The 144,179-nt window shown below is 40.0% G+C and overlaps 1 protein-coding gene across 1 annotated transcript; it reads right to left on the bottom strand.

Annotated features, from left to right (window-relative positions):
- Nucleotides 1-32,646: 32,646 nt before the first annotated feature.
- Nucleotides 32,647-123,767, bottom strand: SEPTIN14 (septin 14). Its single transcript, XM_047089402.1, has 10 exons — nucleotides 123,714-123,767; nucleotides 112,667-112,787; nucleotides 111,644-111,839; nucleotides 94,418-94,604; nucleotides 91,842-92,003; nucleotides 59,091-59,187; nucleotides 57,635-57,803; nucleotides 48,668-48,800; nucleotides 39,175-39,343; nucleotides 32,647-32,720 (listed from the first exon to the last, which is right to left on the bottom strand). Exons 1-10 carry the CDS (start codon nucleotides 123,765-123,767, stop codon nucleotides 32,647-32,649), a joined length of 1,362 nt encoding a protein of 453 aa, XP_046945358.1.
- Between the last annotated feature and the right edge of the window lie 20,412 nt (nucleotides 123,768-144,179).

Below are 144,179 nucleotides of genomic sequence, written 5' to 3'. Positions count from 1 at the left end.
TTCGGCTCAGCAACCCCTGGTTTCCCCAGGTTGGCAGGCTTTGGAGACCCCCGCGGTCGACTCGCAGGGCAATGCCACGGACTCCATTCTGTGAACCTCAGTGTGGGACCACCCTCTTTCCTCCTACCTTCACGACGGAAGAAGCCTTGGAAATAGTCTGCCGTGCCTGCCTTGAAAGTCCCAGGGACTGAACTCTGCCAGAGAAACTCCAGTTGGGGAAAGCTAGCTTTCCACCAACACGTTGTTCCACCAAGGAGGAAGTGCTCCCTGGAGAGCACTGCGGGGCCGACAGCGCCCGTCCCCTCGACTCAGCTCCGGGAAGCACACTCTCGCGGAGGGCCTCTTTCAACTGACACCCCGTTTCCCTAAGCACGAAATGTCTGCTGAGAAGCCCCGCGGGGCCGACGAGACGACCCCATGCCCTCAACGCTGTGCAGCCAACAGGGGGCGGGATCCAGTTGTCGACCAACTTCCCCTTCCCCTAAATTTCCAAGGGTTGCAAGTGCTTGCGGGGCCTCACAGGGTTGCGCCCCAAGTGCATCTCCCAAAGCAAGGCTGTGACGTAACCGACCTCACCTGGCCTCAGTGGACTCCGGGAAGTCAGAAGTGTTGGAGTAGGTGTACCGGTCCTAGGCGTTAGACTGTCCTAAGCTCACCTGGAGAAACCACACTATGGTGACTCCACCTGTCCCACGCACGGACACCTCGTTTCACACAGTCGGTGGGGACTACGACGACAGTACCGGATGCAGAACTCGCTCGAACGACACTAAGGGCAATCCTTCACCAAGAACCCATCTTGTTTCCCTCGCGTCAGTAGCGTGTGCAGCGGCCCGCGGGGCTCGAAAAGGTCAGGCCAGTGCTGTCTCCGCGCCTCTCGGAAGCATCAAGGTGGGGACAGCGTCTCGCCACTGATATCTAATGGCGCTCACGTACACAAGTGTTGGAAATCGGACGCTGGCCCACGAGGGAAGCCCCTTGGGCTGATGTGCAGGAAAGTACACCGTGGGAGAGTGCTTGTGGGGCGGTGGCGGAGTGGGGCCATAAGAACCCTCTTGGAACGAACATCCCTTTTCCCACAGTTAGAAGCCTTGGAACCACCGCGACGGTGGTGCTGAACGCGAGGTGTCCACCATGGGAGCTGCGTGGAAACACGCTGCGGCGATACCCTTTCCACACGTAATGAGGTTTCACCAGATGACAAGTGTCTGGGAAACCACGTGCGGCCTGTGCGGAGAGTGCCAAACACTCCCGCGGTGAAACAACACTGGGGTGCATGCTTGCTGTGACGACCCTCTCGTTTCCCAAAGCTAGTCGTGTGTGCAGAGGTGCGCGGAGCCAGGCTGCAAGGAGCCACAGAGGGAACCCTGTGACACAGCACGGTGGGGAAGCCTTCTTTCGGCTCAGCAACCCCTGGTTTCCCCAGGTTGGCAGGCTTTGGAGACCCCCGCGGGCAACTCGCAGGGCCATGCCACGGACTCCATTCTGTGAAACCTCAGTGTGGGACCACCCTCTTTCCTCCTACCTTCACGACGGAAGAAGCCTTGGAAATAGTCTGCCATGCCTGCCTTGAAAGTCCCAGGGACTGAACTCTGCCAGAGAAACTCCAGTTGGGGAAAGCTAGCTTTCCACCAACACGTTGTTCCACTAAGGAGGACGTGCTCCCTGGAGAGCACTGCGGGGCCGACAGGGCCCGTCTCCTCGACTCAGCTCCGGGAAGCACACTCTCGCGGAGGGCCTCTTTCAACTGACACCCCATTTCCCTAAGCACGAAATGTCTGCTGAGAAGCCCGGCGGCGCCGACGAGACGACCCCGTGCCCTCTACGCTGTGCAGCCAACAGGGGGTGGGATCCAGTTTTCGACCAAATTCGTCCCCGAAAGGTCCAAGGGTTGGAAATGCTGCATCTCCCAAAGCAAGGGTGTGACGTAACAGACCTCACCTGGCCTCAGTGGACTCCGGGAAGTCAGAAGTGTGGGAGTAGGTGTACCGGCCCTAGGCGTTAGACTGTCCTAAGCTCACCTGGAGAAACCACACTATGGTGACTCCACCTGTCCCACGGACGGACACCTCGTTTCACACAGTCGGTGGGGAATGCGACGACAGTACCGGATGCAGAATTCGCTCGAACGACACTAAGGGCAACCCTTCACCAAGAACCCATCTTGTTTCCCTCGCGTCAGTAGTGTGTGCAGCGGCCCGCGGGGCTCGAAAAGGTCAGGCCAGTGCTGTCTCCGCGCCTCTCGGAAGCATCAAGGTGGGGACAGCGTCTCGCCACTGACATCTGATGGCGCTCACGTACACAAGTGTTGGAAAACGGACGCTGGCCGACGAGGGAAGCTCCCTGGGCTGATGTGCAGGAAAGAACACCGTGGGAGTGTGCTTGTGGGGCGGTGGCGGAGTGGGGCCATAAGAACCCTCTTGGAACGAACATCCCGTTTCCTACAGTTAGAAGCCTTGGACCCACCGCGACGGTGGTGCTGAACGTGAGGTGTCCACCATGGGAGCTGCGTGGAAACACGCTGCGGCGATACCCTTTCCACACGTAATGAGGTTTCCCCAGATGACAGTGTGTGGGAAACCACGCGCGGCCTGTGCGGAGAGTGCCACACACTCCTGTGGCGAAACAACACTGGGGTGCATGCTTGCTGTGACGACCCTCTCGTTTCCCAAAGCTAGACGTGTGTGCAGAGTTACGCGGAGCCAGGCTGCAAGGAGCCAGAGAGGGAACCCTGTGACACAGCACGGTGCGGAAGCCTCCTTTCGGCTCAGCAACCCCTGGTTTCCCCAGGTTGGCAGGCTTTGGAGACCCCCGCGGTCGACTCGCAGGGCAATGCCACGGACTCCATTCTGTGAACCTCAGTGTGGGACCACCCTCTTTCCTCCTACCTTCACGACGGAAGAAGCCTTGGAAATAGTCTGCCGTGCCTGCCTTGAAAGTCCCAGGGACTGAACTCTGCCAGAGAAACTCCAGTTGGGGAAAGCTAGCTTTCCACCAACACGTTGTTCCACCAAGGAGGAAGTGCTCCCTGGAGAGCACTGCGGGGACGACAGCGCCCGTCCCCTCGACTCAGCTCCGGGAAGCACACTCTCGCGGAGGGCCTCTTTCAACTGACACCCCGTTTCCCTAAGCACGAAATGTCTGCTGAGAAGCCCCGCGGGGCCGACGAGACGACCCCGTGCCCTCAACGCTGTGCAGCCAACAGGGGGCGGGATCCAGTTGTCGACCAACTTCTCCTTCCCCTAAATTTCCAAGGGTTGCAAGTGCTTGCGGGGCCTCACAGGGTTGCGCCCCAAGTGCATCTCCCAAAGCAAGGCTGTGACGTAACCGACCTCACCTGGCCTCAGTGGACTCCGGGAAGTCAGAAGTGTTGGAGTAGGTGTACCGGCCCTAGGCGTTAGACTGTCCTAAGCTCACCTGGAGAAACCACACTATGGTGACTCCACCTGTCCCACGCACGGACACCTCGTTTCACACATTCGGTGGGGACTACGACGACAGTACCGGATGCAGAACTCGCTCGAACGACACTAAGGGCAATCCTTCACCAAGAACCCATCTTGTTTCCCTCGCGTCAGTAGCGTGTGCAGCGGCCCGCGGGGCTCGAAAAGGTCAGGCCAGTGCTGTCTCCGCGCCTCTCGGAAGCATCAAGGTGGGGACAGCGTCTCGCCACTGATATCTGATGGCGCTCACGTACACAAGTGTTGGAAATCGGACGCTGGCCCACGAGGGAAGCTCCTTGGGCTGATGTGCAGGAAAGTACACCGTGGGAGAGTGCTTGTGGGGCGGTGGCGGAGTGGGGCCATAAGAACCCTCTTGGAACGAACATCCCGTTTCCCACAGTTAGAAGCCTTGGAACCACCGCGACGGTGGTGCTGAACGCGAGGTGTCCACCATGGGAGCTGCGTGGAAACACGCTGCGGCGATACCCTTTCCACACGTAATGAGGTTTCACCAGATGACAAGTGTCTGGGAAACCACGTGCGGCCTGTGCGGAGAGTGCCAAACACTCCCGCGGTGAAACAACACTGGGGTGCATGCTTGCTGTGACGACCCTCTCGTTTCCCAAAGCTAGTCGTGTGTGCAGAGGTGCGCGGAGCCAGGCTGCAAGGAGCCACAGAGGGAACCCTGTGACACAGCACGGTGGGGAAGCCTTCTTTCGGCTCAGCAACCCCTGGTTTCCCCAGGTTGGCAGGCTTTGGAGACCCCCGCGGGCAACTCGCAGGGCCATGCCACGGACTCCATTCTGTGAAACCTCAGTGTGGGACCACCCTCTTTCCTCCTACCTTCACGACGGAAGAAGCCTTGGAAATAGTCTGCCGTGCCTGCCTTGAAAGTCCCAGGGACTGAACTCTGCCAGAGAAACTCCAGTTGGGGAAAGCTAGCTTTCCACCAACACGTTGTTCCACCAAGGAGGAAGTGCTCCCTGGAGAGCACTGCGGGGCCGACAGCGCCCGTCCCCTCGACTCAGCTCCGGGAAGCACACTCTCGCGGAGGGCCTCTTTCAACTGACACCCCGTTTCCCTAAGCACGAAATGTCTGCTGAGAAGCCCCGCGGGGCCGACGAGACGACCCCGTGCCCTCAACGCTGTGCAGCCAACAGGGGGCGGGATCCAGTTGTCGACCAACTTCTCCTTCCCCTAAATTTCCAAGGGTTGCAAGTGCTTGCGGGGCCTCACAGGGCTGCGCCCCAAGTGCATCTCCCAAAGCAAGGCTGTGACGTAACCGACCTCACCTGGCCTCAGTGGACTCCGGGAAGTCAGAAGTGTTGGAGTAGGTGTACCGGTCCTAGGCGTTAGACTGTCCTAAGCTCACCTGGAGAAACCACACTATGGTGACTCCACCTGTCCCACGCACGGACACCTCGTTTCACACATTCGGTGGGGACTACGACGACAGTACCGGATGCAGAACTCGCTCGAACGACACTAAGGGCAATCCTTCACCAAGAACCCATCTTGTTTCCCTCGCGTCAGTAGCGTGTGCAGCGGCCCGCGGGGCTCGAAAAGGTCAGGCCAGTGCTGTCTCCGCGCCTCTCGGAAGCATCAAGGTGGGGACAGCGTCTCGCCACTGATATCTGATGGCGCTCACGTACACAAGTGTTGGAAATCGGACGCTGGCCCACGAGGGAAGCTCCTTGGGCTGATGTGCAGGAAAGTACACCGTGGGAGAGTGCTTGTGGGGCGGTGGCGGAGTGGGGCCATAAGAACCCTCTTGGAACGAACATCCCTTTTCCCACAGTTAGAAGCCTTGGAACCACCGCGACGGTGGTGCTGAACGCGAGGTGTCCACCATGGGAGCTGCGTGGAAACACGCTGCGGCGATACCCTTTCCACACGTAATGAGGTTTCACCAGATGACAAGTGTCTGGGAAACCACGTGCGGCCTGTGCGGAGAGTGCCAAACACTCCCGCGGTGAAACAACACTGGGGTGCATGCTTGCTGTGACGACCCTCTCGTTTCCCAAAGCTAGTCGTGTGTGCAGAGGTGCGCGGAGCCAGGCTGCAAGGAGCCACAGAGGGAACCCTGTGACACAGCACGGTGGGGAAGCCTTCTTTCGGCTCAGCAACCCCTGGTTTCCCCAGGTTGGCAGGCTTTGGAGACCCCCGCGGGCAACTCGCAGGGCCATGCCACGGACTCCATTCTGTGAAACCTCAGTGTGGGACCACCCTCTTTCCTCCTACCTTCACGACGGAAGAAGCCTTGGAAATAGTCTGCCGTGCCTGCCTTGAAAGTCCCAGGGACTGAACTCTGCCAGAGAAACTCCAGTTGGGGAAAGCTAGCTTTCCACCAACACGTTGTTCCACTAAGGAGGACGTGCTCCCTGGAGAGCACTGCGGGGCCGACAGGGCCCGTCTCCTCGACTCAGCTCCGGGAAGCACACTCTCGCGGAGGGCCTCTTTCAACTGACACCCCGTTTCCCTAAGCACGAAATGTCTGCTGAGAAGCCCGGCGGCGCCGACGAGACGACCCCGTGCCCTCTACGCTGTGCAGCCAACAGGGGGTGGGATCCAGTTTTCGACCAAATTCGTCCCCGAAAGGTCCAAGGGTTGGAAATGCTTGCGGGGCCTCACAGGGTTTCGCCCCAACTGCATCTCCCAAAGCAAGGGTGTGACGTAACAGACCTCACCTGGCCTCAGTGGACTCCGGGAAGTCAGAAGTGTGGGAGTAGGTGTACCGGCCCTAGGCGTTAGACTGTCCTAAGCTCACCTGGAGAAACCACACTATGGTGACTCCACCTGTCCCACGGACGGACACCTCGTTTCACACAGTCGGTGGGGAATGCGACGACAGTACCGGATGCAGAATTCGCTCGAACGACACTAAGGGCAACCCTTCACCAAGAACCCATCTTGTTTCCCTCGCGTCAGTAGTGTGTGCAGCGGCCCGCGGGGCTCGAAAAGGTCAGGCCAGTGCTGTCTCCGCGCCTCTCGGAAGCATCAAGGTGGGGACAGCGTCTCGCCACTGACATCTGATGGCGCTCACGTACACAAGTGTTGGAAAACGGACGCTGGCCCGCGAGGGAAGCTCCCTGGGCTGATGTGCAGGAAAGAACACCGTGGGAGTGTGCTTGTGGGGCGGTGGCGGAGTGGGGCCATAAGAACCCTCTTGGAACGAACATCCCGTTTCCTACAGTTAGAAGCCTTGGACCCACCGCGACGGTGGTGCTGAACGCGAGGTGTCCACCATGGGAGCTGCGTGGAAACACGCTGCGGCGATACCCTTTCCACACGTAATGAGGTTTCCCCAGATGACAGTGTGTGGGAAACCACGCGCGGCCTGTGCGGAGAGTGCCACACACTCCTGTGGCGAAACAACACTGGGGTGCATGCTTGCTGTGACGACCCTCTCGTTTCCCAAAGCTAGACGTGTGTGCAGAGTTACGCGGAGCCAGGCTGCAAGGAGCCACAGAGGGAACCCTGTGACACAGCACGGTGCGGAAGCCTCCTTTCGGCTCAGCAACCCCTGGTTTCCCCAGGTTGGCAGGCTTTGGAGACCCCCGCGGTCGACTCGCAGGGCAATGCCACGGACTCCATTCTGTGAACCTCAGTGTGGGACCACCCTCTTTCCTCCTACCTTCACGACGGAAGAAGCCTTGGAAATAGTCTGCCGTGCCTGCCTTGAAAGTCCCAGGGACTGAACTCTGCCAGAGAAACTCCAGTTGGGGAAAGCTAGCTTTCCACCAACACGTTGTTCCACCAAGGAGGAAGTGCTCCCTGGAGAGCACTGCGGGGCCGACAGCGCCCGTCCCCTCGACTCAGCTCCGGGAAGCACACTCTCGCGGAGGGCCTCTTTCAACTGACACCCCGTTTCCCTAAGCACGAAATGTCTGCTGAGAAGCCCCGCGGGGCCGAAGAGACGACCCCGTGCCCTCAACGCTGTGCAGCCAACAGGGGGCGGGATCCAGTTGTCGACCAACTTCTCCTTCCCCTAAATTTCCAAGGGTTGCAAGTGCTTGCGGGGCCTCACAGGGCTGCGCCCCAAGTGCATCTCCCAAAGCAAGGCTGTGACGTAACCGACCTCACCTGGCCTCAGTGGACTCCAGGAAGTCAGAAGTGTTGGAGTAGGTGTACCGGCCCTAGGCGTTAGACTGTCCTAAGCTCACCTGGAGAAACCACACTATGGTGACTCCACCTGTCCCACGCACGGACACCTCGTTTCACACATTCGGTGGGGACTACGACGACAGTACCGGATGCAGAACTCGCTCGAACGACACTAAGGGCAACCCTTCACCAAGAACCCATCTTGTTTCCCTCGCGTCAGTAGCGTGTGCAGCGGCCCGCGGGGCTCGAAAAGGTCAGGCCAGTGCTGTCTCCGCGCCTCTCGGAAGCATCAAGGTGGGGACAGCGTCTCGCCACTGATATCTGATGGCGCTCACGTACACAAGTGTTGGAAATCGGACGCTGGCCCACGAGGGAAGCTCCTTGGGCTGATGTGCAGGAAAGTACACCGTGGGAGAGTGCTTGTGGGGCGGTGGCGGAGTGGGGCCATAAGAACCCTCTTGGAACGAACATCCCTTTTCCCACAGTTAGAAGCCTTGGAACCACCGCGACGGTGGTGCTGAACGCGAGGTGTCCACCATGGGAGCTGCGTGGAAACACGCTGCGGCGATACCCTTTCCACACGTAATGAGGTTTCACCAGATGACAAGTGTCTGGGAAACCACGTGCGGCCTGTGCGGAGAGTGCCAAACACTCCCGCGGTGAAACAACACTGGGGTGCATGCTTGCTGTGACGACCCTCTCGTTTCCCAAAGCTAGTCGTGTGTGCAGAGGTGCGCGGAGCCAGGCTGCAAGGAGCCACAGAGGGAACCCTGTGACACAGCACGGTGGGGAAGCCTTCTTTCGGCTCAGCAACCCCTGGTTTCCCCAGGTTGGCAGGCTTTGGAGACCCCCGCGGGCAAGTCGCAGGGCCATGCCACGGACTCCATTCTGTGAAACCTCAGTGTGGGACCACCCTCTTTCCTCCTACCTTCACGACGGAAGAAGCCTTGGAAATAGTCTGCCGTGCCTGCCTTGAAAGTCCCAGGGACTGAACTCTGCCAGAGAAACTCCAGTTGGGGAAAGCTAGCTTTCCACCAACACGTTGTTCCACTAAGGAGGACGTGCTCCCTGGAGAGCACTGCGGGGCCGACAGGGCCCGTCTCCTCGACTCAGCTCCGGGAAGCACACTCTCGCGGAGGGCCTCTTTCAACTGACACCCCGTTTCCCTAAGCACGAAATGTCTGCTGAGAAGCCCGGCGGCGCCGACGAGACGACCCCGTGCCCTCTACGCTGTGCAGCCAACAGGGGGTGGGATCCAGTTTTCGACCAAATTCGTCCCCGAAAGGTCCAAGGGTTGGAAATGCTTGCGGGGCCTCACAGGGTTTCGCCCCAACTGCATCTCCCAAAGCAAGGGTGTGACGTAACAGACCTCACCTGGCCTCAGTGGACTCCGGGAAGTCAGAAGTGTGGGAGTAGGTGTACCGGCCCTAGGCGTTAGACTGTCCTAAGCTCACCTGGAGAAACCACACTATGGTGACTCCACCTGTCCCACGGACGGACACCTCGTTTCACACAGTCGGTGGGGAATGCGACGACAGTACCGGATGCAGAATTCGCTCGAACGACACTAAGGGCAACCCTTCACCAAGAACCCATCTTGTTTCCCTCGCGTCAGTAGTGTGTGCAGCGGCCCGCGGGGCTCGAAAAGGTCAGGCCAGTGCTGTCTCCGCGCCTCTCGGAAGCATCAAGGTGGGGACAGCGTCTCGCCACTGACATCTGATGGCGCTCACGTACACAAGTGTTGGCAAACGGACGCTGGCCCGCGAGGGAAGCTCCCTGGGCTGATGTGCAGGAAAGAACACCGTGGGAGTGTGCTTGTGGGGCGGTGGCGGAGTGGGGCCATAAGAACCCTCTTGGAACGAACATCCCGTTTCCTACAGTTAGAAGCCTTGGACCCACCGCGACGGTGGTGCTGAACGCGAGGTGTCCACCATGGGAGCTGCGTGGAAACACGCTGCGGCGATACCCTTTCCACACGTAATGAGGTTTCCCCAGATGACAGTGTGTGGGAAACCACGCGCGGCCTGTGCGGAGAGTGCCACACACTCCTGTGGCGAAACAACACTGGGGTGCATGCTTGCTGTGACGACCCTCTCGTTTCCCAAAGCTAGACGTGTGTGCAGAGTTACGCGGAGCCAGGCTGCAAGGAGCCAGAGAGGGAACCCTGTGACACAGCACGGTGCGGAAGCCTCCTATCGGCTCAGCAACCCCTGGTTTCCCCAGGTTGGCAGGCTTTGGAGACCCCCGCGGTCGACTCGCAGGGCAATGCCATGGACTCCATTCTGTGAACCTCAGTGTGGGACCACCCTCTTTCCTCCTACCTTCACGACGGAAGAAGCCTTGGAAATAGTCTGCCGTGCCTGCCTTGAAAGTCCCAGGGACTGAACTCTGCCAGAGAAACTCCAGTTGGGGAAAGCTAGCTTTCCACCAACACGTTGTTCCACCAAGGAGGAAGTGCTCCCTGGAGAGCACTGCGGGGCCGACAGCGCCCGTCCCCTCGACTCAGCTCCGGGAAGCACACTCTCGCGGAGGGCCTCTTTCAACTGACACCCCGTTTCCCTAAGCACGAAATGTCTGCTGAGAAGCCCCGCGGGGCCGACGAGACGACCCCGTGCCCTCAACGCTGTGCAGCCAACAGGGGGCGGGATCCAGTTGTCGACCAACTTCTCCTTCCCCTAAATTTCCAAGGGTTGCAAGTGCTTGCGGGGCCTCACAGGGTTGCGCCCCAAGTGCATCTCCCAAAGCAAGGCTGTGACGTAACCGACCTCACCTGGCCTCAGTGGACTCCGGGAAGTCAGAAGTGTTGGAGTAGGTGTACCGGTCCTAGGCGTTAGACTGTCCTAAGCTCACCTGGAGAAACCACACTATGGTGACTCCACCTGTCCCACGCACGGACACCTCGTTTCACACATTCGGTGGGGACTACGACGACAGTACCGGATGCAGAACTCGCTCGAACGACACTAAGGGCAATCCTTCACCAAGAACCCATCTTGTTTCCCTCGCGTCAGTAGCGTGTGCAGCGGCCCGCGGGGCTCGAAAAGGTCAGGCCAGTGCTGTCTCCGCGCCTCTCGGAAGCATCAAGGTGGGGACAGCGTCTCGCCACTGATATCTGATGGCGCTCACGTACACAAGTGTTGGAAATCGGACGCTGGCCCACGAGGGAAGCTCCTTGGGCTGATGTGCAGGAAAGTACACCGTGGGAGAGTGCTTGTGGGGCGGTGGCGGAGTGGGGCCATAAGAACCCTCTTGGAACGAACATCCCTTTTCCCACAGTTAGAAGCCTTGGAACCACCGCGACGGTGGTGCTGAACGCGAGGTGTCCACCATGGGAGCTGCGTGGAAACACGCTGCGGCGATACCCTTTCCACACGTAATGAGGTTTCACCAGATGACAAGTGTCTGGGAAACCACGTGCGGCCTGTGCGGAGAGTGCCACACACTCCTGCGGCGAAACAACACTGGGGTGCATGCTTGCTGTGACGACCCTCTCGTTTCCCAAAGCTAGACGTGTGTTCAGAGGTGCGCGGAGCCAGGCTGCAAGGAGCCACAGAGGGAACCCTGTGACACAGCACGGTGCGGAAGCCTCCTTTTGGCTCAGCAACCCCTGGTTTCCCCAGGTTGGCAGGCTTTGGAGACCCCCGCCGGGAACTCGCAGGGCAATGCCACGGACTCCATTCTGTGAAACCTCAGTGTGGGACCACCCTCTTTCCTCCTACCTTCACGACGGAAGAAGCCTTGGAAATAGTCTGCCGTGCCTGCCTTGAAAGTCCCAGGGACTGAACTCTGACAGAGAAACTCCAGTTGGGAAAACTAGCTTTCCACCAACACGTTGTTCCACTAAGGAGGAAGTGCTCCCTGGAGAGCACTGCGGGGCCGACAGGGCCCGTCCCCTCGACTCAGCTCCCGGAAGCACACTCTCGCGGAGGGCCTCTTTCAACTGACACCCCGTTTCCCTAAGCACGAAATGTCTGCTGAGAAGCCCAGCGGGGCCGACGAGATGACCCCGTGCCCTCAACGCTGTGCAGCCAACAGGGGGCGGGATCCAGTTGTCGACCAACTTCTCCTTCCCCTAAATTTCCAAGGGTTGCAAATGCTTGCGGGGCCTCACAGGGATTCGCCCCAAGTGCGTCTCCCAAAAGAATGCTGTGACGTAACCGACCTCACCTGGCCTCAGTGGACTCCGGGAAGTCAGAAGTGTGGGAGTAGGTGTACCGGCCCTAGGCGTTAGACTGTCCTAAGCTCACCTGGAGAAACCACACTATGGTGACTCCACCTGTCCCACGGACGGACACCTCGTTTCACACAGTCGGTGGGGAATACGACGACAGTACCGGATGCAGAACTCGCTCGAACGACACTAAGGGCAATCCTTCACCAAGAACCCATCTTGTTTCCCTCGCGTCAGTAGTGCCTGCAGCGGGCCGCCGGGCTCGAAAAGGTCAGGCCAGTGCTGTCTCCGCGCCTCTCGGAAGCATCAAGGTGGGGACAGCGTCTCGCCACTGACATCTGATGGCGCTCACGTACACAAGTGTTGGAAAACGGACGCTGGCCCACGAGGGAAGCTCCCTGGGCTAATGTGCAGGAAAGAACACCGTGGGAGTGTGCTTGTGGGGCGGTGGCGGAGTGGGGCCATAAGAACCCTCTTGGAACGAACATCCCGTTTCCCACAGTTAGAAGCCTTGGACCCACCGCGACGGTGGTGCTGAACGCGAGGTGTCCACCATGGGAGCTGCGTGGAAACACGCTGCGGCGATACCCTTTCCACACGTAATGAGGTTTCCCCAGATGACAATGTGTGGGAAACCACGCGCGGCCTGTGCGGAGAGTGCCACACACTCCTGTGGCGAAACAACACTGGGGTGCATGCTTGCTCTGACGACCCTCTCGTTTCCCAAATCTAGCCGTGTGTGCAGAGTTACGCGGAGCCAGGCTGCAAGGAGCCAGAGGGGAACCCTGTGACACAGCACGGTGCGGAAGCCTCCTTTCGGCTCAGCAACCCCTGGTTTCCCCAGGTTGGCAGGCTTTGGAGACCCCCGCAGGGAACTCGCAGGGCAATGCCACGGACTCCATTCTGTGAAACCTCAGTGTGGGACCACCCTCTTTCCTTCTACCTTCACGACGGAAGAAGCCTTGGAAATAGTCTGCCGTGCCTGCCTTGAAACTCCCAGGGACTGAACTCTGCCAGAGAAACTCCAGTTGGGAAACCTAGCTTTCCACCAACACGTTGTTCCACTAAGGAGGAAGTGCTCCCTGGAGAGCACTGCGGGGCCGACAGGGCCCGTCCCCTCGACTCAGCTCCGGGAAGCCCACTCTCGCGGAGGGCCTCTTTCAACTGACACCCCGTTTCCCTAAGCACGAAATGTCTGCTGAGAAGCCCGGCGGGGCCGACGAGACAACCCCGTGCCCTCAACGCTGTGCAGCCAACAGGGGGCGGGATCCAGTTGTCGACCAACTTCTCCTTCCCCTAAATTTCAAAGGGTTGCAAATGCTTGCGGGGCCTCACAGGGATTTGCCCCAAGTGCTTCTCCCAAAAGAAGGCTGTGACGTAACCGACCTCACCTGGCCTCAGTGGACTCCGGGAAGTCAGAAGTGTGGGAGTAGGTGTACCGGCCCTAGGCGTTAGACTGTCCTAAGCTCACCTGGAGAAACCACACTATGGTGACTCCACCTGTCCCACGGACGGACACCTCGTTTCACACAGTCGGTGGGGAATACGACGACAGTACCGGATGCAGAACTCGCTCGAACGACACTAAGGGCAATCCTTCACCAAGAACCCATCTTGTTTCCCTCGCGTCAGTAGTGTCTGCAGTGGCCCGCGGGGCTCGAAAACGTCAGGCCAGTGCTGTCTCCGCGCCTCTCGGAAGCATCAAGGTGGGGACAGCGTCTCGCCACTGACATCTGATGGCGCTCACGTACACAAGTGTTGGAAAACTGACGCTGGCCGACGAGGGAAGCTCCCTGGGCTGATGTGCAGGAAAGAAACCGTGGGAGTGTGCTTGTGGGGCGGTGGCGGAGTGGGGCCATAAGAACCCTCTTGGAACGAACATCCCGTTTCCTACATTAGAAGCCTTGGACCCACCGCGACGGTGGTGCTGAACGCGAGGTGTCCACCATGGGAGCTGCGTGGAAACACGCTGCGGCGATACCCTTTCCACACGTAATGAGGTTTCACAAGATGACAAGTGTCTGGGAAACCACGCGCGGCCTGTGCGGAGAGTGCCACACACTCCTGCGGCGAAACAACACTGGGGTGCATGCTTGCTGTGACGACCCTCTTGTTTCCCAAAGCTAGACGTGTGTGCAGAGGTGCGCGGAGCCAGGCTGCAAGGAGCCAGAGAGGGAACCCTGTGACACAGCACGGTGCGGAAGCCTCCTTTCGGGTCAGCAACCCCTGGTTTCCCCAGGTTGGCACGCTTTGGAGACCCCCGCGGTCGACTCGCAGGGCAATGCCACGGACTCCATTCTGTGAAACCTCAGTGTGGGACCACCCTCTTTCCTCCTACCTTCACGACGGAAGAAGCCTTGGAAATAGTCTGCCATGCCTGCCTTGAAAATCCCAGGGACTGGACTCTGCCAGAGAAACTCCCGTTGCGGAAAACTAGCTTTCCACCAACACGTTGTTCCACTAAGGAGGAAGTGCTCCCTGGAGAGCACTGCGGGGCCGACAGGGCCCGTCCCCTCGACTCAGCTCCCGGAAGCACACTCTCGCGGAGGGCCTCTTTCAACTGACACCCCGTTTCCCTAAGCACGAAATGTCTGCTGAGAAGCCCAGCGGGGCCGACGAGACGACCCTGTGCCCTCAACGCTGTGCAGCCAACAGGGGGCGGGATCCAGTTGTCGACAAACTTCTCCTTCCCCTAAATTTCCAAGGGTTGCAAATGCTTGCGGGGCCTCACAGGGATTCGCCCCAAGTGCGTCTCCCAAAAGAAGGCTGTGACGTAACCGACCTCACCTGGCCTCAGTGGACTCCGGGAAGTCAGAAGTGTGGGAGTAGGTGTACCGGCCCTAGGCGTTAGACTGTCCTAAGCTCACCTGGAGAAACCACACTATGGTGACTCCACCTGTCCCACGGACGGACACCTCGTTTCACACAGTCGGTGGGGAATACTACGACAGTACCGGATGCAGAACTCGCTCGAACGACACTAAGGGCAATCCTTCACCAAGAACCCATCTTGTTTCCCTCGCGTCAGTAGTGCCTGCAGCGGGCCGCCGGGCTCGATAACGTCAGGCCAGTGCTGTCTCCGCGCCTCTCGGAAGCATCAAGGTGGGGACAGCGTCTCGCCACTGACATCTGATGGCGCTCACGTACACAAGTGTTGGAAAACGGACGCTGGCCCACGAGGGAAGCTCCCTGGGCTGATGTGCAGGAAAGAACACCGTGGGAGTGTGCTTGTGGGGCGGTGGCGGAGTGGGGCCATAAGAACCCTCTTGGAACGAACATCCCGTTTCCCACAGTTAGAAGCCTTGGACCCACCGCGACAGTGGTGCTGAACGCGAGGTGTCCACCATGGGAGCTGCGTGGAAACACGCTGCGGCGATACCCTTTCCACACGTAATGAGGTTTCACCAGATGACAAGTGTCTGGGAAACCACGTGCGGCCTGTGCGGAGAGTGCCACACACTCCCGTGGCGAAACAACACTGGGGTGCATGCTTGCTGTGACGACCCTCTCCTTTCCCAAAGCTAGACGTGTGTGCAGAGGTGCTCGGAGCCAGGCTGCAAGGAGCCACAGAGGGAACCCTGTGACACAGCACGGTGGGGAAGCCTTCTTTCGGCTCAGCAACCCCTGGTTTCCCCAGGTTGGCAGGCTTTGGAGACCCCCGCGGGCAACTCCAGGGAATGCCCCGGACTCCACTCTGTGAAACCTCAGTGTGGGACCACCCTCTTTCCTCCTACCTTCACGACGGAAGAAGCCTTGGAAATAGTCTGCCGTGCCTGCCTTGAAAGTCCCAGGACTGAACTCTGCCAGAGAAACTCCAGTTGGGGAAAGCTAGCTTTCCACCAACACGTTGTTCCACTAAGGAGGAAGTGCTCCCTGGAGAGCACTGCTGAGCCGACAGTGCCGGTCCCCTCGACTCAACTCCGGGAAGCAAACTCGCGCGGAGGGCCTCTTTCTACTGACACCCCGTTTCCCTAAGGACAAAGTGTGTGCTGAGAAGCCTGGCGGGGCCGACGAGACGACCCCGTGCCCTCAACGCTGTGCAGCCAACAGGGGGCGGGATCCAGTTGTCGACCAACTTCTCCTTCCCCTAAAGTTCCAAGGGTTGGAAATGCTTGCGGGGCCTCACAGGGATGCGCCCCAAATGCATCTCTCAAAGCAAGGCTGTGACGTACCTGACGTCACCTGGCCTCAGTGGACTCCGGGAAGTCAGAAGTGTGGGAGTAGGTGTACCGGCCCTAGGCATTAGACTGTCCTAAGCTCACCTGGAGAAACCACACTATGGTGACTCCACCTGTCCCACGGACGGGCACCTCGTTTCACACATCGAGGGGGTGGGAAAACCTCGGTGGGTCAATTCGACGACAGTATCGGGTGAAGAACTCGCTTGGAAGACACTATGGGCAATCCTTCTCCGTGAACCCATCTTGCTTCCCTCGTGTCAGCAGTGTCTGCAATTCACGCGGGGCACGGAGCTGTGTATTTTTTGTTTGTTTTATATGTTGTGAATAATTGGCTTGTTTGTAGTAAATGTGTTGTGCATGTGTTCTCCCTTCTATAGTTTTGTTGTAAATATGTGATTTTTGAGTGTGTGGTAATTTGTGGAGTATGTGTGTTCTATATATTGTGTTTCTGGTATGTGTATGTTTTACCTTTGTGTTCAGTATGTGTTTTAGGTGTCATAGAGTGTGTTTTATATTTATCGTGTATATGTGATGGAAGGGTGTTTTTGGCATGCATGTGGTGTGTGTATGCATGCCCACATGTTTGTGGTATATATTCAATGTATTTGCAGTATGTCTGGTGCGTGAATAGTGTTTTTGTGTTTCTCTGTGACAAGTAAGATTTTTTAGCACATATAGTGTTTGTGCATGTGTCTTTCGCATGTGCATTGTGGTGTGGTGTATGTATCATGTGCATGGAACTTATATGTTGTGTTTCTTGTGCATAAATTTGTCTGTTTAGTATAAATGATATGACATGCTCCATATGTGTCTTTTATGTGCAGGAATTGAGTTGTGTGGGTGTTGTGTGTATGTGTTGTATGTATAGTTTATTTGCAGTGTGTGGTATATGTGCAATCTTTGTGTGGTGTTTGTTTTGTGATGTGTGTAATACATATATGTGGTGGAATGCAGTATATGCTTTGTGGCATGGAATGGAATTGGTATAGTCGTGGTTTGCAAAGTGTCTTGTGGTGTGCATAGTGTGTATTTGGTGTGTGTTTGTTCAGTATGTGTGCAGGGAAATTTGATTGTGTGTGTGGGATAGGTGTGTTATGTCTGTGATGTGTGGGAGTATGTGTGGTATGAGTTGTGGTATATGTGGGGTTTTATGCAGTGTGTGTGGAGTTTGTGTGTATGGTATCTGCGTGGTTTATCTCTGTTGATTGTGAGGTGTAGTGTCATGATTCTCTGCTTGTAGTATATGTGGGCATATTTTGTTTCATACTTGTGGTGTTCTTGTGTCGTACATGTGGTGTGTATGTGTGTCTGTGATATTGGTTTGATGTGTGTAGTAGGTGCGGCAGAAGTGAATCAACTGTAGTGTGTGTTGGTTATAAGTAATGTATGTATGGTAGGTGTGATATGTTTTGATGTGTAGAATATGTGTGCTGTATCTGTTGTCTTTGTTGTGTGTGGTTTGTGTGTGCAGTGTATGTGTGGTTTATGTTTATGTGAGGAGAATGTGTTGTATATGTGTGAGTTAAGTATGGTGAATATGTGCATGTGTATGTGTGTTGTCTGTGTGGTGAGATTTATGCTGTGTGTGGTGTCTATTTAGCATGTGGTTTTGTATCAATATGATATGTGTTTGTGGTGTAACTATGGTGCATGTGTGACATATCTGTATGTGCTAATATGTGCTGTCATTTCAGTTTGTGTTACCAATATGACATATAGGTTATATGAATTCTGTGTCTGGCCTATGTTTGCTTTTGGTCGCCTGTTTGGTCTGTGTGTCCTGTGGGATATATGTATGGCTGGTGTTTTTGGTATATGTGTGCATGTGTTTGGGCTTATGTCATGTGTCTGATGTGTGGTGTGCATGTCAAATGTGTCGTTAACATGTGTACATGTTGTGTATATATATAGTGTGTTTTTGATGTGTATGCCGACTTTCTATGTGTGTGGTATGTGTTTCTAAGTGTGGTATGTTTTTTGTGTATCTGTGGACTTTTACTGTGTCTGTAGATTTTTAATATTTATTTGAGAGACAGAGAGAGCACAAGCGGGAGAGAGGCAGAGAGAGGGATTCACAGAATCTGAAGCAGGCTCCAGGCTCTGAGCTGTCAGCACAGAAGCCAATGTGGGCCTCAAACCCATGTGAGACCTTAACCGTAGCCAAAGTCAGACGCTTAACTGAGCCACCCAGGCGCCCCACGTATCTGAGAATTTTTGACGCCTGGGCCTACATGTGATAGTGTGTGGTGTGTGTCTGGCATTTGCCTGTGAGATATGTCTTTTTTATGTGTGTATTGGGTGTGATATTTTTTAGCAGTGTGTTGTAGTGTGCATTGGTGAGTGTGGTGACATTATGGCAAATAGATTGAGTGAACTTAATGTATTTTTGTCACATGGATGGTGTATATGTGTATATATTTATCTATTGTGCATATGTGGTGTAAATCTGTGCTACACCTGTATTTGTGTGGTGTGTTTGTGGTGCTTGTTTAGTGTGTGTGGTGCCTATCTCTTGTGTGTTTTATGTTAGGTGATCTATTTTATATGTGGTGTGTGTGTGTGGTGAGTGTCGTGTGTGGTTGGTGTTTGTTGTATGTGTGTTGTGTATGGTATATGCAATCCTTGTTTGAAGGGACTGAGTGATGCGTGTGTGGCGGTCTCTGTGTTATGTGTGTTTTGTGTGCATTGAGTGTGTAGTTATGTGTTTTTGCGTGTTGAGGGAGTGACGTATGTGAGCAATATATGCATGTCTTAGGTGTGGTGTATGTGAGATGCGTGTGCAATATGTGTGGTGTTTGCATGACGTGTATTTTGTGTGTTTTTGTGTATTATGGTGTGGTGTATTTGAGCTGTTTGTGATATAATAGGTTTGTTTGTCACATGTGTGGTGTATGTGTGGTTGTTCTTTGTGATGTATGTGTGCAAGTTTGCATGTGTGGTGTGTCTGTGGTAGAAGTAATTACGTGTGTGGTGTGTGTTGGTAGATGTACGCTGTGTGTGTGGTATATTTGTGGTGTGTGTGTAATGTATGTGTTTGTGTATATGTAGTGTGTGTTTGGCCTGGATGTAAAAGGATTTTCTTTGTGGTGTATGTAGTGTGTGTGGCATGTGTGCAGCATTGATGTAGACTAGGTCTATTTGTGTCAGTAAGGATTTTTTGGTATGTGTTAATCATGTGTGATATTTGTGTGTGTGGTGTATCTGTGGTGTGAACGTGGTGTCTGTGTAGTTTGTGATTATGTGCCATGTGGATGGTATGTTGTTTGTGTGTGTGGTATATATGTCTGTGGCATGTGTTGAATATGTGTCATGTGTGTTGTATTTTTGTACAGGCATGTTATATGTGCAGTAATACTGTATGTGTAATGTGTGTGGTATATGCATGCTGTGTGTATACATTGCTGTGTCATGTTTGGTGTATGTGTGGTATGTGTGTGTTTGTGGTATATGTGGAATATGTGTATTATAACATTGGGAATATGTGTGGTGGTATTTATGTTGAGTGTCTTGTGTGCGGCGTCTGTGAAGTATGAGTGTTGTAGGTGTGGTTCATGTATGTGTAGGGTGTGTGGTGAAACTGATGTACCTGGTTTTTTTTGGTGTTTATATGGTGGTTCTGTGGAGTATATGTGGTGTGTGTGTATTTCTGTGAAAGAATAGTGTATCTGTTATGTGAGAGTGGTGTGTGTTTTGTGTGTATGGTGCATGTGTTTTCTGTGTGTGTTGTATATATGGAAAATAAGTGGAGTCTGGTATGTGTGTATGGAATATGTGTTGTGTGTGGTGTGTGCTGAGCATGCATGAGGTATATGTGCTGTGTATTTGTGGTGAAGGTTTGGTGTGGTGTGTGTGAAGTATGTGTTCCTGTGAGTGATATTTGGGTGGTGTATATGAGTGTGTGAAGTATGTGTCCCTGTGAGTGGTATTTGTGTGGTGCATTTGAGTATGTGTGTTGAATATGTGCAGTGTGTCTGCAGTATATGTGTATGGTTCATGCTTTGTGTGTATTTGTGTGTGTAACATTTGTGGTGTGTGCAGTGTGTGTATAGATCTTAGTATTGGTTATAGTGTGGTGTATGTGAATTGTCTGTGTATGGTATATATGAGTTGTAAATGCGGTTTACATGTGCAGTATATACAGAGTAAGTGTGGTCTGTGTAGTGTGTATAGGTGTTATTTGTATTTGTGGTACAGTGATTGACATATGTAGGGTACGTGTGTTTAAACACACATGTTTAAGGTGTGGTGATATAGTGTCTTTGTGATGTATATGCTGTGGAATTGTGTATGTAAGGTATGTTAGTGAAATATATGTCTTCTACATATGGTACATATGAGTGTATCATGTTGTGGTGTAAAATTGGGGTGGCTATGCTTTGTGTCATGTCTATTTAGCATGGGTGTTGTATACATGGAGTGTGTGGGAGGTACACCTATGGTGTACATGTGTATGTCTGTGTTGTATGTGTTTTTTGGTGTGTGTGTCATATGTATTCATCAGTGTCATACGTATTCTGTGTGTGTGTGTGTGTGTGTGTGTGCATAATTAATGTTTGGTGTGTGTGAAGAAGATAAAAACCTTCTGCACTGCCATCTGGATGTCTTCTTTAGAAAAGTGTCTATTCATGTTTTTTTGCCCATTTCTTCACTGTATTATTTGTTTTCTTGGGTGTGGAGTTTGGTGAGCTCGTTATAGATTTTGGATACTAACTTTTTGTCCAATAGGTCATTTGGAAATATCTTTTCCCATTCTGTTGGTTGCCTTTTAGTTTTGTTGATTGTTTTCTTTGCAATGCAGAAGACTTTTGTCTTCATGAAGTCCCAATAGTTCATTTTTGCTTTTAATCCCCCTGCCTTTAGAGATGTGTCAAGTAAGAAATTGCTGCTGCTGAGGTCAGAGAGGTTTTTTCCTGCGTTCTCCTCTAGGGTTTTGATGGTTTCCTGTCTCACATTCATGTCCTTTATCCATTTTGAGTTTATTTTTGTGAATGGTGTAAGAAAGTGATCTAGTTTCATTCTTCTCATGTCGCTTTCCAGTTCTCCCAGCACCATTTGTTAAAGAGACTGTCTTTTTTCCACTGGATATTCTTTCCTGCTTTGTCAAAAAATACTTGCGCATACATTTGTGGGTCCAATTCTGGAGTCTCTATTCGATTCCATTGGTCTATGTGTCTGTTTTTGTGCCCATACCATGCTGTCTTGATGATTACAGCTTTGTAGTAGAGGTTAAAGTCTGGGGTTGTGATGCCTCCTGCTTTGGTCTTCTTCAAAATTACTGTGGCTATTCGGGGTCTTTTGTGGTTCCATGCAAATTTTAAGATTGCCTGTTCTAGCTTCGAGAAGAATGCTGGTGCAATTTTGATTGGGATTGCACTGAATGTGTAGATTGCCTTGGGTATTATTGACATTTTAACAATAATTGTTCTTCCAATCCATGAGCACAGAATGTTTTTCCATTTCTTTATGTTTTCTTCAATTTCCTTCTTAAGCTTTCTATAGTTTTCAGCATACAGATCTTTTGCATCTTTGGTTAGGTTTATTCCTAGGTATTTTACGCTTCTTGGTGCAATTGTGAATGGTATCAGTTTCTTTGTCTTTCTGTTGCTTCATAATTGGTGTATAAGAATGCAACTGATTTCTGTACATTGATTTTATATCCTGCTACTTTGCTGAGCCCATGTATCAGTTCTAGAAGACTTTTGGTGGAGTCTGTCAGGTTTTCCATGTGGAGTATCATGTCATCTGCAAAAAGTGAAAGTTTTACTTCATCTTTGCCAATTTTGATGCCTTTGACTTCCTTTTGTTGTCTGATTGCTGATGCTAGGACTTCAAATACTATGTTAAACAACAGTGGTGAGAGTGGACATCCCTGTCGTGTTGCTGATTTCCGGGGGAAATCTCTCAGTTTTTTCATAAAAGCTGTGGGCTTCTGATATTTAGGTATGTTCTTTCATCCAACTTTCTTGAGGATTTTCATCAAGAAAGGATGTTGTATTTTGTCAAATGCTTTTTCTGCATCTATTGACAGGACCATATGGTTCTTACCTTTTATTTTATTAAAGCGATGTATGACATTGATTGATTTGTGAATATTGAATCAGCCCTGCAGCCCAAGAATGAATCCCACTTGATCATGGTGGATAATCTTTTTTACATGCTGTTGAATTCAATTTGCTAGTATCTTATTGAGAATTTTTGCATCCATATTCATCAGAGATAGTGGCCTGAAGTTCTTTTTTTGCTGGGTCTCTGTCTAGTTTGGGAATCAAAGTAATGCTGGCTTCATAGAATGAGTCTAGAAGTTTTCCTTCCCTTTCTATTTTTTGGAATAGCTTGAGAAGGATAGGCATTATCTCTGCTTTAAATATCTGGTGGAATTCCTCTGGGAAGCCATCTGGTCCTGGACTCTTATTTGTTGGGAGATTTTTGATAACTGATTCAATTTCTTCACTGGTTATGGGTCGGTTCAAGCTATTTCTTCATGTGAGTTTTGGAAGTGTGTGGGTGCTTAGGAATTTGTCCATTTCTTCCAGGTTGTCCAGTTTGTTGGCATGTAATTTTTCATGGTATTCTCTGATAATTGCTTGTATTTCTGAGGGATTGGTTGTAATAATTCCATTTTCATTCGTGATTTTATCTATTTGGGTCATCTCCCTTTTCTTTTTGAGAAGCCTGGCTAGAGGTTTATCAATTTTGTTTATTTTATCAAAAAACCAACTCTTGGTTTCAATGATCTGCTCTACAGTTTTTTTTAGATTCTATATCGTATATTTCTGCTTTGATCTTTATTATTTGTTTTCTTCTGCTGGGTTTGGGGTGTCTTTGCTGTTCTGCTTCTAGTTCCTTTAGGTGTGCTGTTAGATCTTGTATTTGGGAGCTTTCTTGTTTCTTGAGATAGGCCTGGATTGCAATGTATTTTCCTCTCAGGACTGCCTTTGCTACATCCCAAAGCATTTGGATTGTTGTACTTTCATTTTCATTTGTTTCCATGTATTTTTAAATTTCTTCTCTAATTGCCAGTTTGACCCATTCATTCTTTATTATGGTGTTCTTTAACCTCCATGCTTTTGGAGATTTTCCAGACTTTTTCCTGTGGTTGATTTCAAGCTTCATCGCAGTGTGGTCTGAAATTATGCATGGTATGATCTCAATTCTCGTATACTTATGAAGGGCTATTTTGTGAACTAGTATGTGATCTATCTTGGAGAATGTTCCATGTGCACTCGAGAAGAAAGTATATTGTGTTGCTTTGGGATGCAGAGTTCTAAATATATCTGTCAAGTCCATCTGATCCAATGTATCATTCAGGGCCCTTGTTTATTTTATTTTATTTGCATTTTTTTATTTTTTTAATATATGAAATTTATTGTCAAATTGGTTTCCATACAACACCCAGTGCTCATCCCAAAAGGTGCCCTCCTCAATACCCATCACCCACCCTCCCCTCCCTCCCACCCCCCTTCAACCCTCAGTTTGTTCTCAGTTTTTAACAGTCTCTTATGCTTTGGCTCTCTCCCACTCTAACCTCTTTTTTTTTTTCTCCTTCCCCTCCCCCATGGGTTTCTGTTAAATTTCTCAGGATCCACATAAGAGTGAAACCATATGGTATTTGTCTTTCTCTGTATGGCTTATTTCACTTAGCATCACACTCTCCAGTTCCATCCACGTTGCTACAAAAGGCCATATTTCATTTTTTCTCATTGCCATGTAGTATTCCATTGTGTATATAAACCACAATTTTTTAATCCATTCATCAGTTGATGGACATTTAGGCTCTTTCCATAATTTCAGGGCCCTTGTTTATTGATCCTGTGTCTAGATGATCGATCCAGTGTTGTAGAGTATTAAAGTTCCTGCAATTACCACATTCTTATCAATAAGGTTGCTTACGTTTGTGATTGTTTTATATATTTGGGGGCTCCCGTATTCGGCACATAGACATTTATAATTGTTAGCTCTTCCTGATGGATAGACCCTATAATTATTATATAAAGCCCTTCTTCATCTCTTGTTTCAGACTTTATTGGAAGTCTAGTTTGTCTGATATAAGTATGGCTACTCCAGCTGTCTTTAGACTTCCAGTAGCGTGATAGTTCTCCATCCCCTCACTTTCAATCTGATGGTGTCCTCATGTCTAAAATAAATCTCTTGTAGACAGCAACTTGATGGGTCTTGTTTTTTTTTTTATCCATTCTGATACCCTATGTCTTTTGGTTGGTGCATTTAGTCCATTTACATTCAGTGTTATTATTGAAAGATACGGGTTTAGAGTCACTGTGATGTCTGTAGGTTTCATGCTTGTAGTGATGTCTCTGGTCCTTTGTAGTCCTTGCAACATTTCACTCACAGAATCCCCCTTAGGATCTCTTGTAGGGCTGGTTTAGTGGTGATGAATTCCTTCAGTTTTTGTTAGTTTGGGAAGACCTTTATCTCTCCTTCTAGTCTAAATGACAGACTTGCTGGATAAAGGATTCTCGGCTGTATATTTTTCCTGTTCATCACATTGAAGATTTCCTACCATTCCTTTCTGGCGTGCCAAGTTTCAGTAGATAGATCCGTCACGCGTTTTATCCATCTCCCTTTATGTTAGAGCGTGTTTATCCCTAGCTGCTTTCAGAATTTTCTCTTTATTCTTATATTTTGTCAGTTTCACTGTGATATGTCACACAGAAGATCAATTCAAGTTACTTCTGAAGGGAGTTCTCTGTGCCTCTTGGATTTCAATGCCTGTTTCCTTCCCCAGATTGGGGAAGTTCTCAACTATGATTTGTTCTAGTACATCTTCAGCCCTTTTCTCTCTCTCTTCCTCTTCTGGAATCCCTATTATACGGATATTGTTGTGCTTGATTGCATCACTTAGTTCTCTAATTCTCCCCTCATACTCCTGGATTTTTTTTATCTCTCTGTTTCTCAGCTTCTTTTTTCATAATTTTATCTTCGAATTCACCTATTCTCTCTTCTGCCTCTTCAATCCGAGCTGCGGTCACCTCCATTTTATTTTGCACCTCATATATATCATTTTTTAGCTCCTCCTGTTTCTTGGTCCCTTGATCTCTGTAGTAATAGATTCTCTGCTGTCCTGTATACTTTTTTCAAGCCCAGCGATTAATTTTATGACTACTATTCTAAATTCATGGTCTGTTATATTGCTTAAATCATTTTTGATCAATTCATTAGTTGTCACTACTTCCTGGAGTTCCTTTTGAGGAGAATTCTTCCATTTCATCATTTTGGATAGTCCCTGAAGTGGCACCAAACTGCAGGGCACTTCCCCTGTGCTGTCTGGAGTAACTTGGTGGGCAGGGCCACAGTCAGACCCGATGTGTGTCCCCAGCCCACCTCTGGAGCCACAGTCAGACTGTTGTGTACCTTATCTTCCCCTCTCCCAGGGGCAGGACTCACTGTGGTGTAGTATGGTCCCTGCCTGGGTTACTTGCACACTGCCAACTTGTGGTGCTTCTTTGATGGGATCTGGCATATTAGCTGGGGTGGATCCGCCAGGTGCACAGGGGCGGGAGGGGCAGGCTTAGCTCACTTTGCCATTGGTGGTTCCCTGCGGGAGGGGCCCTGCAGCATCAGGAGGGAGGCAGACCCATCAGAAGGATGGAACCACAGAAGTACAGCATTGGGTGTTTGCACGGTGCAAGGAAGTTCCATGTCGGGAACTGGTTCCCTTTGGGATTTCGACTGGGGGATGGGAGAGGGAGATGGCGCTGGCCAGTGCTTTTCTTCCCCACCAAGCTGAGCTCTGTCTTCCGGGGCTCAACAACTCTCCCTCCCAGTGTCCTCTTGCCCTCCCACTCTCCGAGCAGAGCTGCTGACTCTTAACATTCCAGATGTTAAGACCCTGGCTGTCAGAACTCACTCCATCTAGCCCCTCCGGTTTTGCAAGTCAGACTCAGTGGCTCTGCCTTGCCGGGCAGGCTGTCCTTCCACCGCCCCAGCTCCCTCCCACCAATCCGTGTAGCATGCACCGCCTCTCTGCCCTTCCTACCCTCTTCCGTGGGCCTCTCGTCTATGCTTGGCTCTGGAGAGTCCATTCTGCTAGTCTTCTGGCAGTTTTGTGGGTTATTTAGGCAGATGTCGGTGGAATCTAAGTGATCAGGAGGACGCGGTGAGCCCAGCATCCTCCTACACTGCCATCTTCCTATTCTCAGTTTTTAAGAGTCTCCTATGGTATGGCTCCCTCCTTCTCTTTTTTTTCCTTCCCCTCCCCCATGATCTTCTGTTAAGTTTCTCAGGATCCACATAGGAGTGAAAACATATGGTATCTGTCTTTCTCTATATGACTTATTTCACTTAGCATGACACGCTCCAGTTTCATCCACATTGCTACAAAAGCCCATATTTCATTCTTTCTCATTGCCAAGTAGTATTCCATGGTGTATATAAACCACAATTTCTTTATCGATTCATCAGTTGATGGATATTTAGGCTCTTTCTGTAATTTGGCTATTGTTGAAAGACATGGCATCCATTCAGGTTTGCATCTCAGTTATAACGTTTTTAATTTTGGCCTATGTAGTTTTTAGTTCTGTTTCTGCAGTAAGGGATTCTTTAGTGTCTTCTATGCTTTTTTTCAAATCCAGTTAGTATCCATATAATTCTGGTTTTAAATTCAATTGTGACGTATTACTTATATATGTATTGATTAAATACCTGACACAACTTCTTCCTGTTCTTTCTTTATGGCTGAATTCTTCTGTCTTGTCAATTAGGAGGTAAAAAATAAAATGAAATAATAAAGAAGGCTATATCCCAGGTGTGTTTTGTTTTGCTTGTTTAGAAAAGTTTGGTTCAGGAGAGGAGTTAAGATGGCAGGAAGAAGGGTGATGCTGGGCTCTCCATCCTCATTTCTCACAGTTGTATTGCAGTCAGTCCACTTGGAACACCCAGGAAATTGATCTGCAGACTGGCAGAAGAATCTCCATTGTTGGAGGGAGACATTGTGGAAAGTTCAAGGTGCATGGAAGTGAATTGGAGAGAAAAAGAGCAATGCCACGGAGGGAAAGGAACCCTTTCTGTGGAAAGGCAAAAGGGAGAGTGATAAACAGGCATTGAAAGAATGTGGTATCAGGTTTGCACAAGAGAAAAACCTCTCTGGACCTCAGGCTGTGGAGCTAGAGGTACTGAGTATGGCAAGGATTTTTTGCAAGCAGCATGTGGAGTTCAAACCCTGAGGTTTTGGAAGTGCATGACTTTCTCCAGAGTGGAACTGTGGCATGCACTCCTGTGCAGAAGGAAGGAGTTGGCCCTAGAGTGCAAATGTGGTGTAGTGATCTCTGGGGCACAATGGGAAAGCACTCCCCTTCCTGAAATACTTAGGGCAGAGGGTATATTTCCTCTCCAAGGACAAAAGACCCTGTATGTGGCAGAAAAGAGCTTTTCTTTGGCAGGTGACAGAGGCAGTCATAGAGGGCTTATTGTTGCTTTTAGTGGTGGTACACATTAAATTCTTCACACTGCACAGGTGTAGAACTGTTTTTCTGATACAAAGTATATCAGACACAGCATGGAGAGGCTCTACTCAAGAGAAGGAGGGCAGTCCATTTAGTTCTGGGTCCTTAAGATCTTGAGTTTTAAATCCCAGCCACACGCTGAAGAAAAAAGCACAAGAGAGCTGTGGCACAGAGTCAGCTGACTGCCCTCCCTACTTTGTGAGGGCTTCCAGAACAATGGAGGGTATGAGACCCCTTTTCTGGGAATGAGAGATAAGGGTGGTACCATTGTCCCCCAACACCAACATGGTAGGCTTCAGAGGGCAACACAGTGGCCCCCAGTAGAGGCAGGACCCACATACTCCAAACCTGCCCCCCCCCCCGTGCCTGGTAACTGCTTATTTACTGGGACAAGATTGACTCTGAGCCTCTTCTCCAGAAGACCATCACAGGTAGTGCACCCTATTCACCAAGTGTACTGAAAATAGAGTGCTTCAAGGCATCACTTGATGTTTTGGTGGAAATAGAACCAGGCGTTCTTTCTTTTCTTTCTTTCTTCTTTCTTTTTCTTTCCTTCCTTTCTTCCTTCCTTTTCTTTCTTTCTTCCTTTCCTTTCTTCCTTTCTTCTTCTTCTTCTTCCTCTTCCTCTTTTTTTAATTTTTTAATCAGGTTCATAGTTTTTTGTTTGTTTTTCATTTCCTTTTCTCCCTTGTTGTTTTTTCTTTTTCTTGCTTCTTTCTGTTCTTTTCTTTGGAATCAGGCTTATACGTTTTTGATTGTCTGGTTTTTTATTCATTCATTTTCCTTTTCTCTTTATTTTTGGATCAGGCTTTTTTTTCCCTACTTTTTCCCCTTTTATTCAAACAAATCAAAGAACACCTAGTTAAAGTCCAAACACTCCCAACTACAAGCAAGGAGGAACTCTGCAGTGGACTGACCAGTGAGAAGGAGCAGCCAAAACACAATAGCGGATCACACACAGCATACAGCATTCAGGAAAACTTCCTAAAGTGTCAGGCCTGGACAATGTATGAAGTTTTTTAATATAGCACTGCTCTTTGGTGTAGGAAACCTAAGAAACTTTCAAAACATGCAAAACAGGCCCCTGTGGGGCTCAGTTAATTAAGCGTCTGACTCTTGAATTTTTCCCCAAGTTATGATCTTGCAGTCATGCAATCGAGCCTCACATTAGCCTCCCCACTTCTTCACATTCTCTCTCTCTTCCTCTGCCCCTTTCTTTTCTCACTCTTTCTCTCTCTCAATATAAATAAAATAAACATTCCAAACATACAGAAGACAGAAACCTAGCCAAAATCACAAGACAGAGAATTTCTCCCCAAAAGAATGGTCAAGAATAAATCACAGCCAGATTAAGAAAGGCAATTGTTGGGATGACCACTGGGGTGTTATATCTAAGTATATGTTATATGAATCAATAAATTCTACTGAAACCAATACTACACTATATGTTAATTAACCTGAATTGAAATTTTAAAAAAGGAAATTACAGCCAGGGACTTGCTCAAAACAGATATAGGCAAAATATGTGAACAAGAACTTAAAACAACAGTCATAAGACTATGAGATGAACTTCAATAAAAAGCATAGAAGACACCAGAGAAACCCTTGCTACCAAGATCAAAGACCTAAAAACTAGTCAGGCTGAGATAAAGAAGGCTATAACTGAGATGTAAAATTGACTAGAAACAGTCACAAGAAGGATTTAAAAATCAGAGAAGAGAATAAATGATAAGAAGATAAAATAATGGAAAACAAGGAAGCTGAAAAGAAGAGGGAAAGGAAACTATTGGATCACCAAAGGGGACTTAGGTAACTCAGTGATTCAATCCAGCAAAACAATATCCATATCACAGGAGTCCGAGAAGAAGAGTGAGAAAAGGGGATAGAAAGTTTATTGGAACAAATTATAGCTGAGAACTTCCCTAATCTGGGGAAGGAAACAGGCATTCAAGTCCAGGAGGATAGAGAACCCCCCCCCCACAAAATCAACAAAAACAGGTGAACACCATGATATATCACAGTGAAACTTTCAAAATACAAAGACAAGGAGAATTCTGGAAGCAGCTGGGGACAAAAGGCTCTTAATCTACAAGGGTAGACATATAAGGTTAGTAGCAGACCTGTCCACTGAAACTTGGCAGGCCAGAAGGGAGTGGCAGGAAATATTCAACATGTTCAGTAGGGGAAAAAATATGCAGCCAAGCGTTCTTTATCCAACAAGGCTTTCATTCAGAATAGAAGGAGAGATAAAGAGTTTTCCAGAAAAACAAAACCAAACAAGTTTATGACCACTAAAGCATCCTTGCAACAAATTTTAAGTGGGACTCTTTGGTTGGAGAAAAATAAAACCCAACATAACAAAGACTACAAAGAACCAGAGAACATTACCAGAAACACCAGCTCTACAATGGCACTATATTCGTATCTTTCATTAATTGTTCTGAATGTAAATGGACTAAAGGCTCCATTCAGAAGATAGAGTATCAGAATGGATTACAAAACAAGATCCATCTATATGTTGCCTACAAGAGACTCAGCTTAGACCCAAAGACACCTACAAATTGAAAGTGAGGGGATGGAGAACCATCTATCAGGCTAATGAATGTCAAAAGAAAGATGGAGTAGACAAACATATCATACAAGCTAGATTTTAAAACAAAGACTATAACAAGGAACAAAGAAGGGCATTATTTTATAATTAAGGAGTCTATCCACCAAGATCTAACAATTGTAAACAATTACGTCTCCAGCTTGGAACACCCAAATATATAAATCAATTAATAACAAACATGAGAAAACTCATTGATAATTAATGCAATAATAGTAGAGGGCTTTAACACCCCACTTACAATTAACAGATCATCTAAGCAGAAAATCAACAAGGAAACAATGGCTTTGAGTGACACACTGGACTGGATGGACTTAACAGATATATTCAGAACTTTTCATCCTAAAGTAACAGAATACACATTCTTCTGGAGTGCACATGGAACATTTTCCAGAATAGACTGCACACTTGGTCACAAATCAGCTGTCAATAGGTAGAAAAAAATTGAGATCATACCATGCATATTTTCAAATCACAATGGTATGAAGCTTGAAATCGCCACACACAAAAAATTGGAAAGCCTAAAAATACATGGAGGTTAAAAACCATCCTACTAAAGAATGAATGGCTCAATCAGGAAATTAAGGAATAAATAAAAAATACATGTAAGTCAATTAAAATGGAAACACTACAGTCTGGAACCTTTTGGGATGCAAGAAAGACAGTCCCAAGAGGAAAGTATATTATGATTCAAGCCTATCTCAAGAAGCAAGAAAGGTCCCCAATACACAATTTAACCTTATACTTAAAGGATCTAGAAAAGGAACAGTAAATAAAGCACAAAGTCAGCAGAAGAAAAGGAATATTAAAGATTAGAGCAGAAATAAGTGATCTAGAAACCATAAAATACATTAAAGCATATCAATAAGACCAAGAGCTGGTTCATTGAAAGAATAAACAAAATTGACAATACCCTAACTAGACTTCTCAAAAAGAAAAGAGAAAGGACACAAATAGATAAAATCACAAATGAAAGAGGCAAGATCACAACCAACACCACAGAAATACAGAAATTATAAGAGAATACCATGAAAAAGTATATGCTAACATAGTAGGCAATCTGAAAGAAATGTACAAATTCCTAGACCCTCACAAAATACCAAAATTGAAATAAGAAGAAACTGAAAATTTGAACAGACCCATAAAGAAATTGAATCACCATACAAAAATCTTCCAGCAAAATTCCTCGTCCAGATGGCTTCCCAGGGGACTTGTACCAGACGTTTAAGGAAGAGTTAATACCTATTCTCAAAATGTTCCAAAAGATACAAATGGAAAAACTTCCAAGCTCATTCTATGAGGCCAGAATTACCTTGATTCCAAAACCAAAGACCTCACTAAAAAAAGAATTAAAAGCCAATTCCCTGATGACCCTGGATGCAACAATTCCCAAATGATACTAGAAAATAGAATCCAACAGTACATTAAATGAATTATTCACCATAATCAAGTGGAACTTATTCCTGGGCTGTAGCGATGGCTCAATATTCACAAATCAATCAACGTGATACACCACATCAATAAAAGAAAGGATAAGAACCATATGAGTCTCTCAATAGATGCAAAACCAAATGCATTTGACAAATTACAGTATCCATTCTTGGTTAAAAAAAAAACCTCAACAAAGTAGGGATAGATGGAACATCTTAACATCACAAAGGCCATATACAAAAGACCCACAGCTAATATCATCCTCAATGGGGAGAAAAACTGAGAGCCTTTCCCCTACAATCAGGAACAAGACAAGGTTATCAACTTTCACCATTACTATTTAACATAGTACTGGAAGTCTTGGCCTCAGCATTCAGACAACAAAAAGAAATAAAAGGCATCCAAATTGGAAAGGAAAAAGTGAAACTTTCACTATTTGCAGAGGACAGGATAATCTATGTGAAAAACCTGAAAGCCTACTCTGCAAAATTGCGTGAGCTAATAGATAAATTGAGCAAAGTCGCAGGGTAAAAAAATCAACATGCAGAAACCTGTTGCATTTTTATACACAAATAATGAAGTGACAGAAAAAGAAATCAAGGAATAGACTCCATATACAATTGTACCATGAATAAGATAACTAGAAATAAACCTAACTAAAGAGGTAAAAGATCTGTACTGATAACTCTAGAATTATGAAAGAAATATAGATGGACACAAAGAAATGGAAAAACATTTCATGCTTATGGATTGGAAGAACAAACACTGTTGAAATATCTATATCGCCCAAAGTAATCTACACATTTAATGCAATACCTATCAAAATACCACCAGCATTCTTTGCAGAGCTAGAACAAACAATCCTAAAATCTGTATGGAAACAAAAAATACCCCAAATAGCCAAAGCAATCCTGCAAGAGAGAAACAAAACTACAGGCATCATGATTCCTGATATCAAGCTATATTACAAAGCTGTAGTCAAGAAAGTATGGTACTGGTACAAAAACAGACACATAAATCCATGGAACAGAATAGAAAACCCAGAAATGGACCCACAACTAAATGCTCAACTCATCTCTGACAAAGCAGGAAAAAAGATACAATGGGGAAAAAACAGTCTCTTTAACAAATGCTGTTGGGAAAAATGACAGTTACATGCAAAAGAATGAAACTGGACCACTTTCTTACAACATACACACACAAAAATATTCAAAACTGGATGAACTACCTAATGTGAGACAGGGAACCATCAAACTCCTAGAGCAGAAAACAGGCAGGAACCTCTTTCACCGCAGCCAGAACAACTTCTTACTAGACACGTCACTGAAGACAAGGGAAACAAAAGCAAACATGAACAATTAGGACTTAATCAAGATAAAAAGTTTCTGCACAGTGAAGGAAACAATCAACAAAACTAAAAGGCAGCCTATGGAATGGGAGAAGATATTTGCAAACGACATATCTGATAAAGGGTTAGTTTGCAAATCCATAAAGAAGTTATCATCAAATTTAAGACCCAAAAAACTAAAATTCCAGTTAAAAAATGGGTAGACCACATGAATAGACACTTTTCCAAAAAAAAATCCAGATGACTAACAGACACATGAAAAGATGCTCATCATCACTCATCATCAGGGAAATACAAATCAAAACCACAATGAGATACCACCTCACACTTGTCAGAATGGCTAACATTAACAACACAAGAAACAACATTGTTGGTGAGGATGCAGAGAAAGGGGAACCCTCTTGCACTGTTGGTGGGAATGAAACTAGTGTAGCCACTCTGGAGAACAGTATGGAGGTTCCTCAAAAAACTAAAAATAGAATTACCCTACGATCCAGAAATTGCACTATTAGGTATTTACCCAAAGCATACAAAAATACAGATTCTAGGGGTGCCTGGGTGGCTCAGTCAGTTAAGCATCCAACTTCAGCTCAGGTCATGATCTCACAGTTCATGAGTTCGAGCCCCTCTTTGGGCTCTGTGCTAACAGCTCAGAGCCTGGACCCTGCTTTGGATTCTGTGTCTCCCTCTCTCTCTGCCCTTCCCCTGCTTGCACGCATGCTCTCTCTCTCTTTCTCTCTCTGTCTCAAAATAAATAAACATTAAAAAATTTCAAATGCAGATTCTAAGGGGTGCATGCACCCCAATGTTTATAGCAGCATTATCAATAGGGAAAGAGTCCAAATGTCTATTCTGATGAAAGGATTAAGATGTGGCATATATATACACTGGAATACTAATCAGCCATCAAAAAAAAATGAAATCGTGCCTTTTGCAACAACATGGATGGAGTTAGAATGTGCTATACTAAGCTCAAGTCAGAGAAATAAATGCCATATGATTTCACTCATACGTGGAATTTAAGAAACAAAATGGATAAACATATAGGAAGCAGGGAGATTGGAAGAAGAGACAGGGAAACCGCAAGAGAAGGAAACAAATCACTCTATCCTTTAATAATAGAAAACAAACTGAGGGTTGATGGAGGGAGGTGGATGGAAGATGGGCTAGAGGGTGCTGTATGTAAGTGATGAATCCCTGAATTCTACTCCTGAAACCAATATTACACTGTATATTTACTAAAATTTCAATTAAAAATAAATATATGAATAAGAAGGAGAGAATCTTGATTCAAAAAATAAGCAAAAATTGGGGTGCCTGGGTGGCTCAGTCTGTTAAGTGTCCGAGTTCGGTTCAGGTCATGATCTTGCAGTTCATGGGTTTGAGCCCCATGTAGGACTCTGACAACACGGATCCTGGAGCTTGCTTCAGATTCTGTGTGTGTTTCTCTCTCTGCCCCTCTTCCACTCACACTCTGTCTCTCTCAAAAATAAACATTAAAAAAAATTTTAATAAGTAAAAATAATAAAATGTAAAATAAAATAAAGTAAAAAATAAATAACAAAATAAAATTTAAAATGAAAATAAATTGCTTCCTCTGTATCCAAAAAAAAAAAATCCCCAAGGAAAACTAGATCTTGTTTCCCCTAGAACTGAAGATTTGCAGCACTCTACAATCAGTAGAGTTGGTGCATAGGAGGGATTTGTCCTAGCTCTCTGGGGGAGGGGCCTGCTGCTCTGATTCTCAGGTGGACTTGCCCTAGAGGAGATACACTTGCAGGGTGCTTCCAGTGGTGTTTGGTGAAAGTAGCTGTGGCTTCCACTTTGTGGCACTGTTTTGCTCACTGAACTGGATCAGTGTTGTTGGGGGTGGGGGTAGTGAATGGCTTAGCCTAGCTCTCTTGTCTCTGGAGCAGGGAGCTCTTACCTGCCACTCAGGAAGCCCTCACAGATGAGCAATCATCTTTCCTGTGTCCCCAGCTTCCATCAGATCCCCACCCTCACCCTGTCTGTGTCTGAGCTGTCTGCCTGCCAGGCAGCAAGCACTCCTTTATTTTATCTCAGGCATGGCTGTGATTCTAAACTCCAAACATCAGAGACACTTGTGGCGAGGACCCATGCTGATCCTCTGGGGAGGGTCTTGCTGCACTGTGGCCAGTGCAGTCTTGTCCAAAACTATGGTCACACAACCATCCTCCAGTTCGGAATTTATGGTACATAGCAGCACAAAACTGGTGCCAAGGCTGCTGTCCTCAGCCAGCATCTTTATGTTATTGAACGGGGCAGCTCAATGGCATCCACAGGCTCTTTTGTGCACAGAAAGGCCAAATCACCTCTACCAAATGCACTCCAAGCAGGGGAACTTTTTCCTCCCCATGCAACCCTCAGACCATGCTGTCCACTCCTGGGTCTCTGCCCTCCTTCCCCACTCAGCACTGCTGAGCCCACTGGGTGCGACCCTCCTGATGCTGACTGCAGAAACTTCAGACTCTGCACTCTACTGTTTATAAAAAACTTGTAGTATTTAAACCCTCTCCTTTTCCCAGTCAGTGGTTTGGGGGAAGTTTTTTTGTGCAATCCCCTGCGTTTGTTTTCACTCTTTCTCTCTTGCTCCTCTCTCCATGATGACAGGAAGTTTCTTAGCTAATCCTATGTTGGTAATTATTTTGCAATATATAAATGTATCAAATCAACACATTGTACACCTTAAAACACAATGTTCTATGTTAACTATATCTCAAAAAAGATGAAAAAATGATAGACTTTGGTGTCTATATCCTAATATTAAAGAGGTCAACACTTTTACTGAACATTGTAATAAAAGTCATAGTCACCTCAGTAAGGCAAGGAAACAGAAGTAAACTGTTTTGAATCAGAGATGATATGGTCACATACCTAGTAAATCCAAATAAATCTACAAAAAAATCTACTTCAACTTATTAATAAATTTAACAAGTTTTATAAAAGTGACAAAATACAGAATCATTGCATTAAAATTATTGCACTGTATATTACTAGTAGTGATCAAATGGAAACTGACATTTTTAAAAAGGCAATTTGCATTAACATCAAAATGGTGTAGCAAATAAAAAAAAAGGAAAGCCAAATTATACTTATAAGTCTTTAGTAACTCTGACTTATGAAAACTGTGCTACATAAATTTGGATCTTCTGTTTTACATAAAAATGGATCTGAAAGAGAAAAGTAATTGTAATCATAAATTAAAGGATATATGTGAAACACACTATTTTACAAAACTGTTATACAAAGAGCAAATGTATGCCTTATTTTCCTAAATTATAACTTGTTCTATGCCATTAGAAAAGAAATTGTTTAAATACACAGTTTATGTAAGGTAAACCTTTATAATCTCTAAAAGAAACTATGGACTGTCACATTATTACCAGAAAGTCCATTCTAATGTGCAGTAGAATGATAATTTTTACAAAGTTAATATTTTTTATACATGTCTCAACTTTGCTGACTCCAGTTTTAATAACATTAGATTGTGTTGAAAGAGTAAGAAGATGAAAGTCCCTTAGCAGTATAATCCAGCATTTGAAAAGCACTAATAAGTTACATTGTCTATCTTCTGAAGATTAATGATATAGATTAAACTACCCATACCTATAATACAGCTAAAGTATTGTTAACGTATTCATTTATCAAATAAACAGGTGCCAGCCACTGTGTGGTCAGGCAAAGCAAAAGTGAGCAAAATGCAAAAGTGAGCAAAAAAAAAAGACCCTAGTCCTAGTAGAGTTTCTATTGAAAGCTTATATAGATTTCTTTCCTCCCCCAAATTATAAAATCTGTAAAATGATTTAATATTATATTTAAAAATCCTATGCATGTGGGATGCCTGGGTGGCTCAGTTGTTTGAGCATCCAGCTCTTGATTTTGGCTTGGGTCATGATACCAGGGTCATGGGATCAAGCCCTACATTGGGCTCAGCGCTGAACGTGGAGCCTGCTTAAAATTTTCTCTCTCCCTCTTTCCCTCTCCCCACTCGTGCACTCTCTTTTTCTCTGTTTCTAAAAAAATAATAAAATTAAAATAAAATTAAAATCCTGTGGATGTACCTCCCTTTCCCCATATTTTTAAATAAACTTTTCAATAAGTAAATATAACCAGACATTATTATATTCCGAAGCTAAATTATAATACCCTGATATCCTTTTAAAAAGAAAAAAGTTCTGTCTTTGAAATTATGCAGTAATAAAATTACAACAGAAACAAAGATTCTTTTGGAACATGAGAAAATATCATGCACTATGCCAGATGTTGTTGAAATAAGCATATAAATGCCCTCAAATGTAGCATTTTTATTTTTGAGAAAGAGAGAGAGAGCACGTGGGCAAGGGAAGGGCAGAGGAAGAGAGAGAACTTTAAGACCACATAGGGCTCAACCTCAAGACCCTGAGAACATGACCTGAGCCAAAATCAAGAGTCAATTAACCAACTTAGCAACCCAGGCACCCCTCAAAAGTAGCATTTTAACAGGAGTCATGGTGAAGGCTAGCTACACAAATATTAGAATATTCAGTCAGAAAGAAAATTTTGAATTAGCAAAAAAAATCCAACTTATTTTCTAAAAGCTTGGTAACTTTAGTTTTAATATATACATAAAATCTATAAATCATCATCCAAATATTACTTATGGTGCTCCATTGTTCTCTGGCTCTACCCAACTTCTAAAACTTTTATTCTAATAGTTTTACAAGGTCTGACCTCAAAGCATAGAAGTTCTAACAAAACTCAGTCTTTTATTGTAATAATTATTAAGAAATTATTATTAGGAATTTAGTAAAGGAAGTGAGCATAAGATTAGATTTTTATACATATGGCTTGCCAGAAGCCAAGCTATCCAACCAGCCTGATGGCAGGGCCCAGGCGGTGGACGGATCGGGACCGTCCCCATCCTAATCTAAATACCTCTTAATTCTAAAATGCCTCCTGGGGGCCAAGTGGGCCTAGGGGTTGGAGTAACCTGTGCCCATAGATACACTCCTTTGTTGCCGGAGTGGGGGTTTTAAATCCATTCGTCCCTCCTTGGCTGGGAAATGTATGAGGCTATCCTTCCTTTAGGTAGAAGAATCTTTATAGGGAGTGGCAAGGGCTAAATGTAGGGCTGCACAATTTCCTTGAGGAACCTTATTTCTTTCCCAAAGGTTCTTTTCCCAGGGGCCTGTCAAGGACAATTCCCCAACAGACAATTCCCCAGGTACTTTATTAAGGCCAAATTACATAAAAGCGGGAGTACAAATGGATTTGAAAGCCCCACTCTGGCAACAAAGTAGTGTATCTATGGGCACAAGTTACTCCAACCCCTAGGTCCACTTGGCCCCCAGGAGGCATTCCAGATGATGATTGAACCTAGTCGGTTAAAGTACAGAATGGTTCATTATTTCCTAGGTGCCTTGTCTCTCTGAGAATGTATAAGGCCTGGGTTCCTAAGGCCCTTTTGGCCCCCTCCTGGGACCTCGGACCAAGGCGAACACTTTTGTTCCTCAAACCACAAATGGTTCAGTGAAACAACTAAGAGGTCATGTTCCTGTAACTGTTACACTTGAGGTGTTGAGAGATAGATGACCTTTCATGAAAACAGCAAAGCAAATGCTTTATAGATTATAGATAAACGTAGATACATAATGAAAATAATGTAAGAAATTAATCAATAAGCAAAGGGCAGGAGGGAATGTTATGAGAAAATAACCATGTTATTCCTTAAAAGGTGATTACACATAGGAACATTTTTAGAATTAGGTAATGCTAGAAAACATAGATGATGCACACTACAAGGAAATTGCTAACAAATATAATGCCACATTTGCCACAATAAAGCAGCCAGTTCAACACACTGCTGTTGTCTGTGTCCATTTTTATTTTTGATTTATTTTTTTTTCATTTTTTTGCCAACGCTGTTCAGCCTTCAGGAACCCCTGGACCTGTTGGAGCTTGACTCCGGCAATGGCTCATGAACAAATCCCCTATATATATAGTTATAGTTGTTATAGTTGTTATAGTTGTTATAGTTTTATAGTTATAGTTATATAGTAGTTACAATTTTATAGTTATAGTTATAGTTATAGTTATAGTTATAGTTATGCACTGGACCCATAGCCAGAGCTATGGTATTAAAAAAAAACAAACAAAAACAGCTGATCAACACTACTTACACTATGCTATGCATTTCTTTGATTTTTTTTTCATTTTAGTAAATGTTTATTGAGTGGAAACTGTGTTAGTTTTTGTTAAAAACACTGGAGACACAAAATCTAATATGATGGTCAGGGTACCTGCTCTTGGGAAGTTCTCATTCTAATTGGGGAAGAGTTAAGTGCTATAAAGATAATCTCACAGTAAGATAGACTTGAGAGCGATAGGGCTCTATAATACACAGAATGGTAAGAGAGGGCTATTTCTTACGATCTTTCTCCTTCTTTATATTGGTGCACACCAGAGTCTGTAATGTTCCAGAAACAGCCTTCAATTTATAAAAATCCATTATTTCTTCTTCCAATTGTCTTCTCTTCTCCTCAAGTTTCATTGTCTCCTCTTGTTGGACTCGTTTAAGATGCTCAAACTTTTCTTGTAACTGTAAAACAAATGCGCAGCTGTGACTCAATGCACACTATGGTAGCACATTCCCAGGGACTTGGTGTTTTCTACTGGTTATTAAATATAACCTAATCATCAGAGTAGAGCATGATCTTAGTAATAGTCTCTAAATTTCATGTTTAAAGTAGAAAATCATATATGAAATTTCTTTCTTAATTTTAATTTTAAATGTGTCCCCATTGAGCCAAATGTAATAAGATGCAAAATTATGAAAAATACTCAATTTAAAAATTTTTACTAATGTATAATTTTTTACTCTATACTTTTCCACTAATCTCTCTGAGTAAAAATTGATAGATCCATGTCCTGTAAAGATACATACATTAAATTATGACATGGATTATAAGTTTTTTGTCTATACTTTAATTGATAAAGTCATTTCAAAAGAAAGTCTGATAATTTCCTTAAGTAAGATTAGTACAATTATAGGAAGAAAAAAACCTCATTCAGTTACTTGTTATTTACTACTGAGATCTTTAATCTGTGGGATTTAAGCCAAATTAATCATAAGAAAGAGATAATACCACCTTAGTTTCCATTAGAGACAGGCGTGGGTCTTTAGTAAGACATTATTCAACATAAGGATTGCTTGTATGCATCAGAGATGGTATGATTTTTTTGAATTTTTGCTAATCCAAAAAAATTATAAAGGACCAACTAATTTTCAGTTTAACTTTTTGAAAAACAGGCTAGGGGCTTAAATTGCCACAATATTAATTAGCTGCCTTATATGGCTGTGAAGAACACAAGCATGGTGTTGATATTACCCTAGATGCCCATTTGAATCGTTCAGTAAGTTTGTAAATCTCCTAATGCACAGGCTACCCACAGATCAATTGCATCACACTATCTGGAAATGAAACCTGAGCATCAGTCCTTTTAGAAAATCCCCAGGTAATTTTAGTGTGCAGCAAAGTTTGAGATCCATGGTCTTTCTTTTTTTCTTTCTTCCTCTTTCTTTCTTTCTGAGAGACAGAGAGAGAGAGTGAGTGGGGGAGGGACAGAGAGGGAGAAAGAGAATCTCAAGCAGGTTCCATGCTGTGAGCATGGAACCCAATGTGGAGCTTGATCTCATGAACTGTGAGATCGTGACCTGAGCCGAAATCAAGAGTCTGATGCTTAACCAACTGGGCTACCCAGGTGTCCCAAATCCATGGTGGTTTTTTTTTTAATGTTTATTTATTTTTGAGAGATAGAGTAGGGGAGGGTCAGGGAAAGATGGAGACACAGAATCTGAAGGAGGTTCCAGGCTCCAAGCTGTCAGCACAGCTGACATGGGGCTTGAACCCATGAGCCATGACATCATAACCCGAGCTGAAGTCAGATGCTTAATCGACTGAGCCACACAGGCGCCCATAAATAAAGATTACATTCCTTCTGCTGAAGGAAATGAATACTGACACACAGTTGAAAAGACTGGGGATGTGAGAGTGTGGTATCTATAAATGATGGCAAAAATCAGTGAGAAAACTCACTTAAAGATGGGAAGGTGAGACTTGGAAGGAAGATGGCAGTGGAGTAGGAGGAACCGAGGCTCACCTTCTCCCACAAACACAACTAATTAACTATCCAATCATCCTAAATGTGCCAAAAATAAACCTGAAGACTGACAGAACAAACTCCACAATTAAAGGGAGAGAAGAGGTCACATCAAAGAAGATAGTAAGTGTGGAGATGTGATTTAGAGGAGAAATGGATATCAGGTGCTGTGAAGGGAACCTGATATCAACAACCTGATACCAACAGGTAGCTGTTGGTCATGGAAAAGGGAGAGAGTGAGGGGAGCACATGGAGGAATGCACAAGGAGAATGTTTCCTCAAAGCCATTGGCTTGGAAAATAAAATGGGTTGAACTATGTGAGTTCTTACAACTTGTGAGGCTTAGATCCTGGAGTTTTCAAGATCAGGAAGTTTGGCTCAGATAGAGCCCTGAAAGCACTGTCCTGCTCCTGGAGAGAAGATAGGCAAAGAACACAAGCTTGATGCAATGAAGAGCAGACTGAAAGAAGCAGTGGAATAATATAGTGTCCTAGAAGGGAGAATAATGGAAAATAAAGAAGCTGAAGAAAAGAAAGAATTATGCAACACAAGAATAGAATCAGGGAACTCAATGAATCCATCAAATGTAATAACATTCATTTTATGAAAGATATGAATCTCTTTCATCAGCGTTGTATAGTTTCTCTTCTTACAGAAGAATAGAAACAATGGGGGTGGGGTTAGAAAATTTATGTGAGGATATAATAGCTGAAAATTTCCCTAATCTGGGGAAGGAAACAAATATCTAGATCCAAGAGGCACACAGAACTCCCATCAAAATCAACAAAAGCAACTCAACACCAAGACATATTGTAATAAAATTTGTAAAATATAGAGACAGAGAAAATATCTTACAAGCAGAAGTCTTTACAAGGGAAGACCCATAAGGCTAGCTCGGTATTTCTCAATATAAACTTGGCAAGCCAGAAGGAAGTGGCATGATATATTGAAAGTGATGAATGGGAAAAATCTGTGGCTAAGGATACTCTATCCAGAAAAGCTTTCATTTAGAATAAAGAGATAAGGAGTTTCCCAGCAAACAAAACCAAAGGAGTTCGTGACCACTAAACCAGCCCTGCAATAAATATTAAATGGAACTCTTTGAATGGAAAGGAGGGACCAAAAGTGACAAAGAAGAAAGGATCAGAAAAAATCTTCAGAAACAGTAACAAAACAAGTAATGAAATGACACTGACTACACATCTATCAATAACTACTTTTTTTTTTTTTTAAATTTTTTTTTCAACGTTTTTATTTATTTTTGGGACAGAGAGAGACAGAGCATGAACGGGGAGGGGCAGAGAGAGAGGGAGACACAGAATCGGAAACAGGCTCCAGGCTCTGAGCCATTAGCCCAGAGCCTGATGTGGGGCTCGAACTCACGGACCGCGAGATCGTGACCTGGCTGAAGTCGGACGCTTAACCGACTGCGCCACCCAGGCGCCCCTATCAATAACTACTTTGAATGTAAGTGAACTAAGTATTCCCATCAAAAGATATAGGGTGACAGATGGATAAAAAAAAAACCGAGACCCATCTATGTGCTGTCTTCAAAAGACCCATTTTCAACCTAAAGACACATACAGATTGAAAACAAGGGGATGGAGAAACATCTTTCATGCAAATGGATGTCAAAGAAAGCCAGAGTAGCAATACTTGTATCAGACAAAATAGACTTAAAACAAAGACTATAACAAGAGATGAAAGAAGGCACAATATCAAAATACAGAGGACATTCCAAATATAATATCTAACAGTTGTAAATATTTATACACCCAACATGATAGCCCCCAAATATATTAAAAATTGAAACAAACATAAAGGTACTCATTGATAATACAATAATATTAGGGGACTTTAACACCCCACTTTATACCATTCAGCTACTGGGAGACATCTCAGTTGTTCCAAGTTTTGGCAATAATGAATACATCTCTTTTAAACATCTGCGTATAGGTTTTTGTGTGGACATAAGTTTCATTTCCTCTAGGTAAATACCAAGGAGTACAATTGTTGAATTATATTGAAAAGGGCATGACTAGTTTTTTAAGAAAACACCAAACTCAAAGAGCCTAAATGTCCATCAACTGATGAATGGATAAAGAAATTGTGGTTTATATACACAATGGAATACTACGTGGCAATGAGAAAAAATGAAATATGGCCTTTTGTAGCAACGTGGATGGAACTGGAGAGTGTGATGCTAAGTGAAATAAGCCATACAGAGAAAGACAGATACCATATGGTTTCACTCTTATGTGGATCCTGAGAAACTTAACAGGAACCCATGGGGGAGGGGAAGGAGAAAAAAAAAAAAAAAAAGGACGTTAGAGTGGGAGAGAGCCAAAGCATAAGAGACTGTTAAAAACTGAGAACAAACTGAGGGTTGATGGGGGGTGGGAGGGAGGGGCGGGTGGGTGATGGGTATTGAGGAGGGCACCTTTTGGGATGAGCACTGGGTGTTGTATGGAAACCAATTTGTCAATAAACTTCATATAAAAAAAAAAAAGAAAACACCAAACTCTTTCAAAGTACATGAAAACGTATGAGAAAACAAGAGTCCAAAACATCTGGAATGCAGCAAAAGCAGTTCCAGAGGGCTGTTTATAGCAATATAGGCCTACCTCAAGAGAAAGAAAAATCTAAGCAACCTAACCTTACACTAAAGAAACTAGAAACACAACAGCAAACAAAACCGCAAACCAGCCGAAGGAAGGAAATAATCAAGATTATAACAAAAATAAATGATATAGAAACTAAAAACAAAACAAAACAGGTCACAGCAATGAAACTGGGAACTGGTTCTCTGAAAAAAAATAAAATTGATAACCCCCTAGCCAGAATTATCAAAAAGAAAAGAGAGAGGAAAGGACTCATATAAATAAAATCACAAATGAGACAGGAGAAATAACAACCAACACCACAGAAACACAAACAATTACAAAAGAATGTTATGAAAAATTATATGCCAACAAATAGGATAATTTGTAAGAAATGGATAAATTGCTTAACATATTAACCGCCAAAGCTGAAACAGCAAGAAATAGGAAACTTGAACACATCGATAACCAGCAAAAAAAATTGTATCAGTAATCAGAAAACTCCCAGCAAACAAAAGTCCAGGGCCAAATGGCTTCACAAAACTCTAGCAAACATTTTAAAAAGAGTTAATACCTATTCTTCTCAAATTAGTCCAAAAGAGTAGAAATGGAAAGAAAACTTCCAAACTCATTCTATGAGGCCAGTGATTACCCTGATTCCAAAACCAGACAAAGACTCCACTAAAAGAGATCTACAGGCCAGTATCTCTGATGGTTGCAAAATTTCTCAAAAAAATATTGCTAATTCCAATCCAACAATACATTAAAGAATAATTCATCAAGACCAAGTGGGATTTTACCTGGAGTAATGGTGGTTCAATATTTGCAAGTCAATCAATGTGACACATTACATTAATAAAAGAAAAGATAACCATATGATCCTCCCAATCGATGTAGAAAAAGAATTTGACAAAGTACACATTCGTTCTTGATGAAAACCCTCAACAAAATAGGCATAGAGGGTATAGACTTCAACATAATAATGGCCATATAAGAAAAATGTACAGCTAACATCCTTAAAGGGGAAAAACTGAGAGTTTTTCCCCTAAGGTCAGGAACAAGACAAGGATGTACTCTCTCCCCTTGTATTCAACATAGTACTGGAAGTCCTAGCTACAGCAATCAGATAACAAAAAGAAATAAAAAAGAATTCATATCAGCAAGAAAGAAGTCAAATTTTCACTAAATGCAGACTGCATGAAACCCTAGAAAATCCAAAAGACTCCACGAAAAAAACCTGCTAAAATGAATAAACAAATAAATGAATTTAGTAAAGTTGCAGGATACAAAATCAACATACACAAATCTATTGCACTTATACACAAATAATAAAACAGCAGAAATAAGTTAAAGAAAACAATCCCATTTATAATTGCACCCAAAATAATAAGATACCTCGGAATAAACCTAAACAAAGAAGTAAAACAATTGTATTCTGAAAACTAATGCTGATGAAAGAAATTGAAGATAACATCAAGAAATGGATTGGAAGAACAAATGTTGTTAAAATGTTTATACTACCCAAAGCAATCTACACATGTAATGCAATCCCTATTAAAATACCAACAGCTTTTTTCATAGATAGAACTAACAATCCTAAAATTTGTATGGAACCACAAAAGACACCAAACAGCCAAAGCAATCTTAAAAAAGAAAAGCAAAGCTGGAGATACCACAATTCCAGACTTCAAGTTATATTACATATCTGCAGTGATCAAAATGCTTTGTTACTGGCACAAAATAGATACATATATCAAGAGAAAAGAATAGAAAACCTAGAAATAAACCCACAACCATATGGTGAATTAATCTTCAACAAAGAAAGAATATCCAGTGGAAAAAGATAGTCTTTTCAACAAATGGTGTTGGGAAAACAGGACAGCAACATGCAAATGAACGAAACGGAACCACTTTCTTACACCATACACATAAAACAGTTCAAAATGGATTAAGGACATAAATGTGAGACCAAAAACCATAAAATCTGAGAAAAGAACATAAGCAGTAACCTCTTTGACATCAGCCATAACAACTTTTTTCTAGATATGTCTCCTGAAGTATTGGAAACAAAAGCAAGAATAAACTCTTGGGACTTCATCAAGATAAAAAGCTCCTTCACAGTGAAGGAAACAATCAACAAAATTCAAAGGCAACTTAAGGAATGACAGAAGATATTTGCAAATGATAAATCTGCTAAAGGGTTAGTATCCAGGGGCGCCTGGGTGGCGCAGTCGGTTAAGCGTCCGACTTCAGCCAGGTCACGATCTTGCTGTCCGTGAGTTCGAGCCCCGCGTCGGGCTCTGGGCTGATGGCTCAGAGCCTGGAGCCTGTTTCCGACTCTGTGTCTCCCTCTCTCTCTGCCCCTCCCCCGTTCATGCTCTGTCTCTCTCTGTCCCAAAAATAAATAAACGTTGAAAAAAAAATAAAGGGTTAGTATCCAAATTATATAAAGGAATTATAAAAGTCAACATCCCCCCAAAAAACAAACAATCCAATTAAAAAATGGGCAGAAGACATGAACAGACAATTCTCCAAAGAAGGCATGCAGATGGCCAACAGACAGGTGACAAGATGTTCATCATCACTTACCATCAGGGAAGTGCAAGTAGAAACTACAATGAGACATCACCTCACACCTGTCAGAATGGCTAAAATCAACAACACAAGAAACAACAGGTGTTAGTGAGGATGTGGAGAAATAGAAATCTTCATGCACTGTGCAAAGGTGCAGCCATTCTGGAGAAAAGTATGGAGGTCCCTCAAAAAGTTAAAAATAGGGGCGCCTGGGTGAAGCAGTCGGTTAAGCGTCCGACTTCAGCCAGGTCACGATCTCGCGGTCCGGGAGTTCGAGCCCCGCGTCAGGCTCTGGGCTGATGGCTCAGAGCCTGGAGCCTGTTTCCGATTCTGTGTCTCCCTCTCTCTCTGCCCCTCCCCCGTTCATGCTCTGTCTCTCTCTGTCCCAAAAATAAATAAACGTTGAAAAAAAAAATTAAAAAAAAAAAAAGTTAAAAATAGAACTACCCTGTGATCCAGCAATTGCACTACTGATTTTTACCTGAAGAATACAAGAACACTAATTCAAAAGGATACATACAGCAGCATTATTTAGTATAGCTAATATATGGATGCAGTCCATGTGCCCATTCATTGATTAATAAATAAAGATGGGGTATATATATTGCAATGGAATATTATTCTGCCATGAAAAAGAATGAAATCTTGCCATTTGCAATGACATGGATGTAGCTAGAGACTACAACTAAGCAAAGTAAGTCAGTCAGAGAAAGCCAAATACCATATGATTTCACTCACATGTGGAATTTGTTAAACAAAAGAAGTGAGCGGAGAGAAAGTTCAAGAAACAGACTCTTAATTATAGAGACCAAACTGATAGAGACAGGAGGGTGTGGGGGGATTGGTTAAAGAGGTGATTGGGGATTGGTAGTGCACTTGTGATGAGCCCAGGATAGCATATGGAAGTGTTGAATCACTATATTGTACACTTGAAACTAATATAACACTGTATGCTGGGGCGCCTGGGTGGCTCAGTCAGTTGAGCGTCCGACTTCAGCTCAGGTCATGATCTCATAGTTTGTGAGTTAGAGGCCCACATCAGGCTCTGTGCTGACAGCTCAGAGCCTGGAGCCTACTTCAGAGTCTGTGTCTCCCTCTCTCTCCGTCCCTCTCCCGTCATGTTCTGTCTCTTTCTCTCAAAAATAAGTAAACGTTAAAAAAAATTTAAAAAATAACATTGTATGCTAACTGAAATTAAAATAACACATTTAAGAAGATGAGAAGAAAGACGATGAAATCTCTAGTAATGTGGGAAATGTACAAACATCAATTTTAAGTATTTGAAAATTATAAAGTTGTAAGTTTGAATTCTAATTTATCTGCTACATGTGCTTAAAAAGTTTGCTTTACCTCTGTGAGTCTCCACTTTCCTTGTCAGTTAATCATAACTTCTGTCTACTTATCATGTTTTCAGTAACTAAGCTGTTCCTTTTCTGAGCAAGTCTGGTGGGCCCATTTCCTTTCATTTTACTCTTTGTGGTTGCTTTTACTATCCCGGTCATTTTATTTCTACCAGAAATTTAATTTTTTTTCTACAAAAATTAATCTCTGTTCTCTGTTAAGAATTTCATCACTCTGCACAACCAATTTTAAGTTATGTTTGGTTTTTCTTGAGGGAAATATAACTGAAGAATGGGAGAATAACTGATGACCAGAGGACAAAAATGAAACAGATGTACACAGTTAAGTGCCATAACTAAGGGGAATAAAGTAGGGAAGAAATAGAGAATGTAAATGGCTGATTTGGTTTCTGATAACCTCCTACTTTGGGTTTAAGTTATCATGAGATCCAGTTATGCTTTCTGTTCTTGGATTCCATAAGATACCCTTGGATAATTCCAAAACTTTACCTTTATACTGAAGCTAAAAGAATTTTTATTACCTATAATTCAACTGCCCATGATTGAGACATCTGTTATAGAACACCTAATCACTACATTGTTTCTATTGAGAAAGAAGTTCATGTTCAATGTACCTATTTCTGCTCAAAACTAAAATATTAAGTTAAAACCACAATCATTTGAAAGGTATTTATGATTACAAATATATTTTATGTTAAAAAGGTATTGGTGCAAATAATCAAAACTATATAAGTTGTCTTTTTTTTTTCAATTTCTTGGAAACATAAAGGAATGAAATGAAAAAAATCCAAATAATTCACCAACTAAATGTTTTCTAATTACGATGTGTGTTATTCAACATTTACCTGCTTATTTATAAAAGTGAAAATTTTTTATAATGCAGTAGTAGCATTAGAAAGTAATAACTCTTCACACATATCAGTAGCTTGAATTTTTTATAAATTAAAATTTATTCATGAAAATTCATATTATAAAATAAAATAAAGGTAAATAGGTTTTACAAAATTATTTTCATTTTTTCTAAAAATACAAATTGTCTATATGTTCTAAAAAATAAAATTGTTGACTATAATTTTTAAAGCTTGTATTCAAAACCTATACTGTAAACAGCTACTTCAAAAGTAGCAAGTCTCCTCCAAAATCATCAACTAAACCTTTGATATTAAAACTCCAAATTAATAATACACATTAAAATGAACACAAATTGGATTATATCAGTGTACTTGCCTCTTTTTCAGATTCTTTAAATGTTGTTTCTTTATCCTTTACTCGCTGCATAAACTTTTGTTTCAATTCTTCTTCTTCCCTCTGACATTGATCATAGAACTTTTGTCTTTTATCTTCATAGATCTCTTGAAAACTATAAAAAATATTTTATTATTGTCATATTAAAATGGTATATAAATAAACCTGTAAAAATATATACTGTACAGTACATAAACTATATACTGTAAAATATAATGTAAAAAATTTATATCATGAGATGTAAAAAAGTGGAGTGCGGTATTGAATATATGGACAGCCTACCTAAAGAGTACTAGAATTTTGAAACACTTATATCAGTGATTTCTTATTATCAACACTTTTCATTATATCACAACTCTTCACATCTTTTGATAATAAAATTTCAGGAGACCTCTACTTTATAAAATTCTTATTTAAAATGAAGCATCATCATCATCCTCATCATCATTATCATCATCATAGCTATAATTATCAAAACAGTATGGTACTGGCACAAAAATAGACAAATAAATGGATCATAATTAAGATCCCCAAAACAAACCTAAGTTTATATGGTCAATTAATCTATGACAAAGGAGGAAAGAATACACAATGGGTAAAAGTCTCTTCAATAATTGGCACTGAAAAACTAAACAGCTAGGTGCAAAAGAATGAAAATGGACTACGTTCATATACCATACACAGAAACTCGAAATTAATTAATTACCTAAAGCAAAACCTGAAACCATAAAACTCCTAGAAGAAAACATAAGCAATAATCTCTTGGACATTGGTCAACATTTTTCTGCCAACATTTTTCTAGCTATGTCTCCTCAGGGAAAGGGAACAAAGGCAAATATAAACTATTTTGACTACACCAAAATAAAAGACTTTTGTACAGTGGAGGAAACCATCAACCAAATTAAAAGGCAACCTACTGAATGGGATAAAACATTTGCAAATAATATATCTGATATGAGGTTAGTAACAAAAATATATAAAGAACTTCCACAACTCAACACCAAAAAGAAAAAAATAAACTGATAAAAAATGGGCAGAGGATGTGAATAGACATTTTTCCAATGAAAATATACAGATGGCCAACAGACACATGAAAAAATGCTCAACATTACTATCATCAAGGAAATGCAAATCAAACCACAATGAGACATAATCTTACACCTGTCAGATGTTGGTATGATGTGGCAAAAAGGGAATCCTCATGCACTGTTGGTTGGAATGTAAATTTGTACAAGTGCTGTGGAAAAAAAATATGGAGGTTCCTTAAAAAGTTAAAAATAGAAATACCATAGGTTCCAGTAATTCCACTACTGGTTATTTACCCCCAAAAATGAAAACATTAATTCAAATATATATATTATATAAATATATATAATATATTATATATAATATAAATATATATTATATTTATTATATATTATGTAATATATATTATTTATATAATATATAATATATAATATATTTATATATGAAATCAAATATATATTTGGATATATATTTGATTATTTGGATCTAAATAATATATATTTGGATCCATATATATTCAAATATATATATTTGAATCCTTAAGTGTGTTTCAGCATTATTTACCATAGCCAAGACATGGAGGCAACCTGTTTCCATCAATAGATGAATGGATAAATAAGATGTGGGGTATGTCTGTGTGTATGCATGTGTGTGTGTGTAAATAATATTACTCAGCCTTAAAAAAGAATAAGATCTTGCTATTTGTGACAACAGGGATGGACCTAGAGGGTACTAAGCTAAGTGAAATGTCATAGAAAGAAAAATACCGTATGATTTCACTTATATGTGGAATGTAAAAAACAAAGCAGATGAACAAATAAGCAAACAACAAAAGGAGGAACCGACAAATAAATACAAACAAACTGGTGCCTACCAAAGGCTAGGGGAATGGGAGATGGGAAAAATGGGTGAAAGGGAGTGAGGGGGTAGAGGCTCCTGGTTATGAAATAAGTAAGTCAAGTGGGTGAAAGGTACACCATAGGAAATAAAGTCAATGGTATCATAATGGTGTTGTATGGTGACAGATGGTAACTACACTTGTAGTGAGTGTAGCAGAATGTAAAAGTTGTCAAGTCATTATGTGTACACCTTAAACTAATGTAACGTGTATCACTATAGTTAATTTTTAAAAATTATTTTATGAGTGAAAAAAATCTGGTTTTCACATCTTACTTTTTTTTTAAATTTTTTAACGTTTATTTATTTTTGAGACAGAGAGAGACAGAGCATGAACAGGGGAGGGGCAGAGAGAGAGGGAGACACAGAATCTGAAACAGGCTCCAGGCTCCGAGCTGTCAGCACAGAGCCTGATGCGGGGCTCGAACTCACGGACCTGAGATCATGACCTGAGCCGAAGTCAGACGCTTAACCGACCAAGCCACCCAGGCGCCCCATGGTTTTCACATCTTTCTTAGAAAGTCTACCTCTTCTCCCAAAATAAAAATTAAATATTAAGTCAGACATCTTTCAAAATATAATTCAGTTAAAATAACCAGTTCAATTTTGTTTGTCTTCAAAATACCTGAAAAAATCAGCATACCTGGATCATACCACACTCTCATCATTTGCAGCACAAGAACTATTCTACTTAAATATCACTAAATACACCTACTCTCAAACTATTTTCACTTGAATTCTACAACATTCCACTGTGGCTTTTCCTCTCTCTTTCATCCAACATTCAATGTCCTTTGTCATCCTTCTTAATATTCTTTGCCAGCTTTTATCAATAAAGGCTTTGCCAATATTTGGAAACCTCCTTCATGTACATCTATTTCATATAAAATACAAAAATAAAAACAATATAATGTTTTTCTTTTGGATACACATTTCAGCATACATTTGGATACATTGGATACTCTTTTTTGAGCATATAAATGAGCCCTTTATGTTGCTCCTAACAACTCTCTCCAAGTCTGAAGATGATTAAAAAACAAAATTTGAGATGATCCATTTGGATACAACATGGCAGAGAAGTAGGGTGATCTGAAGTTCCCTCATCTCTCAAACACAGCAGTGTTGAGGCCAAAGGACTTTGAACTCCAAAAGTCTGGGCGACCAAGTAACACAGATGCCTCCAAGGACCCACTGGGACAAACTGGCAGGCCATTGGTGTGTGATTACAAACTGGGAGAGATAAAACAGGCAGCAGAGGAATGGAGGGGAAGGATCACCTTCTGTGGAGAGAAAAAGGGAAGAGAAAGAGAGGGTGGGAAAGCATAGGACTGTATCTGGGCAAGAGAAAAACCACAGACCAGGACTGAGAAAGATCCAATCTCTTAACTGTGGGGCTTTCTCCGGATTGGACGAGCTGCCCTGTTTGCACACCTGGGGAAGAGGAGAGCCAGTCCCAAGCTCAGTAACTAGTTCAGAGGTGCAGTCTACAGAGGGAGAAAGCAATTCCCTCCCTGGAGTGGTGTGGGAAGAAGGTATATAGCCATTCAGAGGAAAAAGACTGCCTGCACCTGCCAGCCAGAGACCATATATCTGGCAGTGCAAAGAGGCACTTCCCAAAACTTAGGGTGTATAGAGTGGGAACCTTTAGACATTGGGGTTTAAGTCCCAGCCAAGATGCAGGGAGGCACAGAAGTCAGTGGAGCAGGACAAACCACCTTGTTTGAGCCCATGGCACAGTGAAGACGGCCTGAACAGAGTGTTTTGGGACCCACTGTCCATGGAGGAGAGACTAGGGTGCCATTTTTCTCCCCATCACCAATAATGTGGGGCTTCAGGGAATGAACAGTGAGCCCAGAGTGGAAGCAGGACCCGCCTACACCAAACCATGCCCCTCTGTGCCTGGTAACTGTGTATCTATGAGAGCAGGATTGACACTGATGAACCAGACAGCCCCTCCTCCAGACCAGCACTGTTGCATTGCCTGATTTAATTTTCAGACAATTCTTATTATATAGACACAGTCTTCCTTCCTTTTCTCCTTCTTATCTCTCCCCTTCTCAATTCTGGTTATTCTGATTGTTGGTTTGTTTAAGCAGACATATTTAATCTATTGGCTTTATACATGTTATACACCTCCTTCTTTATTTTCCTTTCTCTCTCTCTGGATTAATCCATATACAGTTTCTCTGGTCGATTTTCCTTTCTTTCTCCCCAACCCTGTTATTTCTCTCTTAGTATGGGATAAGGCCTCTTCCATAAGCACTACCTCCACCATATTGTTTACTTGTAGCTGGTGTTTCTGTGGGTTTTTCTGGGGTTTTTTTTGTTTGTGTGTTTGTGTTTTGTTTGTCTGTTTTCCTTTCCAGGGTCACTTCCATCAACAAATCAAAGTAAACCTGGTGAAGTGTTGAAGCATCATTATGAGAAGTAGAGACATGAAGTAAACCAAAGTCACAACAACTGAGAGCAAGTAACACACTCCAAAACACACCTATGGAAGGGACAGACCCTGGACAGTGTATGACACCTCTTTAATATAGTACTTCTCGCAGGTGCAGGGCATGTAACAAACTTTTAAAACACATAAAGGAGAGAAAACCAGTCAAAATGACAATTCTCCTCAAAAGAAATTCCAGGAAGAAATGACAGCTAAAGTATTGATAAACGTTATAACTGAACAAGAATTTAGAATAATCATCATAAGATTAATCGCTGGGCTTGAAAAAAAACATACAACAGAGAAGCTATTGTTGCAGAGATCAAGGAACTAAAAAATAGCCATGATGAATCTAAAAATGCCCTAAATGAGGTGCAAAATAAACTAGAGGTGATAACAGTGAAGATTGAAGAGGCAGAGGGGAGAATAAGTGAAATAGAAGATAAAATTATGGGAAACTATGAGGCTGAGAAAAAGGGAGTTTTAAAAATTCTGGACCACAAGGGAGGAATTAGACAAAGTGATTCAAAGAAAAGGAATAATATCCCTATTATAGGAGTTCCAGAAGAAGAAAGAGAGAAGGGGGTGGAAAGTGTACTTGAACAATCATAGCTGAGAACTTCCCCAATCTGGGGAAGAAGATAGACATTGAAATCCAGGAGGCACAGGGAACTCCCTTCAGAGATGAATTGATCTTGTGCACGACATATCATAGTGAAACTGGCAAAATACAAGGATAAGGAGAAAATTCTGAAAGAAGCCAGGGACAAAAGAGTCTTGACATACAAACAGAGACATATAAGGGTAGTAGGAGACCTATATACTGAAACTTGGCAGGCCAGAAAGGAGTGGCAGGAAATTTTCAATGTGCTGAATAGGAAAAATATCCAGTCAAGAATCCTTTATCCAGCAAGCCTGCCATTCAGAACAGAAGCAGAGATAAAGGTTTTCCCAGACAAAGACTGAAAGGAATTCATCACCACTAACCAGCCCTACAAGAGATCCTAAGGGGACACTGTAAGTGGAATGTTGCAAAGACCACAAAGGACCAGAAACATCACTACAAGCATGAAACCTACAGATAACACAATGACTCTGAATCCATATCTTTCGTTAATAACACTTAATGCAAATGGACTACATGCCACAATCAAAAGACATAGGGTATCAAAATGCATTAAAAAAAAAAAGACCCATCTGTTTGCTGTCTACAAGAGACCCATTTGAGACCTGAGACCTTTCAGATTGAAAGTGAGGGGGTGAAGAACCATGTATCATGCTCCTGGAAGTCAAAAGACAGCTGGAGTAGCCATACTTATGTCAAACTACACTTTCAATTAAAGGCTGTAACAAGAGATAAATATAAATGTCTATGTACTGAATTCAGAAGCACCCAAATATATAAAACAACTAATCACAAACATAAGCAACCTTATTGATAAGAATGTGGTAATTGTAGGGGACTTTAATACCCCACTTACAACAATGGACAGATCATCTAGGCAGAGTATCAGTAAAGAAACAATGGCCCTGAATGATACATTGGACCAGATGGACTTGACAGATATATTCAGAACTTTTCATGCAAATGCAGAATACACATTCTTCTCGAGTGCACATGGAACATTCTCCAAGATAGATCACATACTGGGTCACAAAACAGCCTTCAATAAATATAAAAGTGAGATCATACCATGCACACTTTCAGATCACAATGCTATGAAACATGAAATAAACCACAGGAAAAAGACTGGAAAACCTCCAAAAGCATGGAGGTTAAAGAACATCTTGCTAAAGAATGAATGGGCCAACCAGGCAATTAGAGAAGAAATTTAAAAATACATGGAAACAAATGAAAATGAAAATACAACAATCCAAATGCTTTGGGATGCAAAAAAGGCAGTCCTGAGGGGAAAATAAATTGACATCCAGGCCTATCTCAAGAAACAAGAAAAATCCCCAATACAAAATCTAACAGCACACCTAAAAGAACTAGAAGCAGAAGAGAAAAGACACCCCAAACCCAGAAGAATAAGAAGAGAAATAATAAAGATCAGAGCAGAAATATACATTATAGAATCAAAAAAAAAAATAGTAGAACAGATCAATGAAACGAAGAACTGGCATTTTGAAAAAGTAAACAACATTGATAAACCCCTAGCCAGACTTCTCAAAAGAAAAGAGAGGGGACCCAAATAGATAAAATCATAACTGAAAATGGATTTATTACAACCAATCCCTCAGAAATATAAGCAATAATTAAGGAATACTATGAAAAATTATATGCCAACAAAATGGACAACCTGGAAGAAATGGACAAATTCCTAGATACACACACACTACCAAACTGAAACAGGAAGAAATAGAAAATTTGAACAGACCTATAACTAGTGAAGAAATTGAATCCGTTATCAAAAATGTCCCCCCAAAATATGAGTGCTGGACCAGATGGCTTCCCTGGGGAATTCTAGCAGACAGTTAAAGCAGAGTTAATGCCTATCCTTCTCAAGCTGTTCCAAAAAAAATAGAAACAGAAGGAAAAATTCCAGACTCATTCTATGAAGCCAGCATTACTTTGATTCCTAAACCAGACACAGACTGAGCAAAAAAAGAGAACTACAGGCCAATATCCCTGATGAACATGGATGCAAAAATTCTCAACAAGATACCATCATATCAAATTCAACAGCATATTAAAAGAATTATTCACCATGATCAAGTGGGATTCATTCCCGGGCTGCAGGGTGGTTCAATATTCACAACACAATCAATGTGATACATCACATTATTAAAAGAAAAGATAAGAGTCATATGATCCTGTCAATCGATGCAGAAAAAGCATTTGACAAAATACAGCATCGTTTCTTAATAAAAACCCTCGAGAAAGTCAGGATAGAAGGAACATACTTAAACATCATAAAAGCCATTTGTCAGAAGCCCATAGCTAATGTCATCCTCAGTGAGGAAAAACTGAGAGCTTTCCCCCTGAGATCAGGAACACGACAGGGATGTCCACTCTCACCGCTGTTGTGTAATATAGTGTTGGAAGTCCTAGCACCGGCAATCAGACAACAAAAGGAAATAAAACTCATCAAAACTGGCAAAGAAAAGTCAAACTTTCACTTTTCGCAGACGACATGATACTATACATGGGAAACCTGACAGACTCCATCAAAAGTCTGCTAGAGTGGATAGATCAATTCACCACAGTTCCAGGGTACAAAATCAGTGTACAGAAATCGGCTGCATTTTTATACATCAATAATGTAGCAACAGAAAGAGAAATAAAGAATATGATCCCCTTCACCTTTGCACCAAGAATCATAAAATACCTAGGAATAAACCTAACCAAAGACATAAAAGATCTGTATGCTAAAAACTATAGAAAGCTTATGAAGGAAATGTCAGAAGATAAAAAGAAATGGAAAAACATTCCATGCTCATGGATTGGAAGAGTAAATATTGTTACACTGTCAATACTACCCAAAGCAATCTACACATTCAATGCAATCCCAATCAAAATTGCACCAGCATTCTTCCCAAAGCTAGAACAAACCAAGCTAAAATTTCTCTGGAACCACAAAAGACCCCAAATAGCCAAAGTAATTTTGAAGAAGAAGACCAAAGCGGGAGGCATCACAATCCCAGACTTTAGCCTCTACCACAAAGCTGTAATCATCAAGACAGTATGGTATTGGCACAAAAACAGACTCCTAGACCAATAGAATCGAATAGAGACCCCAGAATTGGACCCACAAATGTATGGCCAACTAATCTTTGACAAAGATTAGTGCAGCCACTCTGGAAAACAGTGTAGAGGTTCCTCAGAAAATTAAAATAGATCTACCCTATGACCCATCAATAGCACTGCTAGAAACTTACCCAAGGGATACAGGAGTGCTGATGCATAGGGGCACTAGTACCGCAATGTTTATAGCAGCACTTTTAACAATAGCCAAATTATGGAAAGAGCCTAGATGTCCATCAACTGACGAATGGATAAAGAAGATGTGATTTATATATACAATGGAATACTACTTGGCAATGAGAAAGAATGAAATCTGGCCATTTGCAGCAACATGGATGGAACTGGAGGGTATTATGCTAAGTGAAATAAGTCAGGCAGAGAGAGACAGATACCAGATGATTTCACTCATATGTGAATCTTGAGAAACTTAACAGAAGACTGTGGGGAAAGGAAGGGGAAAAATAGTTATAAACAGAGAGGAAGGGAGGCAAACCATAAGAGACTCTTAAATACAGAAAAGAAACTGAGGGTGTTCAAGAGGGGAAAATGGGTGATGGGCATTGAGGAGGGCACCTGTTGGGATGAGCACTGGGTGTTGGATGTAAGCAATAGGCCACAGGAATCGACCCTAAAAACCAAGAGCACACTTTACACACTGTATGTAAGCCAATTTGACAATAAATTATATTTTAAAATAAAAATAAAAAAATAAGACATTAAAAAAATTCAGTATGACCCAGAATGTGAAAAGTAGTTATTCTCATTCCCAAATGATTGCATATCATCATTGTAGGGGGTTTCTAAATCACCCATTAGCTTTTCTGACATGATCTCTACTCACCTAAGTGGCTTGTTGTCTGGGCCCACATCAGTAAAGCCCATTTTCTCCAGTTTGCAGCACCTATAACGTTCATAGTGCTGTGTGTGAGTTTGTTCTTTCAGGTCTTCCATATTTATACAAAGAAGCATATCCCGGAGCTTGACAAAGTCACAGTGATTTTCATTTTCCACTAGGTAGAAAAATAAGAAAGTAACAACACTCATTATCAATCCTTTGCATCCAATCAGTATTCTAGAGTGGATATGTGCATGAAAAACATTTAAAATAACAACTAAGAGATCGTTCTGTTAAATAGCTATAATTCTTTGTAACTATAATTATATGGGACATATCTATTATAGGCAGAGTTTATTTTTGGACCAGGAAAGTTGCTTTAAGTTTATTAGTCAAAGAATAAATAAGAAACAGTGAAATAATATGTTATATTAGTGTACACAGTTTTTCATTAATAATTGTTAGTATTTTACAAACTGTCCCCCAAGGTATTTCACTGAGTGCTAACACAGAATATAATATTTCACTAATGAAACACTTTAATTAATGTAAATCCTGCTGACATGAAAACATTAAAAGTTATGCATGTTTGAGTTCTCTATTTCTATTTATACCCCATATTTATTAGACCAAATTAGTCAATATTCAAAATCAACCAATTAGTTTATATGGCTCTTTCCTGTGTTTGTCATATCCAGACTACTGGGCACAATATATACCTTATTGTGCATGATATTGTAACCAAATTTAATATACATTAAAATATATTGTTTTTAAGTGTGTTTCATAAGTTTAATTTTTAATATATCAATTAAAACATTTTTGAAACTAGTATAAGTGGAGATAATCCAATCCCCAATAATCTGTATTACAATCATATAAACCAGAGAATAAATGACTGCCTATTAGAATATTTCAATTCATCATGATGTTAGATAGCTAATATAAGTATATAGGTATGAATTTTCCAAAAGTAAATTACATTTCTTTTTTTTTAAATAGCTTACCATCCTTTTTCTTTGGTGGCCACTTAAAAATGCTTTACAAATTAAGTAGTCATTAATTCATGTAACAGGTTTTAAAGACTGGCATTTATACTTTAATAGTGTTCAAAGTTCTTTCGTTCAAAGCACTTTCCAACATTCTGAATGTAGTAGTTTATGCAGAGAGAGATACTATGTATATGTCAGGTTGGGGTAAATGAGGAGGTTCTACCAAACCTCTAAGAAATTTTATCTAAAGCATCACCTGGTAAACTGTGAAAGTGAATTATAGTCAAAGTGAGAATTCAGTTAAATGTAAAAGAATCTGTGCTCCTAATTAGTAACTCTCAATTTACTATTTAGCAGCAATTACCACTACTTACTCAAGTTAAAATATTTTAGGACTATGAGAATACACACACACACACACACACACACAGTCTTTCCAGAGCAAGCCTGCTCACTTTTATCACATTTACCTTGTAAAACTCCCCAAGGGTACTGACGGCCTCTGACCATTCTTTTTCCAACTTTCACTTCATCCATACTCCCTACTACAGCAAAAGGTAATTGTCCCTAGAAAGTAAGAACAACTTTCATTATGTTCCCTTATACCAATAAGGCCTACTCTGTTACCTATTTCCGTTGTGGAAATCAAAAGAAAGAATATTATGTTTATTCAAACAAGTTTATCTACCCTGCCTCAGATTTTGTGACTTGCAGTAAATTTGTGCAAATTAATTTCTGCAAGCCTTATTGTCAGGTCATGCACATAAATGAAAACTACCGAGTAGAGGCTAAAGCAAGGCATTCTGCTGTGGGGAATACAAATAAAAAATATTTTTACTAGACACATTTTTTTCACATTGTCTTTACCCCAAAACAAAAAATGTTGAGAAAATAATATGTAAACCACTTTTTAAAATGTTTATTTATTTTTAAGAGAGAGAACAGGGTAGGGGCAGAGAGAGGGAGATAGAGGATCTGAAGTCAACTCTTTGCTGACAGCAGAAAGCCCAAGGTGGGGCTCCAACTCATTAATTGCAAGATCATGACCTGAACCTAAGTTGGACACTTAACCGAGTCACCTAGGTGCCCTATGTGTAAACCACTTTTAACTCCAATATACAAGTTAAATGGAAAATATTGAGAAAAAACTGTAATAATTAATGGATATACAATTAGGGTATATTAATAAATACTACCATACATGTATCAATAAATTCTAAACATAATTAAAGTGTCTTTCTGGGAGGTGAGAATCAGAGAGATTCTGAAAATTAATGTGCAACCAAACGGAGATTTGGGAAGATAATAAGCAAAGTAGGAAGAATAATCACAGGTAAAAATGAGGTTTTCAACAGGCTGTAAAGACAGCAGAAATATTCAAGATAAATTCATGATCTGTCAGAAGTTATATAGATTGTTTGAATAGAAAGGTTGATATACAAGAAATGTCTAAGATAAAAATTAGTAAGCATCAATATAAATACTTAATACCTAACAATATTTAATTTATTAATTGATTTTGATGAAAAAGTATTCCCTATGAATTCTTAGAGGTACAATTAGATAGGAAAGGCCAAAATATTTAGGACAAAATCTGAAGAAAATTTAACACAGAAGAATAAATATAAATTTTACAGTACTCAGCTTTTCAATTCAGAAGTCTGTTTAGTTTGTGAAATCTTACAATAAATGGTGTATGAAAAATACCAAAAGAGAAATGGAAGAAACATAATTTTTATTTATCAATTATTTGTTATAGATAGACCCTGTGTATCAGGCACTTCACAAAGACTATGGCATTTATACCTCACTAAAAGCCTCAATTAGTCATATCAATAATCCCATAGTGTAGATACATTAAAAACCTCAGGGAATATAGAAATTCTATAGAATTCTACAGGATTTTATTGATTTTTTAAAATAGTTTTCCTCTTTTTTAAAGTTTTTATTTAAATCCCATTAGTTAACATACAGTGTAATATTAGTTTCAGGTGTACAATATAATGATTCAACACTTCCATACAGCACTTAGTGGTCATTCCCCCTACCCATTCCCCTCTGGTAACCATTGGTTTGTCATCAATAGTTAAGAGTCTGTTTCGTGGCTCCTATCTTTTCCTTTGCTCATTTCTCTTGTTTCTTAAATTCTGCATATGAGTGAAATTTTATGGCATTTGTCTTTCTCTGACCTATTTCCCTTAGCACTATACTCTCCAGCTTCATCCATGTCATTACAAATAGCAACATTTCGTTCTTTCTATGGTTGAATAATATTTAATTTTATATATGTACCATATCTTCTTTATCCATTCTGTTGATGAATACTTGGGCTGCTTCCACAATTTGGCTATTGTAAATCATGCTAAAATAAAAATAGAGGTGTATGTATCCATTTGAATTAGTGTTTCTGCACTTGGGGCGTTCATACCAGTAGTGTGATTGCTAGATTTTACGGTACTTCTATTTTCAACTTTCTAAGTGAACTCCATACTGTTTTTCTGTTTTGCTTCTTAAAATCCCATATTATTTTTGCTTCAATTTACATGGTAAATGTTTTTCATACTTCCACTTTTATTTACTTTTAAATTTTTATTTTAATTTTTAATTCTTTTTTAATTAAATATAATTTATTGTCAAATTGATGTCCATACCACACTCAGTGCTCATCCCAACAGGTGCCCTCCTCAATGCCCATCACCCATTTTCCCCTCTTGAACACCCTCAGTTTCTTTTCTGTATTTAAGAGTCTCTTATGGTTTGCCTCCCTTCCTCTCTGTTTATAACTATTTTTCCCCTTCCTTTCCCCACAGTCTTCTGTTAAGTTTCTCAAGATTCACATATGAGTGAAATCATCTGGTATCTGTCTCTCTCTGCCTGACTTATTTCACTTAGCATAATACCCTCCAGTTCCATCCATGTTGCTGCAAATGGCCAGATTTCATTCTTTCTCATTGCCAAGTAGTATTCCATTGTATATATAAATCACATCTTCTTTATCCATTCGTCAGTTGATGGACATCTAGGCTCTTTCCATAATTTGGCTATTGTTAAAAGTGCTGCTATAAACATTGCGGTACTAGTGCCCCTATGCATCAGCACTCCTGTATCCCTTGGGTAAGTTTCTAGCAGTGCTATTGATGGGTCATAGGGTAGATCTATTTTAATTTTCTGAGGAACCTCTACACTGTTTTCCAGAGTGGCTGCACTAATCTTTGTCAAAGATTAGTTGGCCATACATTTGTGGGTCCAATTCTGGGGTCTCTATTCGATTCTATTGGTCTAGGAGTCTGTTTTTGTGCCAATACCATACTGTCTTGATGATTACAGCTTTGTGGTAGAGGCTAAAGTCTGGGATTGTGATGCCTCCCGCTTTGGTCTTCTTCTTCAAAATTACTTTGGCTATTTGGGGTCTTTTGTGGTTCCAGAGAAATTTTAGCTTGGTTTGTTCTAGCTTTGGGAAGAATGCTGGTGCAATTTTGATTGGGATTGCATTGAATGTGTAGATTGCTTTGGGTAGTATTGACAGTGTAACAATATTTACTCTTCCAATCCATGAGCATGGAATGTTTTTCCATTTCTTTTTATCTTCTGACATTTCCTTCATAAGCTTTCTATAGTTTTTAGCATACAGATCTTTTATGTCTTTGGTTAGGTTTATTCCTAGGTATTTTATGATTCTTGGTGCAAAGGTGAAGGGGATCATATTCTTTATTTCTCTTTCTGTTGCTACATTATTGATGTATAAAAATGCAGCCGATTTCTGTACACTGATTTTGTACCCTGGAACTGTGGTGAATTGATCTATCCACTCTAGCAGACTTTTGATGGAGTCTGTCAGGTTTCCCATGTATAGTATCATGTCGTCTGCGAAAAGTGAAAGTTTGACTTTTCTTTGCCAGTTTTGATGAGTTTTATTTCCTTTTGTTGTCTGATTGCCGGTGCTAGGACTTCCAACACTATATTACACAACAGCGGTGAGAGTGGACATCCCTGTCGTGTTCCTGATCTCAGGGGGAAAGCTCTCAGTTTTTCCTCACTGAGGATGACATTAGCTATGGGCTTCTGACAAATGGCTTTTATGATGTTTATGTTCCTTCTATCCTGACTTTCTCGAGGGTTTTTATTAAGAAACGATGCTGTATTTTGTCAAATGCTTTTTCTGCATCGATTGACAGGATCATATGACTCTTATCTTTTCTTTTAATAATGTGATGTATCACATTGATTGTGTTGTGAATATTGAACCACCCTGCAGCCCGGGAATGAATCCCACTTGATCATGGTGAATAATTCTTTTAATATGCTGTTGAATTTGATATGATGGTATCTTGTTGAGAATTTTTGCATCCATGTTCATCAGGGATATTGGCCTGTAGTTCTCTTTTTTTGCTCAGTCTGTGTCTGGTTTAGGAATCAAAGTAATGCTGGCTTCATAGAATGAGTCTGGAATTTTTCCTTCTGTTTCTATTTTTTTTGGAACAGCTTGAGAAGGATAGGCATTAACTCTGCTTTAACTGTCTGCTAGAATTCCCCAGGGAAGCCATCTGGTCCAGCACTCATATTTTGGGGGGACATTTTTGATAACGGATTCAATTTCTTCACTAGTTATAGGTCTGTTCAAATTTTCTATTTCTTCCTGTTTCAGTTTGGTAGTGTGTGTGTATCTAGGAATTTGTCCATTTCTTCCAGGTTGTCCATTTTGTTGGCATATAATTTTTCATAGTATTCCTTAATTATTGCTTATATTTCTGAGGGATTGGTTGTAATAAATCCATTTTCAGTTATGATTTTATCTATTTGGGTCCCCTCTCTTTTCTTTTGAGAAGTCTGGCTAGGGGTTTATCAATGTTGTTTACTTTTTCAAAATGCCAGTTCTTCGTTTCATTGATCTGTTCTACTATTTTTTTTTTTGATTCTATAATGTATATTTCTGCTCTGATCTTTATTATTTCTCTTCTTATTCTTCTGGGTTTGGGGTGTCTTTTCTCTTCTGCTTCTAGTTCTTTTAGGTGTGCTGTTAGATTTTGTATTGGGGATTTTTCTTGTTTCTTGAGATAGGCCTGGATGTCAATTTATTTTCCCCTCAGGACTGCCTTTTTTGCATCCCAAAGCATTTGGATTGTTGTATTTTCATTTTCATTTGTTTCCATGTATTTTTAAATTTCTTCTCTAATTGCCTGGTTGGCCCATTCATTCTTTAGCAAGATGTTCTTTAACCTCCATGCTTTTGGAGGTTTTCCAGTCTTTTTCCTGTGGTTTATTTCATGTTTCATAGCATTGTGATCTGAAAGTGTGCATGGTATGATCTCACTTTTATATTTATTGAAGGCTGTTTTGTGACCCAGTATGTGATCTATCTTGGAGAATGTTCCATGTGCACTCGAGAAGAATGTGTATTCTGCATTTGCATGAAAAGTTCTGAATATATCTGTCAAGTCCATCTGGTCCAATGTATCATTCAGGGCCATTGTTTCTTTACTGATACTCTGCCTAGATGATCTGTCCATTGTTGTAAGTGGGGTATTAAAGTCCCCTACAATTACCACATTCTTATCAATAAGGTTGCTTATGTTTGTGATTAGTTGTTTTATATATTTGGGTGCTTCTGAATTCAGTACATAGACATTTATATTTATCTCTTGTTACAGCCTTTAATTGAAAGTGTAGTTTGACATAAGTATGGCTACTCCAGCTGTCTTTTGACTTCCAGGAGCATGATACATGGTTCTTCACCCCCTCACTTTCAATCTGAAAGGTCTCAGGTCTCAAATGGGTCTCTTGTAGACAGCAAACAGATGGGTCTTTTTTTTTTTAATGCATTTTGATACCCTATGTCTTTTGATTGTGGCATGTAGTCCATTTGCATTAAGTGTTATTAACGAAAGATATGGATTCAGAGTCATTGTGTTATCTGTAGGTTTCATGCTTGTAGTGATGTTTCTGGTCCTTTGTGGTCTTTGCAACATTCCACTTACAGTGTCCCCTTAGGATCTCTTGTAGGGCTGGTTAGTGGTGATGAATTCCTTTCAGTCTTTGTCTGGGAAAACCTTTATCTCTGCTTCTGTTCTGAATGGCAGGCTTGCTGGATAAAGGATTCTTGACTGGATATTTTTCCTATTCAGCACATTGAAAATTTCCTGCCACTCCTTTCTGGCCTGCCAAGTTTCAGTATATAGGTCTCCTACTACCCTTATATGTCTCTGTTTGTATGTCAAGACTCTTTTGTCCCTGGCTTCTTTCAGAATTTTCTCCTTATCCTTGTATTTTGCCAGTTTCACTATGATATGTCGTGCACAAGATCAATTCAAGTTATCTCTGAAGGGAGTTCCCTGTGCCTCCTGGATTTCAATGCCTGTTTCCTTCCCCAGATCAGAGAAGTTCTCAGCTATGATCTGTTCAAGTACACCTTCAGCACCTTTCTCTCATTTTCTTCTGAAATTCCTACCATACAGGTATTGTTCCATTTCATTGCATCATTTAGTTCTCTCTCACCTTGTACTCCTGGATTTTTTTATCTCTCTTTTTCTCAGCTTCCTCTTTTTCCATAATTTTATCTTCTAATTCACCCATTCTCCCCTCTGCCTTTTCAATCCACGCTGTGGCCACCTCCATTTTATTTTGTACCTCATTTATAGCATTTTTTAATTCATCATGATTATTTTTTAGTCCCTTGATCTCTGTAGCAATAGATTCTCTGCTGTCCTCTATGCTTTTTTCAAGCTCAGCAATTAATTTTATAACTATTATTCTAAATTCTTAGTTATATTGCTTAAGTCGGTTTTGATCAATTCGTTAGCTGCTGCTACTTCCTGGAATTTCTTTCCAGTAGATTTCTTCCATTTCATCATGTTGGCTAGTTTTCTGTCCCTTATGTGTTTTAAAAGCTTGTTGTATTCTCTGCACCTGCAAGCACTGATACATTAAAGGGGGGGGGGCATACACTCCAGGGCCTGGCACATCTGGAAGTGTTTTTTTTTAGATTGTTACATGCTCTCTGTTGTGACTTTGGTTATTTTTATTACCCTACTTGTAGTGATATTTTGGACCCTCCACCAGATGTGCTTTGATTTGTTCCTTGGTGTAACCCTGTAAAGGAAAACAAACAGGAGACAAAACACACAAACACCCAAACCAATAAAGAAAAACAAAAAAACTTACAAAAAAACCCCAAAAACACCTACTACAAGTAAAGAACAGGGTGGAGGCAGTGCTTATGGAAGAGCACATACAAAGAGAGAAATTACAGGAGCAGTGACCAAGAAAAAATAAACATTGACTAGGCAGAGAGAAAGGCTTAATCCAGAGAGAGAGAAAGGAAAATAAGGAAGGAGGCGGGCAAAAAGAAATGAAGATAAAGTTACCCAGACAGAGACTATATGGCTTGATTATTCCAGAAAGAGAGAAAGGAATATAAAGAAGGAGGTGTAAAACATGTATCAAGAGAATGGATTCAATATGTCTGTTTAGACAGACTGCTAACCAGAGTAACCAGCCTAGAGGAGGGAAGAGATAAGGAGGAGAAATGGGGTTTGGGGGAGAGTATATATTCATATATCCAGAATTGATGTAGAATTAATCTAGACAGTGCTGCATCACTGGTCTGGGAGAACTGTGCACAGGGTCTGTCAGTTTACACAGTTACCCAGTGCGAAGGGGCATGGTTTGGTGTAGTCTGGACCCACCTCCCCTATGGGCCCTGGGACTGATTCCTGAGGCCACGTTAGTGGTGGTGGTGGGGGAGGGGAATGGTGATACTCCAGTCTCAACAGACCTAGACCCTGTGGACTCCATTTGAGTCATCCTTACTGTGCCATGGGCACAGATGTAGTGGTCCTTCTCTCTCCTCCAACTCCCCTGACCCTGCGCTTGGCTAGGATTCAAAGTCCCACTCCATGCACTCTCGCACTGGGGAAGCCCCTCTCAGTGCAGCCTAATATGTGGTCCCGGCTGGCTTTTTCTGTATCACTGCACTTCAGGGAAGACCGCCTTCTCCTACTGTGAACTGCACTGCTGACCTCACCACCAAGCCCCAGGGGTGGCGGATGCAGGCAGATGCAGGCAGGCTTTGTCTTTTTCCACAGCACTCTAGGGAGGGGCCACTTTCTCCTACAGTGATCTACACCCTCGGCCCAGCCACTGAACCCGGAGGTGGTGGGTGCAAGCAGGCTTTGTACTATTGTACAGCCCTCCAGGGAGGGGACCGCTTTCTCTACTTTTGGATTGTGCCCCTGACCTACCACCTAACCCAAGCCTGGCTCCCTTCCTCCCCAGGTGTGTGAACAGGGATCCAGCACCAGTCTGAAGAAAGCTCCCCAGTTAGAGATAGGATCCCTCTCAGTCCCAGTCCGAGGTCTTTCTCCTGTCCAGATATGGTCCTACACTTCCCTAGCCACTCTTTCTCTTCCCTTTGTCTCTGCAGAAGGGAATCCCTCCCTTCCATGCCCATGTGGCCTTTCTTATTTCCCCCAGTTTGCAATCACCTGCCTATCATTTCTCCAGTTTTCCCATTTTCTTCCTGGTAGATTCAGTCTCTTTCCCTCCCAGACTCTGGGATTCAAAGTCCTTTGGCTTCAGCACCTCTTTGTTTGAGAGATGAGGGAAGTATGGATCCCCGTACTTCTCCGCCATGTTGGCCTCTCCACCTTTAATTCTTTTCCATACCTCCTCTGTTAAACTGTGTGTGTCTTTAGGTCTGAAGTGAGTCTTTTGTAATCAATATATAGATGGGTCTTGCCTTTTTAACCATTCAGTCATTCTATGTCTTTGAATCCATTTATTTTAATCCATTCATCATTAAAGTAATATTGACAAATGTGTTTATTGCCAGTTGTTACTTGTTTTGCAGTCATTTTTATGGTTCTTCTCTGTTCTTTCCCTCTTCTCTTGCCCTCTTCCCTTGTGGTTTTTTGGTTGTTCTTGACTTTATTTCTTATTTTTTTTGTTTTGGGTCCAATATAGGTTTGTGATTTTTGTTTACTTATTTTTAATATGAAATTTATTGTCAAGTTGGTTTCCATACAACACCCAGTGCTCATCCCAAAAGGTGACCTCTTCAATACCCATCAACCACCCACCCCTCCCTCCCCCCATAAACCCTCAGTTTGTTCTCAGTTTTTAAGAGTCTCTTATGTTTTGGCTCCCTCCCTCTCTCACCTTTTTTTTCCTTCCCCTCCCCCATGGTTTCCTGTTAAGTTTCTCAGGATCCACATAACAGTGAAAACATATGGAATCTGTCCTTCTCTGTATGAATTATTTCACTTAGCATCACACTCTCCAGTTCCATCCACGTTGCTACAAAAGGCCATATTTCATTCTTTCTCATTGCCACGTAGTATTCCATTGTGTATATAAACCACAATTTCTTTATCCATTCATCAGTTGATAAACATTTAGGCTCTTTCCATAATTTAGCTACTGTTGAGAGTGCTGCTACAAACATTGGGGTACAAGTGCCCCTATGCATCAGCACTCCTGTATCCCTTTGGTAAATTCCTAGCAGTGTTACTGCTGGGTCATAGGGTAAGTCTATTTTTAATTTTTTGAGGAACCTCTACACTGTTTTCCAGAGCGGTTGCACGAGTTTGCATTCCCACCAAGAGTGCAAGACAGTTACCTTTTCTCCACATCCTCGCCAGCATCTAGTCCCCTGATTTGTTCATTTTAGCCACCCTGACTAGCGTGAGGGATATCTGAGTGTGGTTTTGATTTGTATTTCCCTGATGAGGAGCAACATTGAACATCTTTTCATGTGCCTGTTGGCCATCTGGATGTCTTCTTTAGAGAAGTGTCTATTCATGTGTTCTACCCATTTCTTCACGGGATTATTTGTTTTTCAGGTGTGGAGTTTGGTGAACTGTTTATAGATTTTGGATACTAGCCCTATGTCCAATATGTCATTTACAAATATCTTTTCCCATTCCGTTGGTTGCCTTTCAGTTTTGTTGATTGTTTCCTTTGCTGTGCAGAAGCTTTTTATCTTCATGAGGTCCCCATAGTTCATTTTTGCTTTTAATTCCCTTGCCTTTGGGGATGTGTCAAGTAAGAAATTGCTGCAGCTGAGGTCAGAGAGGTTTTCCCCTGCTTTCTCCTCTAGGGTTTTGATGGTTTCCTGTCTCACATTCAGGTCCTTTATCCATTTTGAGTTTATTTTTGTGAATGGTGTAAGAAAGTGGTCTAGTTTCATTCTTTTGCATGTCACTTTCCAGTTCTCCCAGCACCATTTGTTAGACTTTTTTTCTATTGGATATTCTTTCCCGCTTTGTCAAAGAATACTTGCCTATACATTTGTGGGTCCAATTCTGGAGTCTCTATTCTATTCCATTGGTCTATGTGTCTGTTTTTGTGCCCATACCATGCTGTCTTGATGATTACAGCTTTGTAGTAGAGGCTAAAGTCTGGGATTGTGATGCCTCCCGCTTTGGTCTTCTTCTTCAAAATTACTTTGGCTATTCGGGGTCTTTTGTGGTTCCATATGAATTTTAGGATTGCTTGTTCTAGCTTTAAGAAGAATGCTTGTTCAATTTTGATTGGGATTGCATTGAATGTGTAGATTGCTTTGGGTAGTATTGACATTTTGACAATATTTATTTTTCCAATCCATGATCATGGAATGTTTTTCCATTTCTTTATATCTTCTTCAATTTCCTTCATAAGCTTTCTATAGTTTTCCGCATACAGATATTTTACATTTTTGGTTAGGTTTATTCCTAGGTATTTTATGCTTCTTGGTGCAATTGTGAATGGGATCAGTTTCTTTGTCTTCCTGTTGCTTCATTGTTAGTGTCTAAGAATGCAACTGATTTCTGTACATTGATTTTGTATCCTGCGACTTTGCTGAATTCATGTATCAGTTCTAGCAGACTTTTGGTGGAGTCTATCAGGCTTTCCATGTATAATATCATGTCATCTGCAAAAAGTGAAAGCTTAACTTCATCTTTGCCAATTTTGATGCCTCTGATTTCCTTTTGTTGTCTGATTGCTGATGCTAGCGCTTCCAACACTATGTTAAACAACAGCAGTGAGAGTGGACATCCCTGTCATGTTCCTGATCTCAGGGAGAAAGCTCTCAGTTTTTCCCCATTGAGGATGATATTAGCTGTGGGCTTTTCATAAATGGCTTTTATGATGTTTAAGTATGTTCCTTCTATTGTGACTTTCTCGAGGGTTTTTATTAAAAAAGGATGTTGAATTTTGTCAAATGCTTTTTCTGCATTGATTGACAGGATCATATGGTTTTTATCTTTTCTTTTATTAATGTGATGTATCACATTGATTGATTTGTGAATGTTGAACCATCCCTGCATCCCAGGAATGAATCCCACTTGATCATGGTGAATAATTCTTTTTATATGCTGTTGAATTTGACTTGCTAGTATCTTATTGAAAACTTTTGCATCCATATTCATCAGGGATATTGGCCTGTATTTCTCTTTTTTACTGGGTCTCTGTCTGGTTTAGGAATCAAAGTAATATTGGCTTCATAGAATGAGTCTGGAAGTTTTCCTTCCCTTTCTATTTTTTGGAATAGCTTGAGAAAGATAGGTATTATCTGTGCCTTAAATGTCTGGTAGAATTCCCCTGGGAAGCCATCTGGTCCTGGACTCTTATTTGTTGGGAGATTTTTGATAACTTATTCAATTTCTTTGCTGGTTATGAGGTCTGATCAAGCTATTTCTTCATGTTTGAGTTTTGGAAGTGGGTGGGTGCTTAGGAATTTGTGCATTTCTTCCAGGTTGTCCAGTTTGTTGGCATGTAATTTTTCATAGTATTCCCTGATAATTGCTTGTATTTCTGGGGGATTGGTTGTAATAATTCCATTTTCACTCATGATTTTATCTATTTGGGTCATCTCCCTTTTCTTTTTGAGAAGCCTGGTTAGAGGTTTATCAATTCTGTTTATTTTTTCAAAAAACCAATTCTTGGTTTCATTGATCTGCTCTACAGTTTTTTTAGATTCTATATTGTTTATTTCTGCTCTGATCTTTATTATTTCTCTTCTTCTGCTGGGTTTGGGGTGTCTTTGCTGTTCTGTTTCTAGTTCCTTTAGCTGTGCTGTTAGATTTTGTATTTGGGATTTTTCTTGTTTCTTGAGATAGGCCTGGATTGCAATGCATTTTCCTCTCAGGACTGCCTTCGCTGCATCCCAAAGTGTTTGGATTGTTGTATTTTCATTTACATTTGTTTCCATATATTTTTAAATTTCTTTTCTAATTTTCTAGTTAGCCCATTCATTCCTTATTAGGGTGTTCTTTTTTTTTAAATTTTTTTCAACGTTTTTTATTTATTTTTGGGACAGAGAGAGACAGAGCATGAACAGGGGAGGGGCAGAGAGAGAGGGAGACACAGAATCGGAAACAGGCTCCAGGCTCCGAGCCATCAGCCCAGAGCCTGATGCGGGGCTCGAACTCACGGACCACGAAATCGTGACCTGACTGAAGTCGGACGCTTAACCGACTGCACCACCCAGGCGCCCCTAGGGTGTTCTTTAACCTCCATGCTTTTGGAAGGTTTCCAGATTTTTCTTGTGGTTGATTTCAAGCTTCATCACATTGTGGTCTGAAATTATGCATGGTATGATCTCAATTCTCGTATACTTATGAAGGGCTGTTTTGTGACCCAGTATGTCATCTATCTTGGAGATGGTTCCATGTGCACTCGAGAAGAAAGTATATTCTGTTGCTCTGGGATGCAGAGTTCTAAATATACCTGTCAAGTCGATCTGATCCAGTGTATCATTCAGGGCCTTTGTTTCTTTATTGATCCTATGTCTAGATGATCTATCCAATGTTGTAAGTGGAGTATTAAAGTCCCCTGCAATTACCACATTCTTATCAATAAGGTTGCTTATGTTTGTGATTAATTGTTGTATATATTTGGGGCTCCCTTATTTGGCGCATAGACATTTATAATTGTTAGCACTTCCTGATGGATAGACCCTGTAATTATTACATAATGCCCTTCTTCATCTCTTGTTACAGCCTTTAATTTAAAGTCTAGTTTGTGTGATATAAGTATGGCTACTCCAGCTTTCTTTTGACTTCCAGAAACATGATAAATACTTCTCCAACCCCTCACTTTCAATCTGAAGGTGTTCTCAGGTCTAAAATGAGTCTCTTGTAGACAGAAAATAGATGGGTCTTGTTTTTTTTTTTATCCATTATGACACCCTATGTCTTTTGGTTGGTGCATTTAGTCCATTTAAATTCAGTGTTATTATAGAAAGATATGGGTTTAGAGTCATTGTGATGTCTGTAGGTTTCATGCTTGTAGCAATGTCTCTGGTACTTTGTTTCACAGGATCCCCCTTAGGATCTCTTGTAAGGCTGGTTTAGTGGTGATGAATTCATTCAGTTTTTGTTTGGGAAGACCTTTATCTCTCCTATTCTAAATGACAGACTTGCTGGATAAAGGATACTTGGCTGCATTTTTTTTTTTTCTGTTCATCACATTGAAGATTTCCTGCCATTCCTTTCTGGCCTGCCAAGTTTCAGTAGAGAGATCCGTCACGAGTCTTAGTGGTCTCCCTTTATATGTTAGAGCATGTTTATCCCTAGCTGCTTTCAGAATTCTCTCTTTATCCTTGTATTTTGCCAGTTTCACTATGATATATCTCACAGATCGATTCAAGTTACATCTGAAGGGAGTTCTCTGTGCCTCTTGGATTTCAATGCCTGTTTCCTTCCCTAGTTCAGGGAAATTCTCAGCTATAATTTTTTCAAGTACACCTTCAGCACCTTTCCCTCTCTCTTCCTCCTCTGAAATCCCAATTATGTGTATATTATTTCGTTTAATTATGTCACTTAGTTCTCTAAGTCTCCCCTCATCCTCCTGGATTTTTTTATCTCTCTTTTTCTCAGCTTCTTCTTTTTCCATAATTTTATCTTCTAAATCACCTATTCTCTCCTCTGCCTCTTCAATCCGAGCTGCGGTCACCTCCATTTTATTTTGCAGTCATTTATAGCATTTTTTAGCTCCTCCTGTTTCTTAGTCCCTTGATCTCTGTAGTAATAGATTCTCTGCTGTCCTCTATACTTTTTTCAAGCCCAGCGATTAATTTTATGACTATTATTTTAAATTAATTTTCTGGTATATTGCTTAAATCATTTTTGATCAGTTCATTAGCTGTCGCTACTTCCTGGAGTTCCTTTAGAGGAGAATTCTTCCTTCTCATTTTGGATAGTCCCTGGAGTGGCGGGGAACTGCAGGGCTCTTCCCCTGTGCTGTCTGGAGTAACTTGTGTTGGTGGGCGGGGCCGCTGTCAGACCTGAGGTCTGCCCCGAGCCCACTGCTGGGGCCACAGTCAGACTGGTGTGTACTTCATAGTCCCCTCTCCCAGGGGCAGGACTCACTGTGGTGGTGTGGCCTCTGTCTGGGCTACTTGCACACTGCCAGGATTGTGGTGCTGCTTTGATGGGATCTGGCGTATTAGCGGGGGTGGATCCACAAGGTGCACAGGGGCAGGAGGAGCAGGCTCAGCTCGCTTTGCCTTTGGTGGTATGCTTTGGGAGGGACCCTGTGGCACCAGGAGGGAGGCAGACCCGTCGGATGGATGGATCCACAGAAGCACAGCATTGGGTGTTTGCACGGTGCAAGCAAGTTCGTGACGGGAACTTGTTCTCTTTGGGATTTTGGCTGGGGGGTGGGCGAAGGAGATGGTGCTGGTGAGTACCTTTGTTCTCCACCAAGCTGAGCTGTCCTCTGGGGCTCAACAACTCTCCCTCCCATTGTCCTTTAGTCCTCCCACTCTCCGAGCAGAGCTGCTGACTTATAACATTCCAGATGTTAAGTCCCGCTGGCTGTCAGAACACACTCCATCTGGCCCCTCCACTTTTGCAAGCCAGTCTCGGGGGCTCTGCCTTGCCAGGTGTGCTGACTGCCCCCCCACCGCCCTGGCTCCCTCCCGCCATTCCGTGTAGCATGCACCACCTCTCTGCCCTTCCTACCCTCTTCTGTGGGCCTCTTGTCTACGCTTGGCTCTGGAGAGTCTGTTCTGCTAGTCTTCTGGTGGTTTTCTGGGTAAATTAGGCAGATGTGGGTGGAATCTAAGCAATCAGTAGGATGCAGTGAGCCCAGCATCCTTCTACACCGCCATCTTCCCTGTGATTTTTGTTTAACATTAGGTTTATACATATAACATCTTAAGTATATAGAAGTTTGTTTTTTGTTTGTTTGTTTTGGGGAATAAGATTAGAAATTCCCTTGGCTTACACCAATGGGTTAACAAGGCATAAAGAATTACAAAGCCATAGGGTGCTCTCACCCAAACTTGCGTGAACAAGATAAGACCCCAGAATGTAGTAGGGTGAGGCAAAGGCCCCAGAATAAAATAGGGAGTGGCTAGAGCCCCCAGAATAAAGAGGGATGGGCAAAGTCCCCAGAATAGAGAGGGGGCAAAGTTCCCCAATACAAAGGTATATGAGGTAAGCAAGATTAGGCATTCAGGGCAAAAGTGCCCCCCAATTTAGTACCATAGAAGAAAGCTGCTTTCACAGGAGGGAAGGACCAAGTTAGGTAAACAGGTAAATAGGGCTATAGACCACTGCACTGTGGGTAAAGCTGCCCAGAGCAGAGTTCATTAACAAAAGAAAAGTTGCCTTGTTAATCCTGAGGTTATTTGTTCTGTCTTATCCCCTAGGCTAGCTAAGATAAACAGACATGGCAGCACCTCCTGTCTGCCCTTAACAACTATTTGCCCATCTGCCTGGTGCCAGGATTTTGTTTTATATTGACCCAAACCCCAAACACTGTATATCTTCAAAACCCCATTTTCCCTCATGCCCATGAGTTAATGTTCACCAATTCATTGTCTCTTTGTGCACACCCATCACATTTGTAAGCCTTCTGATCTTAATAAATACGGGTCAAGGACGCTTATTTGGTGCTCTTGTCTTTTCCTGGACATTAGCCGTCTCTCACTTTTAATCCATCCCACTCTTTTGCTAGACAACAGAGAACTTTAGACTTAGAGTGTAATACAATTTTCAAATTTTTTAAATGTTTTTTTGAGAGATAGAGACAAAGAATGAGCAGGGGAGGGGCAGAGACAGAGGGAGACACAGAATCCGAAGTACGCTCCAGGCTCTGAGCTGTCAGCCCAGAGCCTGACATGGGGTTTGAACCCACAAATTGTGAGATAATGACCTGAGCCAAAGTTGGACACTCAACCTACTGAGCCACCCAGTTGCCCCAGTATATAGTAGTTTATTTTATGTTGATGACCAAGTTAAGTTTGAACCCAAACTAAAAGCACTAAATTTCTATTCCGCCTCCCCACATGTTATATATTTTTGATGTCATACATTACAGCCTTTTATATTGTGGATTCCTTGACTCATTTTTGTACATAGGGTCCTACAGCTTTTAAGTAGAGAAGGCAGAATTGAAGTTTCAGTCTAACTACAATGTTTAATTTTCAAAATATAGCTTGATACATTAGATATTTATTATCATGAAGAATTTACACAAATGAAACTTAGTCATTCAATATTGCCATAATACCAAAATGATAGAAATACAGTATAGCATTTCTGATTCAGTCCCCACCTACCTGTTTCTGAAACTAAGCCTCTGGGAGTTGCATTTGCAAAATAAGCCTCCCTTCTACTATTCAAGCTGTATTTGTGTACTAAAATCTCTATTTTGGTTAGACGAGTTTTGGACAGAATTGAGGCCCTCATCACCCTCACCTTGGGTATAAGGAGATAGCTCAATGACTAACGAGGCAAGCAAAAGTACCTCAGGCTGCTGCCCCTCCCCACTGAGAACTCCCCACTGACAGTATGCTCACACTAAGGAAATAAGTTGCTAATGTCCCCACATCCAATTTCACATCCCTTTTTCAGAAATTTTTCTTGGAGGGAGACATAAAGAAAAGGACATCTAATCTCTTCCTAAATAAGCTGATTTAATTTACAGCAACCATAGAGAAAGAAAAGCCTAAGGGCACTCAAGAAAAGTAGAGCCGAATTCTGGTTTCCTTTGTGGCATGTAAAGAGCTTGTAGGTTATCATTTCTGTCCAAACACCAAGCAAAAGCTGAACAAAGTAAATACAAAGAGAAAGCAATAGCAGAAAAATTAGAAAACCCATGATTATGTACAAATTAAGTAACACATTCAAACAATCAATGGATGGGTATAAAAAGAAATTACAAAAGAAATTAGAACTGCCTTCAGACAACCAAAAGAAAACACAAATTTATGGGATACAGCCAAAGTACTGTTAACAGAAGACTTTAGAGCTATAAACATATTTAAAACAAAGAAACACCTCAAATCTACAATCTCATTTTACAGCTCAATGAACTAGAAAGAAGACAAACAAAACCCAAACATAGTACAATGAAGGCAACAATAAACATTAGAGCAGGGTATATGATATAAAGAATAGAATCACAATAGAAAAAAATCACGGTTCTTTTTTGAAAATATTAACAAAAATGATCAGTCTTTAGCTAAATTAATAAAGAAAAAAGAATACTCAAATAGAATCTGAAATAAAAGGAGAGACATTACAATTGATGTTACAGAAATAGCAATATTAAACACAAACCCAAGAAAAATGGCAAAGTGATACATAAAAAGGTGCCCCAAATTACTAATCATCAGAGAAATGCATATCAAAACCTCAATGAGATATTTTATGCTCGTCAAAATCATTAGAATAAAAAAAAAGAAATTAGAAGTGTTGATGAGGATATGGAGAAAAGGAAATCTGATGAACCGTTTGTGGGAAGGTAAATTGGTGCAGCCACTATGGAAAACAGTATAGAGGTTCCCCCCAAAATTAAAAATAAAAATACCATAGGATCTACTAACTCCACTATTGGTATTTATCCCAAATAAATGAAAACACTAATTTGAAAAGGTATGTGCACCTTTATGGCTTTTTGCAGCATTATTTACCATAGCCAAGGCATGGAAACAATCTAAGTTTTTATCCATAAATGCATGGATAAAAAAGATGTGATGTGTGATATATATATATATATATCCCTGATGAACGTTGATGCAAAAAAAAATTTGAACAAAATACTAGGAAATGGAATTCAACAACATATTAAAGGATCTGTCCACAGAAACCTCCAGGCCAAAAGGGAGTGGTAGAATATATTCAACGTGCTGAATGGAAAAAATATGCAGCCAAGAATTATTTATCCAGCAAAACTGTCATTCAAAATAAGAAAGATAAAGAGTTTCCCAGATAAACAAAAACTAAAGGACTTTATGACCACTAAGTAAGCCCTATACGAAATTTTAAGGGTGACTCTTTGAGTTGAGAAAAATACAAAACAAAGCAAAAGAGACCAAAAGCAACATACTAGAAAAGACCAGAGAATATTACCCCAAAACACCAATTCTACATGCAACACAATGGCACTAGATTCATATCTTTTGATAATCACTCTAAATGAAAAGGATTAAATGCTCCAATTAAAAGAAATAGGTATCAGAATGAATAAAAAAATAAGCCCCACCTATATGCTGCCTACAAGAGACTCATTTTAGACCTAAAGACTCCTGCAACTTGGAAGTAAGGGAATGGAGAACCATCTATCATGCTAATGGATGTAACCACTAAACCAGACCTGCAAGAAATTTTAAGGGGGAATCTTAGAGTAGAGAAAAAATAAGACCGATGTAACAAAGACTATAAAGGACCAGAGAACATAATCAGAAATACCAACTCTATGGGTAACACAATGGCACTAAATTCATATCTTCCAACAATCACTCTGAATGTAAATGGACTAAAGGCTCCAATCAAAAGACAGAGGGTATCAAAATGGATTAAAAAACAAGATCCATCTATATGCTGCCTACAAGAGCACACTTGTAGACCTACAAGAGCATACTCATTTTAGACCTAAAGACACCAGCAGATTGAAAGTGAGGAGATAAAGAAACATCTATCATGCAAATGAATGTTGAAAGAAAACCACAGTAGCATATTTGTATCAGACAAAGTAGACTTTAAAACAAAGACAGTAACAAGAGACAAACAAGAAGATATCAGAGATGGAAATATTTATGCACCCAACAAGAAAACACATAAATGTATAAAACAGTTAATAAGAAATAAAAAGAAACTAATTGATAATTATACAATTATTCCAGTTGCCTTTAACACTTAACATTAATGAATAAACCATCTAAACAGAAAACCGACAAGGAAACAATCACACACTGAAACAGACATATTTAACAGATATATTCAGAACATTCCATCTTAAAACAGAATACACAGTCTTTTCAAGTGTACACATATTCTCCAGAAGAGATCACATATTAAGCCAAAGCAAAAACCTCAACATATCAAAAAGAGCCAAGTCCTATTGTACATCTTTTTTGACCACAACTCTGTGAAACTAGAAGTCAACCACAAGAAAAATCTAGAAAAACCACAAATACATGGAGGTTAAATAATATGCCACTATAAAATAAATGAGTCAAACAGGAAATCAAAGAGAAAATTAAAGAATATATGAAGAAAAATGAAAATAAGAACACAATGACCCAAAATCTTTGGGATGTGACTAAAGCAGTTCTAAGAGAGAAGTTAATACTAATATAAGGCCCTCCTCAAGAAGCAAGAAAAATCTGAAATAAACAACTTAACTTTGCACCTACAAGGGCCAGTAAAAGAAAAAAAAACCAGCATAAGAAAAGAAATAATAAAGATTAGATCAGAAATAAATGATATAAAAACTTTTAAAAAAAGAAAAAGGAAAAAGAACATATCAATGAAACTAGGAGATGGTTCTTTGAAAAAGTCAACAAAATTGATAAGCCTGTAGCCAGACTCATGAGAGAGACAGAGAGAGAGAGAGAAAGAGAGACAAAGAGAACCCAAATAAAATTACAAATGAGAGAGGAGAAATAACAACCAACACCACAGAAATAAAATTGTAAAAGAATGTTATGAAAGTGAATTGGCAAAAAAAATGGACAAACTAGAAGAAATGGATAAATTCCTAGAAAATAGAACCTACAAAAAATTGAAGTAGAAAAAAATAGAATTTTTTTGTATTAGTGTATTCTTTGTTTTGTTTTGTTTTTAGTTTACTTTTATTTTTTAATTTATTTTTTTAATTTACATTCAAGTTAGCATATACTGCAACAATGATTTCAGTAGATTCCTTAATGCCCCTTACCATTTAGCTATAGAAACCTTATGAAAGAAATTGAAGAAGACACAAAAAAAATGGAAAAAGATTCCATGCTCCTGGATAGGAAGAACAAATATTGTTAAAATGTCAATACTACCCAAAGCAATCTACATATTCAATGTAATCCCTATCAAAACAACACCAGCATTATTCACAGAGCTAGAACAAACAATCCTAAAATTTGTATGGAACCAGAAAAGACAAATAGCCAAAGCAATCTTGAAAAAGAAAACCAAAGCAGGAGGCATCACAATCCTGGACTTCAAGCTGTATTACAAAGCTGTAATCATCAAGACAGTATGGTACTGGTACAAGAACAGACACGCAGATCAATGGAACAGAATAGAGAACCCAGAAATGGACCGACAAACGTATGGCCAACCAATCTTTGACAAAGCAGGAAAGAATATCCAATAGAATAAAGACAGTCTCTTCAGCAAGTGGTGTTAGGAAAACTGGACAGCGACATGCAGAAGAATGAACCTGGACCACTTTCTTACACCATATGTAAAAATAAACTCAAAATGGATGAAAGACCTAAACATAAGATGGGAAGCCATCAAAATCCTCGAGGAGAAAGAGGCAAAAACCTCTTTGTCCTTGGCTGCAGCAACTTCTTACTCAACAAGACTCTGGAGGCAAGGGAAAAAATGAGCTATTGGGACCTCATCAAATTAAAAACCTTCTGCAAGGTGAAGGAAACAATCAGCAAAACTAAAAGTCAACTAGTGGGATGGGAGAAGATATTTGCAAATGACATATCAGATAAAAGGTTAGTATCCAAAAATCTATAAAGAACTTATCAAACCCAACACCCAAGAAATAGAAAATTTGAAGTGACTGATTACTAACAAGGAAGTTGAATTAATCAAAAAACTCTCAACAAACAAAAGTCTGGGACTAGACAGCTTCATAGGCAAATTCCACCAAAGATTTAAATAAGAGTTAATACTTAATCCTCTCAAAATATTCCCCAAAAAAGAGGAAGGAAAACTTCCAAATTCATTCTATAAAGCCAGCATTACTCATAACACCAAAACTTGTTAAAGACACCACTAAAAAAGGACTACAGGCCAATATCACTGATGAACATACAAAAATCTGCAATAAAATGCAAGCAGAACAAATTGAAAAATACATTTAAAAAATCATATACCATGACCAAGTGGAATTTATTCCTGGCATGCAAGGGAGGTTTAATACACAAATCAATCAAGGTAATACATCACATCAATATGAGAAAGTATAAAAATGATATGATCATTTCAATAGATGCAGAAAAAGAATTTGTCAAAGAGCAACATGATAAAATCTTTCAACAGGGTAGGTACAGAGGAAACATACCTCAACATAATAAAGGTAACATATGAAAAACCCACAATGAATATCATACTCAATAGGGAAATAACCAAGAGAGTTTTTCCTAAGGTCAGGAACAAGATAATGATGTCCATCCTCACCACTCCTATTCAAAATAGTACTGGAAGTCCTAGCTACAGCAATAAGGCAACAAAAAGAAATAAAAGGCATAAATATCAGTAAATCATAAATATCATAAATATCAGTAGGAAAGCAGTAAAACTTTGACTATTTGCAGATGACATGATACTCTATATAGAAACCTACAAGACTCCACCAAAAAACTACAAGAACTGATAAATGAATTCAGTAAAGTTGTAGGATATAAAATCAATATACAGAAGTCTGTTGAATTTCTATATACTAATAATGAAGCAGCAAAAAGAGAAATTAAGAAAACAATCCCATTTATAATTTCACCAAAATAATAAAATACCCAGGAAAAAACCAAAGAGGGAAAAAAACCCTATACTTTGGAAATTATAAAATATTGATGAAAGTAGTTGAAGATGACACAAAGAAATGGAAAGCCAGTCAATGGTCATGGATTAGAAGAACAAATATTCTTAAAATGTCTATACTACCCAAAGCAATCTATACATTTAATGCAATCCCTGTCAAAATACCAACAACACTTTTCATGGAACAGAACTAGAACAAACAATCCTAAAATTAGTATGGAACCCCAAGATCCCAAACAACCAAAGCAATATTAAAAAAGAAAAACAAAACTGGAGGTCTCACAATTCTAGACCATTTTATTTACAACAAACCGTAGTAATCAAAATAATATGGTATTGGCACAAAAATAGACACATATATCAATGGAGCAGAATAGGAAACCCAGAAAGAAACCCACAATTATATGGTCACATAATCTTTGACAAAGGAGGAAGGAATATACAATGGAAAATGATAGTCTCAGGGAGCCAAGATGGCGGAACAGCATGAAAGTTTTTTGTGTGTCTCGCGTCCATGAATACAGCCAGACCAACACTAAACCATCCTGCACACCTAGAAAACTGATCTGAGGATTAACACAAAAATATGCACAACCTGAACCACAGAATTCAGCAGGTACATGACGCCAACAGGTGAATTTGGGAAAAGAGAAGCAGCAGAGGGCAGGGAGACACTTTTGCGTGCAGAGAGAGGACAAAAACAGGGGTGGGGGAGGGGAGAATACGGGAAGAGCCCTCCTCCCCAAAAGCAGCTGGAGAGAAAGTTGAAATTAGGAAACAGCCACAGGGACTAAACTAAAAAGGGAGAAAGGAGAAAGAAGAAAAAAGAAAGGAGAAAGGAGAGGGTTTAAATTTCATCAAGACTGTAAACAAGGGGAATGCAAAGTCTGCAACTCTGCAGCTTGATACCTCGTGGTGCTATGGTGAGAAGGGTGAATCCCCAGGAGAAGAGTGGGGTCTGGGAGGTTCTTGGGCCACACGGAGAAAAGCAGTTACATTGCTGGGAGGACATTTGTTAGAGACTATTGAGGCCACCTGGTCCCAGAAGACCCCAGAGAACGGCCACATTCACTGGTGCTGGAACAAGGTCATTAAGGGTGAAGCCTGGCACCAAATGTGTGTTGTTATTTTCCACAATCCCTGAAATGCTGCTGCTACACTGTCTCGTGAATTTGTCCTGGGGTGGCCTGGCACGTGGCCACAGTCTCTGGGCACCAGCAGAGGCAGGGTCCAGCAAGCGTTCCTGGGTGCAGCTGGCATTCGGCCATTGCTCCCTGAGAACCTCCGCAGAGGGGCAGAACAGGTCAAAGCCAAAGTCCCTCAGATGTAAGGGGCTGGGGGAAACAGCTGCTTCTGAGACAAAACTCAGGAGAGAGGTACTACCTGGGGCTTGGATATGGATAGTGTAAAAGCGGGCAGTGGACAAAAGCTGAAGACAAAGGACAGTTGTGCGATTGCTGATTGGAGAGTGTGGAGTTCCGATACTAGAGACTGGGTAGCTGTGGGACACGTTTCACTACTCCTGCGCATGCGCATACACACCTACGAGCCCCACAACAATCCACCTCAGTAGGCTAGCAGCACCATCTAGTGGAGAATGGAGCCATTACACTAAGCCCAACCCAACTGGGCCAACCTCACTCTTCAAGAACACAAGTCTCACTGCCTGCTTAATTTGTGGACTATAAAGCGCTTTATAGTCTGACTTCTAGGGGAAAACAAAGTAATTTTAGTAGTATGTCCGCTGTTAGCAGGTCCATCTATTCAATTTTCTTTTTTCCCGCTTTTCATTTCTTCTCTTTTTCTTGAATACAGAAAGAGAAAATTTTTATTTTTATTTTCAATTTTTATTAAAAATATTTTTCTTTAATATTTTTACTATGTGTTTTACTTTTGTGTAATTTTTTTCAAATTCTATTTTTCTTCCATCATTTTATATTAGTCTACTTCAGGGTATTCACTTTTTCTAATTTTCAAAATTTTTCCTTTTTTTCTTTTTCTTTTTTTTTCTTTTTCATTTCGTTTCTTTTTCATGAATACAGAAAGAGAAAAAATTCATTTTTATTTTCAATTTTTATTAAAAATATTTTTCTTTAATTTTTTCTATATTCTTTACTTTTGTGTACATTTTTTCAAATTCTGTTTTACTCCATTTCATTTTAGTCTACTCCAGTGTATTCATTTTTTCAAATTTTCAAATGATTTCTTTTTTTTTCTTTTCTCCCCCTTTTTTCTCTAATCTATCAAGCCACGTTCAACATCCAGACCAAAATACACCTAGGATCTAGCATCATTTATTCAATTTTTGTGTGTGTGTGTTTCTAATTTTTTAATTTTAATTTTTTTAATTTTAATATTTTCACCTCATTAATTCCTTTTCTCCCTTCAAAGTGACAAAACAAAGGAATTCACCCCAAAAGAAAGAGCAGGAAGAAACGACAGCCAGGGACTTAACCAACACAGATACAAGCAAGATGTATCAAGCAGAATTTAGAATCATGATAATAAGAATACTAGCTGGAGTTGAAAATAGATTAGAATCCCTTTCTGTGGAGATAAAAGAAGTAAAAACTAGTCAGGATGAAATAAAAAGTGCTTCAACTGAGCTGCAATCATGGATGGATGCCCCAGCAGCAAGATGGATGAGGCAGAACAGAGAATCAGTGATATAGAGGACAAACTTATAGAGAATAATGAAGCAGAAAAAAAGAGGGAGATTAGGGCAAAAGAGCACGATTTAAGAATTAGAGAAATCAGTGACTCATTAAAAGGGAACAACAGAATCATAGGGGTCCCAGAAGAGGAAGAGAGAGAAATAGAGGTAGAAGGGTCATGTGAACAAATCATAGTGGAAAACTTTCCTAACCTGGGGAAAGACACAGACATCAAAATCCAGGAAGCACAGAGGACTCCAAATAGATTCAACAAAAACTGACCATCAACAAGGCATGTCATAGTCAAATTCACAAAATACTCGGGCAAGGAATCATAAAACCAGCAAGGGTAAAAAAGTCCTTAACCTACAAGGGAAGACAGATCAGGTTTGCAGCAGACCTATCCACAGAAACTTGGCAGGCCAGAAAAGAGTGGCAGGATATATTCAGTGTGCTGAATCAGAAAAATGTGCAGCCAAAAATTCTTTATCTAGCAAGGCTGCCATTAAAAATAGAAGGAGAGATAAAAAATTTCCCAGGCAAAAAAAATTAAAGGAGTTTGTGACCACTAAACCAGCCCTGCAAGAAATTTAAGGGGGGACTCTCTGAGGGGAGAAAAGATAAATAAATAAATAAATAAATAAATACCAAAAGCAACAAAGATTAGAAAGGACCAGAGAACACCACCAGAAACTCCAACTCTACAAGCAACATAATGGAAATAAATTCATATCTTTCAGTACTCACTCTAAACATCAATGGACTCAATGCTCCAGTCAAAAGACTGGAGTAACAGAATAGGGTAACAGAATGGATAAGAAAACAAGATCCATCAATATACTGTTTACAAGAGACCCACTTTAGACCTACAGACACCTTCAGATTGAAAATAAGGGGATGGAGAACCATCTATCATGCTAATGGTCAACAAAAGAAAGCCCGAGTAGCCATGCTTATATCAGACAATCTAGACTTTAAAATAAAGACTGTATCAAGAGATGCAGAAGGGCATTATATCATAAATAAGGGGTCTATCCACCAAGAAGGCCTATCAATTGTAAACATTTATTTGTCAAATGTGGGAGCAACCAAATATATAAATCAATTAATCACAAACATAAAGAAACTCATTGATAATAATACCATAATAGTAGGGGCTTCAACAACCCACTATCAGCAATGGACAGAGCATCTAATCATAAAATCAACAAGGAAACAATGGCTTTGAATGCCACACTGGACCAAATGGACTTAACAGATGTATTCAGAACATTTCATCCCAAAGCAGCAGAATATACATTCTTCTCCAGTGCACATGGAACATTCTCCAGAATAGACCACATACTGGGACACAAATCAGCCCTCAGCAAGTACAAAAAGATTGAGATCATACTGTGCATATTTCCAGACCACAATGCTATAAAACTCGAAATCAACCACAAGAAAAAATTCGAAAAGGTAACAAATACTTGGAGACTGAAGAACATCTTACTAAAGAATGAATGGGCTAACCAAGAAGTTAAAGAGGAAATTAAAAAGTATATGGAAGCCAATGAAAATGATAACACCACAACCCAAAACCTCTGGGAAGCAGAAAAGTCAGTATTAAAAGGAAAGTATATAGCACTCCAGGCCTTCCTAAACAAGGAAGAAAGATCTCAGATACACAACCTAACCTTATTACTCAAAAAACTGGAAAAAGAACAGCAAATAAAAGCCTAAACCAGCAGAAGACAGGAAACTATAAAGATTAGAGCAGAAATTAATGCTATCAAAACAAAAACAGTAGAACAGATCAATGAAACCAGAAGCTGGTTCTTTGAAAGAATTAACAAAATTGATCAACCACTAGCCAGTTTGATCAAAAACAAAAAGGAAAGGACCAAAATAAATAAAATCAAGAATGAAAAAGGAGAGATCACAACCAAAACAACAGAAATAAAAACAATAATAAGAGAATATTATGAGCAATTATATGCCAATAAAATGGGCAATATAGAAGAAATGGACAAATTCATAGAAACATATACACTACCTAAACTGACAGAGGAAGTAGAAAATTTGAACAGACCCATAACCAGTAAGAAAATCAAATTAGTAATAAAAAATCTTCCAAAAATCAAGAGTCCAGGGCCAGATGGCTTTCCAGGGGAATTCTACCAAACATTTAAGGAAGAGTTAGCACCTATTTTCTTGAAGCTGTTCCAAAAAATAGAAATGGAAGGAAAACTTCCAAACTCATTCTATGAAGCAAGCATTACCTTGATTCCAATACCAGACAGAGACCCCACTAAAAAGGAGAACTATAGACCAATTTCCCTGATGAACATGGATGCAAAAATCCTCAACAAGAGGAGCCAACTGGATCCAAAAATACATTTAAAAAATTATTCACCACGACTAAGTAGGATTTATACCTGGGATGCAGGGATGGTTCAATGTCCTCAAAACAATTAACGTGATTCATCACATCAATAAAGAAAGGACAAGAACCATAGGATCCTCTCAATAGATGCATAGAAAGAATTTGACAAAATACAGCATCCTTTCTTGATAAAAACCCTCAAGAAAGTAGGACTAGAAGGATCATACCTCAAGACCATTAAAGCCATATATGAGGGACCCAACGCTAATATCATCCTCAATGGGGAAAAACTGAGAGTTTTTCCCCTAAGGTCAGGAACAAGACAGGGATGTCAACTCTCACCACTGTTATTCAACATAGTATTTGAGGTCTTACCTCTGCAATCAGACAACACAAAGAAATAAAAGGCATCCAAATTGGCCAGGAGGAGGTCAAACTTTCACTCTTCGCAGATGACATGATATTCTAAATGGAAAACCCAAAAGATTCCACCAAAAATTGCTAGAACTGATTCATGAATTCAGCAAAGTTGCAGGATATAAAATCAATGCACAGAAATCAGTTGCATTCCTATACACCACAATGAAGCGACAGAAAGAGAAATCAAGAATCGATCCCATTTACAGTTGCACAAAAAAACCATAAAATACCTTGGAATAAATCTAACCAAAGAGGTGAAAAATCTATACACTGGAAATTATAGAAAGCTTATGAAAGAAAATGAAGAAGACACAAAAAAATGGAAAAAGATTCCATGCTCCTGGATAGGAAGAACAAATATTGTTAAAATGCCAATACTACATATTCAATGCAATCTACATATTGAGTGAAATCCCTATCAAAGTAACACCAGCATTCTTCACAGAGCTAGAACAAATAATCTTAAAATTTGTATGGAACCAGAAAAGGCCCTGAATAGCCAAAGCAATCTTGAAAAAGAAAACCAAAGCAGGAGGCATCACAATCTCGGACTTCAAGCCATACTACAAAGCTGTAATCATCAAGACAGTATGGTACTGGCACGAGAACAGACACTCAGACCAATGGAATGGAATAGAGAACCCAGAAATGGACCCACAAACATATGGCCAACTAATCTTTAACAAAGCAGGAAGGAATATCCAATGGAATAAAGACAGTCTCTTCAGCAAGTGGTGCTGAGAAAATTGGACAGCGGCATACAGAATAATGAACCTGGACCACCTTCTCACACTACACACAAAAATAAACTCAAAATAGATGAAAGACCTCAATGTAAGACTGGAAGCCATCAAAATCCTCGAGGAGAAAGCAGGCAAAAACCTCTTTGACCTTGGCCATAGCAACTTCTTAGTCAATACATCTCCAGAGGCAAGGGAAACAAAAGCAAAAATGAACTACTGGGACCTCATGAAAATAAAAAGCTTCTGCACAGCAAAGGAAACAATCCGCAAAACTAAAAGGCAACCGACAGAATGGGAGAAGATATTTGCAAACAATGTATCAGCTAAAGGGTTAGTATCCCAAATCTATAAAGAACTTCTCAAATTCAACACCCAAAAAACAAATGATCCAGTGAAGAAATGGGCAAAAGACATGAATAGTCAATTCTCCAAAGAAGACATCCAGATGGCCAACCAACACATAAGAAAATGCTCCACATCACTCATCATCAGGGAAATACAAATCAAAACCACAATGAGATACCACCTCATCTCACAAAGAGATACCACCTGTCAGAATGGCTGACATTAACAACTCAGGCAACAACAGATGTTGGCAAGGATGCAGAGAAAGAGGATCTCTTTTGCATTGTTGGTGGGAATGCAAGCTGGTGCAGCCACTCTGGAAAACAGTATGGAGGTTCCTCAAAAAACTGAAAAAAGAACTACCCTACGACCCAGCAATTGCACTACTAGGTATTTATCTAAGGGATACAGGTGTGCTGTTTCAAAGGAACAGATATATATATATCTGTGATGTGATATATATATGTGATGTGATATGTGTGTATATATATATACACACACACACACACACACACATACACACAATAGAGTATTACTTGGCAATCAAAAAGAATGAAATCTTGCCATTTGAAACTACATGGATGGAACTGGAGGGTATTATACCAAGCAAAATTAGTCAGAGAAAGACAAATATCTATGACTTCACTCATATGAGGACTTTAAGACACAGAACAGATGAACATAAGGGAAGGGAAACAAAAACAGTATAAAAACAGGGAGGGGGACAAAACATAAGAGACTCTTAAATATGGAAAACAAACAGAGGGTTACTGGAGGGGGTATGGGCTAAATGGGTACGGGGCACTAAGGAATCTACTCCTGAAATCATTGTTGCACTATATGCTAACTAATTTGGATGTAAATTTAAAATAAAAATTTAATTATAAATAAATAGCACACACACACAAAAAGGAACGATAGTCTCTTCAGCAACTGGTGTTTGGAAAAGTGAACAGCTATATGCAAAAGAATGATACTGGTCCACTTTCTTACACCATGCATAAAAATAAATTCAAACTGGACTAAAGATTTAAAAAAATGTTTTAAACATTTTTTTTGAGAGACAGAAACTGACGGAGCACAAGCAGCGGAGGAGCAGAGAAAGAGGGAGACACAGAATCCAAAGCTGGCTCCAGGCTCTGAGTTGTCAACACAGAGCCCAACACAGGACTCGAACTCACGGACCATGAGATTATGACCTGAGCTGAAGTCAGCCATTTAACCAACTGAGCCACCCAGGTGCCCCAAAATGGACTAAAGATTTAAACGTGAGACCTGAAACCATAAAATAAGAAGGCAGCATAGACAATAATTTCTCTGACATGGGCCATAGCAACATTTGTCTAGATATGTCCTCTGAAGCAAGGGAAATAAAAGCAAAAATAATCTAGTAGGACTACCTCATAATAAAGACTTTCTGCAGGGACACCTGGATGGCTTAGTCGATTAAGCTATTGACTTTGGCTCAGGTCATGATCTTGCAGTCTGTGAGTTTGAGCCCTGCGTGGGGCTCTACCCTGACAAAACCCTGGAGCCTGCTTCAGATTATGTGTCTCTCTCTATCTGCCCTTCCCCTGCTCGTTTCCTCTCTCTCTCTCTCTCTCTCAACGTTTATTTATTTTTGGGACAGAGAGAGACAGAGCATGAACGGGGGAGGGGCAGAGAGAGAGAGGGAGACACAGAGTCGGAAACAGGCTCCAGGCTCTGAGCCATCAGCCCAGAGCCCGACGCGGGGCTCGAACTCCCGGACCGCGAGATCGTGACCTGGCTGAAGTCGGACGCTTAACCGACTGCGCCACCCAGGCGCCCCTCTCTCTCTCTCTCAAAAATAAACATTAAAAACAAGTTTTTAATAAAATAAAAATTAAAAAATAAAAAGCTTCTGTACAGGAAAGAAAACAATAAAACTAAAAGCCAAGCTACAGAATTGGAGAAGATATTTGCAAATGACATATCTGCTAAAGGTTTAGTACCCAAATTATATAAAGGACTTATAAAACTCAACACCCAAGAAAACAAATAATCTAATTAAAAATGGACAGAATATATGAACAGACATTTCTCCAAAGAAAACACTCAGATAGTCAACAGACACATGAAAAGATGCTCAACATCATTCATCAGGGAAATGCAAATCGAAACTACAATGGTATATTATCTCACACCTGTCAAAAACAAGTGTTGGCAAGTATGTGGAAAAAAAGGAATACTTGTGCACTGTTTGGTGAGAATGCAGTGATTCAGCCATGGTGGAAAATGGTATGGAGGTTCCTCAAAAAGTTAATCACACTTATCAGTAATCACACTACAAGGCATTTACTGAAGGAATACTAAAATACTAATTCAAAGAGATATATGCACCCCAATGTTTATAGCAGCATTGTTTATAATAGTCAAGATTTGAAAGAAGCCCAAGTGTCCATCGATTGATGAATAAAGAGCAAGTGATAGATATGTAGACAATAGATGGATGATAGGTAAATGATAGAGATATACATATATACATATATACATATATACAATGGAATATTTTCAGGCATAAAAAAGAATGAAATCTTGCCATTTGCAATAACATGGATGGAGCTAGAGAGTATGAGAAGTGAAATAAATCAGAGAAAGACAAATACCATATGATTTCATTAATGTGAAATTTAAGAAACAAAACAAATGAGCAAAGGGAAAAAAGAGGGAGGAAGAAACCAAGAAGGAGACTCTTAATTATAGAGAACAAACTGATGGTTACCAGAGGAGAGTTGGGTAGTGGATGGGTTAAATAGGCAATGGGGATGAAGGAGTACACTTGTCCTGATGAGCTCTGGGTGATGAATGGAGTTGTTGAATCACTATATTGTACACCTGAAGCTAATAGAACACTATATGTTAAAAATGCTGAAATTAAAATAAAAACAATAAAAATAATAATAAAATACAATAAAAATACTAAAAAAATTGTGTGAGGTAGCCAAAGCAATGACTAGATGGAAATTTATAGCCATAAATCCCTATAAAGAAAGAAGATAGACGTTAAATCCACAAATTAACCATTCATTTTAAGACAGTTACAAAAGAAGAAAGAGCTAAACCTAAAGCAGACAGAAGGAAGAAAATAATACTGGTTACATTGGGAATTAATGACATAAGGAATAATAAGATATAGGAAAAATCAAAGAAATTTAAAGTGGGTTCTTTGGGGAAAAAAACAACAAAATTGACCAAACTTTAGCTCTATCAACCAAGGTAAAAAAGGAGATTCAAATTTTTAGAATCAGAAATGAAAGAGACACATTACTACCAACATTTCAGAAATAAAAATAATTATAAATGAATATTATGAACAACTGAACACCAACAAATTAGACAACTAAATAGAATGGAAATGTACATATTTCTCCACTGAAAGTATACAAATACCAAAAGCACAATAAAAGATGCTTAACATACATAATCATTAGGAAAATTCAAATAAAAACTACAATGAGATGCCACTTCATATCCATTAAGATTAGCTATTTAAAAAAATAGAAAATAACAAGCATTGGTTAGGATGTAGAGAAACTGGAATCCTTGCACACTATAGTTGATAATGAAAAATAGTGCAGACACTATGAAAACAGTATGACAGTTCTTCAAAAAAAACTAAACATATAATTACCATAAAATCTAACAATTCCACTTCTGGGAATACATTCAAAGTAATTCAAAGAGTTATTTGTACATCCATTAAAGGACAAATATTATATAATTGTGTTTTCAGGAAGTACCTTGAGTAGTCAAATTTATAGATAGAAAGTACAATGGTGGTTTCCAGGGGCTAAAGGGAAGGGTAATGTGGAGTTACTGTTTCTTAGATACAGGGCTTCAGTTTTACAAGATGAAAAGGGTTCTGTAAATAGATAATGGTGATGGGAGCACAAAAATGTGAATGTATAATACAACTCCACTGTACAGTGTAGAATATTTAAGATGGTAATTTTCATGCTATGTGTATTTTACCATAATTTTTAAACTCTTAGAAGAAGGTAAATATTTATTACCTTGGATTTTGCAAAATATTCTTAGATATGACACCAAAGATACAAGTAACAATAACAAAAATACATAAATTGGACTTCATCAAAATTAAACCTTTTGTGTTTCAAATGATAGCAAAAAGAAAGTGAGGAAATGACCAACAGCTTGGAAGAAAGTACTTGCAAGCCATATTTCTCATAAGGAACTTGTATCCAGAATATATTAAAAAAAAACTTACAATTCAATGATAAAAAAGACAAAACCTCAATTAAAAAATGGATTTTTTTCCATTTTCCAATCCTTGTAAAAAGGATATAAGCAAACATTTCTCGTGGGAAGACATACTAATAGCCAATATGTACACGAAGAGACCAAATATTATTAAATTTATTCATATGCTAATTCCATAACAAAAAAATCTACATAGAGAGTTGATTAGTAGTTGCTTAGCATCGGTGGCAAGGTCTGACAGGTGGGAGAAGAGAAGAAGGGAAGGGAAGGGAAGGGAAGGGAAGGGAAGACGGGAGGGGAAGGGAAGACAAGGCAAGGTTTCCCACAATAAATTTTGGGGGAAAATGCCTTATTTAAAGTTTCTTTGTCAGATACGAGTGACAATTTATTACTAATATTGTTACTTATAAATTATATTTTTATTCTCACACAAAATAGAAATGATATTCAATAGTTAGAAGCTTACATTCATTGAGGAATTCACCTGAGCAGTAGTTTCATCATCTGTTGGGAACTGATATATCTGGATGCCATTACTAACCAATTCACTCACTATTTTACACTTGAATTTCTGTAAGTCGTTTTTAGAAATTGTATCTGCTTTGGCAATCAATGGTATAATATTCACCTGTAAATAAAGAAGCAAATAAAATATCACCATTGAGGATGTGTTGTTAATCCTGGAATTTTTACAGTCAAAACCTCACTCTGACAATAAATTTTTACAACTAGATAATCAGTGGCTACCATACCTTCATCACAAAATTGCTTCCCAAAATCATCAGTACTTTTGAAGATGAATCTTTTCTCAGAATTCAGGTTTAAAAGTTTCAAACTATTTTTCTCAAACTTTCTTATACTTTCAACACATTTGGAGTTAGTAAAATGTAAGTGGTATAATGAAATAGTCTATTTAACTCATTATCGATTTGATTTCTTATTAAACTGAGTGCTAAAAGACAGAAGAGACCTTTCATCAAAACTATATATGAGATTTATTTTGTCCATCTACCTGTCATTCATTTGCATCACCTTCTTCATAAATTCATCTTAATCAATGTCCCATTTTCACAGATCCTTGATCTACCTACATGTCTTTGCAGATATATTTGCTTCTGTTTTCCAAAGACCACGTAAAAATAATAGACTTTTTTTGTTACCATACTCTAAAGGCTGAATGTATGTAAACATTTGTGTAATATCTTGCTCACAAAACTCTTCATTCATATTTTGTAAAAAGGTACTATTTCCATATTGCATATTTGAGGTTGAAATTTTATTCATAAACTTTTCTTCATAGTTCTACAACATGATCCCTCCTGTCTCCATGCATTTATATCTTAATAATTAAACTTTGCAGAAAGTAAAAATATGCAAAATTCTAAAACATGTTTTATTACTGTTAAACTAAGATATTTTATTAAATCATAGCTACATAATGTCAAGGCTTGTGATATAGTGTGAATGCATAAGAATCAGTTCTATGTATTTTGCTTTTGTTTTAGATTCTTTAAAATACATTTTTAAAAATCCTTGTACAAATCTAGGGCTTCAATATAACATTGATGTTCAAATTTCTATCTAGCTTTTGAAACTTAAATAATAGTTTCCACGTTAAAAAACAGACAACTACTAAGATAGATTCAAGTCTAACATAAATATCTTGGATTATACTGCTGAGAAAGCTATCCTCTAATGATAGTAAATCCTTAACACATAACAAGTGGAAATTTTCCATGTTAATTTGTTAGGTGTTCAGATTTGAGGAATGAAGGTCACTTATTGCAGAAGGGAACTGAGCAACCTAGAAGACAACAGACACATAGGCATGGTTACCCACCCCTTTATGTAATGTCCTTGGGGAAAAAAAATAGCAATTTTCTATATCTGGAAATTCTTTGATGATAACAGCTACCCATAAGATTAAAAATAAAACTTTGTGCCTCAGGCTATTGAATACACTAATAATAAAGAAATTAGGTCAGCTCTTGATTTTAAGTAAAAATCTAACTTCTTTCAACAACTTGGTGACATATATGATTAGGTACAAAATTTCTTTCCAGTTTGAACAATATATAGCAAAAGTCAGGCCTTCTTTGATAAAAAGAAACCAAATTTTAAAAGTTCTTCTCTCTTCAACTTCATAAAGTACAGAAAAGAATCTCATGAAATAGAAGTTTCTTTCATATGTATATTTACCTTCTATTGGAAAAAATATACACGAACATACTGCATTCTGAATCCCTCTGATAGGATCACTAGCCAGGATCATAAAAACTTCATGTTTCACACAATCAATGGTGTCAAGTAAATGTTAATGGGATTGTTTTATAGTACAATAGAATAAATTCAAATTTACAAATACAGGCAAATTACCACAATCTGTATGATCTTTAATCACAAGAAAAAACCTGTAAGTTTTTTAAAAATATTTTTTAACCTGTATCTTATTTTCCTAACACATACTTAATTAAATTTATCTGTAAAGCAAACTAAGGTTGAAATTTATCAAATGCTATTATGGGCTGAATGTATCATTCCTCCCTTAATGCATATGATGAGGTCCTAACACCCAATATCTCAGAACAAGACTGTATTTGGAGAATCTTGAAAGAGGTGATTAAGTTAAAATAAAGCCATTAGAATAGAGGCTAATACAATGTAACTGGTATCCTTAAAAGAAGAGGAAACATAGACATACAACAAAAAGACATCAGATACGTGCAGAGTACAGAACATGTGAAGATACATTGGGAAGGTGATGGTCTACCACTCAATAAAAAAGGTTTCAGAAGAAAACAATGTTGGCAGCATCTTCATCATGGACTTCTACTTTCCATTACTGTGAGAAAATTAACTTCTGTTGTTTAAACTAAGTTTGTGGCATGTTGTAATGCTATCCCTTTTAACATATTAAACATATTTTAAATATATTAAACATATTAAAAAATAATAAATTCTTGTATGCAAATACCTTCAAATTATATATTATCATAAAATAATTATCAAATCCTGACAGGTTAATGGATTTACCTAACACACCTTATTGTCAATGTTCTTCATAGTTAATAGATCAATGGACTTCAAAGAATGTCCTGTAGGTGAAATGAAGTAAAGGCACACATGTATACGGGAATCATGGTAGTCAATGAAGGAACGTTTAATTTTCAATTCTTCTTGAAGATAGGCCTCAAATTGAGCATCTACATATTCAACTATAGGTTGGTAGCTGGGGAAAAAAAGGTTATTTCAACATATTAGTATAAAAGATTAATAACATCTATAGTCTGTCTTTTCACCACTTAATAAATAGCTAATATGGGGGAGCTTGGGAAGATGACATAGTAAGAGGACCCTGAGCTCACTACATCCCATGTTTACAAATATATATCATCTACATCCAAGTCAATAAACGAGAGAGTGATCCAAAGATTGGCAGAACAAACTCCACAACTAAATACAGAGAAGAGGCTGCATCTGAAAGGTTAGGCAGGCCAGAATGATGGAGGGAGACTTCCCACAGGAGGAAGGGAGCTGCATATGCAGAAGGGTAGAGAAATAGGCCCTTGCACCAGGGAGTTCACACAGGGAAGACAAATCCCCGTAAAGTTCAGTTTTAAAAACCAGAGGGGTTGAATTCTTGAGTTTGTGTAACCAGTGGAACTTGGAACCTGGACCTTTAACTGCTGGCTGGCTCAGCACTGGGCGAGCCCAGAGGGCTAGTGATAGCTGTGTCGTTGCCTTTAAAGAGACAGCAGCCTGTGCATAGAAGCAACATAAAAAATGGCAATTTATACACCAGGGACAAAGAGGAGACACAGCTGTTTATACTTATTCAGAGCATGTTAGGGGACTTCACCAAAGACAAAGGAGATGGCAGGTGCCACTTGCCTTCCACAGCCACCAACATAAACATAGGGCCATCTGCAGGAGGCCAGGCTGCACAGACACTAGCTAAATAACTTGCTAGCAATGTGCCATGCCCACAAATTCTCCTGAGGACACTCACACTCCAAGCCTGTTAGCCTCAGCCCTGGGCCCAGGGAAAATTTTGTCAAGCTGCATACAAGCCCCACCCAGCTACTGGGTGCACATCCACCATGGCACACCTGACCAAGCCATGCCCAAATATCACCATATGCTGTGCCCAGTCTCACACAACTTCCCACCCTAATGCCTAGCCCCCCAACGCCCCGGCACTTTGAGGGATCCAGCATAGGACTAGTGGCACCAGGCAAATTTGCTAAAACTGCTGCCCCACCCCCACGTTCCCCAGCAGGCAGAACCCTTAAGAGCTGCCCTGTCTCGGTCCCACTAATGCCACAGAGAATAAATACAGTCCACAATAGGCAGAGAGTCAGTGCAGGTGACTGAACTGAAAGGAAGAGTGGTTCAGACACAAAAGCAGGATGTAAGCAACACACAAAGGATAATTCTCCTGAAGTACCAGGTTCTGGTGCATAGGAGACACTGCACAGCAAATCACTCTGGGACCTCTTCTTCATAAAGTCACTACTTTCAAGAGCAGAAGACATAACTGACATTCTTAACACACACAAACAGACACAGAGAGGCAGACAAAATCAGGAGACAAATAAATTTACCCAACTGAAAGAATAGGACAAGGCAACAGCAAAATCAAAGTGGGACAGATAAAAAGAACATGCCTGATAGAGAATTTAAAGTAATGATCATGAAGATTCACTGGAATTGAGAAAAGAGTGCAATACATGAGTAAAACTCTTAACAAAGATATAAGGAACAAAGAGAAGAAATAAAGGACACAATAAACTAAATAAGAAACATGCTTAATGGAATGAACAGCAGGATGAAAGAAGCAGAGGAACAAATTAGTGACCTAGAAGATAGAGTAATGGAAAGTAACCAAGCTGAACAAAAGAGAGAAAAAGAATTGTGCAAAAGGAGAATAGACTTAGGAAACTCAGTGACTCCACCAAACATAATAACATCCACAGTATAGGAATCCCAAAAGCAGAAGAGACAAAGGGAGGCAGAAAATTTATTTGAAGAAATAATAGCTGAAAACTCCCCTAATGTGGGGAAAAAAATACACCTCTCCAGGTCAAAGAGGCATGGAGAACTGTCATCAAAATCAACAAAACCAGACCAGAAGCAAAACCTATTGTAATTAAATTGGCAAAATACAATGATAAAGAACAAATTTAAAGAAGCAAGACAAAAGAAAACAGTAACTAACAAGAAAAAGTCCATAAGACTAGCAGGAAATTTTTCAGCAGAAACTTTACAAGCCAGAAGGGAGTGGCATGATACATTCAAAGTGCTGAATGGGTAAAATCCGCAGCCAAGAATGGATCATAAAAGGTGGAAAAGACAAGAAAGTGTCGGAAAAAAATCTCCAGACACCATGACAAGTAATAAAATGGCACTAAATACTTATCTATCAATAATTACTTGGAAAGTAAATGGATTAAATGCTCCAATCAAGAGACATAGAGTGTGAGAGTATATTAAAAAAAAAGACTCATCTATATGCTGCCTACAAGAGATTCATTTCATAGCTAAAGTCACGTGCAGACTAAAAATGAGGGGAGAAAGAAATATTTATCATGCAGATGGATGTCAAAAGAAAGTCAGAGTAGTAATACATTGGACACACTAGACTTTAAAAGATACTGTAACAAGACACAAGAAAGGGCACTATATAATCATAAAAGGTATAATCCAACAAGGAGATATAACAATTATAAATATTTATGCACCTGACATGGTAACACTCAAATATATATGTGTAATAAGCATAAAGGAACTAATCAATAATAATACCAAAATCATAGCGGACTTTAACACTCCACTTACCAATGGACAGATCATGTAAACAGAAAATCAATAAGGAAACAATGGCTTTGAATGACACACTGGACCAGATGGACTTCACAGATATATTCAGAACATGCCATTTTATAATATCAGAATACACATTCTTTTCAAGTGAACATGGAACATTCTCCAGAATAGGTCACATATTAGGTCAGAAATCGGGCCTCAACAAATACAAAAACATTGAAATCATACATTGCATCTTTTCTGACCACAACACCATAAAATGTGAAGTCAACCCAACAAAAAAAAAATCTGGAAAGAGCCCAAATACATGGAGGATAAACAACATGCTACTAAATAATGAATGGATGAAACAGGAAATCAAAGAGTAAATAAAGAAATACATGGAAACAAATGAAAATGAAAACACCATGGTCCAAAATTTTGGGATGCAGCAAAAGCAGTATACTTTTCCTAAGAGGAAAGTATATGGCAATATAAGGCTACCTTAAGAAGCAAGAAAAATCTCAAATAAACAACCAAACCTTACACCTAAAGGAGCTAGCCAAAGGACAACAAATGAATCCTAAAGCCAGAAGTAGGGAAATACTAAAGATTAGAACAAAAATAAATGATATACAAACTAAAAAATTTTTAAACAGATCAATGAAACCAGGAGCTGGTTCATTGAAAAATTTAATAAAATAGATAACCCCCTAGCCAGACCTATCATAAAGAAAAGAGAAAGGACCCAAATAAAATCACAAATGAAAAGGAAGAAATAACAACCAACACCACATAAATACAATAATCAGAGAATACTATGAAACATTATATGCCAACAAATTGGATAACCTGGAAGAAATGTATAAATTACTAGAAACATATAATCTACCACCACTGAAACAGGAAAGAATAGAAAATTTGAACAGACATATAACCAGCAAAGAAATTGCAACAGTGATCAGAAAACTCCCAACAAACTAAACTTCAGGGCCAAATGGCTTCCCAGGAGAATTCTACCAAACATTTAAAGAGTTAGTACCTATTCTTCTCGAACTATTCCAAAAATATAATAGAAAGGAAAACCTCCAAACTCATTCTCTGAGGCCAGCATTAGCCTGATACCAAAGTCAAATAAAGACTCCACTAAAGAAGAAAACTACAAGGGAGGGGCCAAGACAGCAGAACAGCATGGAAGGTTTTTTTTGTGTCTCTCATCTCTTAAATGCAGCCAGATCAACACTAAACCCTCTTGCACACTTAGAAAACTGATTTGAGGATTAACACAATATGCACAACCTGAACCATAGAACTCAGCAGGTATGTGGTGCAGAGAGGTGAACTGGGGGAGAGAAAAGCCGCGGAGAGCAGGGAGCTGTTTTTGCTTGTGGAGAGATGAAAATGGGGGCAGGAGGAGAGTATGGGCAAAGCACACCTGGAAAGTAGCTGGAGAGAAAAAGGGAGAGTGGAAACAGCCACAAGGGACTGAACAAAAAAGGGAGAAAGGAGAAAATAGAGGGTTTAAATTCCATTAAGACTCTATAAACGGGGGGAGCCCAGAGTCTGAAACTCTGCAGGTCGATACCTGGTGGTGCTCTGGGGGAAAGACAAATCCCTAGGAGCAGAAAGAGAGGTCCAAGGGGTCCTTGGGCCACACAGGGAGAGGCAGTTCCCCTGCTGGGAGGACATTTGCAGCAGTGCGGCCTCCACAAAGACAAAGGTCCCAGTGGACCCAAAGAATGGCCACATTTGCTGGTGTTGGAGCAAGGACATTAAGGGTGAAGTCTGGTGCCAGATGTGTGTTGTGATTTGCCATAATCCTTGAAACACTGTTGCTATATGATCACATGAACTTATTCTGGGGCGGGCTGGCACCTGGCCACAGTTGCTGGGCAGAGGCAGTGGCACAGTCTCATGAACATTCCTGGGGACAGACCAGCACCTGGCCATTGCTCAGCAAGACCCTCCCCCAGAGGGTGGGAGTGAGTCAAAGCTGCAGTCCCTCAGAAGTGAGGGGTTGTGAAACAGACCCATTGAGATAAAACTCAGGATGGAGGTGCCACCTGGCAGCCTGATGGCTTTGTCACAGACAGTGTAGAAGCAGGTGGTGGATGGAAGCCAGAGACAAAGGAGACGTGCTTGATTGCAGGTTGGGGAGAGCACAGAGTTCTGATAAGAGACACTGGGTAGCTGGGTGACTCCATTTTCACCCTCCGGCATATTCACATACACACCCACAAGTGCCACAACAATCCACCCCAGTAAGCTAAGCAACGCCATCTAGTGGAGAACAGAGCCATTACATTAAGCCCTGCACAACTGGGCCAACTGCCCTCTTGAGGAACAGAAGTCTCTCCACCTGCTTAGTTTACAGACTATAAAGTGCTTCATAGTTTGACCTCTAGGGGAAACCGGATGTAATTTCAATTGTACTTGATTCTGTTCATTGGTCCATCTATTCAATTTCTTTTTCTTTTTCTTTTCTTTCTTATTCTTGTATATAGAAAGAGACACTATTTTTATTTTCCATATTTTTAAAAAGATTTTTAATTTTTTCCTACTATGTTTTTTACCTTTTTGTAAATTTTTTAAATTCTATTTACTTCCATCATTTCATTTTATTTATTTTATTGTATCCATTTTTCAAAATTTCAACCTATTTCCTTTTTTTGTCCTCTTTTTTCTTTTCTTTTTTCCCCCTTTTTTCTCTGATCTATTAAGTATTTTTCAACAAGACCAAAACATACCTAGGATCTATCATCCTTTATTTGATTTCTTTGTGTTGTTTTTAATCTCTTAATTTTAATTTTAATTTTTTTAATTTATTAATTCCTTTTTTCCTTCAAAATGATGAAAGGAAGAAATTTACCCCAAAAGAAAGAACAGGAATAAATAACAGCCAGGGACTTCATCAACACACATACAAGCAAGATGTCTGAAACAAAGTTTAGAATCACGATAATAAGAATACTATCTGGGGTTGAAAACAGACTAGAATCCCTTTCTGTGGAAAAAAAAGAAGTAAAATCTACTCAGGATGAAAATAAAATTATACTGCTATAACTGAGCTGTAATCTCGAATGGACACCACAGTGGCAAGGATGGATGAAACAAAGGAGCGAATCAGCAATACAGAGGACAAACTTATGGAGAATACTGAAACAGAAAAAAAGAGGGAGACTAATGCAAATGAGAACGAAATAAGAATTAGAGAACTCAGTGACTCATTAAAAAAGAATAACATCAGGGGCGCCTGGGTGGCGCAGTCGGTTAAGTGTCCGACTTCAGCCAGGTCACGATCTTGCGGTCCGTGAGTTCGAGCCCCGCGTTGGGCTCTGGGCTGATGGCTCAGAGCCTGGAGCCTGTTTCCGATTCTGTGTCTCCCTCTCTCTCTGCCCCTCCCCCGTTCATGCTCTGTCTCTCTCTGTCCCAAAAATAAATAAACGTTGAAAAAAAATTTTTTTTAAATAAAATAAAATTAAAAAAAAAAAAAGAATAACATCAGACTCATAAGGGCTCCAGAAGATGAAGAGAGAGAAATAGGGGTAGAAGGTTTACATGAGCAAATCATAGCAGAAAACTTTTTAACTTGGGGAAAGACATACACATGAAAATCCAGGAAGCACAGAGAACTCCCATTAGATTCAACAAAAACTGACCATCAACAAGGCATGTCATAGTCAAATTCACAAAATACTCAGGCAAGGAGAGAATCATGAAAGCAGCAAGGGAAAAAAAGTCCTTAACCTACAAGGGAAGACAGATCAGGTTTGCAGCAGACCTATCCACAGAAACTTGGCAGGCCAGAAAGGAGTGGCAGGATATATTCAATGTGCTGAATCAGAAAAACATGCAGCCAAGAATTCTTTATCCAGCAAGGCTGTCATTCAAAATAGAAGGAGAGATAAAAATTTTCCCAGACAAACAAAAATTAAAGGAGTTTGTGACCATTAAACCAGCCTGGCCAGAAATTTTAAGGGGGACTCTCTGAGGGGAGAAAAAAATGAAAAAAAAAATTACCAAAAGCAGCAAATACTAGAAAGGACCAGAGAATACCACCAGGAACATCAATTCTACAGGCAACATAATGGTATAAATTCATATCTTTCAGTACTCACTCTAAACGTCAATGGACTCAATGCTCCAATAAAAAGACATAGGGTAACAGAATGGATAAGAAAACAATATCCATCTATATGCTGTTTACAAGATACCCACGTTAGACCTAAAAACAGCTTCAGATTGAAAATAAGGGGATGGAGAACCATCTATCATGCTAATGGTCAACAAAAGAAATCTGGAGTGGCCATACTTGTATCAGGCAATCTAGATTTTAAAATAAAGACTGTAACATGAGGGGCGCCTGGGTGGCTCAGTCGGTTAAGCGTCCGCCTTCAGCTCAGGTCACGATCTTGTGGTCCATGAGTTCAAGCCCCACGTCAGGCTCTGAGCTGATGGCTCAGAGCCTGGAGCCTGTTTCAGATTCTGTGTCTCCCTCTCTCTCTTCCCCTTCCCCGTTCATGCTCTGTCTCTCTCTGTCTCAAAAATAAATAAACGTTTTAAAAAAAAGACTGTAACATGAGATGAAGAAAGGCATTATATCATAATTAATGGGTCTATCCACCAAGAAGACCTATCAATTGTAAACATTTATGCTCCAAATGTGAAAGCATCCAAATATATAAATCAATTATTCACAAACATAAAGAAACTCATTGATAATAATACCATAATTGTAGGGGACTTCACACCACACTTATAGCAATGGACAGATCATCTAAACAGAAAATCAACAAGAAAACAATGAATGACATTGTTTGGCTTTGAATGACACACTGAACCAGATGGACTTAACAGATATATACAGAACATTTCATCCTACAGCAGTGAAATACAAATTATTCTCCAGTGCACATGGAACATTCTCCAGAATAGGTCACATACTGGGAGACAAAGCAGCCCTCAACAAGTACAAAGAGATCAAGATCATACCGTGCATATTTTCAGACCACAATGCTATGAAACTTGAAATCACCCACAGGAAAAAATTTGGAAAGATAACAAATACTTGGAGACTAAAGAACATCCTACTAAAGAATGAATGGGCTAACCAAGAAGTCAAAGAGGGAATTAAAAAGTACATGGAAGCCAATGAAAATGATAACACCACAGCCTCAAACCTCTGGGATGTAGCAAAGGCTGTCATAAGAGGGAAGTATATAGCAATCCAGGCCTTCCTAAAGAAGAAAGAAAGGCCTCAGATACATAACCTAAACTTACACCAGAAGAGCTGGAAAAAGAACAGCAAATAAAACCTAAAATCAGCAGAAGACAAGAAAAAAAAGATTAGAACATAAATCAATGCTATCAAAACCAAACAAAGAAACAAACTAAAAAAAACAACAACAATAGAACAGATAAATAAAACCAGGAGCTGGTTCTTTGAAAGAATTAACACAACTGATAACCCCCTAGCCAGTTCGACCCCAAAAAAATGAGAAGGAAAAGACCCAAATAAATAAAATCAAGAATAAAGAGATCACAACCAACTCTGCAGAAATACAAACAATAATAAGATAATATTATCAGCAATTATACACCAATAAAGTGGGCAATCTGGAAGAAATGGACAAATTCCTACCAAAACTAAAACAGGAATAGAAAATTTGAACAGACCCATAACCAGCAAAGAAATCAAAATAATGTTCAAAAATCTCCCAACAAAGAAGAGTCCAGGACAGAATAGCTTTCCAGGGGAATTCTACAAAACATTTAAAGAATTAACACCTATTCTTTTGAAGCTGTTCCAAAAAATAGAAATGAAAGGAAATCTTCCAAACTCATTCTATGAAGCCAGAATTACATTCATTCCAAAACCAGACAGAGCCCCCATTAAAAGGACTACAGACCAATTTCCCTGATGAACATGGATGCAAAAATCCTCAACAAGATACTAGCCAACCGGATCCAACAATACATTAAAAGAATTATTCACCACGACCAAGTGGGGTTTATACATGGGATGCAGGGCTGGTTCAATATCCACAAAACAATAAATATGATACATCACATCAATTTAAAAAAAAGGACAGGAAGCACATGATCCTTTCAATATATCCAGATAAAGCATTTGACAAAATACAGCATTCTTTCTTGATAAAAACCCTCAAGAAAATAGGGATAGAAGTATCATACCTCAAGATCATAAAAGCCATATATGAAAGATCCACGGCTAATATCATCCTAATGGGGAAAAACTGACAGCTTTCCCCTAAGGTCAGGAACAAGACAGGGATGTCCACTCTTACCACTGTTATTCAACATAATATTGGAAGTCTTAGTCTCAGCAATCAGACAACACAAAGGAATTAAAGGCATCCAGATCAGCCAGGAGGAAGCCAAATTTTCACTCTTAACAGATGACATACTACTCTATATGGAAAACCCAAAAGATTCCACCAAAAACTGCTTGAACTGATCCATGAATTCAGCAAAATTGCAGGATATAAAATCAATGCACAGAAGTCGGTTGCATTCCTATACACCAACAATGAAGCAACAGAAAGAGAAATCAAGGAATCTATCCCATTAACAATTGCACCAAAACCATAAAATACCTAGGAATAAACCTAACCAAAGAGATGAAAAATATATGTACTGAAAACTATAGAAAGCTTGTGAAAGAAATTGAAGAAGACACAAAAAAATGGAAAAAGATTCCATGCTCCTGGATAGGGAGAATAAACGTTGTTAAAATGTTGATACTACCCAAAGCAATCTACATAGTCAATGCAATATCTATCAAAATAACACCAGCATTCTTCACAGAGTTAGAGCAAACAATCCTAAAATTTGTATGGAACCAGAAAAGACCCTGGATAGCCAAAGCAATCTTGAAAAATAAAACCAAAGCTGGAGGCATCACACTCCAGGACTTGAAGATGTATTACAAAGCTGTAATCGTCAAGACAGTATGGTACTGATACAAGAACAGACACTCAGATCAATGGAACAGAATAGAGAACCCAGAAATGGACCCACAAACGTATGGCCAACTAATCTTTGACAAAGCAGGATAGAATGTCCATTGGGATAAAGACAGTCTCTTCAGCAAGTGGTGCTGGGTAAACTGGACAGCAACATACAGAAAAATAAATCTGGACCACTTTCTTACATCCTACATAAAAATAAATTCAAAATGGATGAAAGATAAACGTAAGACAGAAAGCCATCAAAATCCTTGAGGGAAAAGCAGGCAAAAACCTCTTTAACCTTGGTCACAGCAACTTCTTACTCAGCATGTCTCCAGAGGCTAGGGAAAGAAAAGGAAAACTGAACTACTGGGACCTCATCAAAATAAAAAGCTTTTGCACAGCAAAGGAAACCATCAGCAAACCTAAAACGCAACCAACAGAACGGGAGAAGATATTATCAAATGACATATCAGGTAAAGGGTTAGTATCCAAAATCTATAAAGAACTTACAAACTCAGCACTCAAAAAATTCAAATAATCCAGAGAAGAAATGGATAAAAGACATAAATAGACACTTCTCCAAAGAAGACATCCAGATGGCCAGCTAACACATGAAAAGATGCTCAACATCACTCATTATCAGAGAAATACAAATCAAAACCACAATGAGATACCACCTCATACCTGTCAGAATGGCTAACATTAACAACTCAGGCAAAAACAGATGTTGGCGAGAATGCAGAGAAAGAGGATCTCTTTTGCATTGCTGGTGCAGCCACTCAGGAAAACAGTATGGAGATTCCTCAAATAGTTAAAAATAGAACTACCCTATGACCGAGCAATTGCACTACTAGGTATTTATCCAAGGGATACAGATGTGATGTTTTGAAGGGGCACATGCACCCCAATGTTTATAGCAGCACCATCGACAATAGCCAAAGTATGGAAAGAGCCCAAATGTCCATGGACGGATGAATGGATAAAGAAGATAGATAGATAGATAGATACACACACATATATATATATACATACACACACACACAGACAGACAATGGAGTATTACTTGGCAATCAAAAAGAATGAAACCTTGCCATTTGCAACTACATGGATGGAATTAGAGGATATTATGCTAAGTGAAATTAGTCAGAGAAAGACAAATATCATATGACTTCCCTCATATAAGGAATTTGAGACACAAAACAGATGAACATAAGGGAAGGGAAGCAAAAATAATATAAAAACAGGGAGGGGCCAAAATAGGGGGTTTCTGGAGGGGTTGTGTGAGGGGGGGATGGGCTAAATGGGTAAGGAGCATTAAGGAATCTACTTCTGAAATTATTATTTTACTATATGCTAACTTGGATGTAAATTTAAAAATTAATTAATTAATTTAAACAATAAAATAAATGTTAAAAAGTGAATAATCTACTACATTTACTATATATTCACCTTTCTAGTGAGATTTATTCTTTCACATGTTTTCTTGTTGTTAGTTAACACCCTTTCTTTTCAACTTAAAAAAAAATCCCATTAATACTTCCTGTAAGGCTGGTTTAGTGCTGATAAACTCCAGCTCTTCTTGCCTGGAAAACTGTTTCTCTCTCCTTCAATTCTGAATATATTCTTGGTTAGGAGTTTTTTTCAGTATTTTGAATATGTCATTCCACTTTCCTCTGACCTGCAAATTTTGTGCTGAAAAATCTATTAGTCTTATGGGGATTCTCTTTTACCCCAAAAGTTATTTTTCTCTAGCATAATGTATAAGCTTGTCAAATCACTATGTTGTGCACCTGACACTAATGTAACATTGTGTTTCAACTATGCTTCAATAAAAAAGTTGTTTTCCTTTTTTTTTTTTTTAAAAAAGAGAGAACTACAGGGAAATATCCCTGATGAATAAGGCTACAAAAATTCTCAACAAAATACTAGCAGAAAGAATTCAACAATACATTAAAAAATCATTCACCATGATCAAGTGGGATTTATACCTGGGTTGCAAGGGTGATCCAATATTCACAAATCAATGAATGTGATACATCACATAAATAGGACAAAGGATAAGAACCGTATGATCATTTCAATAGAAAAGAAAAACCATCTGACAAAGTACAACATCCATTCATGATAAAAACCCTCAACAAAGCAGGTTTGGAGGAAGCTTACCTCAACATAGTAAAGGCCTTATATGGAAAACCCACAGTGAATATCAAAGGCGATATTTAAAAATGGAGAGGTTATCCTCTAAGGACAGGAAAAATACAAAGATGTCCATCCCCAAACTTTTTTCAACATAGTACTAGAAGTCTTTACCATAGCAATTAGACAACAAAAAGAAATAAAAGGCATACAAATTAGTCAGGAAGAAGTAAAACTTTCAGTATTTGAAGATAATATGACGGTATATAGAAAACTCATAAGACTCCATTAAAAAACTGCACAAACTGATAAATGAATTTAGTAAAGTTGCAGAATACGAAGTCAATACATAAATCTGTTGCATTTCTAGATAGCCCTAATGAAGCTATCATTACAGAACAGAAAGAGAAACTAAGGACTCAAGCCCATGTACAATTGCACCAAACACAATAAGATAGCTAGTAAGAGACCTAAACAAAGAGGTGAAAGACCTGTATTCTGAAAACTATTTAAACACTGATGAAAGAAATTGAAGATGACACCAAGAAATGGAAAGATATACCATGCTCATGGATCAAAAGAACAAATATTGCTAAATGTCTATACTACCCAAAGCAAGTTACACATTTAACTAAATCCCTAAAAAAAATACCAACAACATTTTTCACAGAACTAAAACAAACAATTCTAAATTTTATATGGAACCATAAAAGACCCCAAATTCCCAAAGCAATCTTGAAAAAGAAAAACAGGGGCACTTGGGTGGCTCAGTCAGTGAAGCATCTGACTCTTGAGTTCAGATCAGGTCATGATCTCATGGTCATGGGATTGAGCCCTGCCTCAGGCTGTGAGCTGACAGCACAGAGCCTACTTGGGAGTCTCTCTCTCCCTCTCTCTCTGCCCCTCACCCACTTCTGTATACGTGCTCTCTCTCTCACTCACTCTCTCTCTCAAAATAAATAAATAAACATAAAAAGAGAAAGAAAAGCTGGAGACATCACAACTCCACATTTCAAGTTATATTACAAAGCTGTAGTAATCAAAACAATATGGTACTGGTACAAATATTGATATGTAGATCAATAGAACAGAATAGAAAACCCAGTAATAAACCCACATCTATATAGTCAATTAATCTTTGACAAAGCAGGGAAGAATATCTCATGGGAAAAGGACAGTCCTTTCAACAAATGGTATTGGGAAAACGGCTCAGCTACATGAAAGAGAAAGAAACTGGACCATTTCTTACACCATACATAAAAACAAATTTAAAATGGATTAAAGACCTAAATTCGAGTCCTAAAACAATAAAAATCATAGAAGTGAACACAGGAAGTAACCTCTTTGACATCAGCTGTAGCAACCTTTTTTTCAGTAAGTCCCCTGAGGCAAGGGAAACAAAATAAAAAATAAACCATTGCAACTACATGAGAATAAAAAGCTCCTGCCCACCAAAGGAAACAGGCAACAAAACTAAAAGGCAACCTGCGGAATGGGAGAAGATAGTTGCAAATTACATATGTGATAAAGGGTTAGTATCCAAACTGTATAAAGAACTTATAAAATGCAACATCCAAAAAACAAATAATCTAATTTTAAAATGGGTAGAAGGGGTGGGGCACCTGGGTGGCTCAGTAGGTTAACCGTCTGACTTCAGCTCAGGTCATGATCTCACAGTTCGTAGGTTCGAGCCTTGCATCAGGCTCTGTTCTGACAGGTCAGAGCCTGGAGCCTACTTTGGATTCTGTGTCTCCCTCTCTCTCTCTGGCCCTCACCTGCTCACACTCTGTCTCTCTCTCTCTTTCAAAACTAAATAAACATTTTTTAAAAATTAAAAATGGAAGAAGACATAGACATTTCTTCAAAGAAGACATCCAGATGGTCAACAGACACATGAAAAGATGTTCATCATCACTTACCATCAGGGAAATGCAAATCAAACCTACAATGCGGTATCACTTCACACCTGTCAGAAAGGCTAAAATTAACAACACAAGAAACAACAGGTGTTGGCAAAGATGTACAGTAAAAGAACACTCATGCACTGTTGGTGCAAATGAAAACTGAGGCAGCCACTCTGGAAAACAATATGAAGTTTTGTTTGTCAAAAAGTTAAAAATAGAACTAGCCTAAGATCCAGCATTTGCACTACTGGGTATTTAAGCAAAGAATACAAAAACACTAATTCAAGGAGCTGTATGTACCCCTATAATTATAGCAGCATTGTTTACAATAGCCAAGATATGGAAGTAGCCCAAGTGTCCATAGATTGATGGATAAAGAAGAGGCATATATATTATATATATATTATTCATATATGCATTCATATATTTTTATGCTGAATAAAAAATATATATGTAATTCCATATAATGTATGGAATATATTATATATTTATTATATACTATATATGGAATATTATGTATTATATATGGAATATTATTCAGCATAAAAATAATGAAATCTTGCCATTTTCGATAAGATAGAGGGAGCTAGGGAGTATAATGCTAAGCGAAACAAGACAGAGAAAGACAAATACCATATGATTTCACTCATATGTGGAATTTAAGAAACAAAACAAAGAGGAAAAAACTGGGTATTGTTTGGAAGTGTGGAATCATAATATTGTACACCTCAAACTAATATAATACTGTACGTTAACTAACTAGAATTAAAATAAAAATTTAAAAACCCAACATCTACAAATTAAATTTCCTGTCTTTTGTGGACACAGCTCATAGTGCCCCAAAACAATTACAAAGTAACATCAGAGATCTCTGATCATAACAATATATAATCATGAAAAATTTTAAATATTGCAAAGTTACCAAATGTGACACAGAGACACAAAGTCATCAAATGCTCTTGGAAAAGCCAGGCTGATAGACTTGTTTTACACAGAGCTGCAATAAACTTTCAATTTGTAAAAAAAATACATAAAAAGAAAAATATCTGACAAGCACAATAAAGTAAGTCTAGTAAAATCAGGTATTCTTGTACAAATAAGGAGGTTAAATAAGTAATCAAAAATTTACCAACACAGAAAACTCAGGCTTCAGTATTGAATTCTAATAAACACTTAAAGAAGAATTGACACCAATACTTAAAATCTTCCAAAAGGATTAAAGAAAAGGGAAAATTTCCAACTCTTTTGAAGGCCAGAATTATCCTGATATAAAAAAAAATTACAGATAAATATCCCTAATAAACACAGATGCAAAATCTTCAACAAAATACTTAACAACGTGAATTCAACAGCAAAAGGATCATACACAATGAGTAGGTGGGATTTATCCTCAGAATGCAAGGATTATTCAATGTAAGTAAGTTGATTTATAAACACCACATTGATTGAAAAAGAAAAATTACATAACTATTTCAATAGTTGCAGAACAGATACTTGATGTAATTTAACACCTTTTCATCATTTAAAAAAATAGCAAAACTCTTGAAACTATGTATAAAAGAATTTATGTCAACACAATAAAAGCTATGTATGAAAAGCCCATGGCTAACCTCTAAATTGTTGACTTTATGGGCATTGAATTGTTTGTTGTATTCTTATCTTTTTAATATTTGTAAAATCCGTAATAATGTCTTCTTTCTTATTCCTGATGTTGGTGGTATTTGGCTTCTCATCTATTTTTCTTGCTCAGTCTAGTTAAAGGTTTTCAATTTATTGATTTTCTGACATTTTTTCTGTTTTCATCAATTTCTGCTGTAGTATGAGTTTTCCTTTCTTTTTCTTGCTTTAGGGTAAATTTGTTCTTATTTGGCTAGTTTCTTAACATTGAAATTTATAATACTTGAGATTGTCGTTTTTTCTAACATAAGTATCTTATGCTATTAATTTCCCTAGGTGGCTTAGTCGGTTGAGCATCCAACTTTGGCTCAGGTCATGATCTCATGGTTCGTGGGTTTGAGCCCCACATCGGGCTCTGTGCTGACAGCTCAGAGCCTGGAGCCTGCTTCAGTTTCTGTGTCTTCCTCTCTCTCTGCCCTTCCCCCACTCACTCACTCTCTCTCTCTCTCAAAAATAAACAGTAAAAATTTTTTTTAATTTCCCTCTAAGTAAAACTCCTGTGGCATTCCTATAGCTTTTTTTTAATTGCAGTAAGATCGCTTAATGGATATCTACTCTCATAACAAGTTTTTGAATGTAATATAAAGTACTGTTACATATACTGTTAAATCTTCTGTTGCACAGCAGATCTCATCTTGCATGATTAAAACGTTATCCATTGAACAAGAACTCTTAATTCCTCCTTCTCCCCAACCATTGGCAAACATTTTACACTCTTCTTCTATGAGTTTGGTGAGGGGTTGTGATCATGAAAAGGAAATGTCTTGGGGCACCTGGATGGCTCAGTCGGTTGAGTGTCCGACTTCAGCTCAGGTCATGATCTCACGGTCTGTGAGTTTGAGCCCTGCATTGGGCTCTGTGCTGACAGCTCAGAGCCTGGAGCCTGCTTCAGATTCTGTGTGTCCCTCTCTCTCTGCTCCTCCCCCGCTCATGCTGTCTCTCTCTCTATCTCTCTCTGTCAAAAATAAATAAACATTAAAAAAAATTTTATAAGAAAGGGAAATGTCTAAGGCCCATGGGAATCAGACCACAATTTGAATAGAAAAGTGATTACATAGGATGTTTGTTTCAGAATTATCTATTAACCTGTTCATAAATGTTTTATGCATTTTTATATTATACATAATATAGTTTAAGGATACTTGTTCTGTATTATTTCAAATGTATATTAATTATTATAAAAATTCAACATAAGGTCTGAGAGTACACTTACTAAACTTACAATAGTGGCTATTTTTGGAAAAAGAAAAGGCTCTAAGTACTTACATTTGGCTAAGTGGGTTTTCATTTCATCTGGATCGTTTAAATTTTTACAGAAATAAATTTACTTATAACTTGGGTAAGTGATTTTAAAAATGAGAATAGCCAACAAGTAAATAAATGGGGAAAATCTATTTGAAAAATTTATAGGAATCAACCTTATATATAGGATATCTATATCGATATTGATATAGATATATAAGGATATACCCTTATATAAAGATTCAATGGTGAGAATCAGATGGATATGTCTGCATCCTAATCTATAAAACCAGTAAATTTAATCTTATTGGGAAAAAAAAGAGTGTTTGTATAAACAAGATCATCCTGGATTTTCTGGATACATCTTAGTTCAAACAACAAATGTCCTTAAAAGAGACATAAGGAGAGCAGAGAAGGCTATATAAAGGTGGAGGCAGATGGGAGTGATATAGCCAGAGGAAATGTCAGTAAAGAAGGTAAATTCCTTGAAAGAATAAAATCTTTTGTAATTAAAGTAAGAAAACACTAACCTGGCTTCTTTGTTTATTTGATCACCGTATCCCACTGTTTTCACAACAGTTAATTTCAATTGAACATTACTTTCCTGAAGTTCATATGTCTGAATTTTAAGTCCAACATTTGAGTAAAAATGTGAGGATTTTTTGTCTTTCAAATTAGTATTGAATAATGTTTCGATGAGTGTTGATTTTCCAATTCCAGTTTCCCCTGTAATAAACATAGATACATTATCTAGGGACATAAAATGGCTAAGAAGAAGTAACGCTTAATCCAAATACATCAATGACTATAATGTCCTTTAAAGTATACATGTTTAGGGGCTCCTGAATGGCTCAGTTGGTTGAGTGTCCAACTTCAGTTCAGGTCATGATCTCACAGTTCATGGGTTCAAACCCCACACTGGGATCTATGCTGACAGCTCAGAACCTGTAGCTTGCTTCAGATTCTGTCTCCTTCTCTCTCTGCCCCTTCCCCTGCTTATGTGTGTGCACTCTCTCTCTCTTTCAAAAATAAATAAATAAATAAAATGCATTTTAAAAATCTTGTGAATAAAAATGAGGTATACATGTTTCTCTTGACTCTCTCAGTCATTAATATGATATAGAAAAAATATACACGAAAACATATCAGATTTTGAAGAGCACTGAAACATCCAAAGAAAATAAAAGTCTAGGGACACCTGGGTGGCTCAGTCACTTAAGCATCCAACTTTTGGTTTCAGCTCAGGTCATGATCTCATGATTCATGGATTCTAGCCCCACATTGGCCTCTGTACTGACAGTGTGGAGCCTGCTTGAGATTCTCTCTCTCCATCTCTCTCTGTCCCCCCCCACTCTGTCTCTCTCTCTCTCAAAAACAAATAAAAATTTATTTGTATAAAAAGTCTAACTAATGTGACTAACATGATGGGAACAAATACAGATAGAAGGACATGGTCTTGAATTAGCAGCACCAGTGTTACACTACTTTAGATAAGTTGAAGTAAGCATTTGAGAAAATTAAGTACTAATTCAGATGAGGAATCAGGCACTTACCCACACAGAGAATATTAAAAGAAAATCCTTGTTGAATAGATTGGTTTACCAACTGATGAGGCAAACATTCAAAACCAAAATGACCAAGCATTGTTAAGCAACGGACACTATCTCCTCTTTGCTTAAAAACACAAAAATAAAACAATTAATTAAAATTAGTAATATCATTTGAAAAAATAATTTTAATAATAGGTTTAAGAAATTAGAATTATCATTTGATTATCATAACTCAGACAAGATTTGAATTAAGTAAATTTGTGAGCAAGTAAGTCTTGTCCAGACACATAGTTTTTGCTTTCAATTTTAAAAATAGTAAATCTGGAGGAGGGAGAGGAAGATGGCAGCAAAGTAGGAGGACCCTAGCCTCATCTTGTCTCTTGAACACAAATAGATAACTATAAAATCATCCTAAATACTCCAGAAATCAATCTGAAGACAGACAGATCAAACTCCACAACGAAGGGAGAGAAGAGGTCACATCAAAGAAAGTATGAAGTGCAGAGAAGTGGTATAGGGGAGAAAAAGATTATGGGTGCTTCAGAAAGGAGGGAGCCAACATCAGAGAGAAGGGTGAGAAAGAGAGGAGCACAAAGGGGAACACCCAAGGAGAATATTTTACATAAGTCATTGGTTTGGAAAACTAGAGGGGCTGAATTTCATGAGTTCTTGCAACCAATGGTGCTTAAAGCCTGGAGTTTTAAAGGTGAGCTGGCTTGTCTGGGAGAGAGCCCCAAGGGCATTTTTCTGCTCTTGGATAGAAGGCAGGCAAACAACCCAGGGGCAGATCCCATGGAAACAGAACTCCAAAGAATGCCTGGGCACATAGTGGGGAAAGTATTTGCTCTTCTCTGAGCATCATTCACAGATGCCTCTGTGGGAACATAAGAGCTACCTGGCACCATTTCAGTCCCCTGCCCCTCAGCATAAACAAAGAGCCACCTGTGGAAGCAGTGCAGTGCCCACACTAACTTGCTTGCACAAAGCCCACTCCCTGCACTCTGATGGGACTGCCCTTCTCATTCAAGCTCGCCTCAAGCACAATGGGGTGGACCCCTCCCTTAGAAGGCAAGTACAAACCCCTGTCCACATCACGTCTCCTGACCAGAGAATTTTATGGGCACTTAGTTCTGGTGGAGGTAGTGTCAGGTCTCATTTCATAAGCAGACCAGAACACACCTAATTAAAACTCACAACATTTAGGCCAGGGACCAAACAATGCCCACAACAGGCAAGGAGAACCTCTGCAGATGACTGGCCTGAGGGATAGAGCAGCCAAAACACAATAGCAGAGTGCATGCAGCACACATCCAGACACTTACTGAAATGACAGGCTGGGGATGTTACATGATCTCTTCTTCATAAGGCCATTATTTCAGAATAGAGACATAGCTGGCTTTTCTAACAGAGAGAAGGCAGAGACATAAACAAAATGCAAAGATGGAGTGATTGATCACAAATGAAAGAACAAGATAAGGCCATGGCCAGTGAAACAGATATAAGTAACATGTCTGATGGAAAATGTAAAGCAACCATCATAAGAATACTATCAGGGCTTGAGAAAAGAATGGAAGACATCAGACACCCTTACCACAGATATAAAAGACTTAAAACGAATCAGTCAGAGATAAAGAATACAATGAACGACGTTAGAAACAGGCCTGATGCAATGAACAGTAGGGTGGAAGAAGCAGAGGAATGAATTAGTGACACAGAAGACAAAATAATGGAGAAGATGGCAGCAAAGTAGGAGGACCCTAGGCTTGTCTCATCCCTTGAACACAATTAGATAGCTATCAAATCGTTCTAAATAATCCAGAAATCAACCTGAAGACTGGCAGAACAAGCTCCATAACTAAAGGGAGAGAAAGAAGCCACATCAAAGAATGTAGGAAGTGTGGAGACATGGTTTAATGGAGAAATGCTGCAGAGAAGTGCTGCAGAGGGGAAGCAGCTGTGTTCACAGGAAAAAGCAAGAGAGAGTGAGCACACAAGGGAAAGAACACACAAGGAGAACATTTCCCCTAAAGCCATTGGCTGGAAAAACAAGAGGGGTTGATTTTTTGTGAGTTCTTGCAACCAGCAGTGTTTAAAGATGAGTTTTAAAGGTCCACAGGCTTTGCTGGGATTGAGCCCTGAAGACACTGATTTATTCCTAGAGATAAGGCAGGCAAACAACTGGGGGGTGGGGGGAGGAGACAGTGAGGGGAATGGGGAGGCAGAAGGCATGGGATCAGTAATCTGAAGAATGCCTGGGGCACACAGTGGGGGAGATTATTTGCTGCTCATGGAGTGCATCTCTGAGAGTCAGCATTCACAGAGTTGACTCTCTGGGGACAAAGGAGCCAGCTGGTGCTATTTCCCTCTGCAGCCCCTCAGCATATACACAGAGCCACCTGCTGGAAATAGCACAGCACTGACACTGGCTGCCTAACTTGCTTATACCAAGTCTCACCCTCTGTGCTCTGGTGCAACTGCCCTTCTCAGTCAAACTTGTCTCAGTCCCAGTGAAGTTGGCTCCTCCCCAAGAAGACTACTACAAGCCTTTGCCCACACCGTGTCCCTAAAGCCTGGAGGTTTTTTTTTTTTTTTAATTTTTTTTAACGTTTATTTATTTTTGAGACGGAGAGAGACAGAGCATGAATGGGGGAGGGTCAGAGAGAGGGAGACACAGAATCTGAAACAGGCTCCAGGCTCTGAGCTGTCAGCACAGAGCCCGATGTGGGGCTCGAACTCATGGACCGTGAAATCATGACCTGAGCCAGTTGGCCGCTTAACTGACTGAGCCACCCAGGCACCCCTAGCCTGGGGTTTTAAAAGTCAGCAGGCTTGGCTGGGAGAGATCCCAGAGGGCACTGTGCTGCTCCCGGATAAAAGGTAAGCAATAATCCAGAAGCAGAGAGTCTGGACACAGACATCTCAAAAATGCCTGGGTCAAACATGGAGAGATTATTTGCTCTTCTTGGAGTGCTTCTCTGAGAGGCAGCATTCAAGGAGTCACCTCTACAGGAACAAAGGAGACAGCTTATGTCAGTTCCCTCCTTCAACCCTCATATAAACATAGACACACCTGCAGTAAGCAGGCAGTACCAAGACTGGCTGCCTAACCTGCCTGCACCAAATCCCACACCCCTACACTCTGGCACAACTGCCCTTCTCAGTCAAGCTTACCTCGGTACCAGCACAGCAGGCCCCTTCCCCAGAAGAAAGACCAGCATAAACACCTGGCCACACCATGTCTCCTGACCAGGAAGATCTGCAGGGCTTCAGTAGTATCAGGTCTCATTCAACAAACAGATAAGGCCATACCTAGTTAAAACTCCACATTCTGGCCAGGGACCCAACATTGCCCACTGCAGGCAAGGAGAGCCTGCAGACGCATGGTATGAAGAATAGAGCAAATAGCAGTGCATGCAGCACACACCAGAGACACTTCCTAAAGTGACAGGCCCTGGACATTTATGACCTCTTCTTCATAAGCTATTACTCTAGGGAGCAGGAAAGATACAGGCTTGTAACACACAGAAGAAGGCAGAGACTTAGACAAAATGCCATGACAGAGGAATTCATCCCAAATGAAACAACAAGATAAGGTCACAACCAGAGATCTAAGAAAGGCAGATATAAGTAACATGTCTGATGGAGAATTTAAAGCAAAAATAATAAGTATATTCTCTGGGTTTAAAAAAAGAATAGAAGAAGAGCACCTTGGTGGCTCACTCAACTAATTGTCTGACTCTTGATTTTGGCTCAGGTCATGATCTCATGGTTCATGAGTCCAAGCTCTGCATCAGGCTCTGTGCTGACAGTATGGAGCCTGCTTAGGATTCTCTCTCTCTCTCTCTCTCTCTCTCTGTCTATTTCAAAGAAAACTCAAAAAAAAATAAAATGAATATTTTAAAAGAAAAGAAGAGAGGAGTGCCTGGGTGGGTCAGTCGGTTGAGCATCCGACTTCAGCTCGGGACATGATCTCGCGGTCTGTGGGTTCAAGCCCCACGTCGGGCTCTGTGCTGACAGCGCAGCTTGGAGCCTGCTTCAGATTCTGTCTCCCTCTCTCTCTGCCCCTTCCCCGCTCATGCTCTGTCTCTCTCTCTGTCAAAAATAAATAAACATTAAAAAAATTTTTTTTAAAGAAAAGAAGAGATCAGTGAGACCATTACCACAGATATAAAAGAGTTCAAAAAGAATCAATCAGAGATGAATAGTGCAATAAATGAGATTGGAAACAGGCTTGATGCAATGAATAGCAGAGTGGAAGAAGCAGAGGAATGAATTAGTGATAGAAGACAAAGTAAGAGAATTTAAAGAAGCTAAACAAAATAAGAAAGAATTATGCAACATGAGATAGACTTAAGGAACTCAATGACTGCATCAAATGTAATAACATTTGTATTACAAGAGTCCCACAAGAAGAAGACAGAGAAGAGGGGGCAAAACATTTATTTGAAGAAATAGTAGCTGAAAACTTCCCTAATTTGAGGAAGGAAACAGACATCCAGATCCAGGAGGCACAGAGAACTCCCATCAAAATCAACAAAATGGGGCCTCTGGGTGGCTCAGTCGGTTAAGCATCCAACTTCAGCTCAGGTCATGATCTCACAGTTTGTGAGTTCAAGCCCCGCATTGAGATCTGTACTGACAGCTCAGAGCCTGGAACCTGCTTCAGATTCTGTGTCTCCATCTCCCTTTGCCCCTCCCCCACTCACACTCTCTCTTTCTGGCTCTCAAAAATAAACAAACATTTTAAAAAAATTTTAAATCAACAAAAGCAAGCCAACAGCAAGATATATTGTAATTACATTTGCAAAGTAGAGTGAAAGAAAACATCTTTAAAGCAGCAAGACTAAAGAAGTCCTTAACTTACAAGGGAAAACCCATAAGGCTAGCTGGAGATTTCTCAATAGACACTTGACAAACCAAATGGGAGTGGCATGATATATTCAAAGTGCTGAATGGGGAAAACTGCAGTCAAGAATATTTTCCAGCATGGCTATCATTCAGAATAGAAGGAAAAATAGTGTTTCCCAGACAGACAAAAACCAAAGGAATTACTGACCACTAAACAGCCCTGAAAGAAATATTAAAGGGGATTCTTTGAGTGGAAAGACCAAAAGTGGCAAAGAAAGAAGAGACCAAAGGTGGCAAAGACAAGAAAAGATCAGGAAAAATCTCCAGAAACAATGACAAAACAAGTAATGATGTGGCACTGAATATATCTATCAATAATTACTTTGAATATAAATGGACTTAACACTCCAATCAAAAGCCATAGGGTGTCAGAATGGATTTAAAAAAACAAGACCCACTTATATGCTGCCTATGAGACTCATTTTAGACCTGAAGACACCTGCAGATTGAATGTGAGGGGATTGAGAAATATTGACATGCAATGGACATGAAAAGAAAGGTGGAGTTGTCATACTAATACACGAAAAATGGACTTCAAAAAAAAAAAGTCAGTAGTAAGAGACCAAAAAGGGCACTATGCCATAATAAGGGGGACAATCCAACAAGGTCTAAAAATTATAAATATTTATGCACCCAACATGAAACACCAAAATATATTTTAAAAGTTAACAACAAATATAAAAGTACTCATTGATAATAATACCATAATATTAGGGGATTTTAACACCCCATTTATATCAATGGAGAGAACATCCAAACAGAAAATCAACAAGGAAACAATGGCTTTGAATGATACACTGGACCAGATGGACTTCACAGATATATTCAGAACATGCTAATCTAAAATAGCAGAATACAGATTCTTTTTAGTCTACATGGGAGATTCTCCCGAATAAATCACATACTAGGTCAAAAATCAGGCCTCAAAAGGACAAACATATTGAGATCATACCATGCATATTTTCTGACCACAACACTATCAAACTTGAAGTAAACCATGAGAAAAAGTCTGGAAAGAGCTTGAACACATGGAGGTTAAACAACATGCGACTAAACCATGAATGGGTCACACAGAAAATAAAAGAATAAGGAAATACATGGAAACAAATGAAAATGAAAACAGAACGGTTTAAAACCTTTGAGATGTGGCAAAGTGATCCTAATAGGGAAGTAGATAGTAATACAGGCCCACCTAAACAAGCCAGAAAAATCTCAAATAAACAATCTAATCTTACACTTAATGGAGCTCAACAAAGAACAACAAATGAAGCCTGCAGCCAGCAGAAGAAGGGAAATAACAAAAATTAGAGAAGAAATAAATGACATAGAAACTAAAAGACAACAAAAAACCCACAATAGAACAGATCAATGAAACCAGGAGCTGGTTCTTTGAAAAAATTAATAAAATTGATAAACCCCTAGCCAGACTTACAAAATAAAAAAAGACCCAGATAAATAAAATCACAAATGAAAGAGGAGAAATAATAGCCAACACCACAGAAATACAGTTATTGGACAATATTATGAAAAACTATATGCCAACAAATTGGACAAACTGGAAGAAATGGATAAATTCCTAGAAGTATATAAGCTACCAAAACTGAAACAGGTAAAAGGAAAACTTTGACAGACCAATAACCATAAGAGAAATTACATCAGTAATAAAACATCTCCCAACAAACAAAAGTCTAGGGCTAGATGACATCACAGGTGAATTCTACCAAACAATTAAAGAAGAGTTAATATCTATTCTTCTCAAACTATTCCAAAAAATAGAAGTGGCAGGAAAACTCCAAACTCATTCTCTGAAGCCAGTATTAGCCTGGTACCAAAACCAGATAAAGACTCCACTAAAAAAAGAACTACAGGACAGTATAACTGATGAATATGGGTGCAAAAATTCTCAATAAAATACTAGCAAATCGAATCCAACAGTACATTAAAAAAAATCATTCACCATGATCAAGTGGGATTTATTCCTGGCTACAAGCGTGGTTCAATATTCACAAATCAATCAACCATATATATCACACTAAGAAAAGAAAGGGTAAGAACCATATAATCTCAATGGATGCAGAAAAAGCATTTGACAAAATACAGCAACCATTCTTGATAAAAACCCTCAGCAAAGTAAGGGTAGATGGAACATACCTCAACATCATAAAGGCCATATACAAAAGACTCACAGCTAACATAATCCTCAGTGAGGAAAAACTGAGAGCTTTTCCTCTATGGTCAGGAACAAGACAGGCATGTTCTCTCCCACTATTACTGCTTAATATAGTACGGCAATCTTATCCTCAGCAATCAGGCAACAAAAAGAAATAAAAGACATCCAAATCAGCAAGGAAGAAAGCAAACTTTCACTATATGCAGATGACATAATATTCCATATAGAAAACCCAAAAGATTTGACCAAAAGCGTCTAGAACACATGAATTCAGTAAAGTCTCAGGATATAAAATCAACATGCAGAAATATGTATTTCTATACACCAATAAGGAATCAGCAGAAAGAGAAATTAAGGAATTGGTCCCATTTACAATTGCACCTAAAATAATAAGATATCTAGGAATAAACCTAACCCAAGAGGTGAAAGACCCGTACCCTGAAAGTTATAAAACACTGATGAAGGAAACAAAAGATGACACAAAGAAATAGAAAGACATTCTATGACCTGAATCAAAAGAACAAATATTGTTTAAATGTCCATACTACCCAAAGCAATCTACACACTTATTGCAGTCCTTATCAAAATAACAATAGCATTTTTTCATTGAACCAGAAAAAAACTATCCTAAAACCTGTATGGAATGAACAAGGACTAAAAATAACCAAAGCAACCTTCAAACAGAAAAGTAAAGCTGGAACCATCACAATTCTGGACTTCAAGTTATATTAGAAAGCTGTAGTCACCAAAATACTATGATACTGGCACAAAAATATATACATAGATAAATGGAACAGAATAGAAAACCCAGAAATAAACCCACAACTATGTGGTGAATTAATATTCAACAAAGTAGGAAAGAATATCCAATAGAAAAAAAGACAGTCTCTTCAACAAATGGTGTTAGGAAAACTGTTCAGCAACATGCAAAAGAAAGGAACTAGACCACTTCCTTACACCATATACAAAAATAAATTCAAAATGGATTAAAGACTTAAATGTGAGATAGGAAAGACCTAAATATGAGATAGAGAATAACATATGCATAACCTCTTTGACATTAGCTATAGCAACTTCTTTCTAGATATGTCTCCTGAGGCAAGAGAAACAAAATCAAGAATAAACTATTGGGACTCAACATATAAAAAACAAATAATCCAGTTAAGAAATGGGTAGAAGACACGAATAGACACTTTTCCAAAGAAGACATCCAGATGGCTAACAGACACATGAAAAAATGCTCAACATTGCTCAACATCAGGGAAATACAAATCAAAACCACAATGAGATACCACCTCACACCTGTCATAATGGCTAAAATTAACTACTCAGGAAACAACAGCTGTTGGTAAAGGATGCAGAGAAAGAGGAACCCTCTTGCACTCTTGACAGAAATGCAAATTTGTGCAGACATTTTGGAAAATGGTATGGAGGTTTAAAAATAGAACTACTCAATTATCCAGCAATTGCACTCTTGGGCCTTTACTCAAAGGATACAAAAATACTAATTCAAAAGGATACATGCACCCTGATGTTTATAGCAGCATTATCAACAATCACCAAATTATGGAAAGAGTCCTAATGCCCATTGACTACGAATGTATACAGAAGAATAATGGAATATTACTCAGCAATAGCAACAATGAAATCTTTCCATTTGCAATAACATGAATGGAGCAAAAGAGTATTGTGCTAGGTGAAATAAGTCAGTCAGAGAAACACAAACACCATATGATTTCACTCATATGTGGAATTTAAGAAACAAAACAAATGAACATAGTGGGGGAAATAGAGGCAAATAGAAAAACAGACTATTAACTATAGAGAACAAATTGATGGTTACCAGAGGGGAGGTGGGAAGGGTGATGTGGTAAATAAGTGATGGGGATTAAGGAAGATACTTATTGTGATGAGCACTGAGTGTTGTATGTAAGTGTTGAATCACTAAATTTTACACCTGAAACTGATATTACACTGTATGTCAACTAACTGGAATTTAAATAAAAACTTGGTGTAAAAAAAGATGTGGCATATATACACAATAGAATATTACTTGGCCGTAAAAAAGAATGAGAACCTGCCATTTGCAACAACATGGATGGACCTAAAGTGTATAATGCTAACTGACATGAGTCACTTAGAGAAAGACATATATCATATGATTTCACTTATATTTGGAATTTAACAAACAAAAAACATAAAGAAAAAAAGACACACAAAAAAACAGACTCTTAAATACAAAGAAGAAACTGGTGGTTATCAGAAAACAGGAAGGTGGGAGAATGAATGAAATAGATAAAAAGGGACTAAGAGTTCATTAATTATTATGAGCGCTGAGTAATGTATTGAATTGTTTAATCATATTGTATGTCTGAAACTAATATAAAACAATATGTTAATTACACTTCAATAAAAAACAATTAAATGAGTCTACTTAAGCCTTGAATTCCAATACAGGAGAGAGATTAAAAAAAAAACAAGATAGACATCCTCACATATTGATGGTTATAGCATAAATTGACATAATATCTTTATAGAGTGACTTGCTAATTACTATCAAATTTTAAATTGCATATACTTTCTGATCCAATAATTTCATTTCTAACAAAATACATGAAACATATATATGAAAAAGTATGTAGGAGGATATTCAATGCAGCATTATACAGAATTGTGAAGACGAAAAAGAAGAAAAAATGAGGAGGAGGAAGAAGAAGAAAGAGAAGCAGAAAAAAAAAAGCCCAGAAGTTACCTTACCACTACTTAGAGGGGCTGGCTATTGAAAAAAAGTACATTTATAATAGCAAAAGTACAGAGCTATTAAAAAGAATAAGGTTGATCTGTGTGCTGATATGAAAACTTGTCCAAAGATTAGTTACTGCTGGTGAAAAACTAGGTTGAGAGGAGTGTTTTCTCTTTCCTATTGTTTGAGCATGATGAGGGAACAAACTAAGTTGCCAATTGTAAAATGGTTAAAAAAAGTTGGAAGGTTACTTGCTAAAGGGTGTGTACTGAGCATTTCTACCTTAGCTTAAAGTGTGACTAATTGGCCTTTGGTATCCCTTCTAATTCTAAAATTTTATTATTTTAATATCATGTAAACAAAGGAATGTTCACCATGATTTAATGCAAAAGAGGGGCCAAAGATATTATGTCATGGACATAAGTCAGTGGTTTCATTTCTGAGACATGACTTTGACAGTAGTTTAAAAAGCAGTGAAGATGAAAGGTGGATCAAGTGTGATTTTAAGCATGTGACTGATAGAAAAACAAACATTGAATAAGCCATTCTCTTCAGAGGAGTAACAGAAGGAAAAGAGAAAAAATATGGTAGTTTGGATATGCATGTTTGGGGGAAGAGAAAATACCAAGAAGAGAGCCATTAGGTACTAAGACATAAATGAGCACTATTTAACATAGATCAATGTTCACATATATATTTGCCATTCTGCTCAAAAGGAATTCTAAAACTCACTTTTAACTCATTCAGGCATACTACTCTCTTTTTTAGTGTAAATTTGTATGCGAATTATTGTAAGTTGTCCCTAGTACAGAGGCTCATCTTAAAATGTAACTTGTTTCAATCTCCCACTGAGCAAAGAAATAAACAGCCACCCAACCACTTCCTAAAATAACTTCACTTAAAAGTTATTTATTATCAGCACATAAATTTCCACAAACACATGCATCAAAATAGTGCTATTCTTCCCACCTAATGGGAGGTTTGTTATTCTTTGCTGTTAAATAAGAATACTACCAAAAAGGTCTGCAAACTCAAGAAAGAGGGAACAGTTATTTAAACCAATATTGGTATTTAACTCCAATCAATGTAAAATTTAATTCTTGTGCAAGCATAACAAACACGAATCTTTATGACCTATGTCTATATCATTTTACTGAATCAATATTTTGAAATTACCCAATCTTGTTAAAGTACAAAATTGGAAGTTCTATTTGAAAGATATACTCAACTGTATCTTCATCATGGGGTATTTGTGTGGGCATACACAATGGTTTTTCTGCCATACCAGGCTGAAAGACCTGAAAATGAAGAAATAAAAATCTGTTAAAAATTACTTTATAAGACTATATTCCTTCAATATAATTTAAATCAAAAGAGAGTCTAATAGAGACATTATCCCAGGTTTTGGCTTTCAGTCCACACTATTGATCTGTTTTAAATTGTAACTGTTTTGCTAGACAGCTTCCTATATAATATGTAATATTCAACTTAAAATGCACAGTGATACATTTAACCATAAACATGCAGAATAATCTAAAGAAAGAGTAAACTCTCTTTTGAAATCAAGAGGACAGAGAGCATTCTTCTTTAAAGCACTGAGTGTAAAATAGGTAATTTTGCTTTAAAAAGTGCTTAAAAGAACCAGGAAAGGCAAAATTACTTAACTTTCCAGAGAAGCTTACCAGGGAAGGCTGGGGTGATACAGCTCAAGGAGAGTTGGAAAAGAAGAGCTTATAAAATCTAAACAAGTCCCTTAAACATTGTACTAAATTAATAAAAACTGTCATTTATGAAGCACTTATTATGCACCTAGCATTGTGCTGAGTGCTTATGTGCTTTAGCTCCTTTAGTCATCATAATAGATAGATATAGACATATTTTTGTTGCCATATGCCAGTTGAGAAAATTTATATTCAGAAAAATAAGTAACTTACTTGCCCAAGATTTCAGCAATGCAGCAGACACAGGTCTGAACTGACTCCAAAGCTGGTGTTCTTCCTACTGTCCACAGTTATGAACCAAATATTCACTGTGCTTGCAACACTGTGGAACAAAGGAGGGGAGGTACAAAAGAGCAAGTGCTGATTTCTAAGTAGAACTGTCTGAGAAGGACATGCTATCCTACTTTTGAGTAGAGCACAAAGATATGAGAATATGGGGCATGATTTAAAAGGAAACATTATATACAAGTATAGCAAAAAGAAAAGTAAACAGTATCAAATAATGGCTCTGTATCATGGTTTCTTCACTTGAGAATAATAATTCCTGAGAATTATTCCACTTTCGTGTATATGTTGACTTCATTTTTTCCTTAATAGTAAATAGTATCCTCTAAAACAGATAGTGTTCTGTGTTATGGTATTGTTTACTCTGGTCTATATATGCAAGTTCTGTATTAGCAGAACTTTAATGTTGGGTATTGCAGTCATTTCTAGCCTTTAACTGAAATCAACAATAAACATCTAAACCACTAAAAAAAAAGAATTGTTTCTTAACTTCCCCTGCCTATTCTGTCTCAGAATTTGAAGTAAGTTACTATAAATTCAAGAGTCTCAAATTTTAATTATGCAAAGGATAAAGTTCTGGAGATCTACTCTATAGCATGGTGATTATAGTTAATATAACTGTATTGTGTACTTGAAATTTGCTAAAAGAGATCTTAATTGTTCTTATTCCCCACATACACACACACACACACACCACACACACACACACACATGCAAACACACACACACAGTGTGTTAACTATGTGAGGTAAGGGATATGTTAACTAGCTTTATTGGGATAATCATTTCACAATGTATATGTATATCAAAACATCACATTGTACACCTTAAATATATACAATTTTTATTTTTCTGTTACATCTCAATAAAGCTATAAAAAAGAGAAAAGTATTTTCAGAAAAAGAATATCTCTAATTGCTGCCTTTTGGCAAACTTGCACAAGATGGTTTGAAAACTAGAGATACAAATTATCTTGTGTTTTAAACCAAACTAACTGCGTCTTTTTTATGTTTATTTTTGAGAGACAGAGAGAGACAGCATGAGCGGGGGAGGGGCAGAGAGAGAGGGAGACCCAGAATATGAAGCAGGCTCCAGGCTCTGAGCTGTCAGCACAGGCTTGAACTCACAGCCGTGAGATCATGACCTGCAAAGTCGGACGCTTAACTGACTGAGCCACCCAGGCGCCTCCAAACTAACTGTGTATTAAATAGTGGTTTACTTATGTCACATAAATCTGGAGCAAATATTCTGAAAGCATGTTCCCTGGGACTCTGGGGATCACTGACCCTCTTACAGGGAACCCATAATATGAGTATAAATATGAATAATATGAAGGTGATTTGCTTTTTCCAATGTGTTGACATTTGCACTGATGGTTCAAAAGCAATGGTGGATAAAACTGTTGCTACTTTAATCAAGGCAGTGCACCAAATAGTCACTTGTGTTTTAGTCACTTCACACATTCACACAAAAAGAAAAAGAAGGCAAGTACCCATAAACATTTATACTGTAGACAAGTGTGATGGATGTCTTAAAGTAAAACAAGTTATGTGATTATGAGATATAATAACTCCTTTTGTCAAGGCATGTCAAATTCAGTTGCAAAACCAAATAACATCACTAGTTTTTAAGGTTTTGTTATATCTAGGACAGTTTTTTTTAATTTAACAAATATTTATATTTTTTAATTTTTAAAAATTTTTAATTGAGGTATAATTGATATACAACATTATATTTCTCTCAGGTGTACACCATAATGATTCAATATTTGCATATAATGTGAAATAATCACACAATAAATCTAGTTAACATCAGTCACTGCATATATAGTTGTAGAATTTTTTTTCATGTGCTGAGAACTTTTTTTTTTTAATTCAAGTTAGTTAACATACAGCATAGTATTCGTTTCAGGAGTAAACCCGGTGATTCATCACTTACATATAACACCCAGTGCTTATCCCAACAAGTGTCCTTCTTAATGCCCATCACCAATTTAACCCATCCCACATGCACCACCCCTCTACCAACTCTCTAACAACTCCTCTTCTCATATTTAAGAGTCTCTTATGGTTTGCCTTCCTCTCTGATTTTATCTGATTTTTCCTTCCCTTCCCCTATGTTCATCTGATGTGTTTCTTAAATTCCACATATGAGTAAAATCATATGATATTTTTCTTTTGTTGCCTGACTTATTTCACTTAGCATAGTACACTTTAGTTCCACCCACGTTGTTGCAAATGGCAAGATTTCATTCTTTTTGATTGCTAAGTAGTATTCCATTTTTTATATACACCATATATTCTTTATCCATCCATCAGTTGATGGACATTTGGGCTCTTTCCCTAATTTGGCTATTGTTGATAATGCTGCTATAAACATTAGGGTGTATATATCCCTTTGTATAAGTATTTTCAGATTCTTTGGGTGAATACTTTGTAGTGCAATTCCTGGATTGTAGAGGAATTCTATTTTTAACTTTTTGAGGAACCTCCATAATACTGTTTTCCAGAGTGACTGCACCAGTCTGCATTCCCACCAACAGTGTAAGAGGGTTCCCTTTTCTGCGCATCCACATCAATACCTGTTGCTTCCTGAGTTATTAATTTTAGCCATTCTGACAGGTGTGAAATGTTATCTTATTGTGGTTTTGATTTGTATTTCCCTGATGATGAGTGATGTTGAGCATCTTTTCATGTGTCTGTTAGCCATCTGGATATCTTCTTTGGAAAAGTATTCATATTTTCTGCCCATTTCTTAATGGGTTGTTTGCTTTTTGGGGGTTGAATCTGATAAGTCTTTTTTTTAATGAAATTTGTGTCAAATTGGTTTCCATACAACACCCAGTGCTCATCCCAACAGGTGCCCTCCTAAATACCCATCACCCACTTTCCCCTCCCTCCCACCCACGATCAACCCTTAGTTTGTTCTCATTTTTTAAGAGTGTCTTATGGTTTGCCTCCTTCCCTCTCTGTAACTTTTTTTTCCTCTTCCCTACCCCCTAGTCTTCTGTTGAGTTTCTCACAATCCACATAAGTGTGAAAACACGTGGTATCTCTCTTTCTCTGCCTGACTTATTTCACTTAGCATAACACTCTCCAGTTCCATCCACGTTGCCATAAATGGCCAGATTTCATTCTTTCTCATTGCCTACTAGTATTCCGTTGAATATGTAAACCACATCCTCTTTATCCATTTGTCAGTCGATGGACATTTAGGCTCTTTCCATAATTTGGCTACTGTTGAAAGTGCTGCTATAAACATTGGGGTACAAGTGCCCCTATGCATCAGTACTCCTGTATCCCTTGGGTAAATTCCTAGCAGTGCTATTGCTGGGTCATAGGGTAGGTCCATTTTTAATTTTTTGAGGAACCTCCACACTGTTTTCCAGAATGGCTGCACCAGTTTGCATTCCCACCAACAGTGCAAGAGGGTTCCCGTTTCTCCACATCCTCTGCAGAATCTATAGTCTCCTGATTTGTTCATTTTAGCCACTCTGACCGGCATGAGGTGATATCTGAGTGTGGTTTTGATTTGTATTTCCCTGATGAGGAGTGACGTTGAGCATCTTTTGATGTGCCTCTTGGCCATCTGGATGTCTTTTTTAGAAAAGTGTCTATTCATGTGTTCTGCCCATTTCTTCACTGGATTATTTGTTTTTTGGGTGTGGAGTTTGGTGAGTTCTTTATAGATTTTGGATATTAGCCCTTTCTCTGATATGTCATTTGCAAATATCTTTTCCCATTCCGTTGGTTGCCGTTTAGTTTTGTTGATTGTTTCTTTTGCAGTGCAGAAGCTTTTTGTCTTGGTGAGGTCCCAATAGTTCATTTTTGCTTTTAATTCCCTTGACTTTGGGGATGTGTCAAGTTAACAAATTGATGGGGCTGAGGTCACAGAGGTTTTTTTCCTGATTTCTCCTCTAGGGTTCTGATGGTTTCCTGTCTCACATTCATGTCCTTCATCCATTTTGAAGTTATCTTTGTGAAAGGTGTGAGAAAGTGGTCTAGTTTCATTATTCTGCATGTTGCTGTCCAGTTCTCCCAGCACCATTTGTTAAAGAGACTGTCTTTTTTCCATTGGATATTCTTTCCTGCTTTATCAAAGATTAGTTGGCCATACATTTTTGGGTCCAATTCTGGAGTCTCTATTCTATTCCATTGGTCTATGTGTCTGTTTTTGTGCCAGTACGATGCTGTCTTGATGATTACAGTTTGTAGTAGAAGCTAAAGTCTAGGATTGTGATGTCTCCCACTTTGGTCTTCTTCTTCAATATTACTTTGGCTATTCGGGGTCTTTTGTGGTTCCATACAAATTTTAGGATTGCTTGTTCTAGCTTCGAGAAGAATGCTGGTGCAATTTTGATTGGAATTATACTGAATGTGTAGATAGCTTTGGGTCATATTGACATTTTAACAATATTTATTCTTCCAATCCAAGAGCACAGAATGTTTTTCCATTTCTTTATGTCTTCTTCAATTTTCTTCATAAGCTTTCTATAGTTTTCAGCATACAGATCTTTTACATCTTTGGTTAGGTTTATTCCTAGGTATTTTATGCTTCTTGGTGCAGTTGTGAAAGGGATCAGTTTCTTTATTTGTCTTTCTGTTGCTTCATTGTTAGTGTATAAGAATTCAACTGATTTCTGTATATTAATTTTGTATCCTGCCATTTTGCTGAACCCATGTATCAGTTCTAGCAGACTTTTGGTGGAGTCTATTGGGTTTTCCATGTATAATATCATGTCATCTGCAAAAAGTGAAAGCTTGACTTCATCTTTGCCAATTTTGATGCCTTTGATTTCCTTTTGTTGTCTGATTGCTGGTGCTAGAACTTCCAACACTATGTTAAACAACAGTGGTGAGAGTGGACATCCCTGTCGTGTTCCTGACCTCAGGGGGAAACCTCTCAGTTTTTCGTCACTGAGGATGATATTAGTTATGAGCTTTTGACAAATGGCTTTTATGATGTTTAAGTATGTTCCTTCTATCTGACTTTCTCGAGGGTTTTTATTAAGAAAGGATGCTGAATTTTGTCAAATGCTTTTTCTGCATCGATTGACAGGATCATATGGCTCTTATCTTTTCTTTTAATAATGTGATGTATCACATTGATTGTGTTTGAATATTGAACCACCCTGCAGCCCAGAAATGAATCCACTTGATCATGGTGAATAATTCTTTTATATGCTGTTGAATGCGATTTGCTAGTACCCTGTTTAGAATTTTTGCATCCATATTCATCAGGGATAGTGGTCTGTAGTTCTCTTTTTTTGCTGGGACTCTGTCTGGTTTGGGAATCAATGTAATGCTGGCTTCATAGAATGAGTCTGGAAGTTTCCTTCCCTTTCTATTTTTTGGAACAGCTTGAGAAGGATAGGTATTATCTCTGCTTTAAATGTCTGGTAGAGTTCCCCTGGGAAGCCATCTGGTCCTGGACTCTTATTGGTTGGGAGATTTTTGGTAACTGATTCAATTTCTTCACCAGTTATGGGTCTGTACAAGTTTTCTATTTCTTCCTTTTTGAGTTTTGGAAGTGTGTGGGTACTTAGAAATTTGTCCATTTCTTCCAGGTTGTCCAGTTTGTTGGCATACAATTTTTCATAGTATTCTCTGATGATTGCTTGTATTTCTGAGGGATTGGTTGCAATAATTCCATTTTCATTCATGATTTCATCTATCTGGGTCCTCTCTCTTTTCTTTTTGAGAAGCCTGGCTAGAGGTTTATCAATTTTGTTTATTTTTTCAAAAAAAGAACTATTGGTTTCATTGATCTGCTCTACTGTTTTTTTTAGATTCTATATTGTTTATTTCTGCTCTGATCTTTATTATGTCTCTTCTTCTGCTGGGTTTGGGGTGACTTTGCTGTTCTGCTTCTATTTCCTTTAGGTGTGCTGTTAGATTTTGTATTGGGGATTTTTCTTGTTTCTTGAGATAGGCCTGGATTGCAATGTATTTTCCTCTCAGGACTGCCTTTGCTAACTCCAAAGCATTTGGATTGTTGTATATTCATTTTCATTTGTTTCCATATATTTTTAAATTTCTTCTCTAATTGCCTGGTTGAACCATTCATTGTTTAGTAGGATGTTCTTTAACCTCCATGCTTTTGGAGATTTTCCAGACTTTTTCCTGTGGTAGATTTCAAGTTTCATAGCATTGTGATCGTAAAGTGTGCAAGGTATCACCTCAATTCTTTTATATTTATTGAGGTCTGTTTTGTGACTCAGTATCTGATCGATCTTGGAGAATGTTCCATGTGCACTCAAGAAGAAAGTATATTCTGTTGCTTTGGGATGCAGAGTTCTAAATATATCCGTCAAGTCCATCTGATCCAATGTATCATTCAGTGCCCTTGTTTCTTTATTCTCTATCTAGATGTTCTATCCTTCTCTGTAGGTGGAGTATTAAAGTTTCCTGAAATTACCACATTCTTATTAATAAGGTTGCTTATGTTCGTGATTAATTGTTTTATGTATTTTGGTGCTATCGAATTCGGTGCCTAGACATTTATAATTGTTAGCTCTTCCTAATGGATAGACCTTGCAATTATTATATAATGTCCTTCTTCATCTCTTGTTACAGCCTTTAATTTAAAGTCTAGTTTGTCTGATATAAGTATGGCTACTCCAGCTTTCTTTTGACTTCCAGTAACATGATAGGTAGTTCTCCATCCCCTCACTTTCAATCTGAAGGTGTCCTCAAGTCTAAAATGAGTCTCTCGTAGACAGAAAAGAGATGGGTCTTGTTCTTTTATCCATTCTGATACCCTATGTCTTTTGGTTGGAGCATTTAGTCCATTTACATTCAGTGTTATTATTGAAAGATTTGTGTTTAGAGTTATTGTGATATCTGCAGGTTTCATGCTTGTAGTGGTGTCTCTGGTACTTTGTGGTCCTTGAAACATTTCACTCACAGCATCCCTTTAAGATCTCTTGTAGGGCTGGTTTAGTAGTGATGAATTCCTTCAGTTTTTGTTTGGGAAGACCTTTATCTCTCTATTTTGAATGACAGACTTGCTGGATAAAGGATTCTCGGCTGCATTTTTTTTCTGTTCATCACATTGAAGATTTCCTGACATTCCTTTCTGGCCTGCTAAGTTTCAGTAGATATGTCTGCCACTACCCTTATGTGTCTACCTTTGTATGTTAAGGCCCGTTTATCCCTAGCTGCTTTCAGAATTCTCTCTTTATCCTTGTATTTTGCCAGTTTCACTATGATATGTGGTGGAGAAGATCTATTCAAGTTACATCTGAAGGGAGTTCTCTGTGCCTCTTGGATTTCAATGCCTTTTTCCTTCCCTAGATCAGGGAAGTTCTCAGCTATGATTTGTTAAAGTACACCTTCAGCCCCTTTCTCTCTTCTGCTGAAAATCCTATGATATGGATATTGTTCCATATGATGGCATCACCTGGTTCTCTAATTCTCTGCTCATCTCCTGGATTTTTTTTATCTCTCTTTTCTCAGCTCCTCTTTGTCCATAATTTTATCTTCTAAATCACCCATTCTCCCCTCTGCCTCTTCAATCCGTGCTGTGACCACCTCCATTTTATTTTGCACCTCATTTATAGAATTTTTAATTCATCATGACTATTTTAGTCCCTTGATCTCTGTAGCAATAGATTCTCTGCTGTCCTGTATACTTTTTTCAAGCCCAGCGATTGATTTTATGACTGTTATTCTGAATCCTGGTCCCTTTTAATGCTTAAATTGGTTTTGGTCAATTCGTTAGCTGTCGCTACTTCCTGGAATTTCTTTTAAGAAGAATTCTTCCGTTTCATCATTTTGGCTAGTTTTCTGTCCCTTAAGCATTTTAAAAGCTTGTTGTGTTCTCTGCACCTGCGAGCACTGCTACATTAAAGGGGGAGCCATACATCCAGGGCCTGGCCCCTCAGGAGGTTTTTTTTTTTTTTTTTTTTTTTTGGAGAGTGTTACTTGCTCTCTGTTTTTGTGACTTTGGTTATTTTATTACCCTACTCGTAGTGATAATTTGGACCCTCCACCAGATGTGCTTTAATTTGTTCCTTGGAGTAGCCCTGTAAAGCAAAACAGACAAACAGGAGACAAAAACACACAAACACACAAACAAATAATACAAACAAATAATCAAAAACAAAAACCTAGGGGCGCCTGGGTGGCGCAGTCGGTTAAGCGTCCGACTTCAGCCAGGTCACGATCTCGTGGTCCGTGAGTTCGAGCCCCGCGTCAGGCTCTGGGCTGATTGCTCAGAGCCTGGAGCCTGTTTCCGATTCTGTGTCTCCCTCTCTCTCTGACCCTCCCCAATTCATGCTCTGTCTCTCTCTGTCCCAAAAATAAATAAAAACGTTGAGAAAAAAAAATTTAAAAACAAAAACCTAAAGACGAAAAACAAAAATCCCAAAAACACCGGCTACAAGTAAAGAAGAAGGTGGTGCTAATGAAAGAGCATATACAAAGAGAGAAATGACAGGAGCGGGGCACGGGGAAGAAAAAATAACCATTGATTAGGCAGAGAGACTAAAAGCCTTAATCCAGAGAGAGAGAAAGGAAAATAAGGAAGGAGGTGGGGAAAACAAAACGAAGATAAACTTACCCAGACAAACTATATGGCTTGATTATTTGAGAGAGAGAAAGGAGTGTAAAGAAGGAGGTGTAGAACATGTATAAAGACAATGGATTAAATATGTCAGTTTAGACAGACCAATAACCAGAGTAACCAGCCTAGGGGAGGGAAGAGATGAGGAGAAATGGGGGGGAGAGAATATATCTATATATCCAGAATTGACCTAGGGTTAATCCAAGAAATTCTGCAGCACTTGTAGGTAGTAGCTATCCACAGGTTCTGTGCCACTCCAGTGGATAGGCAGTTACCCAGTGCAAGGGAGCATGGTTTGGCGTAATCTGAACCCACCTCCACTATGGGCCCTGGAAGTGATCCCTGAAGCTCCTTCCTTGGTGGTGGTAGTGGGGGGGTGGTGATCCCCCAGTCTCTTCTCCATGGAGCCAGACAGGTGGGCTCAATTTGAATCACCCTCACTGTGCCGTGGGTGCAGATGGGGTAGTCTTTCTCCACCAACTCCCCTGACCCTGTGCTTGGCTAGGATTCAAAGTCCCACTCCGTGCGCTCTGGCACTGGGGAAGCCCCTCTCAGTGTGGCAATATGTGGTACCGGCTGGCTTTGTCTGTGCCACAGCACTTCAGGGAGGTCCACCTTCTTCTACTGCAGACTGAGCCATTGCCCTCGCCATGAGCCCCAGGGTGGCAGAAGCAGGTTGGCTTTGTCTTTTCCCAGCACTCCAGGGAAACAGCGGCCTTATCCTCCTTCAGACTGTGCCTTTGGCCCAGCCACTCCACCCAGAGGTGGCAGACACAGGCAGATTCCATACTATCGCACAGCTCTCCAGGTAACCACTTTCTCCAACTGTGGACTGAGCCTCTGACCTACCACCGCACCCAGGGCTGGCTCCCCTCCTCCCCAGATGCACAAACAGGGAGCCAGGCCCAGTCTGAAGAAAGCCCCATGATTAGAGATAAGATCCCTCTCAGTCTCAGTCAGAGGTCTTTCTCCTGTCCAGATACAGTCTGCACTTCCCTAGCTGCTCTTTCTCTTCCCTTTGTTTCTCCACAGAAGGGGGGGTCCCTCCTCTCCGTGCACATGCAGGTTTTTTTTTTATCTCCCCCAGTTCACAGTTACCCACCTATCTTTTTTCCAGCTTTCCCATTTTCTTCCTAGTACATTCAGTGTCTCTTCCTCCTATGCTCTGGTGTTCAAAGTCCTTTGGCTTCTCCACTTCTCTTTTGAGAGATGCAGGAAGTATGGATTCCCCCTACTTCTCCTCCATGTTGGCCCCCATCTCCGAGTCTGATAAGTTCTTTATAGATTTTGGACACTAACTCTTTATCAGATATGTCACTTGAAAATATCTTCTCCCTTTCTGTAAGCGGCTTTTTAGTTTTGTTGATTGATTCCTTCAGTATGCAGAAGCTGATCTTGATGAAGTCCCAATAGTTTGTGTTTAGTTTTGTTTCCTTTGACTTCAGCCACATCTGTAGTATGGGGTTGCTCTGGCCAAGGTAAAAAGGTTGCTACCTGTGTTCTCCTCTAGGATTTTGATGGTTTCCTGTCTCACATTTAGGTCTTTCATCCATTTAGATTTATTTTTGTGTATGGTGTAAGAAAGTGATCCAGTTTCATTCTTCTGCATGCAAATATTGAACCAGCCCTGCAGCCCAGGAATAAATTCCACTTAATCATGGTGAATATTTCTTTTAATGTACTGTTGAATTTGGTTTGCTGGTATCTTATTGAGAATTTCTGTATCCAGTTTCATCAGGGATATTGACCTGTAATTTTCCTTTTTAGTGGGTCTTCGACTGGTTGTAGGATTAAGGTAATGATGGCTTCATAGAATGAGTTTGGAAGCTTTCCTTCCATTTCTATTTTTTGGAACAGTTTGAGAAAAATAGGCATTACCTCTTCTTTAAATGTCTAGTAGAATTCCCCTGGGAAGCCATCTGGCACAAGACTCTTGTTTGTTGGGAGACATTTGATTACTGATTCAATTTCTTTGCCAGTTATGAGTTTGTTCAAATTTTCTATTTTTTCTTGTTTCAGTTCTGCTACTATATGAGTTTCTAGGAATTTGTCCATTTTTTTCCAGAGTGCTCAATTTGTTGGCATATAATTTTTCATAGTATTCTAATTGTTTGTATTTCTGTGGTGTTGATTGTGATCTCTTCTCTTTCATTCATGATTGTATCTATTTGGATCTTTTCTCTTTTCTTTTTGATAAGTCTGGGTAGAGGTTTATCAATTTTGTTAATACTTTCAAAGAACCAGCTCTAAGTTTTGTTCATCTGTTCTACTGGTTGTTTTGTTTGTTTGTTTGTTTCTATATAATTTATATCTGCTTTAGTCTTTATTATTTCCCTTCTTCTGCTGGATTTATTTGCTGTCCCTTTTCTAGGTCCTTTAGGTGTAAGGGTAGGTTGTGTATTAGGGACCTTTCTTGATTCTTGATATAGGCCTGAATTGCAATATACTTTCCTCATAAGAATGCGTCTGCCTCATCCCAAATGGTTTGTACTGTTGTATTTTCATTTTCATTTGCATCCATGTATTTTTTCATTTTTTTAAACTTCTGGGTTAACCCATTAGTTCTTTAGTAGGATGTTCTTTAACCTCCATGTATTTGACAGCTTTCCAAATTTGTTCCTATCATTGATTTCAAGTTTCATAGTGGTCTGAAAATATGAATGGTGTGATCTTCTTTTTGTATCTGTTGAGGGATGATTTGTGACCCAGTATGTGATCTAGTCTGGAGAATGTTCCATGTGAGCAAGAGAAGATTGCGTATTCTGATGCTTTAGGATGAAATGTTCTGAATATATCTGTTAAGTATATCTGGTCCAGTGTGTCACTCAAAGCCACTGTTTCCTTGTTGATTTTCTGCTTAGATAATCTGTCCACTGTTGTAAGTGGGATATTAAAGTCCCCTACTATTATTATTATCAATTAGTTTATTTATGTTTGTAATTAATTGATTTATACATTGGGGAGTTTTCATGTTGGGGGCTAAATATTTACAATTCTTAGATATTCTTGATGGATAAGCTCTTTAATTATGATATAATGTCCCTCTTCATCTCTTGTTATAATCTTTGTTTTAAAATCTAGTTTGTCTGATATAAATATAGCTAATCTGGCTTTCTTTGACATCCATTAGCATGATAGATGATTCTCCACCCCCTACTTTCAATCTGCAGGTGTCTTTCGGTCTAAAATAAGTCTTGTGTAGGCAGAATATAGATGGATCTTGTTTTTTATTCATTATGATACCCTATGTTTTTGATTGGAGAATTAGTCCATTTACATTCAGAGTGATTATTGAAAGACATCAATTTAGTGCCATTGAGTTACCTGTAGAGTTGGTGTTTCTGGTGATGTTCTCTGGTCCTTTGTAGTCTCTTATGTTGGTCTTGTTTTTTTTCCACTCAAAGAGTATCCCTTAAAATTTCTTGCAGGGCTGATGTAGTGGTCACCAACTCCTTTAGTTTTTGTTTGTCTGGGAAGCTCTTTATCTCTCCTTCTATTCTGAACGACAAACTTTTTGGATAAAGAATTCTTCACTACATATTTTTCCCACTCAACACATTGATTATTTCATGCCACACCCTTCTGGCCTTCCCAGTTTCAGTGGACAGGTCTGCTGCTAACCTCATGTGTCTACCTTTGAGGTTAAGGACATTTGTCTCTAGCTGCTTTCAGAATTCTCTTTATATTTGTATTTTGCAACTTCCACCATGATATGTTGTGCTGTTGACCTGTTTTTATTGATTTGGAAGGGAGTTCTTTGTGCCTCTTGGACTTGAATGCCTGTTTTCTTCCCCAGATTAGGGAATTTCTCAGCTATAATTTGTCAAATAAACCTTCTGCCCCTTTCTCCCACTCTTCTTCTGAGACTCCTATGATATAGATGTTTCATTTTAGATAATCACTAAGTTTTCTGAGTCTCCCCTTGTGATCTAATAATTTTCTTCTCTTCTTTTCAGCTTCATTATTTTCCATAATTTTATCTTTTATTTCACCTATTTCCTCTGCTTCTTCAATCCTTACTGTGACTGTGTCCAATCGGTTTTGCATTTCATTTATAGCATTTTCTTTTTTATCTCAGCCTGACCAGTTTTTAGGTTTTATGATCTCGCTGCAGCAATAGTTTCTCTGGTGTCTTCTATGCTTTTTTCAAGCCCAGATGGTAATCATATAACTGTTGCTCCAAATTATTGTTCAGATATATTGCTTATATCTGTTTTGAGCAAGTCCCTGCTATGATTTCTTCTTCACCTGTCTTTTAGGGAGAATTCTTTCATCTTGTCATTTTTTCTAAGTTTCTGTCTTTTATGTGTTATGAAAGCATGTTTTGTTTCCTGCACCTGAGAGTACTGCTATATTTAAAAGGTATCATACTGTATCCGGGGCCTGGCACTTCAGGAAATGTTTCCAGTGTATTCTGTGTGTACTCCGCTATTGCATTTTGGCTGCTGTTTCCCACTGGTCAGCACTTTAAGAGCTCCTCTTGCTTGCAGTGGTGGAGTGTTTGAACATTTAACTCAGTGTGTTTTGATTTGTTTGTTAAAATAAACTTAAAGAAGAGAAGAGCAGAGCAAGGAGGGGAGGGGAAGGGGGAGGGGAGGAGAGAAGGGAAGGGAGGGGAAGGGAAGAAAAGCCTGACTACCCCCCACAAAAAAAGGGAAAAAAGGAAAAGGAATGAAAAAAAACAGACAATCAGAAACTTAAGGCTGATTCCAAAGAAAGATAAAAAAAGAAAAAAATGGTGAAAAAAAGAACAAAGACTGATTTAAAAAAAACAGAAAATGAAATGAAAAAAAATACTATGAACATGGTTGCAAAGAAAAAAAAAGAACAAAGAAAAGAGGAAGGAAAAAGAAAAGAGAAGAGAACAGAAAAGAAAAAAGAAATAAAGTAAGCTTGGTCCTCTTTCCACCAGAACTACAGGTGTCATTTTGAAGCACTCTGTTTCAGTACACTTGGTGCATGTGGGGTCCTGCCTGTACTGGTCTTCTGGAGAAGAGGCCCACTTCACACTCTCAGTGTCAACCCTGTGCCAGTAAATAATCAGTTGTCAGGCACAGTGGGGCATGCTTGGTTTAAGTGGGTTCCTCCTCCATTGGGGGACACTGTGTTGCTCTATGAAGCCCCACCATGTTTGTGTTGGGGGGAAAATGGCACTGTCCCCATCTCTCCAGGGGATCTCACACACCACACTGTTCATGCAGTTCTCACAGAATACAAGAGCAGTCAGCTCACCCTGGGCCACAGCTCTTCTTCATTTTTTTCTTTGGCACACAAGTGGGATTCAAAACTTGAAGTTTTAAAGGACCCAGAACCACACAGACCTTCCCCCTTCCTCTGGAGTAGAGCCTCTCCATGCTCTGTCTGATGTCCTCTGGCCCAGAAAAACAGCCCCATGTCTGGGCTGTGTGCAGAATCTATAGTGGTGCACTGGTAAAAGCAGCAATAAGGTTATATGCCTTCTGGGCTCGCCTCTGTCATCTGCCAGTAAAAGGCCTTTTGCTGGAGCCTGCAGGATCTTCTGTCCTTGGAAAGGCAATATACCAACTTCTGAAAGTATTCCAGGAATGGGGAATGTTCTCTCCCAGTGTGCCCCCAGAGATCCCTACACCACACTATGCACTCAAGAACCAGCTCCCTCCTTCTCCCTAGTAGCTCTGCTCTGGAGAATGTCACACACTTCCAAAACCTCAGAGTTTGAGCTCCAAGTGCTGTTTGCAAAAAACCCTGCAATACTTAGTACTTCTCTCTCCTCAGTCTGTGGTCTACAGAGGTTTTCATCTTGTATGAACCCAACGCCTCACTCTTTCAACCCTTCTTTCTTTCTCTCCCTTTTGTGTCTCCACAGAAACGTTCCCTGCCCTCCATGGCACTGCTGTTTTTCTCACCCCCAGTTCTCTTCCATGCACCTCACACCTGCCACACTGTCTCCCCTCAACCATGGAGATCCTTTGGACAGTACACAGATTGATTTTCTAAGTGTTCCAAGTGATATGACCTCAATACAGCTGTGTTTGAAGGACAGGAAAGCCCAGGGTACCCTACTTCTCTAACATCTTAACTCCTCTCTGTTGCCTGTGCTTTTGACGTCAAATACAAGAAATCATTTCCAGGAACACATCATGAGGTTGTACTCCTATTGTTTCTTCTAAGAGTTTTATAATTTTAACTCTCACATTTAGGTCTTTTATCAATTTTGAATTAATTTGGCTGGGGGAGAAAGATGGCGGCATAGGACGCTGGGCTCACTGTGTCCTGCTGATCACATAGATTCCACCCACACCTGCCTAAATAACCCAGAAAATCACCAGAAGAATGGATTCTCTGGAGCCAAGCGTAGACGAGAGGCCCATGGAAGAGGGTAGGAAGGGCAGAGAGGTGGTGCGTGCTACACGGACTGGCGGGAGGGAGCTGGGGCGGAGGGGCAGCCCGCTGGCCAAGCAGAAGCCCTGAGTCTGGCTGGCAAAAGCGGAGGGGTCAGATGGAGTGTGTTCCGGCAGCAAGTGGGACTTAACATCTGGAAGGTTATAAGCTAACAGCTCTGCTCGGAGAGCGGGATGGCTGGAGGACAACGGGAAGGAGAGTTGTTGAGCCCCGAGATAACAGAGCTCAGTTTGGCGGGGAACAAAGGCGCTCACCAGCGCCATCTGCCTCGCCCATCCCCCAGCCAAAATCCCAAAGGGAACCAGTTCCTGCAGGGAACTTGCTTGCACCACGTAAACACCCATCGCTGTGCTTCTGTGGATCCATCCCTCCGGCGGCAGGTCTGACTCCCTCCTGGTGCTGCAGGGCCCCTCCTGAAGTGGATCACTGAAGGATAAGTGAGCTGAGCCTGCCCCTCCTGCCCCTGTGCACCTTGCCCATCCACCCCAGCTAATACACCAGATCCCCAGCACCACAAGCTTGGCAGTATGCAAGTAGCCCAGACGGGCCACGCCACCCCACAGTGAATTCCATTCTTAGGAGAGGGGAAGAGAAGGTACACAAGTGTGACTGTGGCCCCAGCGGTGGGCTGGGAGCAGACATCAGGTCTGACTGCGGCCCCACCCACCAACGCAGGTTATTCAAGACAGCACAGGGAAAGTGCCCTGCAGTTCTGCACCACTCCAGGGCCTATCCAAAATGACAAAACGGAAGAATTCCCCTCAAAAGAATCTCCAGGAAATAATGACAGCTAATGAACTGATCAAAAACGATTTAAACAATATAACAGAAATTGAATTTAGAATAATAGTCATAAAATTAACCACTGGGCTTGAAAACAGTATAGGGGACAGCAGAGAATCTATTGCTACAGATATCAAGGGACTAAGGAACAGCCAAGAGGAGCTAAAAAATGCTATAAGAGCTGCAAAATAAAATGGAGACAACCACAGCTCGGATTGAAGAGGCAGAGGAGAGAATAGGTGAACTAAAAGATAAAATCATGGAAAAAGAGGAAGCTGAGAAAAAGAGAGATTAAAAAAATCCAGGAGTATGAGGGGAAAATTAGAGAACTAAGTGATGCACTAAAGAGAAATAATCTACGCATAATTGGTATTCCAGAGGAGGAAGAGAGAGGGAAAGGTGCTGAAGAAATTATAGCTGAGAACTTCCCGGATCTGGGAAAGGAAAAAGACATTGAAATCCAAAAGGCACAGAGAACTCCCTTCAGACATAACTTGAATCGATCTTCTGTGAGACATGTCATAGTGAAACTGGCAAAATACAGCGATAAAGAGAAAATTCTGAAAGCAGCTAGGGATAAACGTGCTCTAACATATAAAGGGAGACCACTAAGACTCATGACGGATCTCTCTACTGAAACTTGGCAGGCCAGAAAGGAATGGCAGGAAATCTTCAATGTGATGAACAGAAAAAAAATTGCAGCCTAGAATCCTTTATCCAGCAAATCTGTCATTTAGAATAGAAGGAGAGATAAAAGTCTTCCCAAACATACAAAAACTGAAGGAATCCATCACCACTAAACCAGCCCTACAAGAGATCCTAAGGGGGATCCTGTGAGACAAAGTACCAGAGACACCACTACAAGCATGAAACCTACAGACATCACAATGACTCTAAACTCATATCTATCTATAATAACACTGAACGTAAATGGACTAAATGCACCAACCAAAAGACACAGGGTATCAGAATGGATAAAAAAAAAAAAAAACAAGACCCATCTATTTTCTGTCTACAAGAGACTCATTTTAGACTTGAGGACACCTTAAGATTGAAAGTGAGGGGATGGAGAACTATTTATCATGCTACTGGAAGTCAAAAGAGAGCTGGAGTAGCCATACTTATATCACACAAACTAGACTTTAAATTAAAGGCTGTAACAAGAGATGAAGAAGGGCATTATGTAATAATTACAAGGTCTATCCATCAGGAAGAGCTAACAATTATAAATGTCTATGCACTGAATACGGGAGCCCCCAGATATATAAAACAATTCCTCACAAACATAAGCAACATTATTGATAAGAATGTGGTAATTGCAGTGACTTTAACACCCCACTCATAGCAATGGATAGATCATCTAGACACACAGTCAATAAAGAAACAAGGGCACTGAATGATACATTGGATCAGATGGACTTGACAGATATATTTAGAACTCTGCATCCCAAAGCAACACAATATACTTTCTTCTCGAGTGCACATGGAACCATCTCCAAGATAGATGACATACTGGGTCACAAAACGGCCCTTCATAAGTATACAAGAATTGAGATCATACCATGCATACTTTCAGGCTACAATGCTATGAAGCTTGAAATCAACCACAGGAAAAAGTCTGGAAAACCTACAAAAACATGGAGGTTAAAGAACACCCTACTAAAGAATGAATGAGTCAACCAGGCAATTAGAGAAGAAATTTAAAAATATATGGAAAAAAATGAAAATGAAAATACAATAATCCAAACGCTTTGGGATGCAGTGAAGGCAGTCCTGAGAGGAAAATACATTGCAATCCAGGTCTATCTCAAGAAACAAGAAAATTTCCAATACAAAATCTAACAGCACACCTAAAGGAAATTGAAGCAGAACAGCAAAGACACCCCAAACCCAGAAGAAGAGGAGAAATAATAGAGATTAGAGCAGAAATAAACAATATAGAATCTAAAAAAAACCTGTAAAGCAGATCAATGAAACCAAGAGTTGGTTTTTTGAAAAAATAAACAAAATTGATAAACCTCTAGCCAGGCTTCTCAAAAAGAAAAGGGAGAGAACACAAATAGATAAAATCATGAGTGAAAATGGAATTATTACAACCAATCCCTCAGAAATACAAGCAATTATCAGGGAATACTATGAAAAATTACATGCCAAAAAACTGGACAACCTGGAAGAAATGCACAAATTCCTAAACACCCACACACTTCCAAAACTCAATCAGGAGGAAATAGAAAGCTTGAACAGACCCATAACCACCGAAGAAATTAAATCAGTTATCAAAAATCTCCCAAAAAATAAGAGTCCAGGACCAGATGGCTTCCCAGGGGAATTCTACCAGACATTTATTTATTTATTTTTAATATATGAAATTTATTGTCAAATTGGTTTCCATACAACACCCAGTGCTCATCCCAAAAGGTGCCCTCCTCAATACCCATCACCCACACTCCCCTCCCTCCCACCCCCCTTCAACCCTCAGTTTGTTCTCAGTTTTTAACAGTCTCTTATGCTTTGGCTCTCTCCCACTCTAACCTCTTTTTTTTTTTTCCTTCCCCTCCCCCATGGGTTCCTGTTAAGTTTCTCAGGATCCACATAAGAGTGAAACCATATGGTATTTGTCTTTCTCTGTATGGCTTATTTCACTTAGCATCACGCTCTCCAGTTCCATCCACGTTGCTACAAAAGGCCATATCTCATCTTTTCTCATTGCCACGTAGTATTCCATTGTGTATATAAACTACAATTTCTTTATCCATTCATCAGTTGATGGACATTTAGGCTCTTTCCATAATTTGGCTATTGTTGAGAGTGCTGCTATGAACATTGGGTACAAGTGCCCCTATGCATCAGTACTCCTGTATCCCTTGGATAAATTCCTAGCAGTGCTACTGCTGGGTCATAGGGTAGGTCTATTTTTAATTTTCTGAGGAACCTCCACACTGCTTTCCAGAGCGGCTGCACCAATTTGCATTCCCACCAACAGTGCAAGAGGGTTCCCATTTCTCCACATCCTCTCCAGCATCTATAGTCTCCTGATTTGTTCATTTTGGCCACTCTGACTGGCGTGAGGTGATACCTGAATGTGGGTTTGATTTGTATTTCCCTGATAAGGAGCGACGCTGAACATCTTTTCATGTGCCTGTTGGCCATCCGGATGTCTTCTTTAGAGAAGTGTCTATTCATGTTTTCTGCCCATTTCTTCACTGGGTTATTTGTTTTTCAGGTGTGGAGTTTGGTGAGCTCTTTATAGATTTTGGATACTAGCCCTTTGTCCGATATGTCATTTGCAAATATCTTTTCCCATTCTGTTCGTTGCCTTTTAGTTTTGTTGGTTGTTTCCTTTGCTGTGCAGAAGCTTTTTATCTTCATAAGGTCCCAATAGTTCACTTTTGCTTTTAATTCCCTTGCCTTTGGGGATGTGTCAAGTAAGAAATTGCTACAGCTGAGGTCAGAGAGGTCTTTTCCTGCTTTCTCCTCTAATCTACCAGACATTAAGCAGAGATAATACCTATCCTTCTCAAGATATTCCAAAAAATAGAAAGGGAAGGAAAACTCCAGACTCATTCTATGAAGCCAGTATTACTTTGATTCCTAAACCAGACAGAGACCCAGTAAAGAAAGAGAACTACAGGCCAATATCCCTGATGAATATGGATGCAAAAATTCTCAATAAGATACTAGCAAATCGAATTCAACGGCATATAAAAAGAATTATTCACCATGATCAAGTGGGATTCATTCCTGGGATACAGGGCTGGTTCAACATTTGCAAATCAATCAATGTGACACATCACATTAATAAAAGTAAATAAAAGAACCATATGATCCTGTCAATCGATGCAGAAAAAGCATTTGACAAAATTCGGCATCGTTTCTTAATAAAAACCCTCAAGAAAGCCGGGATAGAAGGAACATACTTAAACATCATAAAAGTCATTTATGTAAAGCCCACAGCTAACA

This window comes from Lynx rufus, unplaced genomic scaffold (genome assembly GCF_022079265.1).
Source record: "Lynx rufus isolate CCGP_SWC_20201006 ecotype Redwood Valley unplaced genomic scaffold, mLynRuf1.p SCAF_27, whole genome shotgun sequence".
Taxonomy (NCBI): Eukaryota; Metazoa; Chordata; class Mammalia; order Carnivora; family Felidae; genus Lynx; species Lynx rufus.
This window is presented reverse-complemented; position numbering and strand designations above follow the sequence as displayed.

Coding starts and splice junctions, on each gene's coding strand:
- SEPTIN14 (XM_047089402.1), bottom strand. CDS start 123,767: ATGGCAGAAAAACCATTGTGTATGCCCACACAAATACCCCATGATGAA. Junction 94,605..111,643: donor CAAATAAACAAAGAAGCCAG/GTTAGTGTTTTC, acceptor TTTTTTCCCCAG/CTACCAACCTATAGTTGAAT. Junction 48,801..57,634: donor CCAGACAACAAGCCACTTAG/GTGAGTAGAGAT, acceptor TATTTTTTATAG/TTTTCAAGAGATCTATGAAG.